The sequence below is a fragment of the Lactuca sativa genome, chromosome 3 (genome assembly GCF_002870075.4).
Source record: "Lactuca sativa cultivar Salinas chromosome 3, Lsat_Salinas_v11, whole genome shotgun sequence".
In the NCBI taxonomy this organism is placed as follows: domain Eukaryota; kingdom Viridiplantae; phylum Streptophyta; class Magnoliopsida; order Asterales; family Asteraceae; genus Lactuca; species Lactuca sativa.
In genome coordinates, this window is record NC_056625.2 from 102750483 (window position 1) to 102862626 (window position 112144).

At 37.4% G+C, this 112144-nt stretch overlaps 5 protein-coding genes and 1 non-coding gene across 7 annotated transcripts; 4 read left to right on the top strand and 2 right to left on the bottom strand.

Moving 5' to 3' along the window:
* Positions 1 to 10341: 10341 nt before the first annotated feature.
* On the bottom strand, positions 10342 to 13010 carry LOC111915453 (protein FREE1). The gene is made up of 9 exons (XM_023911112.3): positions 11938 to 13010; positions 11768 to 11854; positions 11554 to 11685; positions 11356 to 11466; positions 11193 to 11258; positions 11005 to 11115; positions 10813 to 10908; positions 10635 to 10721; positions 10342 to 10544 (listed from the first exon to the last, which is right to left on the bottom strand). Exons 1-9 carry the CDS (start codon positions 12733 to 12735, stop codon positions 10467 to 10469), a joined length of 1566 nt encoding a protein of 521 aa, XP_023766880.1. The 5' UTR covers positions 12736 to 13010; the 3' UTR covers positions 10342 to 10466.
* A 17194-nt stretch (positions 13011 to 30204) lies between these two features.
* LOC111915452 (vacuolar protein sorting-associated protein 35A) lies at positions 30205 to 35672 on the top strand. The gene is made up of 22 exons (XM_052769343.1): positions 30205 to 30486; positions 30605 to 30701; positions 30807 to 30930; positions 31456 to 31641; positions 31732 to 31876; positions 31963 to 32052; positions 32148 to 32270; positions 32377 to 32451; positions 32525 to 32584; positions 32670 to 32786; positions 32887 to 33123; positions 33204 to 33269; positions 33401 to 33490; positions 33925 to 34014; positions 34096 to 34188; positions 34260 to 34328; positions 34389 to 34469; positions 34557 to 34664; positions 34747 to 34850; positions 35000 to 35113; positions 35228 to 35435; positions 35566 to 35672. The coding sequence occupies exons 1-22, from the start codon at positions 30394 to 30396 to the stop codon at positions 35575 to 35577; spliced, it is 2382 nt and encodes a 793-aa protein (XP_052625303.1). The 5' UTR covers positions 30205 to 30393; the 3' UTR covers positions 35578 to 35672.
* Positions 35673 to 44983: 9311 nt separating this feature from the next.
* LOC111915451 (rac-like GTP-binding protein RHO1) lies at positions 44984 to 47133 on the bottom strand. The gene is made up of 7 exons (XM_023911110.2): positions 46729 to 47133; positions 46341 to 46428; positions 46152 to 46261; positions 46000 to 46063; positions 45840 to 45904; positions 45659 to 45724; positions 44984 to 45560 (listed from the first exon to the last, which is right to left on the bottom strand). Exons 1-7 carry the CDS (start codon positions 46825 to 46827, stop codon positions 45459 to 45461), a joined length of 594 nt encoding a protein of 197 aa, XP_023766878.1. The 5' UTR covers positions 46828 to 47133; the 3' UTR covers positions 44984 to 45458.
* A 7127-nt stretch (positions 47134 to 54260) lies between these two features.
* Positions 54261 to 57164, top strand: LOC111915450 (cell cycle checkpoint protein RAD17). The gene is made up of 7 exons (XM_023911108.3): positions 54261 to 54665; positions 54929 to 54986; positions 55106 to 56023; positions 56092 to 56205; positions 56292 to 56490; positions 56574 to 56634; positions 56747 to 57164. Exons 1-7 carry the CDS (start codon positions 54447 to 54449, stop codon positions 56933 to 56935), a joined length of 1758 nt encoding a protein of 585 aa, XP_023766876.1. The 5' UTR covers positions 54261 to 54446; the 3' UTR covers positions 56936 to 57164.
* A 6449-nt stretch (positions 57165 to 63613) lies between these two features.
* LOC111915449 (L-ascorbate peroxidase 3) lies at positions 63614 to 66442 on the top strand. Of its 2 annotated transcripts, none has more exons than XM_023911107.2 (10): positions 63614 to 63695; positions 63960 to 64103; positions 64698 to 64822; positions 64960 to 65009; positions 65172 to 65237; positions 65354 to 65402; positions 65476 to 65558; positions 65650 to 65732; positions 65815 to 65935; positions 66029 to 66442. In XM_023911107.2, the coding sequence occupies exons 2-10, from the start codon at positions 63970 to 63972 to the stop codon at positions 66224 to 66226; spliced, it is 909 nt and encodes a 302-aa protein (XP_023766875.1). In that variant the 5' UTR covers positions 63614 to 63695; positions 63960 to 63969; the 3' UTR covers positions 66227 to 66442. The 2 variants fall into 2 exon arrangements, with proteins under 2 accessions (XP_023766875.1, XP_042756192.1); XM_042900258.1 differs by lacking the exon at positions 63614 to 63695 and adding an exon at positions 63744 to 63892.
* A 1161-nt stretch (positions 66443 to 67603) lies between these two features.
* On the top strand, positions 67604 to 67706 carry LOC111915468 (U6 spliceosomal RNA). The gene has a single exon (XR_002858175.1). It is a non-coding gene; the product is annotated as a U6 spliceosomal RNA (small nuclear RNA).
* Positions 67707 to 112144: the final 44438 nt, after the last annotated feature.

Genomic DNA, 112144 nt, shown 5'->3' on the forward strand with positions numbered 1-112144 from the left:
TGAATTATTATCACAATGAATATACATGAACATAACACACTCATCACAAACATTACATATAACAACCAACATTGTTCACATCAAGTACATTGTTATAAATTACATAAATTCAAAGTATTAATTGTACGATGAGTGATGTTACACAAAATAAATCCCTACACTCAAAAATCTTCCTGCTTAACGATTACTTGAGAATACAAGTTATTTTGAAAACGGTCAACATATATAATGTTGGTGAGTTCATAAGTATGTTTGAATAAAAGTCTTTGTATCTTTCGTAAAAACCCATAAAATCCGATATTTTCTGTAAAATGTCTGAAAATGATGTGAAAATCAAGTATATATGCATGTGTGAATTTCATAGTTGTAATATAATTGAATGCAGTTTAGATTTCTTTGTATTGTAAGTAAGTGATAATTGTATATTAATATTTTGTAACATCCAGGAATTCAGGTATATCTCTTTGATCCTTTTCTTTCCTTAAGTTGTCAAAATTAGTCCTTGAAATAAATTTTTGGCCTTTGAGTACGTTGGGCGTAAGGGAGAGTACGTTGCGCGTACTCATGAGCGTATTCTTGACGCGGAGTTTACCCAGTATGCTGGGCGTACCATAGTGTACGCTGGGCATACTAGGTTCAGATGGAAACCCTAATTGTGGGGGTGAGCCCTATATAAGGAACATTATGGCCTCACTTTCAGCCACCATTTCCAGAGAGCAAAACCCTAAGTGTGCCCTAAACCTTGTTTTATAGCTTGTGTGAGTTGAGCTTGGAAGTGTTCTTGTATGCTTTTGAAGAGAAGGAGGTGTCATTGAAGGAGCTAGAGTTGGAGGGCAAGCTTTGGATCTGAACTTTCTGAGGTTGGAGCATCATTTGGAGGTAAAAAGCTTGGAGCTTTCTCAATCTTTTTGATTTGTGCATTATGGACCATTTCTAGGGTTTTTGTCCCAAAAGTGGAGACTTTATGAGTAAAGGAGCTCCATAGACCTTGATTTGTCCATATTCAATGTATAAAGTGTTATAGCTCCATAAAAATCCAATCTTGGACGTTAAGAGTGAGCCATGCATGAGATATGAGCTCTTTAGTGAAGGAAGTGTTGTGTTTTGGAAGATAATGACCTTTACAGCCATGCAAAGGCATAAAGTCCTTGACTTTATGGATTAGGAGGCTGTAGGGAGTCTAGATCTGTATTTTGAGCCAAGGTCTTAACTAATTAAGACCATAAGTGAGATAATAGTGAAACTGGGACGTACGCTGAGCGTAAATCCCAGTACGCGGGGCGTAGGGTTTAAACAACCAGATATCAGTGTAGTAGTCGAGTACGCCCAACGTAGGGATCTGGTACGCGTCGCGTACTCCTTAGGGTTGACTTTTGTTGACTTTTAGGGTTTAGTCAACAAATGTACTTTTGGACCGTTGAAGGGGTAGAATGGTCTTTTACCCTTCTGAGTGAGCATAGAAAGGGATTAATCTAGCCTTTGAGAGCCTTTATTAAATAGAGATATTTTATGTATGTGAATAGGCGGAGGCTAGATCAGTGTTTCGAGTTCGAGATCAGTCGAGTTACCCGAGGTGAGTCTTCTCACCATACATTACCTAGGAAGTAAATGATGATTACTTTGTGCCAAACTACACTAGAAAGTAACTGGTGATTTAATGGTTAGCATTTTGTGTCGCTCCCATTTCCATTGGCACGGGTTTGAATCTCATTGTGTGCATATGTCCACTTTTTACTTCTGTTTTCAGTTTTGAAAATAGACCCTTTTTATTTATTTTTTTTTTCCTTTTTTAAAGTTTTAGCCCAATTGTTTCTTATGAAATTCATTTTTTTTAACTTAATTGGTATTTTTTTTAAATGTAATTTTTTAAGATTTTGTTTTTTTCAGAAATTTGTATTTTTTCCATTGTTTTGTAAACATTTTTTTACACTTTAACAAACCACTTCCAAAAAAAATCAATAGAAATTGCAAAACCACTTCCAAAAATTTCAATAGAAATTGTTCCGCAACAACGTATGTATATATTATTTGACAGTCGTGGACCGTGTACTTTACTAGAGGGTTTCCTTAGTGACAATCGGGTATTGGTTCTAGCTTTGGGGGTTGGTTTTGTTAATGTTATGTTGCCTCTATTGATACTTGTTAATCTCCTAATATTGTGCCTCTAATTTCCTCCAACTGGATAATAAATTTTTTTTTTTCACATCCTTTCATGCTTTCCAATCAAATACAACTTAAATGTAAAAGCTATTATGTCTTATCCAATCGCAACAAACATCAATAACAAACATAAACGTAACAACATATACAACCAAAAAAACTTCCCATTGCCTAGCATGGGCTTTTGTCTAATTTTTATTAAAAAATAAAATAAAATAAATAGTGATTTGTCTCTACACAATACAAATCGACACCAATATTGATTTCTTGTATATATTTTTGATAAAAAAAACTACATTTAATTTTTTATTAAGTGGCAAAAAAAAGTATGATACGATTGTGTTGTGTCTTGGAAAAAAAAAAGACATAATAATTTCTAATAGAAAAATCAAAAATGGAGTTGGATTTGTTTTAAATGTAGATAACCTAAATGAGTCAAGATCATTGTTTTGAAAACAAGACTAGACCGGCCGGTTGAACCGGTTCAACCGGGAATCAATATCAAATCCGGTTCAAAATGCCCTAAAAACCGATTGTTTGGCAAACTGTAAGAAAACGACGGTTTTAAATAAACCGGTACTTGTTTAACCAAAAAAAACGTTTTTTTCAAAATGAAGACAGTCGGCCACTTGACTAGTTAGTACCTGTGGGTTCCTTTTAATAAGAAGACAAAGATTTGTTTTGCCAACCTTACTTCTTTCCCTCCTATTTATTAGGCTACTAGGTGTAAAACTCATGTATTGAATGAGTTCATTTAAAAGAAAAATTAAATATGAAATTCTAAACATTTATAAGTTTGAATTTATAAGAAAAAGTAGAAAAATATTGAATTATTAAAAATAATGTGTTTTTTTTTCTTTTTTTAAATTTAAACAAATAATTTAGATAAATAAACAAAAGAAACTTTAGTTTAGAAAATTTGAAGTTAGAAGGAAATAAATTAATAAAATTGATATGCAATTATTATTACATTTATTGTAATTATTACATTTAAATATTATGTTGAAATTTGATAAAAATGAAAAAAAAATCACAAAATTTCATGTGGAATAAAATTAATTGAAAATAACCAGAAAATGATATATGACCAAATCAATAAGAGTGTGACATGTGTCAAATAGTTATTTATTTATTAGGAAGGATGTTTTTCTTTTCTTTCTTTCATCTAATCGATGTGGGACTGGAAAAAAAAGACTTCACAGTTAGAAATGAGGTTCTTTGGCTTGTCTCTTATTAAAAAAATATCGTCACATAAAAAATAGAGTAAATAATAATGTTTATTACTCCCCCTCGAATATGATATATATATATATATATATATATATATATATTGGGTTAAGTTATGATGCGGATGGTAAATATTGTGTGGATGTAGGAGTGAATGTGGATCAAGAGTTTAAAATACATATTCTAATAGAATACAAATTCTGACAAAATACATATTTTGATTAAATGAACATTTTGAACAATAACAAAATTTTGAATCATGAGTTGAAAAATAACAACATTCTTAAAGAATAATCATCTGTTATTAATATTATTGAAGAATCTAAGGTCAAAATATAAACAAAATAACAATTTTTACTGTCACATTCTATAAGATTACATTGTTATTTTTTTATTTTTTTTTCGCGTTTTATAAGAATACATGTTTTATAGTAAGTCATTCTTGAAAAAATCTTCATTCTATAAGAATACAGTGTCATTCGTCAAAGAATCTTCATTCTCATTCTTGTTTCATGTTGTTATATTTTGACATTTTGATGTTGTAAATCTCAATTATCATGAAATTGTCTTAGTTTCTATCCATCATTGTTACTTTGTTATATTCTAAGTGGTCCTGAAACAAAACATATACAAATAATGAAGTTGAAGAATATAAATACATACAACTTGTGGCCTCATAGACAAATAATAGAACTTGTAGTTGAAAATATAAGTATATAATACATGATTAATAGGAATACATAAGCCTAATTAGATTCATAGAATGCATAAGGCTAATATGATAAAACTAATTGCAGGTAACCAAAATCATATTCACATAATACATTTGAATTTTTGCCATGTTCTATGAACACGAATTTTTGCCATGTTCTATGAACACAGTAAAAATATAATAAAAATTAATGGAACAATAACAAAGTAAATCAAACAGTAATTGGACCGATGGCTCTAGATTCCTTCGAAACAAATTTGTTTTTCATAAATTTTCACTTACACTTTGCAGTTTTGTATCCAATAGCTATTCATTCCAAAATTTCTTATTTAAAAAAGGTCATGGACCTAATGAACGTCAAAATAAATAAATAATATATTATTCGAATATGATTTTGAAATCAAAATCAATGAAACTTACTCGATGTTAAAGAATTTCATATATTTGGTTTTGAAACAAATATCCACACATTGTCAAACATTCTTCCTGAATCGTCTTGCATCCTATGTACTCAACGTCAATCCATGGAGGGCGGCATCTTAATCCTTTTTGTTGGTTCAAACTGATAGGGTTGAAGGTCTACGGTGGGTTGCAGTACTCCAATTGTAGCTTCATAGTAAATTTCGATGGAAGTGAGAGGATACAGTTTGATGGGTGGTGATGAAAATAGGGTTTTAAATAAATAATTTGTCTAAATTATAGGGCAAATGATTTAATTAGTTACTTATCTACTATAATAAATGAAGGTTTTTTTGTCAGGTGTTCTTTTCTCTTTCATTTGGACACATGACATTTCTAATATTTTTAGATTTTCTATTTTCCCCTTGTTATTTTATTGTATTTTTCATTTTATTAAATTAAAATTCCACATTTAATATGTAAGGTAATATATATGTAAAGTATTTATTAGAAATGGTTTATATATGTAATGTATCTAATACATTAAAACCTCTTTAATTTTAATAATTCAAAAGATTTCTAATTTTTTTTATAAATTCAAACTTTTCAAATTGTTAAAATTTTATATTTAATTTTTTTAAATAAACTCATGTAATACATGGGTTTCACACCTAGTTAAAATTAAATAATACTTTGTCCATATTAATCCCTACATCTACACAATATTTGTTAATCCACATTTGAATCTACATCTCTCTCTCTCTCTCTCTCTGTATATATATATATATATATATATATATATATATATATATATATATATATATATATATATATATATAATTAGGTTCAAATGTTTTCACTATCTATTGTGTGTCTGTATGATTGATTCTGGACCAATCATTTTAGTTATTTTAAGAAAGTAATTAATGTTTATTAAATGATGAAGATGTAATTAATACCTATTATATCTTCAACATGTAATATGCATTCATTACTTTCTTAAAATAACTAAAATGATTGGTCCAGAATCAGTCATACATGCACACAATAGATAGTGAAAACAAAATAATCTAACCCTATATATATATATATATATATATATATATATATATATATATATATATATATATATATATATATATATATATATATATATATATAAAAGGAAGAGTTATATGGAAAATGAATACATAATTCTTTATCAATTTACGAGAATGGTCCATATAATTTTATTAAAATTACTTGTTTAGTACATAAATAATTCTACATTAACTTCCAATTAAAAAAAAACTGTCTTTCTAACTTGCACGGTTTGCGATAACCACATAATCAAAAACTTTCATTTCCAATCAAAAAACAAAGAAGATAACCGTCATCCAATATATTAACTTCCATTTCATAATTAAAAACTTTCTTTAGATTGGATGATATGACGGCAACGATAAACATTCCTAATTCACTTTAATCGTAACCAAATTATATTAAAAACTTTCATTTCCAATATATAAAGAAGATAACCGTCATCCAATATATTAACTTTCATTTCATAATTAGAAACTTTCATTGGATTGGATCATATGAAATCGGCAACGATAAACATTACTAATTCACTTTAATTGTAACCAAATTAATATATTAACTCTAACGATTAAATTTACTTTAGTCATATTAACCAAAATCCAAACGTATTAAATTCACAAATATTTATTGACTTTCTCAACAAAAAATATAGTATATAAACAAGGTAAACATCATCTTCCATAAAAGATATCCAATTAAAGTCTAACGTCGAAGTCGACATATCTGGACGTGAGTGGAGGAATGAAGTCCTTGGAATATAGATTGGTTGCAGTTTTATTTTTAATATGTAATAAATGATTACTTCAATTTCTTTGTAACGAGTCACAGAAAGTATTCTTTGTCAATTTTGAATTCCAATAACGATGAACGGTCAAACGGTTATAAATGGTAAATATGTAAAAAAAATGATATCATTTCGATGTTTGAAATGTTTAAGGACTAAATATATAGTTTTAACAAAACAATAAGGACGTTTTTTGTAATTTAAATAAATTCTAGATTACTTACGTATACATAAAGAAATTGACATTTACATGTGTCAATTGGTTATTGGTTCATAACTTAATGCCCTAATTATTTATTTTCCATTGAACCTAATTCTATATATATATATATATATATATATATATATATATATATATATATATATATATATATATATATATATATATATTTTTCCGGTTTTCAGGACCAGTCCGACCACCTGAACCATCGAACCGGTATGACGGCCGGTTCAATGTCCGGTCCGCTTTTCAAAACATTGGCCAAGATTACAAATTAACAACTTACATTTTAATATTCATCTTATCTTGACCATAATTTTTTTTGGTACAATTTTGATCGTTTATGCATATGAAAAACGTCACATTTATGCCATTGCCATTGGATAATCAATCGTGCGATAGAAGTCTGCGATTTACTCCCCACAAGAGAAGAGGGTGTGGATTGTGGATTGTGGATTGTGGAATACCCTTATTTTTAGGTAATTGATTATCCAAGTCAACTGTTTATTGATTTTTGTGTCCTTAGTGCGTGTTCTTTTCTTTTATTTGTCAAGTCCAAAAAGGCAAAAACAATCATACAAAAAATATCTTACACACTTTTTACAAAATAATTTACATTTCAAAAAGAAGTTTGTTTGAATATAATCATAGCAAATGGGAACGCCGGAGTTGTGTTGGGGTAAATTAATTACATCTTCAATGACATTTAGGTGGCGTTTTTTTTATTTAATGGACTTAATCATTTCTAATATATAAATCATCATCGTCTCTAATAAATAAAGATTTTTTTGTCACGTGTTACATTCTTATTTATTTTGTCATATATAATTTTATGGTTATTTTAAATTAATTTTTATTTCATATGTCATTTTATGGTTTTTATTTTATTTTATTAAATTCTAGATAATATTTATATATTCAATAATAAATACATATGAATTTCATTAATGAACTTTTTTTTTTAATTTCAAAATTACCGATTCATTAATTTTGTTTATTTATTTTTCTAAATTATTTATTTAAATTTAAAAGAGAAAAAAACACTTTAATTTTTATAATTCAATATTTTTTCACTTTTCTTATAAATTTATACTTTTCAAATATATAAATATACCTAATATATAAATATACCTAATAGTTCAGCTGTATATGGTTGTTTTTTTTTATTTAATTCTAACAAAATATTCTAGCAATTAAGTTAGGAAATGAATGTCCTTAACATCAAGTCATGACGTTATATTTAGTTTTTTAGCTGCCTTTATTTTACCAATGAAAAACACATTTATATCCAAAATTATGAGTAACGGATTGTATTTTTATGTTTGCATATTCAATTATTGTGTAAATATCATACCATTTTCATATGGACGTTATTTTTGTTTTTCCAATATATATGTAAACATTAATTTTTTAATTTAATTTTGTTATTTGAACTTATTTTAAAACTATGTTCAATTTAAATGTTAAATTAAAAATCTATTCTAATAAATGAAGGTTTTTTTGTCACATTTCGTCTTTTCATTCATTTGGACACGTGACATTTTTCTAAAATTTTTAAATTTTTTATTTTCCACTTGTTATTTTATTAAATTTTTTCATTTTATTAAATTAAAATTCCACATTTAATATGTAAGGTAACATATATGTAAGATATTTATTAAAAAATGTTTATGTATGTAATGTATTCAATACATTAAAGTCTCATTAATTTTAATAATTCAAAAAAATTCTCATTTTTCTTATAAATTCAAACTTTTCAAATTGTTAAAATTTTATATTTATTTATTTTTAAATAAACTCATATAATACATGTACATGGGTTTCACACCTAGTTTGTAATATATATATATATATATATATATATATATATATATATATATATATATATATATATATATAACGGTTATTAAATAAATGAATGTTATTTGTCAAATTTAAACATGGTAAAATAGCCATTCATTATATTCACACAGTTCAATTCAAAAAAGATGAACCACATTGTATCTATATAGATATCGTTATCCACTTATCCATTCAATATCTTTTTTTTCTCTGTTTTTATCAATTTATGACTTATTATGACAAATAAAAACTTATCCATTCAATATCTTTTTTTCTTGACAATACTGCACAAATGGTCCCTGTGGTTAGCCGAAAATTGCTACTTTGGTCCAAAAAGTTTTGGACTAGCACCAGAAGTCCAAAGTTTTCATTTTGTTGCGAATTTGGTCCAATTTGTTTTGAACTTTTTTATATTGACGATTTTGCCCTTGATATCCTATTTTTTCATTTTTTCTAATTATTTTAATGTTTTCTGAATAAAATAAAAATAAAAAATAAATACACAAATCCATCTCTCTCTCTCTCTCTCTCTCTCTACAAATCCATCTTCCTCATTCAAACTTCCTGAAAATGAAAATACAATCATCAGTGACTTAGGCTTCCGGTGATTGAGTGTTCCGGCGACTGAGGGTTTCGGAGGCCACCACTGTGTATTACCTACCGTCTGGAGCACCACCATCTCTTCTTTCACCTCAACCCACTCTGAAGCTCCAGACCTGCGACATCTCTTCGGCACCGCCAACGACTCCGACTTCGACGACATCATCGACTTTGATTTTGGCGGAGCACCACCATTCTATTGTCATTATCGTCTGGTGTAACACATTCTCATCAAATCTGGAAAGACGATGGAGGCCTATTCAAACTCACCCCCATTGAACACATACTGATGTCACCCATTTCTCTGCCTTCTTTTCTCTTCATCTTTATCCTTCTTCGACGACGATTCAAGCTACGAGATTGATAAACGCTAGCGACATTACTCCAATCGTCCGTTTAGGGTCTCTACTTCGCTATATCGTTCATCTCGGTTCAGATTTGACGGCGCTAGGGTTAGGGTTCCCAAATAGCGGTGGAGGCTATCAGGTATGAGGGTTTTCCTTTCGAAGGTTGGTGGAGGCTTTCAGATTTGAGGAACGACGAAGCGCTGGAGATGTAGAGAAACGAAGGCGGCGGAGACCTAATATTTGATGAGGAAGATGGCGTCGGGCCTCCCTTCTTCAAGTTGCAGATAAGATTTGTTGTGGTTTTAAGTTACCAGGTGGTGGAAAAATGGGTGCCATCGATGGTGGCGGTCCGGCTAAATGGGTGGTGGAAAAATGGGTTAGAACCCTTTTGTCGGAGTCGCCACAGAAATGGTAGCGGTGGTTTCCGATTATACTTTTCAGATATGAGGTTTTCAAGGAGATGGTGGTGATGTTGACTTACAGTGGTCATATTGGCTAGTTTCGACCTGTCGTGGTGGTGGTGACGTTCATCATTTTCGGTGGTGGCGTTTATCTTTTCCGACGGTAGTGTTCAGACTTTCCGGTGTTCTTGTTAGCTAGAGAGAGAGAGAGAGAGAGAGAGAGAGAGAGAGATTGCATATTTTATTTATTTATTTTTATTTCTTTATAAAAATTATAAAAATCAAGTAAAAAAGACAAATTTTATTTTCAGAAAAATATTTAAATAAATTAAAAACTATAAAATATAAAAGTAAGGGCAAAATTGTCATTATAAAAAAGTTTAAAGGAAATTGGACCAAAACCGCAACAAAATGAAAACTTTGGACCTCTGGTGCTAGTCCAAAACTTTTTGGACCAAAGTGGCAATTTTCGGCTAACCACAGGGACCATTTGTGCAGTTTTGTCTTTTTTTCTTTTATCAATTTAGGATTTATTAGGATATTAAAAAAAAAAAAGAACATGGCCTTAGTTGTGTAAGTGAAACAAATTTGTTATTATTCACACCAATACATCATCAGAAATTATAACCAATTTATAAAGTCTAATTTTCTATCACCAACAACAACAAATATTCAAAAAAAAAATGATCAATCATCAACGTGCATTCACAAGGAAAGGATGCTGACACACACTGCATTCTATGGTTTTTGAACCCGTAATCGGAACCTCAACCTAAAAATAAATTAAAATTCCAAATCTTTATTTTTATATAAACACAAAAACAAAAACAAAAATATATTTTCAAATAGAAATTTAACAAACCTGCAAATGCACTGTGCAAGTTGGACATTCAACCTCTTTCACATTGGATTTTGATTCTGTAATTCTAACCTTCTTTTCCATCTCCTCCTGTCATCCACCAAACAAAACTTTATAATTTATTTATATTACTAAATAATTAATAAAATTACACAAGTATTTAATTTAATTTAATTAGCACCTCAAGTTTTTTTGCAAGATCTTCATGCCTATTAAACCCAGAAGAACCTCTACCTGCCACCTCATTCACATGACTCAGCCTCTGAGTCACTTCAGCCTATAAAAAAAAAAATTAATGAGTAGAAAATCAAAATTTATATATACATTATTATAATTTTTTATTTTTTATTTTTTTAAATTATGCATTGCCTACCATGCATTGGTCACAAACTCGAACTTGTTGAGCATTTTCCTCTGTTGTAAGAGCAATTCTACCTTGAGTACACTTATCACAAAAAATATCACCACAATTTCTACAGTGATGCTGAAATAAAGAAAAACAATAAATAAATAATCTTCATTAAGAATTGAAATTAAACAAACAGAAAAGACGAGACTAACCCTTCGAACAAAAGCTCCAAAATATGTTTTACAAGTTGTGCATTTAGTAGATGCTTCATCTGGAACCTACATACAAAATCAGATTCAATTCACGTATTTTTATTTGACACCATTAATAGAATTCCAATACAATTCAGATTCAAGAAGATTAATAGAAACTAACCCAGTGATCTTTTTCTTCATTTCCAGGCTTAATCAAGTTTTTCCAATCAGGGAAGACTTTCTTCTTCTCAGTTGGTTGTTCAGAGATTGTTACTTCTTCCATCTCCTTGAGCTGAATCGATAAAAGAAGAACCATGAATATGCAAGAAAGAAGTTTACGAATCATAGAGAATATGGAAGCATAGTAGTACTCCAGAACCTGAATGCTTGCAGCAGCTACCATGTCAAGAATATTGGTTGTGGTGTAACTGTTTGACTTTAGTCTAACACGTCTTTCATCAACATCAATGGAGCTTTTGGTCCAGAAAGCAAATACGTTTGAATCCATTACCTATAAGGAAAGAAAGAATTTAGAGTCGTATTTCAGAGATTTCAAACTTTAACAAGAAATTAATTTGATGCAACATACTTACCTCCCATTTTGTTACAGTTTCAAGGGAATAGAGTTTCAGTGTTCGATTTGTTGCAGGATCAAGCATCCGAATACCATCTAAACCAATCTGCAGAGATAACATCGAGTTGAATTTTCTTTAAATACTATCTACTCATATGATCAAGAATTCGTGAAATGTATAAAACAAACCTGACATAGCACATCCATGTCTCCCTGAACTCCACCCCCTTCAGAGAGAAGAATTACACGGAATTTCTGTACTCCGCTTTTCAAATCTTCATTAACCTGGACTTTTGGTGTAGCTTTTACAATCTTCGCATCATCCAATGATGAAATTGAACTCCTCTGCGTATTCCCGCCATCAGTACCAAAAGTTATAGGTCTTCCGTAATCATCAAATCTCAGTGCAGGCAACCTAGAAGACGACTGATCTTTCCTGCCGTTATTACCTCCATTGTAAGCATAGACACCTTCAATTACTTTCTCATTTTCCAGTGCCTCAATTACAATCTGCTCAGTCTTGCCACCATCAGGAACACCGATAGGTCTCCCATAATCATCAAACCTAACCGCCGGCACCTTAGAGGACCCCGCCTGCCTACCACTATTTCCTCCGGTGTACGCATACACACTTTCGTCAACTGAAGCACCTCCGAACTCCACAGCCGCCTGATTCTGATTCTGATTCTGATCATACGATTGATGGTAATACCAAGAAGGTATCGAGTTCGGATCGTAACTAGGATTACTCGAATCAAAACTCTGAAACGTTCCATTCTGATGATCGTTAGGGTACTGAGTAGAGGGGTGATTAGTGTAGTAATCGGGAGAATAGTAAATTGAAGGATCTGGAGGGGCTGATGCGTTGGTTGTAGAAGGGAAATGATCGCATGGGGGATTAGGAGTAGGGTTTTGGGTGTCAGATTGGTAGTAATCGTAATACGACGATGATGATGAAGGATAATTCATCTCGTTTTGGTGATGCATGTTTCAGATTAGGGTTTTGTTAGATCAAAATTTAGGGTTTAGATGGATCAAGAATGTAGATATAGACTGAATCTTTGATATGGCGTGTGATGAAGACCGATTGTTATTTGTTGCAGAAGGAACACGAAGAAGGTAGAGAGAAAGTGTGGGTGTGGTTTACCCGCCAAAGATCGTTATCACATACGGGTCGGGTCCAACCAATGTCGATCGGAGCTATTCGGCGTTGTCTTTACGGAACTGTCACAGCGTTGATACCGTAACTGTATTTACGCGGAATTACACGTATGCCCTTAGTTTTGATGCCAAGTGTAAATGAATGGAAAATGTAGTTGTATAAACTTCCAACCAAGATATTTTTTAAGAGTAAATTATATTTTTGTCTTCTAGTTTTGTTAAAAAAACAAATCCTTTTATTATTTCGGTTTTCTTTACCTTGTCAAAAAAATTAACTATTATATTATATATTAGAGTATATAGATTAAAACATTGTTCCGAACAGTGTTTTGTTTTTATTGGTTGATTTTTTTGTTTTTTTTAATATAAAAGAGACGTAAAGATACGTGTTATGTTTCTGTCATTCCCACTCCTTATCCTTTCATGTTTCCTCCACCACCTCAAAACCGTACCTTTTAAACAAATACGTTTTTCTTTCTATTTGGAGTCCCACGAACCGTATTACCCTAGTTCCTCCGGCTACGACTCTGCAACACCGTCCCACACCCATCTTTTTCCGATCGGACCCGATACCTGTTTCCTTCATCAGCTCCATCACATCGGGTGAATCACTTTCAATCCTAAAATTTCCTTTATAGATCTTCTACCCACCATGTACTCGAATTTGTTTGAACCTTTTCATTTAGGTTTTTCTTATGATAAGCACTTGTTGACAAGGTTGGTTGGACCACCACATCGTTTACCGTCGATTTCACCTCTCATGCTACGAAAATCACATTTTTTGTATATATCAACAAACCACCATCGTTTACAAATCCTCTGTTTGAGTTCAGACACACCCGAAAGTATGTCCGAATCCCTCAAACCAAAGCTCTAGATACCAACTTGTAACAACCCAAAAATCCAGGGTAAAATTTTTATTTTTCATTATAGTCAAACACAAATGTTACTTAATCCAACCATTCAAAAACATTGTTTAATTAAAACATTTATCAGAGTTACATCCCATAATCACATAATACGGAAAACACAGGTGCGTGCACTGCGATCAAGTCGGACCCTTCCTTTCCTAACCAATGATACCCAAAACCATAAACAAAATTGTAAGCACGAAGCTTAGTGAGTTCCCCATAACATAATCCACATAACCAAATAAACCATATCAATCACATAAGCCATTCATATAAACATATAAGGAAGTCGTGGAAATCCTCTAAGGTCTTACTTTGGGTTCCATGGGAACCCCCTCATGGTCTTAGCTCACTATCATGGGAACCCCCTCATGGTCTTAACTACATGTCATGGAACCCCCACATGGTCTTAACTAACTGCCATGGGAACCCCCGCATGGTCTTAACTAATCAACAGAAATGTCATACAAACCATATAATCCATACATAAAAACATATAAATGTGTCATGGAAACCCTCCAAGGTCTTACACCGGGTGCCATGGGAACCCCCACATGGTCTTAGCCTGAAATGACATGGGAACCTCCAACATGGTCGTATATCCAATTGTCTCAGGAACCACCCGGGGTCTTCTATGTCAGCATCACAAAGACAACTAGCATACCACATACCACACAATCAACTAGCCTACCATATATAACTAATTGCCATGGGAACCCCGCATGGTCTTCACATAAATACATAAGGTATCCATAGCACATCCGCAATAATCATCACAACTAAATAAATGGGCCGGCCTTGGTGCCTTCGACCCATTGGTATGGTGAGGAGACTCGCCTCGATGACAGAAGCTTCCTGGAAAAATCCTTAGTTGCTGCCCTGCCGGCTTCTCGAGCTATCAATACCAGAACCAGATAAAATCTTAGTTAATAGGCCAAAACCCTCAAGGTTGGCCCAAGGTCAAACTTGGTCAAAAGTCAACTGTCAATGGAAGTCAAAGTTAACAAGTCAAACTTCAGGTTGTGTATGCCCAACGTACTCAGCTAGTACGCATGGCGTACTAGAATCAGGACCCCATACAAGTACATGCAACGTACTCGAAGGTACGCCTGGCGTACCCGGCTAAATGGCACTTTTCCATTAAGTTCTTAATCTCTTAAGTCCTTTCATCCAACACTCAGATCTAGTCCTATAACATCATTCTAAGTCATAAAGTTTCCACCTTTATGACTTTCCATGTCTAGAAAAAGTCCAAAAGCTAAAACCTTAACTTATCAATCCATTAAGACATCATGACACTCTCATGGAAGGTATAGAAGGGTCAATATTATATTTTTATGGATCCTAAAAGCTCCATAATGGATAAATTTTCCAACTTTATCCATTAGAATGGCCTAAACCACCAAGATCTGGCCTTTAAGCATCAAATGGGACCAAAAGTGCATCTTTTTCAACTTAATCCATTAAGTCCAAGTCTCCAACCTTCATATCTGAATCACAATGATGTTTAGATCGATAAAGTTTCCAACTTTATCCATAACAAGGTCACAGACTTTCAAGATCTAAACTTTATGCACTAAAATGACCAAAAGCTCATAACATCCAAAACTAGCTAGATCTAACAAATGCATCATCAAGATTCAAACTTTATACCTCTAGAAGATAGATCAAGGTGAACAAAATCCAGATCTACAAGCTCCAATGCAACCAACACTACTACAAGAAGTTCCTTCTTTTCCAAGGTGCACTATACATACTCCAAAGCACTGAAAATCACCTTATTTTAGCTCAAAAGGCTCATCAAAGGTTAGGGTTTCATAAAAGGGGTGTTGGAGGGGTGGAAGCTTATAATGGAGTGGGTTTAGGGGAGTTAAGGAGCTTAAATAGGGCTTAAACCACGAAAATAGGGTTTGGGTATTGATTGCATACGCCTAACGTACTCCTGGTATGCCTGGCGTACTCAGGAGTCCATTAGTACGCCTAACGTACACCTTTTTGTACGCCAAACGTACTCAGCTTGGCCGAAAACCACCCAAACTTCAAACGTTCATAACTTCTTCGTTCTAACTCCGTTTTCAACATTCTTTATATCCACGAAAAGGTATTGAGGAGCTCTACAACCCTATTTATTTACTTTTGACTTAAAACACATCGAACTAAAATCCATAATTCATAAAATAAGTCTTAAAACACTACATTCCCATTTTACCCATAGACTCCAAAGTGCAAACCAAACTATTGGGTCACATATCTACATTACCCACATCCAAATGGGCCTAAATCTTACCTTTTTAAAGTCCTAATCCTTATGACGACTGCTCTTCAGGCCACAGCTTCAAATTAGGAATCGATTCGGAACAGGGCGTTACAACTCTCCCTCACTTAAATTAGATTTCGTCCTCGAAATCCGTCCTTACCTTCCCCGGCAAATCCAATAATTTGTTCAATACCTCCACAACCCAGGAATAATTACATCATTCCAAAGGCAACCGAAACCAACCAACCCAAACTCTCTTTAATCTCGGTGAAGGATAACTCCTTCGTCTCATGCAGGCAACTACTCCTGCCTTCCCAGATCCTGAGACCTCACATTAATCCGACTCCTCGACAGACCTCCCACACTAGAACCGTACCGTACAATTTTCCTACACGGATAACTAATAGAATAACCACTTCCGGTCCTGATTATGTCGGTGCCAACCGAATGAATTTACTTACCATGTCCAGGTGTCGAACGCCCGTTTTAAGAGATAGTCCAAATAATCCTTCGAGTAGAGGATCCATCTCTGTAATGGTTAGACTCAGACGAGAGTTACGCAGTTGAGTCAAACCGAGTACTCTGAGATTATTTAATCCCACTGCAAGTGGCTTAGCATCTCCCGGCCAACGACCATTCCACATAAGGATCCCAAATTATTGCCGCTACTTGGAATACCATACCTCCGTTTAGCTGCTTTCCATATCAACCATGACTTCCCTGAATCCCAATCCTGCCTGCCATTATCCGAAATATCGAATTCCTACCCGGCTGTTGAGCCAACAAGCAACCTCGCATTCGTCCCATGCGACCTACGAAGGATACCTCGTCTAAGAATAACTGACCTATCTATACCGCCACTCATGGCTCCATCAATCTTTTGATCCATCCGATCATAAGAGGCCGATAACCTGTCGCCTCCGAATTCGATGCAAAAAAAGTGAATGCTACCAGCATAATTTTAGTCTTACCTCATGCCCGGTCTCCTTTGACCTACCGTTTCTTGATTCTAGTTATGTTGTGACCTACTCACAACCTTGCGAATTGGCCCACCCTGGCCTAAGTCATCTGAATGAATCCGTAAATGTCACGACTAGCTTGCAGTCCTTCAACACTTTCCACACTATCTGACCGCTTGTGAATGCTACGGCTCCCCCCGTAGTCTTACAACACTTTCCATACTATCTGACCACTTGCGAATGATACGGATCCCCTGTAGTCTTACAACACTTTCCATACTATCTGACCGCTTGTTAATGTCTCGGCTACCCCGCAGTCTTACAACACTTCCCACACTATCTGACTATTAGTGAATCCTACGGCTCCCCCGTAGTCTTACAACACTTTCACCCCAACTGACTGCTAGTGAATGCTACGGCTCCCTCGTAGTCTTACAACACTTTCACCCCCAACTGACTACTAGTGAATGTTATGGCTCCCTCGTAGTCTTACAACATTTTCACCCTAACTAACCATAGTGAATGTCACGGCTCCCCCGTAGTCTTACAACACTTTCACCCTAACTGACCATTAGTGAATGCTATGGCTCCCCCGTAGTCTTACAACACTTTCGCCCTAACACAATCGTAGCCCAATGCCTTACCCCTAGTCTATTAATTCGAAACGCACACAGAATCGAGCACGCACTCGACTGAACACCTAAACTGAACTCAATTCATGAATGGAACCCCAACCTGATTCCCCAAATTCTGCTATCAAGCACCAAGAAGACATGATTCACATGCTGAGGAGTTTTACCAAACTCCCAACTCACACAACCCTCAAACCAAACAGCCACTTGGGCCGCCGTCCTCCCTGACGGGGATGCGAAACACATCCTAGTTGCATAACCGCTCCTGCTCCTGAATACCTGAATGATTCTCCCCCACTTCGATTCGATAAGTTCTCATGGAACACGAGAATTGAAGGATTTCCCCAATCCTTCTTACCCCCTAATGGTCTGCTGACAACTCGCGCTTACCAATGCTATTGTTCCATCACTAACCATCCCAAAAGATTGCACAATCCTCGAAGATCTGTTGAACACTTCCTGAAGCCCAACAACATTATTGATCCTAAATACTTTAGATGATACTACACCCAACACTTGCAACCCTCAAAGTTGATGCCCAAACTAAAACCTCAGCAATGGACCACCTCCCTGGTCACCCCTAAACGCCAATCAACGTGACTAGAAAAAAACTACTGAATCCTAACGATACGGGAGATTTAACCCGTTGAATCCTGACCATAAACCCTCCACACAACTCCCCTGAACCGATATCGACTACCACCCAAGATGCAACCGAACACTTGGAGCTTGCTATACGAGAAATGACCCTTCAATAACCCATTAAATGATTCACAGCATGCAAAAAGACGTAAGATACTCCCCGAAGATACAACACAACGATGACATAATCACAACCCAAAGAGAACGCGAACTCAACATACTATAAGATTCCAAGCAACAAGAAACTGATAGCAACCAAAAGAATCATAAACGATAACACACTCGCCGAACCACATGCTGGAGCACTGACTTCCCTTGCCTTTCCTAGAGAACAATCTCTACTGACATGATCAACCTACTATGCTCGTAGCAACCCATACTTCTGGATTGGCAAGCTCCATTGTGCCTTTCTCGCATGTGCTACACCGACCCCGACCCTGATGGACTCTCCAACCATGTTCAGAAGTCTTGGGTCTCTTCTCAAGACCCTACACTAAATGCACCTGATCATCTCTCCCCAAGGTACCCCAAATCGATCTCCCGCCCTCGAACTCTGGGATTAATTTCATTCAAGGTCTGGCACCCTGACACCCTCACTATCTCAATCGTCAATGGTTGTACTGCAGCAGCTGGAGCAACCTCTGCCCTAACCAGGGCTACAAACTACTCTCAAGACATAGTCTCCAATCACGAAAGCGCAATAGATTACACAATCAATCCCCAACAACTCCTTGCCGCCCGATACAAGAGATCCAAGGATAACCAAACCTTAGCTCCTATGAGGTTGGGAATAGTGTAGAAAACCCTTTCCTTATCCTTAATCAAATGCAAACTCAAAACCTTGGCAGTCCTTCCTCTAACTGGCTCACCGTTAGAGCCGGGACCAAACCTTGGTACTTCCCTATGTGTACTCATCCTCATCTTGCAAAGCAGTTATCCCCACGATCAGAGCATAATCAAGAATTCTCCTTCCCATAAGCTTCTTAGATTCTCCAAGACTCTCACCGATTAGAGAATGGATCTTGTGTTTTCAGTAGTACGGGCCCAATACTACCTTCCATACCTATCCATACATTCCTCAGCAATCCTCCTGAATCCTCTAAGTCATTTCCTCAAACTGATGCACCCAAAACTCACTAAACCGCACTGCTAGCCCATTGAAGCATATCCTAGGCTTTCCTAGGTTCCCGAACTTGCCCTGCCACTAGCTGCTAAAGAACTCCTCATGATGCCAGCCATCCACCTCTTGGATATCTTCATATTCACTTAGTAGCTGACTCCCATCATCCAAGAGTTCCACAAAGCACAAAACAAGCAACATTCGTGCAGTAACTCTCCAACCCATGAAACTATCATAGAACATCCAATCCACATACCACAACTCATGCTATTCAAATCCACCTTCACCGTCGGCTGCCTTATGCATGCAAATTATACACAGAACAGGATCTCTCCTAGCCCTAACTAGCATGTGATTCTCAGATTCATAAATCAAGTCATAACATATAACGTATATGGGTATTTTGGGAAAACTTACTTGAGCTCGGCCGATTGCATGCACCACACCCTTTCTTGTATTAGAAAACTCTTTCCTTGAAAATATATTTTTTTTCTTTTCAAAACTTTACAAATCGTATGTTTTAGTTAAGACACACCCGAAAGTATATCTGAATCCCTCAAACCAAGTATCTAGATACCAACTTGTATGTAACACCCCGGATTCCCAAGTATTATTTTATTCTTTTATTTTGGGTGAGTGTGAGGAGACTCGGCGAGTTGGAGTCCAAACTCGCCGAGTAGGATCACGGTTTTGTGCGCGGGTTCGCGTCCGGACTCGGCGAGTCCACGCTGTTTAATGAAACCCTAATTTTTAGGGTATGAGACCTATTTAAAGGGGCTTATGGCCGTCATTTGCGGCCACCAACCCCAGAGAGAACCCTAAAGAGTCTTTGAGCGTTTTGTGAGAGAGAAGAGGAAGATCCTTGACTATTTGTGGGTGTTTTTGCATATAGAAGAGGATCAAGGCAAGAGGAGACCAAAGAGGGTGCTAATCCAGTGATTCCTGAGCTCAGAGACTTCATTTGAGGTAACCATTCGTTCCTTTCTCAGTCCTTGGTGTAAATCTTTGAGTTAGAGTTTCTTTGTGGAATGATCCATGGAGTAATTGAACTCTTCTCGTGTTGGTGCTTTAGATCTGGACCCAAAGAGGTCCATAGACTCCTTTCCCTCAAGCTTTATGAGTGTTAATGGAGGCCATGAGCTTAGAATAGCATTCTAGAGACCATATCATCAAATAAGGCCTTTGAACCTTTGCATGAGCACCAAGATAGTAACTTTACGTGATGTATGTGCTTGGAAGGACTGGATCTATGAGTTATTGGAACGGATCTGACCTCAAGAGTGAGTTTGAGTTTATGCATGGTATAGACTCGCCGAGTCCGAAGAACAGACTCGGCGAGTAGCATGAAGTTTGCTTGTAACCACTCAGCGAGTGGTCTTGTCGAGTTGAGGGGTCGACTCAGTGAGTCAGGGAGAGTTAGGGGGGACTGAGTCAAGCCGGAACTCGCCGAGTTGTTCTTGAGACTCGGTGAGTTGAGTCGTGGTGGCCCCACGATTTATGCCAGGTGAAACTCGCCGAGTCAGAGAAATACTAGACGTGTCAAGAGAGGATCCAAGGGAGTCAGTGGACATGTGTAGACTCGCCGAGTCGCCCTAGTGCACTCGCCGAGTCCGGTCAAAGTTGACCGTTGACTTTTTTTGACTTTTAGGGTTTGGTCAGCGATGTGGCCTTTGGGCCAAGAGAGGGGTAAAATGGTCTTTTACCCTTAAGAGGGTGCCAAGAGAGGGTTGATTCTAGTCTCGAGAGTTATATTCATGAGAGTATTTGCCTTATGTGTTAGGCGGTGGCGAGTTCGAGATTCAAGTGTGGGGATATCTGCTTTCTGCTTGCCAGGTGAGTATTCTCACTATACTTTACCTGGAGTGGTAACAGAGTTATGTGTCAGAGTTATTGTATGTGACGTGTGGCACCGCATTATTCTGTGATTTATGCTGTGTGTATATCAAAGATAAGACCAGAAGGTCCACAGAGCTAGGACCGGAGGGTTTGCAGAGTTAGGGCCCAAGGGCCCATAGAGTTATAGCCTCGAGTGGCTAATATGTGCTATATGTGGTGTTTTTCGTATTATGTGCCAGTATATTTGTATGCTATTTATATGTTGAGATTTATTGTGATATGTGATATGCATGATTTAGAGTTAGGACCCTTGGGTCCATAGAGTTAGGGCCAGAGGGCCCATAGAGAGCTGGGACTGGAGGGTCCCACTAAGACACACTGACCGGAGGGTCAACAGAGTTATAGCCTCGAGTGGCTAATATGTGTTAGAGTGGTATTTTGGGGAACTCACTAAGCTTCATGCTTACAGTGTTTTGTGTTATGTGTTTCAGGTTTCTCTCAGGATCACGGGACGACACCGGCTCGATTGTACACACCAGAGAAAGAGTCATGTTTTGAGGATCATGGTTTATTATGCAAGTGAAAATAGAGTTATGTTTTGTAATTCGATTATGACTGAGATTTTAAGCAAAGTGTTTTTAAGAATTAAACGATTATTTTGAATGAAAAATTGTTTTGAAATTTTCGGTGTTACATTGTAACTACCCAAAAATCCAGGGTAAAAATTTCATTTTTCATCATAGTCAAACACAAATGTTACTTAATCCAACCATTCAAAAACATTGCTTAATTAAAACATTTATCAGAGTTACATCCCATAATCACATAATGCAGAAAACACAGGTGTGCGCGCTGCGATCAAGTTGGGCCCTTCCTTTCCAAACCATTGATACCTGAGACCATAAACAAAATTGTAAGCACAAAGCTTAGTGAGTTCCACAAAACATACCCCACACAATCCACATAACCAAATAAACCATATCAATCACATAAACCATGCATATAAACATATAAGGAAGTCGTGGAAACCCTCCAAGGTCTTACTCCGGGTGCCATGGGAACCCCCTCACGGTCTTAGCCCACTGCCATGGGAAACCCCTCATGATCTTAAATACCTGCCATGGGAACCCCCACATGGTCTTAACTAACTGCCATGGGAACCCCCGTATGGTCTTAACTAATGAACAAAAATGTTATACAAACCATATAAGCCATACATATTGATGTGTGTAAAATGCACTAGTTTTAATCCTACTAACTTAAACACAAAGACAAATATACGAAAGGCAGTGTACCTACCGATTAGCAGTTTAGTTCAGGTAAGTAGGGTATCGAACACAGGGAACGGTAAACAATTAAAATAAATGCTAATATTATCTAAATAAAACAAGTAATAGAAAGGGGGTTTTCTCTAGTTTTGCAAAACAAGAAACTTAAAAAATTAACTAAAACTTAAACTAAGAAACTAAGAGCTAAGCAAATAATAATCAACTAAATTCAATAATTAAGGGGACTTCTGTTTAGGTTCGAATCATTTATTCATATGGTTGATTTTATGACAAGTGCAATGGATTAATTGGCATTGGCTACCGATTAGTGTGATTAGGTTCACGTTCGCTATTACTAATCCTTAAAAAACAAATTAATTCAAGAAGTGAGCAGTTGATTAAACCAATGAGTTTCCTAGTTTATTGATTCGGGTTAAGTAAGACTTGTAAGTAGCTAATCAAATTGGTGATTCAATTAACCTCTTATTGATGGTGTATCACACAAGCTCACACATTAATTTACCTATCTTCTAGTTAATTCTAGTTTCACATTCGTTATTCCTAGACATATAACTATGTGGTCACATAAATCATATGAAATTTATAACTAAGAGATGTTCATACAACTTAATTATTGATTTCTTAATAGAGAAGAGTTGTTATTAACATATGAGGTTCTTTAACAAGCTTAACAAAACAATATCACCAATTAAAATTAATCCTAACCATAAAATCAAACCATAATCACAAAATCATCTATCCTAAACAGAAGGTATGAGTTTTAGCGCATGATTACAGCAGAAACAAGCTCAAAAACGAAATCAATTGGTAAAAACATAGTTCAAACAAGAGATTAGGTAAGAGTAAACTTGATTTTGCCTTGATTCTCCTTAAAATTGAATGTAGGGTTGATTCCTTAGCTTCCCACACTCCAGCAGCACCTTTAGTCGATAATTGGCCTCCAAGGGTTCATCTATCTGCTAGGGCATCGGGCAGGAATGCCCTTTATATAGTTTTTCACAATACAGAGGTGACTTGTCGAGTCCAGTGACCTACTCGGCGAGTCCATCACTTAAAACCCGTGTACGACAAGTCAGCGACTCCAGAATCGCGAAAGTTCGACGTGAATCGTCGAGTTGAGGTCTAACTGTCCGTTTGGAATCAGAATTTTCTCAAAACACGAAAGTCGTCCGAAGTTGTGTCTAGTTTTCAGATCATTTTGAATCTTGTCAATCAGAGTTACTGTTCATGAGATATGGCCAAAACACTGAAGAGGGGTCAAGCTGTCCAACAACATCCTTCTTTCTTCAAAATCCAAGATCCAAGCCTCCAATCGCTAGTTCCGCTTCCTTTTCCATCCGAGCATGTCATTTTTGCTGAAAAATGAAATTCTAAACTAATTAAGCACATTTTGTTCATTAAATGAGATAAAATCAACATAAAATATTAAGATAATGCATGAATTTTATAACTAAATATGCTCATATCACATACAAACATATAAAGGTGTCATGGAAACCCTCCACGGTCTTACACTGGGTGCCATAGGAACCCCCACATGGTCTTAGCCCACTGCCATGGGAACCCCCACATGGTCTTAGCCTGGAATACCATAGGAACCCCCTATATAGTCTTATATCCAATTGCCTCGGGAACCCCCCTGGGTCTTCCACGCAAATATCTCAAAGAGAACTAGCATACCACATACCACACAATCAACTAGCATACCACATATAATTAATTGCCATGGGAACCCCCACATAGACTTCACATAAATACATAGTGTATCGATAGCACATCCACAATAATCATCACAACTAGATAAATGGGTCGGCCTTGGTGCATTCGACCCATTGGTATGGTGAAGAGACTCATCTCGATTGTAGAAGCTTACTGGAAGAAATCCTTAGTTGCTGCCCCGCCGACTTCCCGAGCTATCAATACTAGAACCAGATAAAATCTTAGTTAATAGGCCAAAACCCTCAAGTTTGGCCCAAGGTATGACAATCATGTATGGAACTTGGTTGACAATGTATCAAGTCGTAAGACGGTCGGGTGCAAATGGATCTTCAAGAAGAAGACCGACATGGATGGGAAAGTACAAACGTATAAGGCGTGATTGGTTGCAAAGGGATTTACTCAAACTCCCGGAGTTAATTATGATGAGACCTTCTCACCAGTTGTGAAGATTAAATCTATAAGGGTTATGCTAGCCATATCTGCGTTTCATGATTATGAAATATGGAGAATGGATGTCAAGACCGCTTTCCTTAATGGGAAGTTGGCTGAGGATGTTTACATGAGTCAGCCAGAGGGTTTTGTCAATGCAGAACACCCTAATAGAGTGTGTAAGCTTGAGAAATTCATTTATGGATTGAAACAAGCGTCTCGCATATGGAATCTTTGTTTCGATGAAAAAGTCAAAGAGTTTGTTTTTTCGAGAAATGAGGATGATTCCTGTGTATATGTCAAAGCCAGTGGGAGTATAGTTAGCTTTCTCGTTTTGTATGTGGACGAATACTACTCATAGGACACGACATCCCAACCTTGCAGGAAGTTAAGTCCTGGCTTGGGAAGTGCTTCACTATGAAGGACCTCGGATAAGCTGCTAATATTCTTGGGATAAGGATTTTGAGAAATAGGAGTAAAAGACTAATAAGACTTAGTCAAAGTATTTACTTAGATAAAGTGCTAAAATGTTTTAGCATGTAAAATTCCAAGAAAGGGGAGTTACCAATCCAAAGCAATACCAAGTTGAGTAAGACTCAAAGCCCGAGTACCGATGCCGAGATAGCAAAGAAGAGCAAAGTACCTTATACCGCAGTTGGCTCAATCATGTATGTTATGACATGTACTCGCCCTGATGTGGCCTTCTCTTTGAGCATGGTCAACAGATATCAAGGGAACCCTGGTAGAGCACATTGGACCTGTAACATCCCAAAAATCAAGACCAAAATTTTTTGTTTTAATTATTGCATATAAAATTTGTTGGAGGAAAACATTAGTACTGATATCATATTAATTCATAAACCATAGTTACATGTCTCAAAACCATAATGTCAAATAGTAATAATGTTAAAGTACAATCCCAGAAATCTCAAATGCGGAATCATGTGTGTGTGATGCGCTGCTACCCTGCCGGCTCCTTCCCTTTAGACGAAAAGGTACCTGAAACTAAAACTGAAAAACGTAAGCACAAAGCTTAGTGAGTTCCCTCATCATACCACATACCATACAATCATACATACTGTCGGGCAATTCTAGGGTGCCCGACCTATCCATGTCAAGCCATTATGGGATGTTGACCTACTCGTATCAAGCCATTATGGGGTGCTGACCTACCCATGTCAGGCCATTCTGGGGTGCCCGCCTACCCTCCGGTCTATCCCAACTGGCCACATGGACTGTTTCACCCCTACCACTATCACATAATATCATATCATAATCATGTTGTCATACATATCTGGGGTGTCCGACCTACCCTTCGGTCCTAACGGTCGAATCGGGGGACTATTCCCCTCCTACTACCACTATTGCATATAACATATCATACTGGCACATAGAACACATCAGGTAGTAGCAAACCTAAACAATTATCACAAAGACAATTATCTAAAGACATTCCCTGCTGGTGGGCCGACATTGTGGTCGTAGACCCACCTCTACCGGAAGGTAACTCACCTCAATGTCGTGTAGTGTCTGCACTGTCCTCGGTATAGAAATCAACTCTTATCAACTCTTCAATACATACACAACAACCTTTCTAAATTACTATTTCATACTCATAACCCTTACAAGGGTCAACTCAAGTCCAAGGCAAAGTCAAAGTCAAAACCTTGGTCAAAGTCAACATTTGGTTGACTAGACTCGCCGAGTTGGTCCACCAACTTGTCGAGTCCCCACGTCCACAAAATGCTACAATCTCGCCCCTACTTGTCGAGTCTATCAAGAGCTCAACGAGTCCGCCTTCAATAAAACATCGGGACCTTCTTCAACTGACTCGCCAATTGAAGAAAGGAACCAAAGTGGGACAATTAGTCTTCACTAACTGATAAAGTGAGTTATTGCTCTCACACTTAGGCCTGAAAATTGGGTTGGGTTCGGGTTGGCGGGTCAGAAAACATAAACTCAACCCAACCCATATAATATATGGGTTGACAGGTCACGGGTTGGTGGGTTAGAAACCTCAACCTAACCCAACCCATATAACCCGTTTAAGTATATGGGTTCGCGGGCTCACAAGTTAATGGGTCAAACCCAACCCATATAACCTGTTTAATAAGTAAACAACATATTTTTTAAAATGAGGTTTTTTCAACATAAATTCATAAAATGATTATAGTAATTAACATAAAAAAATGGTTTCCAACATAAATGCATAAAGTCAATAATATCCAAATAAAAAAGAAAAATAAAAACATTCATAGAAGGTGAATGTGTTCTTCGTTCGTGACTCGTAAAAATAACGACATGTATTTTTTCTTTTTCTGATTAACGAACTGCAAATGCAGATTAGTCACATACGAGTATGGAAGGAATACAACGATACGAAATCTTACGAATACGGATGGAAATCAAAATTCATTAATAATTAAATATCTCAGTTATATATATATATATATATATATATATATATATATATATATATATATATATATATATATATATATATATATATATATATAGGTTGGGAGGTTGACCCGCGAACCCAAACAAATAACTCAACCCAACCCATGAAATAAATGGGTTTATGGGTTGGCAGGTCAAAAATCTCAACCCAAACCCGTCTATTTTTGGTTTGGCTCAGTGTCGGGTTACGGGTTGGGTCGAGAGTTGCCACCCCTATTCACACACTCTCTCTTTAGATTATGTATATATATATATATATATATATATATATATATATATGCGTGTGTGTGTGTTGAATCTTGGGGCACTAAGTGAATGTCCCCAAGAATGAGATGAAGATGGATTAAGAATATATGTGTAATAACATGTATCAAAGCATGTACATATATTAAGAGTGTGCATGAGGTATACGTTAGATACATGTAGCAGAGCATGTATGTATGCCTAGAGTATGTAAGGTTAGATGAGAAAGGTATTTGCTAGATACTTAAGAGATAGGAGAAAGAGTTAGCATATGATTATTTGCAGTGCGATCATAAGAGTAAGTATGTATGTCTAGACATTATTGGTATTGTGTAGAATACCAATATGTTATTAGACATAGATAGAGATTAAGTACTTACTGAGTTAAGTAATAGAAGAAAAAGATTAAAATATCTCTTGATGAGATAAAGAGATTGCCCATGGGACGAGTGTTATGTGGCGAATCACAAAACAAAGATAAAAAGAAAGATGGTTCCTTCGGGGACAAGAGATAGAGGTTCCTTTGGGACAAGAGTTAGAGGCTCCTTCGGGGACAAGTGATAGAGATTCCTTCGGGAATAGAGAGTATGATTCCTTCAGGAATAAGAGTATGATTCCTCTGGTAATAAGAGTATGGTTCCTACGGGGAAAAGAGTATGGTTCCTACGGGGACAAGAGTATGGTTCATTCGGGGACAAAGAGCATGATTCATTCAAAAATGAGATTAAGTCTCTACGGGGAAAGAGATGATGATCCCTTTGGGGGGATGTAGATAGATGGTTCCTGCGGGAATCTAGATTATGTATGGTTAGAGAAGATAGAGAAAGGTTCCTTAAGAGGAACAAGATGAGAGAACTCTTTTTAAGAACTTAAAGATAATATGTGATGGATTAAAAGTAATTAAGGAATCCGTGAGGGATTCAATAAAAGAAGAAAGATTAAGGATCCATGAAGGATCATAAGAGAGATGAGTAAGACCGGATCAGGATACCCGATAATGATAGTAGGATATTGTTCCCTTATAGTATGATATGAGATGGGGCCGTTGGATCTAAATGTGAACATAATGATGACACATTAGAGTAGAGGGGAGAGAGAGAGAGAGAGAGTAGAGAAGAGAATAGAGTAGAGAAAAGACATAGTTAGAGACAGAGAAAGAATATGTGGACAGTATGAGAAGATCCTAAGAAGAGGCTAAGATAAGTGTATGAGAAACAGAGTTGATGGCAGAGAAAGAAATAGATGAGATGAGAAATAGTAGAAAGGAAGATTAGAGAAGAGTATAAGAGATAGATGAAAGAAGAGAAATGATAGCAGTGTATGCTATTAGAGGAATAGTTAGATCGTAAAGTATGAGAAAGAGAAGGAAAAGAAAGATAAGAAAAGTAGAAAGAATAACTCACCAATAAATAGATTTTAATATTAAACCCATGATTTGTCCTGAGAAGTAAAGTATTTTAATTTTAGTAGAATTCCGCAATATAAGAAAAACCCTGATATTTCCTTTAGATATTATGTATAGAAAATTTGGGTCGTTACATATTTAAATCAATATATTTACTAAGAATTTAGGAATATTTTAACATGATCTGATCCTCCATCTTTAGTTTTATTATATAGTTGAACCTAAAAGATTTATTATTCAACTTGAAATCGAGCATTGTAAGTAGCCATAAGTGTCATAGAATATATAGTGGTTCATCCATTAATCTCGAATTAGGCAACCCACACTCACAATATTCCATTTGTGACCTTATGTTGTTAGTATGCTTAAGAAGTTAAAGATGATTTCACTATTGACGTTTTTAATCAAAATCAAGTTATAATATATATATATATATATATATATATATATATATATATATATATATATATATATATATATATATATATATATATATATATCACTTGTAGATGTTTTGGCCACATGTGTTTCCGCTAAGAAGAAATAGAAATGGGCGAGCCCCTTGACCTATAAGTGAAACCGTCCCCGCTAGATGATTATTGATTCTACCTTTTCAATTGCTATTATCCAATTGTAGTTTTTTTTTTTTTTTTTTTTTTTTTTTTTTTTTTTTTTTTGCTTTAGAGTTTGCGAGCAAATTTGAATACGAGTTAATTTTAATAATGCTATTCAGAGTGTTTCACGTGTCAAAGATGTCCATATCATCACCGACACCACTCCACTAACAGTTAAAAATGGTGTTCATTAGTGACTTGAAAAAAGACAAAGGAAGAGAGAGAATGAGAGACAGGGGAAGGAAGAGAAAGATAAAGAGGGAAGTCTTCTCTCTCTTCTGTAATCGGGCGTAAAGTTACTTTTGCCACTACACCTACTCCCTCCAATAAATGGTGTTCCACCGGTGACCTGGTTATCATATTATCTCACAGATGCATTTCACAGACCATTCCATATAGCCTAATATGATCTTATTAGACCGGTGGAAGTACTGACACGACACGCACACTGGTGGCTTACATGGCATTATGGTGGTGCAGTAAACAAAACACCAAGTACGGTAGATACCGTAGATTGGTTGTGGGGTGGGTTACGGTGAAGCTCTACCGCACAAGAAAAACAAACCTACCCCTTAAATGTAGTATTTTGTGCATAAAATTGTACCATTGTACCGTGATGGGTATGATAAAATATGATATGACATTCACTAGTTACGTGAGGTGAAAGAATAATGATACGAAAGACTAAAATTATAGGAAAATATGATATGATATCCGATAGTCTTACGATCGATGTTACAAAGCAAAAGATAAAAACTATGCTTAGATAATTTGATCTAACAAAGACCTCCCTGATTGCCTTCAACTTGTTTTGCAGCCTACACGCACATACCTGGCGACTAACAGTCCAAAACTAAAAGCGGACTTTCCAATCTAAGTATACACGACCATAACAAAACTAACCACCTACTCGAAATCAACCCAACAGATTCATCCACAACAAGAGTGGGAGATAGATCGGTTCCAGAATGATGTCCGACGGCGTTGAAGACGAAGAGAAATGGCTCACAGCTGGCATCGCCGGCCTTCAACAGAACGCCTTCTACATGCATCGCGCTTTGGTAATCAATTCGATTCAAGTTTGATCTCTTAAACCCTAAATTGCTAATAATTACTTTGTTCATACTCGAAAACCCTAATTCATGAACCGCTTGTGTTGCTTTGCATTATTTGCTCCAGGATTCGAATAATATAAAGGATGCGTTGAAATACTCTGCTCAGATGCTATCGGAGCTTCGTACTTCGAGGCTTTCCCCTCACAAATACTATGAGCTCTGTAAGTACACTGATATAGCTCTTTTCTTTAGTGATCTGATATAGTGGTGAATGAAATAAATAAAATTGATGTGTTTGACTGTGAATGTGTTTTGTTTTTGGTTAGATATGAGGGCATTTGATGAATTGAGGAAGCTGGAGATCTTTTTCAAGGAAGAGAGTAAGCGTAGTTGCTCGATTATTGAGCTGTATGAACTTGTGCAGCATGCAGGCAACATATTGCCGAGACTGTAAGTGGGAAACTAGAAACCCTTACCCATTTACCTCTTCTTAGTACTATGGTCAGGTTCTGCATTAGCTATAGAAGATAAAAACAGTGAGGAAGACATTTCTCCAACTCTCAAAAAGTCAAAATGTTGGGCTGTTTTCAAGTGTCTTTTAAGTTTTAACCAACTTAAACAAAGATCAGCTTAAAATAATGGCGGATGCACTACAATTCCTACAAACAACAATTTGTGTGACCACATAAATGTTGCATCATCAAAGAATTTTAAAGATCCATCAGTAAATGATATTGGAAACAACCGGGGTAAGGGCTATGGGTTGAGAATTCTGTAGTATTTACATGGATACTAGATAGATAATGGGAATAGAAATCGAGTCTTGTTTCCTGTGAACCAGAAAAATGCAGTATGTTATGTAGTTATGTAGGAATGTTTCCTAGCAATTCAAAGATAACCTGATGTGTATCACTGTACTGATTATATGTTATGGTTATCAGTTTTTGATACTCCTGCTTTCTTTCATTCATTCAGGTATCTACTTTGTACAGTAGGATCTGTGTACATTAGGTCAAAGGAGGCTCCTGCTAAGGACATTTTAAAAGATCTTGTTGAAATGTGTCGTGGTATCCAACATCCTCTTCGTGGACTCTTTCTAAGAAGTTATCTTTCTCAAGTCAGTAGAGATAAGTTACCTGATATAGGTTCCGAGTATGAAGGGTAAGATTGTCAAACTTGTACATGTTTCAGACTTTCAGTTACCAATTGCAAAGTCATTGAAGTACTAAATATACCCTTTGCTTTTTGTAGGGATGAAAACACTGTTATGGATGCTGTTGAGTTTGTTCTTCAAAACTTCACAGAGATGAACAAATTGTGGGTCCGAATGCAACACCAAGGACCTGCTAGGGAGAAGGAGAAACGTGAAAAGGAGAGGAATGAGCTTCGTGATCTTGTAAATAATTAATATTTTTAACTTTTCATATATATCATTTCAAATAAAGAATATCCCTTTCTAAGTTTTTTTTTTTTGCTATACAGGTTGGAAAGAATCTACATGTTCTCAGTCAAATTGAAGGCATTGACCTTGAGCTATACAGAGACACTGTTCTTCCTAGAATCTTGGAGCAGGTATTTAATTTATAAATTTATATCTATATTCTATATATTGGTTATGTTTTTTTTTTTTTGTTGTTATGAACTCAAGATTCTCATAATAATTGCAGGTTGTGAATTGCAAAGATGATCTTGCTCAATATTACTTAATGGATTGTATTATTCAAGTCTTTCCTGATGAGTATCATTTACAAACTCTTGAAACATTATTGGGTGCTTGTCCTCAGCTTCAGGTGATTTATAAAAATATCTTTTTTTTATAACTTCTGCTCTATTATGTATACTGTTTCAAGATTCTGTTACTAAGTTTCTATATTCATTGTTTTTTTATTTTTTCAGCCTTCTGTTGACATTAAAACAGTACTTTCTGGTTTAATGGAAAGGCTATCTAACTATGCTGCATCAAGCATTGAGGTGTGTGAACTTATGCTACTTTTTTTTTAAAAAAAGTTCACTTTCATAATCCCTGATAATAGTTTTTCTACAGGTTTTACCAGAATTTGTCCAAGTAGAAGCTTTTGCAAAGCTGAACAACGCCATAGGTCAGGTAAATAAGTTCTTCAACACCTCAGAGCATTTCACAAAAGTATAAAAAAAATAGTTCTTGAATTTTTTTTTTTTATTTATTTCAGGTGATTGAAGCACAACCAGATATGCCTGTTTTTGGAGCTGTTACTTTATATTCATCTCTTCTTACATTCACACTCCATGTCCATCCTGATCGACTTGACTATGTGGATCAAATATTGGTATTATTTTATTATTACTACTCTTTAAAATGATTTTTTTTTTTTTTTTTTTTTTTTTTTTTTTTTGTATTGAAAGTTTTTATAATTTTTTTTTTGTCAGGGTGCATGTGTAAGCAAAATTGCTGGAAAAGGGAAGCTGGAAGGAAAAGCCACAAAGCAGATTGTTGCACTTCTAAGTGCTCCATTGGAGAAATATAATGATATAGACACTGCATTAAAGCTTTCAAATTATCCTTTAGTTATGGAGTATTTAGATGATAGCACTAATAAAGTTATGTCTAATGTTATAATCCAAAGCATCATGAAAAACAAGACTCACATCTCAACTGCTGAAAAGGTATTTTAATATATCATATCATTATTCAGTATAAAGACTTGTATTTTATAATTTTTTAATAAATGTTCCCACTTTTGTAGGTTGGGGCTTTATTTGAACTAATAAAAGGGCTCATTAAAGATTTGGATGGCGATGATAATGACGAGGTTAAATAAGTCAATTCATATTTTCACTTATATCAATATGAGTTTTTTTTTTTTTTTTTTTTTTTTTTTTTTTTTTTATTTTTATTAAGGCTTATATTTAATTTAATTTTATTTATTTCTGGGTTGTGCAGATGGATGAGGAGGACTTTAAGGAAGAGCAGAATTCTGTTGCACGTTTAATTCAAATGTTGTATAATAGTGATCCAGAAGAGATGTTGAAGGTATTTGAAATTTACATTTTTCAATTTAACAAAAGGACAACATAAGGGGTAAAATGGTCATTTTGATAATGTTTAACGGCTTATTATTTCTTACGGTGTGAGATAAAGGGACAAAAACCAATGCAAATTTACACCAGATGTAATGAAATCTGAATTTGGACTGAAGTTGTAGTTTTTACTAAACCACAGGGACCATTTCTGTAAATTACTCTATAAATAATGACTTGACGAGGGACCAAATTTGTCGTTTTACATTACAATGGAATTAACTACCAGTTTTTAAGGGACCAAATTTGCAACAACATGAAACCATGAGGACCGTCCATGTAAAGAAATCAAAAGTTGGAGTGAATTTATGATTTCCTTTATACCAGAGGGACCATTTCTGTAATTTACTCATATATAAATATAAAATATATTTTTCTGAGCTGCAGATTATATGTATGGTGAAGAAGCATATCATGAGTGGAGGACCCAAGCGACTTCCCTTCACAATTCCTCCACTAATATACAACGCTCTCAAGGTTTTTATTTTATTTTATTATTATTTATAATTCGTTTGAACTTCAGTAATTATTTATTTATGGAAATGGAAATTTATACAGTTGGTGAGACGAGTACAAAGTCAGGATGAGAATGGTAGTGAAGATGAGACATCATCAGCCACACCAAAAAAAATATTTCAAATGTTGAATCAGGTAACAAATTCTCATTTATTATAAATAATTTCAAATTAGAGATTTTTTTTAATGATTGTTTTCTGTATCAGACAATTGAGGTGTTGTCAATGGTTCCAGTACCTGACCTTGCATTGAGGTTATATTTGGAATGTGCTGAGGTATGTGATTGTTGTGACTTTTGTATTATTTTTTTTTATTGACCTCCACTACCCTTGTAGGCTGCAAATGACTGTGATCTAGAACCTGTGGCATATGAGTTTTTCACCCAAGCATATATATTATACGAAGAAGAAATTTCGGTAAATTATAATTTTTAAGATTTTTGGTATATGGAAGTGAAGTAGTTCCATTGATTATTTGTATTTATTTGTATTGGTGTTTGACAGGATTCCAAGGCACAGGTAACAGCTCTATATCTGATTATAGGGACACTTCAGAGGATGCACACCTTTGGGGTTGAAAACAGGGATACCTTAACCCACAAGGCCACAGGGGTAATCATTCTTTTGTATTGTATTGTTAAAATTACACTTTTATCCCTACTTACAGTTTTTAATATAAAAAAAATGGTAATAGTATTCAGCAAAGCTGTTGAAGAAGCCAGATCAGTGTAGGGCTGTTTATGCTTGTTCACATCTCTTTTGGGTTGACGATCAAGATGGAATCAAGGATGGCGAGAGGTACATACATCATACATCACCATTCCATTCATTTAAATTTTACAAATTTGGTCCCTGTGCTTTCCTCAAAACCACAAGTATGGTCCAAGTTTTAGAAACTTGAATAAAGTTGTTTGTATTGACATTGTGAATTTGTGATGGTGATGTAGAGTATTGCTTTGCTTAAAGCGTGCGTTAAGAATCGCAAATGCTGCTCAACAAATGGCGAATGTGACAAAAGGTAGCGGTGGATCGGTGATGCTGTTTATTGAGATTCTAAACAAGTGAGTAGCATGCATTAATAATAATAATAATATTTTGAATTTGAGTTTGTTATAATAATATAATATAAGAGAGAGTGGATTGGTGTTAATGATGATTGATTAATTATATTTCAGGTATTTGTATTTTTTTGAGAAGGGAAACACACAAATCAGTGTTGCATCAATTCAAGGGCTGATTGAATTGGTAACAAGCGAGATGCAAAGTGATAGCAGAAGCACATCAGATCCGGCTGCTGATGCTTTTTTTGCGAGCACGATCCGCTACATTCAGTCACAGAAGGATAAGGGTGGAGCAACAGGGGAGAAGTTTGAGGCAATTAAGGTCTGACACCTATTTGTGATCTATGCATGCTTTGCTTGTCTATATTTTTGACTTTTTCTCCTTTCTTTTTTTAAATTGATGTGTAACTTAAGAACCAAGTATCAATTTGATTTTTTTTTCTAATATATAGGAACTTCTTTGATTTTTAAGAAAGAGGAGGAATTTAAGAAAGAGTGAATATTAAATTTTAAATTCGGATTGAGAAGAAATAAATAAACTGATTTGTATAATTAAAAAGTCTACAATTTTTTTTGTTGATCATATGAATGGTGAATAAAATCTTTTCCTACTCAAAGAAGTGAAGTAAATTCACGGTCATAAATATGTCACATGAATCTAACGGTTATCATAACAGATTATATATGATTATTGGAAAGTTTAAAATGGTCAAAATATGTGTGTAACAGTTATGAAAATTTGCTGCATCTAAGCAAGTTGTTAACCGAGTGATTGGGGATTAAAAAAAAATCCATCTTTTTGAACAAATTGTGGGTGGGTTCAGATTGTTATTATGTTTATTCTCACCTAAAAGTTATATAAATCATGTACAAGACATCATTTTTTTAGTAGTATTTTTCTGAAAAAGAATCCGCCAAGTTGAAAATTAGGATATGCACATCACAACTAATGTATAACTTAGGCGTTAGGCCCTGCTGTAATATAGTTTATGAATTAATAATGTTTAATAAAAAATAGATGATTAGTTAGATTGCAAATGCAAAATAACATTTAGATATATAACTAAAAACTAACATTACATGTAGATATATTTGGAATATTTTTGAAAAAATTTCATAAGCTTCTCAAAAACTGTTTCAAAGTAGTCTATAAAAGCTAGTTTATAAGCTACAATAAATTATTTTGTCATGTTTGTCAAATCAAAAAATAGATTATAAATAAATTATTTTGTCATGTTTGTCAAATCAAAAAAATAGATTATAAGTTAGTTTTCTAAACAACTATTACAATTAGGGTTTCAACAATCTTATTGAACTTTATTAAAATTCTTCTAAATATACGTTTTATTAATTATAAAAAAACTCAATCTTTTGCACATATTTTTTTTTATATATTTTACTTATTTCGGTTAGTTTGTAGTTGGTTTCTATATCGGTTAGTATACTCGGTGGTTCACTTAATTTATTGATTTTTATTGATGCAACTTTATCCGGATCTTTTCTTTTAGGACAAAGAAAGGTACATAGCAAACTTTATAGACGCAATTTGAGCTATAGATATTTTCTTTAATGTATGTCGATGAAAATTATATAACGAAAGGTACGGTAAAATAACTCGTTTAATGACTTCAACATAAATAGTTAGATAAATATTATTTAACATTTATTTTAATTTAATGAAATATATTACATATCTATCTTATGTCAGTTTTATATTTATAGCTAACTTTTGTTAAATTTTTTTATTTGTTAGTAGCTAGATTTTTTGTTTACGACCAGTTTTTTTAGTTAATTTGTCAAATATAACCTAAAAAAGTAAATGGAAAGAGTCATGTTGTTAAACATAAATCAAGTGAATATGTGTGAAATCTATCATCGAAATATGTCAAAAATTTAAAAACCAATATTAGCTATTTTTCTTAATAATGTGATAAAAGATGGTCGTAAATTTCACTTTTGCTTTTCAAAATAGCAATCAGTTTTGAATTAATCTAATCGCGAAATGCACTATTTATATGGTCCCATAAAAAAAAATACCGCACAATCAATGTTCACTATGATTCATAGTCCATTACTACGAAACAAAAAATACAAATAAAAAAAAAGGGATAATGACTTGAAAGGGTAACGAACTTTCGACTTTGTTTACATTTAGTCACTAAACTTTTTTTCGTTATCTATTAGCCATTGAACTATTGAAACTATTCACATTTTACCCTTATGACCGGCTGTTACCGGTCATAAGGGTAAAATGTGAACAGTTTCAATAGTTTAGTGGCAAATAGATAACGAAAAAAAGTTTAGTAACTAAATGTGAACAAAATCGAAAGTTCGTTTCCCTCTAAAAAGTTCAATGGCTAAATGTGAACAAACTTCCTATTGTATTATGTTTTAGCAAATTATTTATTTTTGTTTAGTTGTAGCAACATTTATTGATGAAGAAATCTATGAAATAAAAAAACAAAATGTAACATCCGAATTTCTCGGTATCATAATTTAAGTATTTTTCTTTTGAGTTAAGAAGAGAGACTCGACGAGTTGACGCCTCAACTCGTCGAGTAAGGTCGCGACTGATGACTCGGATTAATGAATGGACTTGACGAGTCGGTGAGGCGACTCGACGAGTCCGCGCTGTTGGCAGAAACCCTAAATCTTTGGGCCCAAGCCATATTTAAAGGCACTTATGGCCTTCAATTGCGACTACCTTTCCCATAAGCGAGAACCCTAGCGAGCTTGAGTGTGTAGAGTGAGAGGAAGAGCTATCTTCAGCTTTTTGGTGTGATTTTGCAAGAAAGGAGAAGAGTTCCAGCAAGAGGGACCAAGGAAGGTTATTTTTCTGAGTTATTCAAGCAAGGAGCTTCATTATGAGGTACAAAAATGAACCCCTTTCCTTCCCTATTGTATAGATTCCATTTTGGGGTTAGGGCTTGAATCACTTCATCTTTGGGGTTTTGAATGCCTCAAACCCCTCTTGCAAGTTTGTGTTATAGATCTGGACCCTTCTAGGTCCAAAGAGCCGAGAATATGAAGCTTTAGTAGTGTAAACCTTGGGGTTTGAAGTTAGGAATCTGGACCCTTTTAGGTCCAGAGAGCCGAGAATATGAAGCTTTAGTAGAGTAAACCTTGGGGTTTGAAGTTAGGAAGCATTTATGGGATTTTTATGGTATATATAGTTACTTTCATCTTACACATAGATATGAAGTATTTTATATAAATTACGTGCTATGTGTGCATATTATTTGAATACTTGTTGTCTATGTTGGATGAACGATTTTATACATGTTTTAAAAGATTTAAACGGTATATTTATTTTATATCTACAAATATGTTGCGGATGAAACACGGGTAGATGAAATAGTTGGTGTGTGATGAAATAAAATGATGAGAGATACGTGATGATAGAAAGGTGATGATAATTAGGTAAATAGATGATGATGAATAGGTGATGTAGGATGAAAGGAGATACCATAACCTTAACCGGCAATGTGGCGATGTAGTCATCTACCAAAGTATAGATGGCGACCACAAACTATTGTAGACAACCCAGTGGAAACATCAGCATGCCCATAACCTGTAGGTGATGAATTACGAGTTCAGGCGATGTTGGAACTACGTATTCATGCGATGATACTCTAACCCCTTACTATGAATTACGAGTTCAGACGATGTTGTAACTACGTATTCATGGGATGTCACAAATTCCGCATGCCAAACCAATGGTCATAATTCACATCAGTGAGAATGGTTCATTTTTTTATAAAACCAAAATCAGATTGGAAATTTTAATTTTTTATTTTGGAAAATGTCAAACCATTGGTTGTTTATTTCGGTTTTGGTTTTTTTTTTTTTTTTTTTTTTTTTTTTTTTAATATATATTTTCATGGTTTTGTTTTTTTGTTTTTTTGTTTTTTTGTTTTTTTTTTTTTTTTTTTTTAATTTCATAGATTTCTTCATCAACAAATGTTGCTACAATTTAACAACAATAAATAATTTGCTAAAACATAATACAAGAGGAAGTTTGTTCACATTTAGTCATTGAACTTTTTAGAGGGAAACGAACTTTCGATTTTGTTCTTATTTAGTCACTAAACTTTTTTTCGTTATCTATTTGCCACTAAACTATTGAAATTGTTCACATTTTACCCTTATGACCAGTAACAGCCGGTCATAAGGGTAAAATGTGAACAATTTTAATAATTCAATGACAAATAGATAACGAAAAAAGTTTAGCGACTAAATGTGAAAAAAGTCGAAAGTTCGTTACCCTATCAAGTCATTATCCCTAAAAAAAATACTATCAAATGGGCTGTTGGCGGAAACCGCGAAAACACTATTCACTGCTAAAACAAAAGAATATATATAAATAAATAATTTTTAGTACTACAAATGTTCATATGTTTTTTCTACAAAAGCGAAGAATTAAGTTATGAGGAACTAAAAAAACTACTACTGTCAAAATAAGGAAAAATAAAAAACATGACTTAAATATGGGATCACATCACATGTGGCTCGTTTTGCGGTGTGTCCAATGTCGGGATGCGCATTTGACGTGATGAAAGTGATCGGACCAGATAAACCTGGAATCGAAATCGGGGTATTAGTTCGGTTCTCAATTCTCCATTTCTACTAAATCGGTTCCCAGTTTTTCGGTTCTCGGTCCGGTTTGGATGGGGACCAGAACCGAACACATCCATAAAGAACACACTTACTTGTAGAACTGAACCGGAAACCGGGGTATTTCGTCCGATTCTCGGATCTCTATTTTCCACTAAATCAGTTCCTGATTTTGGTTCTCGGCACGGTTCAGTGCAGGTCCGGACCGATGCTCATCCTTAGTCCAATATGTGAAATGAGAGGTAAAGGTGAAGAAATTAGTCTGTGATCGGTCCCTAACGGCTGGGCATTTTGTTGGGTTTTGAACGGTCTTTTTTCGCTCCAACGGTTTTTGTTGTGGTTGGACTGCCCAAAAATATTAAGCTTCAAAATTCTACTATAAAGAAAAAACTTGAATACCTAAAAAAATAAGTAAACTTGGAGGGAAAGCTAAATATCATAGAATGAAGACAAGAGATGAACGAACCGAAAAAAAAAATGTTTGGAAACAACAATGTATTAAGACCACCTCGTAAGTATGGGAAAAATATTTAACTTTTTTGAGTGTGAGTTCCGTTTTCCTTTTACTCTTTTTTTCCTCGCCAAAAGGTAAGAATGGCCATCTTTCACTAGATTTTATTTTATTTTTATTTTTTTTTTAAAATATATTTTATATAAATATTATACTCATTTTGTAGGGAATTAAAAATCATGAATTTTGATATATATTTTTATATTTTTTTAGTAGGTATATAATTTAAAGAATATTAGAAAAAAATCTGACTAATCAGAAAAGGAGAAAGAATGCGGGGAGCATTCCCCTCACTCCATTCCCACGCCACCTTTCCTGCACCCTCGGTGTAGTGTTCCGAGGTGCAGGTTCTTTTCCCGCTACACTCCTTCAAGCCTAATGGATTTAACAAATTATTAGAGTTTTCTTTTTAGAAAAATGACTGTTGGGAATAGTTCAAGAACAATGTAGACCGATGTAGGGCCGATGTAACATACACGTTCAGTTATCGTGTATTGTAAATTATAAAAGTGAATAATATTACGAAATATTATGTGAATTTGAATGTTGAGTTCTAACAGATGGTTTTTACTAGAAATGAAGTAAAACTATGCTTAGAATCATTCAGAAAGTATTGGAAGTCTTATGAGATTCCAATCAAATGTCAAATAGTGAAATTTAACGAAAATATAAAATTTGGAATAAGTAAAATTTTATTATTGAAAGTTGTAGATAATCTCGTTAGAAACATTTAGACGAAAACCTCATCGAAATCTGAGTTATAACGAAGAAGTTATGACTAATCGAAGATCCGCGACAAAACCGACACGGCGCCGAATGATGTAAAAAGTGATTTTTTGATAAACTAATTTTTAGCCTTAGTAATCTAAATGAAATTCATAGTATTCGTTAAACCGAGAAGTTCGATAAAAAGAACGCCAAAATCTGACTCTGTATGAGGAAGTTATGATTTTTCTAAGTTTCAGCTTAATAGTAGACAACTAAAAACTCGAATTTTAGATCGAGTGATTTTTAGCTGATACAATCTAAACGAGAATTGAAGGTCTCATCATTAGTAGTACAACGGTAAAAAGTCTGACGAAAACGGATGTCGGATGAAGAAGTTATGAATTTTTAACGGATTTCCCTGTCCCGGTCTATTAAAAATAATAATATTAAAAATAAAGTTAAAGTTAGCCAACGGAGTCTAAACGAAAGTTATAGAGCATAATTTTACCTATGCGTGCATATAAAGAACGTAAAAAACGGAGCCCGTATGAGAAAGTTATGGATTTTAGAATATTTGGACCCATTTTCTGAGAAAATTCACATGGATAAGCCTCTTCCGGACCAGCCACGTCACCTCGCATGCGAGCCTGCCCTGTGTCCTGATCTGATGACGAGTCCGAAGTTGGTCCAATGAGAATCCGACGCGTGTTGCCTTTTTATTGGACCGAAGCCGCGGCCCAACCAGCTTCTGGCGCACCTCGCATCCTGTGGAGCCATCCGACCCTCGCATCCGAGCCTTCCTAGCCTCGCTGCTGTTGTCGCGTGTTCTCTCTTCGGCCAAAGATCTGCGAAACGTGTCTTCATCTCCTTGCTCCGGATCCGAGGATCGCAGCTATATATAGTGGCTGCAAGACCTCCCGGGTAAGTATGGATTTTTGCCACTTTTCACCCCTATTCCATATTTTGGCTATTTCCACTTCCCCCGAAGCCCCGATATTATTTTTAACACCCGAAACATGCCCCGAAGTGCCTGAGAAGCCCGACAAATTTATCTTTTCGATTTGCAGCTCTACCTTCGCAGAGCCTGGTTATCAAGAAAACTCCCAGTTTTCAACGAAGAAAGTCATATTTAGAGCCAAAGTGCTACCCAAATTAATATTTTAGCCCACGGTTATTTCACGGTGAGTTTAATATATAGGAACAATTGTATGTTATGTGTTATATATGCTATGTGCTTTTCAGTGTTATTATTCCGGGTTATTTTCCCGTGTTATTTTTATTCGCTATTTTTAATAGAATAGAAATACATTTGACGATGTGATCAGTGAAAAGACTTAAATTCACGTTGGTACTGGTATGTAGCATCTGGCCATGTAGAACATGTCTCCGTAAGAGAATGATTTCTATTCTATGGTATTGACAGAAGGTTAGACAGGGCTATAAGCCCGAAATATACCAAAATGTTAATCCGAAGTTGTATGTCTTCTGTGCCATTTGGGCAAAAGCTTTATTGATGTATATCAAGTATGGAAATTGTTATGTCTCATTGATTGTATATCTTTGAATCATATCAATGATTGATATGAAAAGTTTGACACATGATTCACATATGCCCTTGTTGTTCTTTGTTCCTCTTTGCTTCTGCCATTTTGAAATATATATATATATATATATATATATATATATATATATATGACATAATGTTATATTGTATCTATTGTTGAACTCACTAAGCGTCACCGCTTACCCTCTCAATGTTTAACAAATTGCAGGAGATAAGCATCCAGTATAGTTATATACTGAAAGAAGATTTTTGAATAGTTTGAAACTATTGTCTTGATAGAAGATTATGAATAGTTTGAAACTATTGTATTTTGCACTCCCATATGTATAAAACTATAGAATCCTGGGAAGTTATGTACTATATAACACTTTGAAATAGTCGGTTTGTATCCAGTAGTTTGTAACCTCTTTATAAATGTAAAATATTGTTTTTATGAATATGCAAGCAGCATGTTTTGGAGTAACTATATTGTCAAGTACGAAAGTGAGGGTCTTTCAGCCGAACTAATTAAAAACATGTTTTTCATAGATGGAATAGAGATTGGTTTGAGAATGATTCGAGACTGACCCCAAACTGTTTGAAGTCTGAAAGTTCTACCATCTTTTCTTTTATTTTCTTTCTTGCTTTGTTGTATTTACTAAATTTGTTACAATTAAATTGATTGGAATCGGTACCAATTACATAAGATTTGTGTTAATGTCATTAATCTTTTACTTATGTCACATACCTTTACAGTTACTCATACTATTGAAGTGTGACCACATTTGATTTTCGTAAATGATCTCTCTTCCACATTGGCTCCCTTAGTACTTTGTAAAGATTTTTAATATTAATATTAATATATTAACAAATAATTTAATGACCAAAAATAATGTATATATAAATCGTTAATGTTGTTACATATTGATAATAACAAAATTACAATACAATCTTTTAATGTAAATATGAATAAATTTTATGTAATTGTTGATGTACTTCTTTAAAATTAAATATAACTATAAATTAATAATATATAGTCGTTAAGGTGATATATATGTAATTCGTTAAAATCTATAAATATAACTATTAATATATTTTTAATAAATAAATTATGTACTTTTTTAGTTATAAAAACTACATCTAACTGATGAAATAAATAACTGATAATTAAAATGTGGGCCTAAAAGCATATATGGCCTTGAAACTAAATCGCAAATAACTAATAATATATAGTCGTTAAGACTTGTATATTATAAGCTTATTTGAAAAAAAAATACAGATGTAATATTTAAGAGTTGGAATTTATAAGAAAAGTAAAAACAAATATTGAATTATAGAAATTGAAATGTTTAATTTTCTTTTAAATTAAACAAATAATTAAATAAGTGAACAAAACATAATTGAACTTTAATTTAGGAATTTTAAAATTAGAAGAAATATTTTATTAATGAAATTAATATACATTTATTATTAAATATATTACAATTATTATATTTAAATATATGTCGAATTTGATAAAATAGGAAAAAAACCATAAAAAAACTTGAAAAAAATTTAATTTAAAATAACCACAAAACGACATGACAAAATGAATGTTATATAATGTGACATATGCCAAAAAAAAAGATGTTAACTTATTAGGCCACAAGGAATGACTCGCTGGGAAGCCTCACTAAGAGGTCGTTGGAGTCGCTACACACCGCCCCTAGCTCTCGCTAGGGAGCTCACCAAATGCTCCCCGTTACACCCATAGCGAGAAGAGAGAAGGTGGGTAAAGCGTTATGATTGTCTTATTATTATTAATTTTTTTTTCAAAACAAAAGCTATTAAAAATACCAACCCAGATGAATGCTGTCACTTCCTATCTTTTTACAACTTGGATGTTACAATTTTCTCTATCCTACGTGGCTTCAAAAAAATCATATGTGGCTTCAAAAAATATGATGTAGCGGTATGCTACCGCTCCCTCCAGCCTTACAGTAAATTAATTGAATTCAATGGAAAACATTATTTAATTGAGTTCCTAGTTAGTTAGTTAATCAGAGTTTCTCCTAATTTGGTTAAGTTCTTGATTTTTTTCGTATCCATAAATTTGGTTCTCAGTTTTTTGGTTTTAGTTCGGTTCGGTTCGGGTCTAGACCCTAACAATTCCTGAAGATATACTGTTGGGCCACACAAACCCCTCTAAGGCTCTAATGTCATTTTATTTTATATTTTTCATTTAATTTATCAGCTAGTTTTTATTAAACGTTATTATTTCATCGGCTACTATCTAGATTATATAGTAAAGCTACTTTTTCAACTACTATGTCAAATACAACCGAACTATATATGAGTTGAAGTAGTGAATCTTTTGGCATCATGGTTATCATCTAAATTTATTGTCTATTACAAATCTTGACCTAAAGTAACTCATTCTTTTGTGCTTATAAGTCTATACTCATACACAATACATACATAAATTAATGCATATTTGTAGTTATTGGGAAAAGGATTAAAAGATGATCAAATATGCATTACATTCCACTCCTTTCACAACAATGTGCACCAAAAACACATAAAAATTGTGAAAAAAGCTAAAGAACACCGAAGAAGCCTAGCATCAAAGTTGCCAAATGACATTATGAACAATAACAATGTTCTCAAAAAAAACTCAAACCAAAAGTTTAGCCGACTACAGAACTTAATGTGGGGTAACATTGTCTCCAACAAATACAAACGAACAAAATGAATATATAAAAAAAATCCAACACGAGTTTTATTTTTTCTTTAATCTTTTTTTTTTTTTCCCTTTTCAAATCTAAGTGCAAAACTATCTCAATTAAAGATCAAATCAGCCTAACAAGGGTGGAGGAGACACATGATGAGTAAAATCATGCTTTCATGGTTAGATTTAGATTTGATGAGAGGAAGGGTAGAAAGGTAAATGAACACAAGGCTTATCTCTCTCCATTGATTCCATTGTTAAATCACAATATAGAGCAGCCCTTTTGAGCCTTTCCCTTCTTTTTCTTTGAGCTTGGAGGTGCCAGAACAACTTTAATGGCAGAATCAAAAACTGCTTTCACGTTCTGACAATATAATAATTAAATTTAAAACACTTGTTAATTATTATATCATCATCTTTCTCTATATTTAAACAAGATTTAAAATATTATTAAGAAAATACCTCTTGTGTTTTTGCACTGCATTCAATATATGCAGGAGCTCCAATCGTCTTCTTTAGTTCTTCTCCCTATAATAAGCCCACAAAAACTCATGTTTCTTTACTGATATTAACTGATTTACCATATGTAAGGGTATTTTGGTCATTTACTAATAGCTGAGTAGAATACGGTAATAATCATTACCTGAGCAGTTGTAATGGGAACTGCATTAGGATGGTCAGCAAAGAACTGTTTATCATCCCGAAGATCTAAAATCCAACAACATGTAAGGGCATTTTGGTCATTTATAACTAATCAATTTATAACAAATTATCAAATTCTGAATCATCATGAAACAACTAACCAATTTTGGTCCCAACAAGGACAATTGGGACTCCAGGGGCATAATGTTTCAATTCTGGAATCCACTGAGGAAAAAAAAAAGATATATTCAGTTACTAGATTATGTAAAGTATTTGAAGGGTGAAATGGTAAAAAAGACAATGAGAGGTTCACCTTCTTGGAGATGTTTTCATAGCTAGCTTTGCTAATGAGAGAAAATGCAAGAATGAAGACATCAGCACCACGATAACTCAATGGTCTTAATCTGTTATAATCTTCCTGTCCTGTTCAATGAAATGTCTATATTACCCTTAAAGTTCAAGAACACAGAAATGATTGATGATGTTTCAGAAGATTGGTTACCAGCAGTGTCCCACAAGCCTAGATTAACAGTGCTGCCATTGACAACCACATTGGCACTGAAATTATCAAATACAGTTGGCACATAATCCTGTTTGGAACACAATGAAAACAAATATATATGTTTCAATCCTCTTTACAAGCAAAATTAAAATTCCATCAAGAATGTGATTATTATACCGATTCTTCCTCAAATCTCCACAAGAAATTAGGCAGAAATGAGCTTAAAAACGTATAATCAAAGTTCGAAGATGGGGACAAAAAGGAAATTGTAAAGAAATGAATACGATAGATAGTTTGAAATTAGGGATAAACAGGAAAAGCGATTGAAATGTCTTTCGTGAAATTGAATAAGAAGAGAAATTGTGAAGGAATTAAAAGAAATAATCACCGTAGGAAAGGAATTGCTGGTGTATGAAATCAAGAGACATGTCTTTCCAACAGCCCCATCGCCAACAGTGACGCACTTTATGAACCTGGAAGCGCTCATATTTGTTAAAAACTGAGCCTCAGATCTTCTTCTATTCTTAGAAGACCTGAATCACGTTTCTTGTTGATCTTCTATGTTAATTTTTCTCCCACTGACAAATTCACCATTGTTTGATACAAAACCGGGACATTTTTGGAGGTTTTTCAGCGAAACCCTAGAGGAAAAATGCAAAAGTGGAAAATCGAATGTGGGAAATAGGAAACCCTTAAGAAAAGGGGAAGAACAAATTATTTGGTGAAGAATGGAAGAGATCAAGAGAGAGAATGGACCCTAATTTAGCCGGGAAATGATGCCGTTGAATCGCTACCTGCGTGGTGGAGATCAAGTCATGTTTTTAAATTATAATATCTTTTTTACTTTTCTTTTTGCAAAAAATTGAAAAAGAAAAGTTTATGAAATTAAAAAGAACAATTAATAGCCAAATATTATATATGGATGATGTAGAAATGTTTGCTCGAAATTAATTGTTTTTCAATATTAGGTGTTAATTTTATAATCTATATGGTTAATTGAACTGAAATAATATTTTAGAAGGTTAAAGATTCATTAAATTCTAGAATATTAATTTAAACGATTGAAAGTTCAGCTATTTGATTAACTAATTAATCATTTATTAATTAAAAAATATATATTCACACTAAACTTCTTCATAAATGATTTCCAAGTAAAATAATTATTCGTTACATCTTTTATATAGAAAAGTCAAAATAATATGATTAATGTTTACTAAGATAATAATTAAACAATACATTATCCAAACATAACGGTAAAGCTGGACCGCATTCCCTTCACTGCCACATGTGCGACATATCATTTTTTACCACATAAGTATGGTTTATTGTCACACCCAAGGAGTGGTGCCACATTTTTTGTTTTGTTTTGTTTTTTTGGTTCTTTTTTAATAGTTTAATCAAATAAAACTTCATTTAAAAAAATTACATTGCATTACTTGAGTTTATTTTATTATTTTTTTAATGGATAAAGTTTTTTTTTTAAATGACAATATTTCATTAATTAAAAATAAAAATGTCATACATTGCTTAACTTAAAAAAAACCTAAAATTTTAGAAAAACAAATTAGAAACATAAAGCCTACAACTTAAAAGAAAATCACACCACACGATTAAAAACTTGAAAAGGAAAACTAAAAGTTAGCCACGATTTGCGTAACGTTTTTTTCACTTCATCTTTCATCGCCAAAATAACTTGAAGCTCGTCCCCGTTCATATTCGACGTGTCCATCGATAGTACTCTCATGTTGCTGTCCCTTTGTTTCCGAAGCTCTCTTTCGAAAACAATTTGCAAAATCTTGTCCATTCTATCTTTTATACCCTTCATATCGGCTCCCATTTCTTTCAACTCGTCTGAATCCGACGCTTTGTCTTTGCCTTTGCTTTTTGCTTTGTCTCTTCCCATCGGTCGGGAAGGCAGTGAAATTGGAACAGGTTCATCTTCGTTCAGATCAAATTGAACACAAGCATCTGATGTAGTGTGGTCGGACTCAGATATTCTGCTGCGTTTTGAACCACTGTTGATATACTCGTTTGATGTTTTGATGTTTTGTCATTTCTTGTTATCTTTCACAAAATTCCAAATTTCAAGAAACTTGAAAGCCTTCAAGTTTTTTTTATACACTTTCAGTGCTTTCCTCAAAATCACTTCATCGCTTTCTCCACTTTTCCATTGATGTTTCATGTTGGTATACAAATCATTAAACAACATGATTTCCTTGTTCATCTTCCTCCATTTCGAGTACACTTGATATTTTGAACGGTATTCTCCACGGTTCATTCTGTCACACCCCCGAACCAGACGGCGGAAACGTCCGGGGGCTTGTGCGTGACTTCATCTTGAAATATCATTACAATGAATATACTTGAAAAATAACATCATCATCATCACACATGTAATATAACAATATTCATTGTTTACATCAAGTATTGTATTTGAATATTACATGCCAAAATAGTAAGAGCATGATGAAACAAAATATAACACAATATCCATTAGTTTGTTTCGTTCATCCTGCTTCAACGGTTTCCTGAGAATACAAGTTATTTTGAAAACGTCAACATATATAATGTTGGTGAGTTCATAAGCATGTTTGTGAAAATGATTTGTATAACTTTGAAACCACCAGAAAATCCGATATTTTCTGCAAACTGTTTAGTATGTTTGTGTCAGATCTTGTATTAATGCATGTATGTTTTTGTTTATTTGACTAAAAGGGGTAAAGAGAATGTATAAGGAATGTAATGAGCATGTAAAAAGAATGTTCCCAGACAGCCCGATGTTGCCTGTAAAAGAGAAAGACGCCATACCAACCCCCGAGGTTGAGTACCGGTACGAGAATGTTTCCGAGTAATCCAAGAGAAAAGAGAATGATCTTTTGTAAACTTCATAACATTAATTCCTCTAAGTGAGCCGTCATAACCATACTAAATAATGACAATTTCTCCTGTCTTGGCGTTGTTGGACACCGGTTTTGATTTTTGATTATAAGGTTTTCGTCACCCTAGACCGAGTTAGTCTAACTATAGCGAACAACTCAGATGTGGGGTGTCGTCCCCATACAGATCTATACACAAATCCCCGCTCTCCCTCCAAGAGACTCTGGTTATAACTACAGGCTACGATCGTACACTTAATAGGTGCCAACCGACAAAACCCACTAGATCCTTAATCGAATTTACGCGAAGAAATGTATAATCTCATTCCAGGCCCAATGAACCATGTAAGTGAAACGCTAAGGCATCGCTAAACATGTAAATCATTTAAAGACTCAAATTGGAATGAAATTATATAACATGGGCCCAAAATATATATATGAAAGGACAACTAAGGCCCATTTCACATGTAAGGTATTTACAGGCCCAAATAGCACACAAATAGTATCCAAGGTCCGTCGCACATGTTAATGGGTCAATGAGGCCCAATAAACATATAGATAGTATACAGAACCTATCACACATAAAAATGGGCCGCTAAGGCCCAATAACCTAGAAAATGATCAAATTAATCCGTTTGTTAATTTATCGTTGGTTTTGGTTCAAGTATTCACTAAAATAGCATAAAAGCCCACTTTTTGTAAAAATGACGTTCTTGGCCCAATAAGCCAAAAATTTACAATTAAGGCGCAACTTTTGTAAGAATAACACTTTAGTTTCCATTTTGTTCAAAACTTGTGTTGATGACTAGTTTGTGGTAAAAATAACATTTTAAACCCATTTTTCTCAAAAAAAATCATTTTTGGCTTGATTTTTGTGAAAACACACATTTTTCTGGTTTTGGGCTTTTCTGACCCAGTTGTTGGAAAATTCGTAGAAAATTCATCGTAAGTCGAAATTTGGATCCGTAAATACTGAAAGTTTGGAAATTTTGTCTACTTTGTTCACAATTTTTCTCATAATTTTTAATGGCTTGTAATAAGTGTGAAATTGCTCACCTTCATAGGCTGGTCCGAAATTATTTCAAATTTGATAGGCAGTTTTGTAAAATTCGCCAAAAATTGTAGAAAAATCGTATGAAAACATGAGAGTAGTCATTTTAAAGGTATAAATCTGAACTTTATCCATGTAAAACAGTTTTGAAAAATATTTCCATTAAGAGGGTCAAATTCCCAGATCTAAAACTTTTCTGTCAAAAGCTGATTTTTGAGTATAAGTTATAGATCTTTAAGCACAACACTCATTTTTGCTATTTTAAGTGTATAATTCCCATATCTACAAGTTTATATGTAATATATGTGATAAAACATACTTTTCTCAAGGTTCTTATGAAGATCCAAGTGATAAACTTCAAGTTCTTAACATATTTTTAGATTAATAAAGTAATCAACACATAATCACTAAATAATTCATGGAAAACACACATAGTCATGCATATACACTTAGATCTACACAAAACAACTTGTACTCTCCCCCAAAAGCATATGAAAACCGAAAACAAGAGGTATGAACTCACCTTGGGGTGATGGATCGGGTTTGATGAAGAAGTGGAAGAAGATTTTTGATCCTAGCAAGCTTTCTTGAGTAGATCTTGAACTTAGATGGTTCTAAGAACACAATCCACAAAAATATGGGTGTAAGAGGAGATTTTTGAAGAGATCAAGAAGTTAATCCATGGATCTAAGAAAGACTTACCCAAGATTGATGGTCTTTAATGAAGATCTTCTTGAAACACCTAGAGATCTCAAAAATTTAGATGGAAGGAAGGAGGATGCTCTTGAGTGTTTTGAGAGAGTTTTCTTGAAAGATTTTTGAGAGAATGAGGGTGGTGTGAGGTGTTTTGGCCGTGAATAAGAAGAAGAGAATTCGTTGGAATTAGAAACGACCGTTTGTGGTTGTGTTTGTGTTTGTTGAACAAACTCGGGTTAAGACAAAAAAAATCAAATTGATTAAAATCTATGTCGGGTTGTGGTAGTGTTTTTGGTAGTGGTTATGTTTGTGGTAGTGGTTGTGTTGGTCGTTGTGGAAAATACGGAAGCGTACCGCCATAGTGGTAGTACGGAGGTGAAAAAAATCGGTTGATCAAATGAGATTGTGGTGTTTCTAACAAGTGTTTTTTCTTTGCTGGGCATTTTGGAAGAAGACATTTTCAAAAAAATTGGAGGAAAAGAGGGTAAATTTGTAAGGATTTTGGTTGAAGGTTATGTAAAAAATTGTAAGTATATATATAGAGAGAGTAAAGTAAAAAAAAATCAAATAAAATCAATTCAAACGCAAGGACCGTTGAACGCTCAATGATGTAGCAGCCAATCAAAATATGCGGTCCTTTCTAGCCACACTGCGGCCAAACCCGTAGGAAACCGCACCCAGGGGCGGTGTTTGCGGTCCGGGTGGCAAAAATGCGGCTCCAAACCGCACCCACTCCCTATAGCCTAAGTGCCGAGTGAATGTCCCTAAGTTTTTCTTTTCTTGTTTCGATAACCTTAATTTCTGTGATGTTGTAATTAGATTGTGTAACGCCGATATTTTTAAGACAATAGTATGTACCCTTTTAGTGAAATTATTTTGAATGATTTTATTTTAAATTAACAAATAATAAAGAAATTAGTAAAATAAAAAAATAAAGATTTTAAAAACTTCAAAGTTAATTAATATAAAAGGTTTAAAATTGTATAGTTATTGTTGTTTAGGCAAAGTTGAAGTCAAAAACCTGTAAGATTTAAAATTAAAGAATGATATTTCCACAAATTCATTTCATTAAGATATGAACATAATTGCAATAAATTTTATCATTTAACGTTGAGTTAGTAAGCAAGACGTAAGAAAAGGTTATTTGGAAAGTTAATTTGGGTTAAACAAAAATTTTGAAGATTGATGGACCAATCTTGCAAAATATGGAAACTTAGGTTTGATATGGTTAGTTATATCTTGGAACTTAATTGCTAAGACACCAACTTATTAGGGTTATTTTAAAAAATTTCAAACTTGTGTGGGAGTTGTGAGTTAGTTGGGGACCTGAAAACTTGAAAAGTATAAGGGTTATTCTAGTCAATACGCAAACATTTGAACTGAAATCCCCAGTTCCCCAATTTCCTCTTTATTTTGACCTATAAATAGGGAAAAAAAAGACAAATTGATTTTTGACGTTATAGAAACAACTAGTAGTTATTTGAAGTCAGTTGAAGGTTAGAAGCTTAAATAATCAAATGAACTTGTGGAAGGTAGCTAATATTCACTTATCTTTCTCCTTTTGACTTCTAACATTGAGACTTGCTTTTAGATTGTAGTTTTGATGATGAATCCATGCATAGATTGCAAATATAATAGTGTAATTCCATTCTTATACTTGAATATAAGTTCAAGAAGCTTCAAATGTGGCCTTGAAAACCATAGCTTTGTGAAATCAACATTAGATATAGTGGAATTTGATTTTAGACGTAAGATTACTCATGCAAAGTTCAAATCAAAAGTTAAAACCTTCAATGAAGTCAACTTTGGATTCTTAAGCTTTAATAGAGTTTTAAATACTTGTATGTTGAAATTGATAGTCTTGAACATTAGGAGTTGGAATATATTATTGATTTAGCTTATTAATCATCAACCAAACTCATATTTTGAATTTGTAAAACTCAATCAAGGATTGCTATTTCATTATATAAAGTAAATGAAGATTTACCAAACTTTGAAGTATATATGAACTAAACTTTGACGGTTTACAATATACGTTCACTTTACAAAAACAAGAGCATGAATGTGATGATACAAGGAAGTGGTATGAAATCCCAAAATGAATTTGGCTAGGATGAAGACGGATTTAACCCTAGCTAGCATCAATCACATATAATATCAATTAAAAATATATCGGGTTTGATCCACGAAACAAATTTTAGATGATAAAGTTAGTACTCAAATGAAAAGTACAACATATGATATAGATAGTTCAACCTATTCAAGATGGCTAGAAGAATATTGGTTTCATGTAAAGCTGTCAAAATTGAGATCCTACTTAAAATCATTTTATGTTTTATAATATCGTGATTGTAAGATCGAATTACGATCGAAATATCCTATTAAAATGAATTCATATTCTAATTTGCTCGCAAGATAGTGAGTGTGAAAGTGCAATATATATTATAACTTGATGTTGATTAATAGGTCGATAGTTCAATCAACTTTAACTTTTTAAGCACGAACTATACTTTTTGTTGCTACAAACCTTGAAAATTAAGAAGAAAACAACTTAATTAGACAAAAAGATAATTTTGATGTATACAACTAAGGACATAAGATATTAAAAGGATTATTATGAGTATCTTTTGCCTAATTCAAAACGAATGGATGAAATAATGATTTTCTACAATACTTCTTGCAACTTATGATACACAATATCAAGTTGAATAAATGAAATTTTGATACTCAAAAGGTGATCGAGATCATAGAGTGATCGGAATTGTTTCACTTATACAATCCAAAAATCGTAAGATCTTAATATCAAAATTGAGATTTTAACAACCTTAGTTTAGGGGTGACAATTTATGACACGACACAAAACGAAATTGGGATGCAACTGAAATTTGAATTCGTGTTTGTGTTGTGTTCGTGTTAATTGTAAAAAACACGATATCGTGTCGTGTCGTGTCGTGTTCATGTTCAAAATTCGACACAAAATTGACACGATTTAGCTGTTTTTTATCGTATTTTTCGTGTTATATTTGATAAAGGATTCATTAAATAAACTAGTTTTTAGTATATGATATATTTTTCGTGTCGTGTCTTGTTTGTCGTTTTTTAATTCGTTCGTTTTCGTGTTAGTTAAAAAAAACACGACATCGTGTCATGTCGTTTTCGTGTTAGACAAAAACACGAAACGATAGCACGGTTTGCCAACCCTAACTTAGGTTCATGTTTTCAAGATTTTAAAAGGGTAGTGGTTAATTACAAATTTGACCCTTGAATAAGCTTCTCAGCTACGCCTAAAATCTCCCGCGTCAATTCCAGAACAGGGCACACAACAAATGGGGGTTTCTCAGTGTTCTTTTTGCAGTCGTTAGGGTTTTATCGACAACTGTTTCGACGCCAAAACAGAAAAATTTGAAGCTTAGTCGCCCATCGTATTTGATATAAGGGTTAATTGAGAAGTAGTTACTCTTTTCAGTTATTTGGTTCTAGCAAATGGGAAAGAGGGAAACCATTGTTTTATCATCATCGGAGGACGATGGTGACTGTAATGATAATGATTTTGCATCAAAGTCGATTTTGAAGTATTTCAAGCAGCCGAAATCGGGAGCAGCTTCTGTTCCTCGAACTAACACCAAGGGTCCAATTCCAAAGAAAGCTCGAATTTCCAGTTCTCGTTCACATCCAGGCAAAAGTTCTAATCCATTTGACGAGGTATTGATTTGAGAGTTTTGTTCGTGTTTTGCGTGCAATTTGTTGTATGCGTGTGTGCTTTCATTTGAGTATGTAATTTTGTTATTTGCTCAAGCTGCATCAAATGACGATAGATTATTTGATGCGTGTAAGGGATTCCTCTATGTTCTATCGCTGATTCCAGACCTAGAATATAGCTTTGATACGATTCGATTTCTGTTACATTTGACTTTAGTCTTCTTTTTCATTAAGCAGCATGATAAATCTGAAATTCCTTGTTGCAGATGAAAGAGTTCTGTGAGGATTTTGGTGAAGGTTTTACTGGGTTCAAGGTATCTGCTGGTATGCTATACTCGTTTTCTCATTTCTGCTATTGCACTTACAAAATGAAACTGAATGTTTGTATTTTTCTCCTTCTCCTTCTCCTTCCATATCTGACATGATTACGTATCCTGATTCAGGTCATAAACGAGACAACAAAGAACTATGGGTAGACAAGTATAAGCCTCGCTCTTTGCTAGACTTATCTGTTCACAAAAAGAAAGTTGAAGAGATTAAAATATGGCTTGAAGAAAGAATCAAAACCAAAAACAACAATCATTACAATCATGTTCTTGTCATAACTGGACTTCCTGGAGTTGGAAAATCTGCAACTGTTGAAGCAATTGCCTCCCATCTTGGAGTCACAGTATATGAATGGAACACACCTACTCCCACAATCTGGCAAGAACACATCCACACAACCAATGCAGGGTTGCGTTACATGTCAAAGTTAGATGAATTTGAGAATTTTGTTGAGAAAATAAGAAAATACGGATTAATTTCTTCTTCATTGACTAAAGAACCACAAAAGAAACCCTTTCTTATCTTGATCGATGATCTTCCAGTTACAAATGGAAAGATTTCTTATGGTAGACTACAACGTTGTCTCCATCTTCTTGTCCAATATGTTTGTGTTCCAACAATTATATTAATCACAGACTATGGTAGATCAGACACAGCTGATTACACCTCAAGATGCTGGGAAGAACTTCAGACTTCTCTTCAAAATGCAGGAGCTTTTAAAGTTGCTTTCAATCCAATCACAGCAAACTCCATCACAAAAATGCTTTCAAGAATTTGTAGGGAAGAAAAACTTAAAACAAAAGCTGAACAGATTGATGCTATAGCTAAAGCAAGTGGAGGTGATATCAGAAACGCAATCACATCTTTACAGTACTTCAATCTGAAATCAAATTCCAAGGGTATTTTCGTCAATTCCAATTGTTTAGATGATGGGTACTCTTTATCATGTGGCAGAGATGAAACTCTCTCCCTGTTCCACGCCCTCGGGAAATTCCTCCACAACAAAAGAGAAACAGAGAAAGCTACTACATCCGGTATGGAAATTACTTTATTGCCCTTCCTTCTGGTGTACATCTTCTTAACCTTCTTTCTTCTGTTCTAGACTCTTTAAAGGAGGAATTTACAAGATTGCCCATGAAAATGGATGTACCAGAGAAGGTCCTTGGTCAAGCACACGGACAAGCAAGACCTATTGCTGATTTCCTACACGAAAATGGTATCTTTTTTATACTTTTTTTTTATCCTTTAACCATGAGTCATGGAATTATTTATTTATTTATTTTTATTATTTGTTTGATTCAGTTTTAGATTTTGTTGAAGAGGAAGGAATAGATGATGCATGGGTTGTAGCTTCATATCTAAGTGATGCTGACTCACTTCTGGCTTCATTAAATGGAATAAGATCAAGAAGTTATGAAGCTGAGAATCTCATCCAATCAACTGCTGCTTCAGTTGCAGTTCGTGGGGTCATGTTTGGAAATCGTCACCCTCTATCTTCAAGGTATTCTTTTAACATATTAATAATTGTTATAATTACTTAAATTATATAAAAAAAAGATTGAATATTGTGTTATGAGTGCTTAGGTGGCATGCCATTCGTCGTCCGGTGATGTGGCAAGTTGAACAATCACAATGGCGCAACAAGGTTTGGGATTCAGACATTAAGTAAAATGTTTTGAGTTTTTGTCAGAGATATTATTATTATTGTTATTATTATTATTATTATTTTAACATATTTTTATGTAATGAAATGTCAGAAGGAGATGATTGGGGAAAGATGTGTTGGTGGGTATAATGGTGTGAGTTTGTCGGATCTTTCAGTGATTGCAACTGAGTGGAAACCGGTTAGTAAGTGGTTGGGTGGATCAATGGTTGATAATAATGACTGTGATTTGGATCATTTTGAGGAGATTTGTGATGATGATGATGAAATAGAAGATTGGTAGTTTTTAGAGGGCAAATTTTGTGAGAAAGCAAAAGTTTGGGTTAGTTTTTGTAAATGGTGTAAATTTATGACGAGTTTGAGATTAGATATGTTTTGGTTCTATTTTCAAGTGGTGATCATTTTAGTTGGTTAAAACTCAAGAGATACCAATGTAAATGAAATCATTAACTTCAACTTGATTTTGTTCATTGGAAGTAGAAGAGTAAATTAAAGAAATTGATGTCCAAAAAGTGCACTAAAAAGTCCAACTTGTTTCTTTTATACCATATGGTCATTAAGTCTGGCTTTTGTGGTGGGTTTAGTCATTTTAATATTATTTTGTTCTCGATTTGATCTAAATGAGGATTTCGCTGTTAATAATTTGTTTTTGAAGTAAAGCTTGAGATTGGAGATGATGAAGATAGCTGTGGTTAGGGTGTGTTTCTTAACAAAAGTAAAGAAAAAGAATAAAAGATGGATAAATTGATCATCTCACAAATACTCTACCCATTCTTTTTTCTAACGATGTTAGCTAAAAAACAAACCTTACAACATTTTCAAACTACATGAGTCAACCGTGTCACACTGTTCTTATAAGGACCACATTTGGTTATTTTTACTAGGTGTGAGCCAATGTATTACATGGGTGTATTTAAAACAATTAGATATGTATAAACATTTGGAAAATTTGAATTTATACGAAAAATGAGAAAAAAAATTGAATTACTAAAATTAAAGTGTTTTTTTTATCTCTTTTAAATATAAACAAATCATTCAGATAAAATAATCAAAGCAAATTAATGAGATTTTAATTTAAAATTTTGAAATTATAAGGAAAGTCAATTAAGCATTTATTATTAAATTTAAATACCATATGGAATTTAATAAAATAGGAAAACCACAAAATTACATATGGAATAAAAATTAATTCAAAATAACCACAAAATGACATGTGGCAAAATGAATAAGAGTGTGACAAATGACAAAAAAAACCTTCATTTATTAGATGAGATTACCATAAGAACCATAAATTTATTTTGAATAAAAGATTACCTAGTTATTACTTCAATAAATTAGGGGCCATATTGAACGGGTAGCCAAGAATTTATAACTAACTAACCCACTTTTAAATAACCATCTATGTTTCTATCGAGACTTGAAATCATGACCTTTTATATAAAAAAGTTACTTCAAGGGAGTTCAAAGTGTGCCCATGAATAGGATCCATTTAATAATAGGGGCTAAAATTTTCATAACTTATATATTAGCCTATCTTCAATTCTTGGCCCAATTCAAATTAGGTTTACATTGTTCTCAGCTACAACACGTACAATGCAAGCGCACAAAAGGAGTGAGCGGGAAAATATGAACCTTCGGGAAAAGAAAAAAAAACTTTTTGATTTCTTGTTTGTCGATTTACTCATGAGGCAGAACTTAATGATGTCCACTCAAACAATTTTAGAGGCAACAATCTTTAAGAGCATATTGTGTGGGTATATAAATATCGTGTTATTGCCGACGTGGAGCCGTAATAACGGCATCGTAACATGAGCATACCGCCCCAAATCTCGTTAAGGGGCGTTATGACGTATTGGGTTGTAACGACGACGAGATGCAACACAAATTGTGATTGGTTCTCTTTCTTTCTTCCCACTGCTTTTTTTTGGCTTCATCTCAACACCGTTAAGGCTGAGAATACCATCCCTTCTTAAAGTCATGAAGAGAAGAAGATGATGTGGCAACTATTGTGAATGAGCATGGTTGGGACCTATACCCATTGCTCTAACAAGCTCATTTCTTTCTTATTTCTTCTCGAAAATCAGAAACAACAATTCTATAGTCTACTCGAAAATCAGCTTTGAGTGCTTAGAATCTCAGGGGAAAAAGCGAACCTTACAATCTTTTTTCTCTTCATCGAAAATCAACTTTGAGGTTTGAAGTAAGGATATAAGAGATTTCTGATTTTTTGATTTTGAAGGTACATACAAAGTAGTTTCGAAAACCAGAAGGCACGGAGAAATTAGTTTTGAAAATAAGAGGAACAAGAAAATCAATTTTTGATTTTTGAAGGTACAAACAAACCAAATTATGTTTTTCTTTTTAGGTTAGTTTTTTATTTTTATTTTTGATAATTTTCGATTTATAAGAAGTAAATTAGTTTTTTGTTTCTTTTATTTTTTCTTATTCCTATTTTTGTAACACTCTAAATTTTCAAATAAAATTTTCATTTTTAATTCCACAAAAAAAAACACATTTTAACATCTCTCATACTCAATTTATAAATGTTTCAAAACACAACATAAAAACTGTTTGTCATATATCCCAGAATCCTCAAAACATAAATCAACAAGCTAGTGTACAATCATGCTGGCGCCTTCTCGCGATTTTGAGATGTACCTGAAACACATTTCATACAACACTATAAACACACAACTTAGTAAGTTCCCCAAAATACCACACACAAACAGTTAGCCTCTCATGGCTATATCTCGATAAGGACCCTCTGGTCATGTGTCTCAGTGAGGACCCTCTGGTCTCACGATTCTGGTTGGACCCTCCGGTCCTGTATCTCAGTGAAGACCCTCCGGTCTCACAGCTCGGGTTGGACCCTCTGGTCCTATCTCAATAATGCACAGAATAATATACAACATAAATCACAAAGACAAAATGCATAATATCACATATCTCGGTATAAGCACATAAGACCCTCCGGCCAGTAACACAAATAAGACCCTCTGGTCGCATAGTAATTACCACTCAGGTAAGTATAGTGAGAAGACTCACCTCGTAGGTAAAGCAAGAATGTATCGTACTCAACTGTCGGTCTAGACTCCGCCTACATATATCACACTCATCTCTAATTAACAACTTATATTAACAACTCCAAAGGTGTTAAAGTAACTTCTCTACTAAATCTCAGGAAGGGTGAAAGACCATTTTACCCCTCCGTGGTCACCAAAGTTCACAACTTGACCAAACCCTAAAAAGTCAACAAAAGTCAACACTCAATCAACAGTCCATGTTGACTCAACTCGTCGAGTGCATCTATGCGACTCGTCAAGTTCCTTCTATTCTCAGAAAATCGGGAAAATTCGAGTCAACTTGTCGAGTTGTCTCACCAACTCGCCGAGTTTGTACAGTGTCTAGAATATTGAGGAAAACCCTAACCAACTCGTCGAGTTCCTTTATCCCTTTCTCTAATTCATACGCTTTCAAGCGAGACTAAGGCCCCAAACTCTAGATCTAGTCATCTAGGGATGAGTTACCACGTAAAGCTGCAAATTTTACGTCCATGCATGGCATTTAGGGGCTAACTTTGCCAAAACAAGGCTCAAAAAGGGGTTTAAGGCATGAAGATTGGCCAAAGCTTGATAAAGCTGGAGTCCTTAGGCCTAAAGGGCCTAGTGGTGTCCAGATCTGAAGTCTTAGCTTTAAAGCATGCTCAAAACCAATAATGACTCAAGAAGAAGCTAGAAATGGCCATAAACTCTCTAATGGAGAGATCTAACAAACAAGTGGTCAAGGTAATGACTTTTTACCTTCAAATGACTGCTACAACTGAATGGATGCTGGATCTAAAGACTCCTTCTTGTTCCAAGCCCTTTACTATTCAAGTTTCTTCAAGTAATGCACCAAAACACACACTCTTAGCCTTGTACACTCTCAAAATGGAAGATAGATCGATTAGGGTTTGTCTTTGAGTGATAAGGTGATGATGGAGGCGGGGTAAAGGACTTAAGGTCTTTTAAATAGGGTACAAACTCGAAAATGTAGGGTTTCACACTCAGCTCCAACTCGTCGAGTTGGTTCTAAAATCACGCGGCCAATATCAGTCTCTACTCAACGAGTTGGGGCCTCTAACTTGTCGAGTTGCTCTAGCAATATGAATATAAAACAATTAAAATTTATACCTGGGAGTCGGGATGTTACAATTTTTTTGAATTTTCAGAAAAGCAGAATGTAACTTTCAAATTTCTGCTTTTGTATATTGAAGCAAATAATAGTTTTTATTTTCTGATAATGTAATATAACTGGCTTTTTTTATTTTTATTTTTTTATTAGAAGCAAATAATTGTATCACAATTCTATTCTTCAGAATCAAGAACCAATAAGCAAATCACTGAATTAGAGTTTTATTTTTTAGAAGGATTACGATTTTCTAAGTAGAAGCAAATTTCTTTGTGTATTCTTTTGAATGAAAATTTTAATTTATGTATTTTGGAATAAAAATGAAAAGCTATAATTGTTTTGCTAAAAAATTTAGATCAAGGCCTATATTTTGTTAATTTGCACAGGGTCTTCGTAATCTCGGGGTCGACCCGACCTCTCATATGACTAGCGAAGAATTTATAACATTTTTTTCTACGGTCCTACCATGAAAGGTTAATTTTTGAGGAGGTTATATAAGATGAGCATCTTTTCCACCCAAATAGTTTTCAAAAAAATGAGATTCACATAAGAACGACTTGCTCCAAAAAAAGATGGTTTTATAGTTCAATGGGTTATTGTTGATTTTATAAAACAAATTATATAAATTCTTTTCAAATTGTCAACAAATCGAATTTATTGTGTAAAAATGTAATGAGAGTTTGCTTTTTTTTTGTGTAACACCCAACAAATTGAAGATGATCGAAGATGTCGCGGAAGATGCGGAAGATAAGGAACGTCTGAAATGTTGTCAGAAATAGAACTCAAACCCTTAAAACAGGTTTACCTGCTATTGCTGGTAATAATGATATGTTTTAAACAAAAATACAAGTTTGAGGGTTAACAGTGCACCAAAAAAAGTTAGTGACCAAATATATACAAAATATATAGTTGGTTGTCCTTTCAAGTCATTATCCATTTTATTAATTGTTTTTAGATAAAAATTAATTACAAAATAATAAATAAAATAAAAGGTAATTAAGCATTTAACAGACAGAAGGCAGTGTAACAAAGTACATATTCAAGTATTGTATGGATGGAAAAAGTTTGATGGACAAGTTTTCGAAAAGAAGGCTGATTCGTAAACAATAATTTTTATCAATACACAACAATTTGTGTTTTAAATGTTGTCTTGTACAACTCTATTAAACATAAATTGTTGTGTACGAAAAAAATTATTATATACGAATGATCTTAGGAATTGGTACCATTTATTATAATTTAATATTTAAGAATAACCATTAAAGAGGTTTGTATATATGTAATGAGTGAACTTTATTTTTGTATATATTATATCATTACTCTTATAGATTTATTCAATTTTTTTTTTGAAATTGATATTTTTAGGTTTACACGGTTACTCTTTGAGGTGACATGTATGCATATGTGCTTCATGCAAGTTGTTGTTTAACTATGGATTTTAAAAGATATGAATCAAGCACCGGACACAAGATTTTCACCAAGGTCACGAGCCATGGTATGCACCATGCATCAATGCGTGCTCATGTTTAACAAAGGTTTGAGGTTTCTGGTTGCCAAATTTACACGTTGTTTATTACCAACTAGTCTCCAAAGAAATGCCTTTATAGCCCTTACTAAACACCTTAATTTTCAATTTTCATAAACACATGTTATATGACAACCAACATCCAAGACAAACTACTGTGGCAACATATAATATGATATTCTGCTCATAAAAAACGATACTACTTTGCAAATAAATAGAAGGTGCACTTTATAAAACTAGTTTTATTAATTACTTATATATATTTACATTTCCTAATTCCACCAAGTAAAGATATTACATACAATCATTACTTTTATGATAATAGGAAATTACACAATAGTCATTAATATATTTTGGATAACTATCACGAAAGACATTAAATTTAATTATTTTTTTAGTTTTGACACCCATATTGTAATGTCACCAACTAATGCCATGTAATCGTGCCATCTCAACATACCACGTCAATGACAACCAGATTGACTAATTAAGTAGTCAGAATTATAAAATTGATAAAAATAATGTCTAATTTAAAACAAAAAATATCCCAATGTCAATATTGAAAAAAAATGAGGGAATAAGCCTGAGAGCCTCCTATAAGGATGCAACTATGTGAACATAGACTTTTTGTGTAATTGTGAAAGATTTCATTGACAAATTAAGAAATTAATTCTCAATCCTTAATTCCTAATACTACATAAGTAATTTATTTAAAAAACAGAACTAAATAAAATGTCTTACTATATTTCTTTATTTATTTCAACTTTCTACATAATTGAATCAAATCAAATAATTTTACAATGACATTAAAAAAAAAAAAAAAAAAAAAACTCTCTCTCACTACCTTTAGGTCCTTTACCTCCTTAACAAAACGCATGAACAAAAACCCTAACTTACAAGGGGACAAAATAGAGGGGGACCAATTTCTCCGAGGCTCATGGATGAAATCGTCCCACTTTTTTTAAAATTTATTTTATATTTAGATTTTAGCAAATAACGATCCCTTTATTTTCAGTAAATATACCCATAAATAGTTAGATAAATAATATATAAAAATTTATAAACTAAACAATCAAGTTCTGCAAATTGTGTCTGTATAATGTATATACAAATTCCATCTAAAATATTAAGATATTCTGTTTCCAAAGCTGAATATCTTAAAATCAGGAGTGCGAGAATAAATAATTTGTACACTACGTATTGAAATATGTACACATTTCTGTATTTGAAAATATTCACTCTGTAAGAAGCGTCTGCCTATTTGTCAAATAAGCTTCCCTCCATTTATTCTTTCTCCTCGTCTCATACTTGATCCTTACCGTGTCTTCCCTCTGATACATTTCCTCTGGTTCTCTCTCTCTCTCTCTCTCTCTCTCTCTCTCTCTCTCTCTCTCTCTCTCTCTCTCTCTCTCATATCAAATCAATGATTACCTCGATTAGTTTATGTGAAATAACATTAGATTTCATACATTTTGAAGTGATTTTTTAGAGTTTTAGAAATGCAAAAACTGGAAAACTTAGTTTTGTTTGATGAGAGTTGGCTAGGTTCGATTTGGTTTATGATAGCTTATGGAATCAGTGAGTGATTTGATGTGTTTTTTCTCTTTTGCAGAAGAAATAAAATGATCAAAGCATTAATGGGTGCAGCAGGTTCTCTATTGGACGAAGAGTATTGTAAGGAGATTGAAAAGGCTCGTCGAGATCTTCGTGCTCTCATCTTCAACAAAAACTGTGCTCCTATCATGCTTCGCTTAGCGTACGTGATTTCTTATCCTTGCTTGGTCTTATGAATCTATATATCTCCTACAGATCGATGATTTGTATAGCTATCTGATTCAGAACTTATAGGAATTATTTGTGAAGCATTGATTGATCGATATTAGTTGAATCGCTTACTTAAGATCAAACATTACTTTTCAGTTCTGATATGGAAATTAGTTCGCTCTTTTATTGCTTTACAAGTGAAATGATAAATAAGGATTATAATTAAACGTTTTAGCATATATCATCGTATTGATTTTGTACAGCATATTAAATGTATTTGTTGATAATTAGGACGTGATTCTCTCTCACACACAAAAGGTCAAAAGAATTAGCGATGTTATTTTCAGCAGATTTGATTACAGTGTTTTACGTGTACAACTGGATTGTTACTATATCTGTTATAATTAACTCCTGACAATTGGTTTGACATTGACCTTCGTAGTAGTCTAACATAACTCACGAGAGATGATTTGTGATTGTTTGTAAATATAGCATTGATTTTAACTGTTAAATAATGTGAATTTGTGTATTCATTGTAATCCTCATGATCTATAACTGATAGAGTTTGTTGGGGGCATGCATGCAGATGGCATGATGCAGGGACTTATGATGCTAAAACAAAGACAGGAGGCCCAAATGGATCAATCAGGAACAAGGAAGAGTATATGCATGCAGCAAACACTGGTCTGAAAATTGCTATTGATCTCTGTGGTAAGTTTCTATGCATTTATGTTGTAAACATTATACCATATCTATAAATTAACTATAAAGAAGAGTTTGCTATTGTTTTCCAATGTCTTTTTGTATACCTAGTGTTCCTGATAAAGTTTGTGTTCATGTAATAACAGAGGAAGTGAAGGCCAAACATCCGAGAGTTACATACGCTGATCTCTATCAGGTGATTAATTAATTAATTGTTTAAATATCCGCTTAATTTCATTACATGCTAATAGCTTCAATTTAGTGGTTACACTATTTTTAAACTTATGGTATTTTGATAAAATTGTAACAAAGGAACTTCAAATTCACCCAAAATTATGATGAAATATATGTTGTTCAGCTTGCTGGAGTTGTTGCAGTTGAGGTGACAGGAGGCCCCACCATTAACTTTGCACCTGGAAGGAAGGTATAATACAATAAATTAACATTTTAGTAATTAATAAACCAGTTTCTTATATTAATTATTATAACTTCTCTACTGTATATATACTTGCTTAATCTCCATTTATTTTTTTGAAACAGGATTCAAATGAGTCACCTAATGAGGGACTTCTTCCTGATGCCAAACAAGGTAAGTCCATAATAAAGTTGATTTTATCCTTCACAGTATTCAGATTCTGAATTTTAATGTATACAATCTTTAGGTGCAAAACATCTCCGGGATGTGTTCTACAGAATGGGCCTATCTGATAAGGATATAGTCGCACTTTCAGGGGCCCACACTTTGGTCAGTTTTAATTTCATAATTATATTAATTTCCATTTTATATGATGAAAATTTAATTAATACATGGGATTTGCATTTGTTTCATCTCTCAGGGGAAGGCTCATCCAGAAAGGTCAGGATTTGATGAGAAACCATGGACCAAAGATCCTTTCAAGTTTGACAACTTTTATTTCCTGTAAGTAAAAAATTACACATCCATTTTCTCCTTTTTTGATAAATTGACAATAAATAATAATATCATGTAATGAATGAATCAGGGAGCTTCTAAAGGAAGATTCGGATTCTGATTCTGATTCTGATGGATTACTGAAACTTCCAACTGATAAAGCCTTACTGGATGACCCAAACTTTCGTACCTATGTTGAGCTTTATGCAAAGGTGTATAATATATATTCAATCTTTCATTCTATGAATAATTAATGTGGAAAAAAGAAAAAAAATAAGCTTGTATTGTGGACGTGGATTGTGTAGGATGAAGAGGCGTTCTTGAAAGACTATGGTGAATCACACAAGAAGCTTTCGCAGCTTGGTTTCACCCCACCTCTGTCACCGAATGCTGCGTATCATTTACGAAGATTTGTGAAAATTATTGCTGCTGTTTCTGTGATCTTAATCAGTTACACTATCGTCTCCATCAATCTCGCCAAAGAAATCAACAGAAAGTGCTAATAATCGTAACACACACCACCTGATTGAGTTTCAAGGTTATTATGATTTGGGAAAGAACGTTATGTTCGCATAATAATGTCGATAAACTTTACTTTTGCACGTGGTTTGGTTATCCTACTCTTTAGGCCATCTCCAATTTATGGAACGAGTTCAATAACTAACCATTCCATTTAATCCAGTAAATTCTACGTTATGGATTGCCACATCATTAATTTATCTTTTTTTATAAATAATAATATTAATAAATAAAACTAAAATATTACATTAATTAGAAATTCAAAATTATAATTATAAAATATTAATTAAAGTTTACAATTTAAAAATTAAAAGTTACAAATAATACATTAAATAAGATGTTATCTTTTTAAAATATTTTTATAATTTATATATATTTTTATTATTTAGAATAAAAAAATATAAAGTAACTTAATAAACTAAATTATTAAATATAAAATAAAATAAAGATAAATAAAAATAATAATAATATATAATATGTTTGTTGAAAAAAAGTTTTATTTTCACTAGAAATTATTATATTAAATTGAAAAAAAAAAGAAAAAAAAAGAAAAGCATTACACGGTTCAATGGGGATTGAACTCCGTATTCAATAAACTTAAGCTACATTGCATTTTTACTCTATTGAAAGTCACATCATAACTCTTCATAGAACCTCCATTGGGGATGACCTTAGGTTTAGGAAGTGTTTTTGGATTGGCTTAGGGGTGTTTGGCTGAGCTTATTTATGATTTATTTTTCGGGCTTATTTTTTATAAGTTCATTTTTGTTAACTTTTTTTTTCCATTAGTTTTGCTTATTTTCTTAGTGCAAGTCAAAATAAGCATAAAAGTTGAAAAATAAGTTAGAAAAAGTAAACTTATAAAAAATAAGCTCAGAAAATAAGCAATAAATAAGTTTAGTCAAACACCCCTTAGTCTTGCTCTTGATTTTAATATTAGTACGGGTATCGTTGAATTATTTTGAGCGGACTTGTAGCTTTTTTCAGTTGGGATAATGACTTAGGAGGGTAATAAGGTTTTCAGTTTGTCCGTATTAGGTCACTAAGGTTTTTTTTTTGTGCGTATTAGACCAATATGGTTTTTATTACCGTTTAGAAATAGTCCTTTTACCGGTTTTAACGGGTAAAAAGGACTATTTCTAAACGGTAATAACAACCATATTGGTCTAATACGCACAAAAAAAACCTTAGTGACCAAATACGGACAAACTGGAAACCTTATTACCCTCCTAAGTCATTAACCCTAATTTTAAAGACATTGAGAATATATGACCATCAACAGTAAACTACTTCGTTTAGAACTCGCTTCGTCCCATATAACCTGGTACTCCTCTATATGGCGAAGCTCTTCATCTATAGTCGTCCCTTTGGGGACATCCGATAAAATTGGAACGATACAGAGAAGATTAGCATGACCCCTGCGCAAGGATGACACACACAAATCGAGAAATGGTCCAAAATTTTTTTTAACCCTTCGTCGTCTTCTTTGGAACCCTAATTCCCTTTTCAAATGCTAATAGAGTTCAATTGCAATTCTTACGTTTCATACTGAAAGTCATGATCAGACAACATGTGGATTCTATGGTCAGATTGATATTCTTGTTGATGTCTTCAACCATTTGTGGCAAGTAAGGGTGATCTTTCTTTCTATAAAGTCTCCTTTAAGTTTTTTACTTTTCCTGTCATTAAGTTTCATGCTTTATAAACTTCCGTTTATGTGTTGTATATGGTATGTATGTATTTGTTATGTGCTGATTTTTTTATTCATTTTGCAACTTCAGTTTCTTAGTTCATGTTGTGGTTTTGCTTTTTATAAAATAATTGATAATAGACGTCCTCTGCAAGTCCCTGTTGGTTTTACATTTCCATTCGTTATCAAATGTAGACATTGATGGGAGGTATCAAAGTGAGATTGTTTTTGTACATATGGATGTGTTCATGTAAACATTTAAATGACAAAAAAGAAGTTATTGATAAAATGTTGCATATTTATGTAATGAAGATCATCAATCATATGAGTTTCTGGACTTAGAAGTTCTGGAAGGGTTGTGAGATAAGTTTAAATGAAAGCAACTATTTTCAGTCAAACAAATCAGTCACATTGATTAGTAAGCATGTTTTCTAAATAATTAGGGTTAATGACTTAGGAGGGTAATAAGGTTTCCAGCTTATCCGTATTAGGTCACTAAGGTTTTTTTTGTGCATATTAGACCAATATGGTTGTTATTACCATTTAGAAATAGTCATTTTACCGGTTAAAACCGGTAAAAGGACTATTTCTAAATGGTAATAACAACCATATTGGTCTAATATGCACAAAAAAAAACCTTAGTGACCTAATACGGACAAGCTGGAAACCTTATTACCCTCCTAAGTCATTATCCCTTTTCAGTTTTACTCTACATTTCGATGAAAATCGGCCTCTTTTGGTATATAATTCTACGCCTACACTTATTTTCATATTAAAATTTTTTAAAGTTTTGTGTGTGTTTTCAAATCTCTCTTCAAAGCTTGTTTCACAATAAGTTTTGAGCTTTAAACTAATAAGTAATAAGAGATAATAATTAATCTTAATTTTTTTTTATTAATGTGTTTAACCCCTACAATTATTTTTTATTATTTTTATCATTATGTATTACACTTAACTAGGACTAACAAAATCCTTAAACCTTATATACTTGTATAAAAAAATTGAACTATCTTGACTTCATATATCAATGGGATAAGTGTGTGGAGTAGTAAGTCCATATTTTCCTGTATATGGGCTTGACGGTATAGTTGCTAGGATTTTATAATTATAAATATTTGTAGGTAGGGAGTTCAATGTAATCATTTTGAAACAGTATGATAATATAAGAGTTTTCCGGTTCTTGCTCGTGGGCATATATCAGATTGACCGAGGCACGTTAAATCTTCGTGTACTTTTATTGCTTTTTTGCGTAACAAATGGTGTTAGAGTTGTAGTTGTTCGAGTGGCTAAATTTGTTTATCGAAGGATGTCGTCTTACAAGTTCGATATGGAAGTTCAATGGACTGATTGATTTCAAGTTGTGGAAGGTGAAGATGAAAACCTATTTGGTTCAACATGTTTGTGGGTGACATTAGAAGGAAAGACAAAACCACCGAAGGATTTGGAGAAAAATGTGAAGGTGAACATTCTAACAAAAACACCAAGTGATATTTTTTTATGCCTGATTGATCAAGTGTTGTGAAAGGTTGTGGATCAGAATAATTCCCTCAAGAGTCCGCTGTATCAAAAAAGACATTTATACACCCTTCAAATGTCTAAAAGTACTCAAGCGAATGATCATCTCGATATCTTTAATCATATTATCTAGTTAAGATTGGTGAAGAAAATCAAGCTCTTATTTTTTGTGTTCTCTATCGAATTCATATGAGAATTTTGTTGATACCATGTTATATGGTAGAACAACGATATCTGTCAATTGTTTTGTGGTGTAATAGTAGGTCTAAAAAACATTAACTGGGCTGGTTGGCTTCAAAACCCTCAAATTGTTATCACTCAATTGTTTTTTATGGTGCATTTTTAGTCTAACAGAAACATTAACAAGGTTAGCTTCAAAACCCCCAAATTACTATCACTTGATGCATTTGTTTTGTGTTGGCTAGCTTCTTGGTAGTTCAGTTCTCTTAATAAAATTCTGTCGTTAGAAAAAACGATCATTATGAATGACATCAAGGATGTATTGTTGGCCAAAGGAACGGAAGCGTAGGATTTCTTATAATACATAAGGTTCCATTTCAGGTCAATTTGTTAGTAGAGAAAGAACATAAGAAAAAGAATGATTGTGTTGATGTGGTTCAAGAAAGTTTTGACGAAGGTGCTATAAGTGATGTTTTGATTGTATATATGGCTAGTTTTGTAGACACTTGGATATTAGACGCATATACATCTCATCGTATAACGTTCTCATGTAACAGTGCATATTAAAATGTATAATGGAATGGTTAGAAATATGGATTGTTGGTATGTACCAATCTTTTGAAGAAATTGATTTCTCTTAGAACTGTAGCCAAACATGGACTCAAATATTATGGTGCAGATAATTAGGTTTCTTTTTTTGGAACGGTGGTATATCTCAACGGAAGCCCCTTCATATTATTTCAATGAAGACCCCAAGATCGAATCATAAAATAAGGCAGAGACGACCCCATAGGGATTCCAGGGAGAAATTCCCCACTTGAGGAGATAAAACACTTTTATAAACTTTACAGAGGGCTTGCAGGAGTTGAACTCCCAACCTCAAACCTCATATGGGTATAAAATCCATGTCTCTTCCCAGCTAGATAATTAGGTAAAAGTCGCAAAAGGTGTTATCGTGGTAATGAAAGGGAAACGAAAACATGATATTTATTTTCTAGAAGGAAATTTAGTAATTAGGACAATGGATGTTTTTTATATTTAGAGAATCGTGACAACAAATCAAATTATGGCATTGTCGATTGGGTCCATTAAGTGAGAAAGGATATTGATGCCTTTTAAGACTTGTATGGCCTATTACTTTTGACTTGGGATGTCGATCCCTGTGCTCGGAATATTCATGCATTTGAATTGGTATGCCAATCCATTTGACTTGGAATGTTGATGTAATTGAGTTGGGATGTCGATCCTTTTGACTTGGGGTATCGATCTGTTTGTGTTAGGATTTCGATCTCTTTGACTAGGTATATCAATCCCTTTAAGTTAGGATGTCGAACCTTTTGACTTTGGATGTTTATCCTTTGATTTGGTAAGTCCCTTAAGAATGAGGGTTAATATCATGTGAGATTAGGGTTGAAAGAGTTTGTACAATTTATTTTGTCTCTTGTATTGATTGTTATGCCCTATTATAAACTTTTTATATAACATCCATAAATTTTACGCCAAATTTAAACTTTTTCAATCATAAGAAAACCCAATAGTATTGTATACAGAAAAAAAAGGTTTTCAAATAATTATTCAATGAGAGTGTCCCATAAGCCAGATCATAAGGATGAGGAGCGGTACGGTCACGCCTTCGCCTTGCCATGATCTCCTGACGTACTTGAAACAAATAATTGAAAACTGTAAGCCCGAGGGCTTAGTGAGCTACCCCCGAAATACCAATACCACAATGATAATACCATATCAGTAGTAATCAATCAATCAACATGTATACTGGGCCATCCGCCTGACTGGACCACCCTATAGGGTCTACAGTCTAATTGAATCTATACCAAGCCTTCGACACGACTGGACCGCCATGTGGGCCTACAGTCTCCCCGGACCGCTCATAGGATATGTTGGCCTTCAGCACAAAGCAGGCCCGCCTCAACCCAACCAACGAGCAAATAATCATGTGCGCATAGCTAACATATACTGGCATATACAGACATCAAACATATCTATCTCATTGATTATCAATCATAACAATCTCTCATAACTAGAGCACCGACCTAGCAGGCCACTAACATACCAATCCCTAAGGATCATAAATGCATAACATACTGTCTATCCTGATTCCGATCTATCAGATCACAACCACATATATCATATCATAACCATAACAACTAAAGGGCCGGCCTTAGTGCCTTAGACCCTTTTGATATAGTAAGGATAACTCACCTCGCACATGTCGACTCGGTAAACTCCAACTCTCGGATCACTTGCCAAAGACTCCACCACCTATTACCATAATACGAATATACCCACAAGTCCTCAACCTTACATGGTACTCCATAAACCAACTAGTCAACCCCTGGTCAAGGTCAAAGTCCTCAGTCAAGGTCAACAGTCCGTGTTGACCCTACTCGCCGAGTACCCTCGGCTACTCGCCGAGTTCCTTGAAGTACTTGTCCACTCGCCGAGTCAACAGAGTGACTCATCGAGTTCCTTTGGTTTAAGATCGAACTCTAAGGCCACTCGTCGGGTTTTCTTCTTGCAACTCGACGGTTACACACGTATACATAATTTGGGGAAACCTGATCCGACTTGCCGAGTTGTTCATACAACTCGTCGAGTCTACGGCAATCTTCATCGGACTCGCCGAGTTGTTCATCCAATTTTTTGAGTCCAGGCATATCTTCATTTGACTTACTGAGTCAACCTTGCGACTCACTGAGTTCCTTCAGTCCTTAAGCCATACAGATTCTTTTAAGCCATGCAGTGGCTCCAAATTACAGATCCAAGCTTCTAAGGCATGCTTTTCACGTAAAGTTGCAAACTTTATGTGCATGCATGGCTAAAAAGGCTCTTAATGTCAAATCCAAGCTCATAATGGGGTCTCATACCCAAGGAAGACTTCATACGAGGCTAAACTCGGAGCTTTATGACTCTAGAACCCAAGAAGGGTCCAGATCTGAAGTTACAACTTCAGATCTAGCTCATATCTCACAATATCATCTCATTCAAACCATAAAAACCCTAGATCTCCACCCAAATGAGGTCTAGAAGGAAAAAGAGGTAAAGGTGACGACTTGATACCTTCAAATGATGCTAACTGAGGTAGATCTCGGATTCCCACACCTTCCTTGCTCCTATCCTCTTGCTCTCCAAGTTCTTCCTTTCCAAAAACCTTCTTTCCAAGCTTAAAACACACAAGAATGAAGCACCACACGAATTAGGGTTTCTATGAGCTCTCAAAGACTGCAAAGAGGCCAAATGAGGCTTATGCTTCCTTAAATAGAGTGCAGAACCCCGTGATTTAGGGTTTCATCTGACAGCTCCTACTCGTCGAGTCCCTTCATGGACTCGGCGAGTAGGTCACTAAACACGCGATCCAACCCCGCTGCTACTCGACGAGTAGGGCAACCAACTCGTCGAGTAGGACTTAAACCAAGGAAATTCTTATTTAAATCAATACCCGTGAATCAGGGCGTTACGATTCTCCCCCACTTGAACTAGACTTCGCCCTCGAAGTCCTCTGGGATAAATAATGTCGGGTAGTGCTCGCGCATCTCCGCCTCCGGCTCCCATGTCCACTTGGATCCCCTCCGATGTTCCCACTGCTCCTTCACCAAAGGTATTTCCTTGTTCCGTAAAATCTTCTTCTTTCTCTCCAAGATGGCCATAGGCCTCTCCACGTAATTCAGGCGCTCATTGAACTGAATATCATCCAACGATACTACTGTCTCCTAGTCCATGATGCACTTTCGCAACTGCGAAATATGGAACGTGCTGTGAATCCGACTAAGCTCCTCCAGAATCTCAAGCCTATAAGCTGCTTTGCCAACCCTGGCAATGATCCTGAATGGCCTAATATATCGGGGACCCAATTTTCCCCTCTTCCTGAAGCGGATCACACCCTTCCAGGGCGAGACCTTCAGAAGTACCATGTCACCCACCTGGAATTCCAACTCAGATCGGCGTCTTTCGACATAACTTTTCTGCCGACTCTGAGCGGTCTGCAATCGTTGTCTAAACTGCTGTATCTTCTCGGTAGTTTGCAGAACTACCTTTGTCCGACCCATTACCCTGTGTCTGACCTCACCCCAACACACTGGGGTTCTACATCTCTGACCATACTACAGCTCAAAAGGCATGATGCCAATACTGGAATGGTAGCTGTTATTGTAGGCAAACTCTGCAAGTGGTAGGTGGGAATCCTAACTCCCACCGAAGTTAATGACGCATGCCCTCAGCATATGCTCGAGGGTCTGAATGGTTCACTCACTTTGTCCATCGGTCTGCGGATGGAACGTTGTACTAATGTGCAGCCGCGTACCCAGTTCCTCATGGAACTTTTGCCAAAAACGGGAAGTAAACCTGATATCCCGATCAGAAACGATGGATACTGGAATCCTATGGTGAGAGACAATCTCGCTGACGTACATGTCGGCCAATTTCTCAGCCGACGAACTCTCCCGTATGGCCAAGAAATGGGCACTCTTGGTCAATCGATCCACGATGACCCATATAGCATCAAACCCCTTCGCCGTCCTTGGCAATTTCGTAATGAAGTCCATCGTGATTTGCTCCCATTTCCACATGGGAATCTCCAAAGGCTGCAGCTTACCATGCGGCCTCTGATGCTCGACCTTGACCATCAGGCACCTCTCCACATACCAAGCGATTTCTTGTGTAGCGCCCCATTCCCGGTATGTATTTAAATAAGTTTATTCCATTTTTTGAGAGGAACTCGACGAGTCCGTTGCCCGAATCGTCGAGTAGAGACTTGATGAGCTCGCGTATTTAGCCGACTACTCGGCGAGTCCATACGCTGGACTCGGCGAGTTTGCCTGTTTGGAGGAAACCCTATTTTTAGGGTTTTGCACCTATTTAAACCCTCTTATGCACCCAAACTCGTCTCTTTCACCCCCAGAGCACCTACTAACAAACCCTAGCCATTTTCTTAGTGAGTGTGTGTGTTTATTGCTTGTGAAGACATCTTTGGAGTAAGAAGGAGAAGGAGAAAGTTGGAGAGTTCAAGGAAGAGGAAGTAGATCCAGAATACACACTCTATTGGTCATCTTTTCTGGTATTAAATTCTATACCTTGCTTATTGATCATATAGATCTAGGTTGTCCCTAATTTGTGGTTTCTAAGCCCAAAAACCCCAAATCCTTTATGATTAGGCCTTATGGCCGGGTTATACCTCAGATCTGGACACTCATGGCATGCTTGGAGTATAAAGTTTTGGTTGTGGTTGTGATTGAGTCCCTATTGAGCCTAGAACCTCATTAAGAGCTTATTTTGGACATATGAAGCCTTTAAAGCCATGCATGCACGTAAAGTTAGCAACTTTACATGAAAAACATGCCCTAGAAATTTAGATCCATGATTTGGAACCACTGCATGGCTCAGATCAGGCCTGTATGGAAAAAGGACTTAATAAACTCAGCGAGTCCCCAGGGCGACTCGGAGAGTTATATGAAGTTAGCCGTCGACCCGACGAGTTGGAAGAACAACTCGGCGAGTCCGATGAAGTTTGCCTTAGAACTCGATGAGTTGTGTGAGCAACTCGGCGAGTCGGATGAGTTTTCCCGAGTAAAGTTGTGTTTGAGTAGGATGGCTTCATTCCTTCGTAGTTACACGTAAAGTTAGAAACTTTACGTGTTCAGATGGTTCCAAGATTTCAGATCTATGAGTTAGGAACCATAGAGCGGATTCGAATGTAGTTGTATGGAGTCTGCACAGCATAACTCGGCGAGTAGTTCCTCAGACTCGGCGAGTAGTTCTTCGGACTCGACGAGTCGAGTCGCAAGTCCCCGTCTTTCTTTGAGTCAAGAGTTCGGAGTGAATCAGTGAGTGGAAAAAGGGACTCGATGAGTTAAAGTTAGAGTCAGTAAAGGAAGGACTCGGCGAGTTGGCACCCTAACTCGGCGAGTCCGGTCAACTGGAAGTTGACTTTGACCAGGGGTAAAATAGTCATTTTATCCTCAGTACAGTTATCAATAATTGATTAAGTGTATTTATGGAAATTGTAGCCGGGGAGATACCGGAGCAGCAACAAACAGTTTCCAGAGCAGTTCATTTAGCAGCCAGTGTACGAGGTGAGTTTCCTTCCAGTAGGAACGGGTCTACGGCCACAATGCCGACCCGACTAGCTAGCAGTAGTTTCTGGGCTTCGGTCCGATACAACAGTTAGTATGTTTGATGCCTTCATGGCTCAGACAAGATTTATGTGTTGTGTGTTCCGGGCTACGGCCCTATGCAGTATGCAGTATATATGTTCATGCTAGTTGATATGTTTATGCCTTGCTAAGTTCAGTAGTTCCGGACTTCAGTCCGATGCAGTTAGTTCCGGACTTCGGTCCGATGCAGGAGGCAAGGCCTCGATAGTTCTGGACTTCGGTCCGATGCAGCTTCCGGACTTTCGTCCGATGTAGAGGGCAAGGCCCTGGTTAGTTCCAGACTTTGGTCCGATGCAGTTTCCGGACCTCGGTCCGATGCAGTGGGCATGGCCCAATAGTTGCTTATATGTGATTGTATGGTATGTGGTAGTTTGGGGGAGCTCACTAAGCTTCGTGCTTACAGTTTCAGTTTTGGTTTCAGGTACTTCCACAATAAAGGGAAGAGCTCGGGTTGATAGCATCGCACACACCACAGCTTCAACAGTTTTCCTGTGAGTTTGATTAGACATCTTCACATGTTTAATTCAGTTTGATATGATACATTTTATTATGATTTGAGATTCATGACATACATTTTATATTATGGTTTTTAGTATCATGATTTTTAAAATTATAAACAAAAATTTTTGGGTCGTATTTTGGGACGTTACAAGTTGGTATCAGAGCCTTGGTTTGAGGGATTCGGATACACTCTCGGGTGCATCTGAACTCAAACTAAGGAAATGGAAAAAGGTTTTCAAAAGAAAAGCAATTTGAAAAAGAACTTAGAAAGAAAAGATTTTTGATAAAGAGAAAAGGGTGTGGTGCATGCGATCAGACGAGCTCAAGTAAGTACTCCCAAATTACCCATACAAGTTATATTATGATTAATTGTTTCAGTTTCAGTAGAACAGTATGCTAGTATAGGACTAAGGATCTAGGAGGATGCCTTATGTGCGTGCTTTGTGTATTCCAGCTTTATGAGAATTGCATGCTAGTATCGAGTAGACAACAGTGGGATAACCTGTTTAGGTTATGCCTGATAGCACGAGCTTAGCATTGTATGCTAGTACAATTTCTCATTATGAGGATAGAATTGCTTGAGTAGTTTCCGTGTCCGAATGCTACTTGCTTTGTGCTTTGTGGAACTCTGAGTGATGGGAGCTAGCCGTTAGGTGAATACGCCACATCACATGTGAACATGGTTAGATAATCTCAGAGTGTTGGATTTGGCCCTGCTGCGCAGATCTTGTTTGAGTCTAACCGTTATGCGGACGAGTTCTTTACTCGAAGGATTATCTGAGCCTCGCCACATGTGATGGTATTCGGGTAATGACTAATTGGCATCACAAGGAGGCCTTCAGCAGCTGAGGACTGGTAGGGTTGAGTTAGAGATTTCCCTAGGGCAAGCCTAGGACGAGAGTAGTAGAGATCAGCAGCAGTAGTAGTGGTTGGGTGGAGTCGAGGTAGTTCTTGAGGAAAGTACGGATATATGTGGAAGGTAGTAGGGGCCCATACTACTGGAAGCAGAGGATCTGTACTCGAATCAAGGAAGGCTGAGATGAGACCGGAAGGTCTGTAGTAGTAGTGATCCCTCGAGATATATCAGTGTTTCTGACGTTTATCATAATGTGTTTTCAGAATGGTGGTTTTACGCTCTAGACCAGCGGGCGGCAGTTCAGGTGCCGGAGAGGGATTGGGATCAGGCTCAGAAGCCGAACAGTTGGATGAGCAGACTAGAGAGTTCTTCACTTCAGAAGTCACTCGTATCATTCTTGAGCAGACTCCAAGGAGGCCTTCAGCAGCTGAGGACTGGTAGGGTTGAGTTAGAGATTTCCCTAGGGCAAGCCTAGGACGAGAGTAGTAGAGATCAGCAGCAGTAGTAGTGGTTGGGTGGAGTCGAGGCAGTTCTTGAGGAAAGTACGGATATATGTGGAAGGTAGTAGGGGACCATACTACTGGAAGCAGAGGATCTGTACTCGAATCAAGGAAGGCTGAGATGAGACCGGAAGGTCTGTAGTAGTAGTGATCCCTCGAGATATATCAATGTTTCTGACGTTTATCATAATGTGTTTTCAGAATGGTGGTTTTACGCTCTAGACCAGCGGGCGGCAGTTCAGGTGCCGGAGAGGGATCGAGATCAGGCTCAGAAGCCGAACAGTTGGATGAGCAGACTAGAGAGTTCTTCACTTCAGAAGTCACTCGTATCATTCTTGAGCAGACTCCAGTGATCTTTGGTTCGATCAAGGAGGGTATACTAGAGTTGATGGACGAGAAGCTAGGCACCTTTCGTACTGAGGTGGCGGTCATGATGGGGCCGCACATACTTACTTTCAGGGAGTTCCGGGCATGTGGAGCTCCAGACTACCACGGGGCGCGAGACCCCATAGCGAGTACCAGATGGTTGGGGGACGTGGCCAACGCATTCCGCTCAAGCAGGTGTCCTGAGGGGAACAAGGTCAGATTAGCGTCCTGTCTTCTGAAGGACAGGGCATGGGATTGGTGGGAGGAGGTTGGTCATGCCATCGGGGATGACGCGGATTTGGATGCCATGACCTGGGCAGACTTTTCTACCAGGTTCAGAGCTGAGTTCGCACCGGTTATTGAGGTGCAGCAGTTAGCACGTAAGTTTCAGGATTTGGCCCAGACCACAGAGACAGTGGCGGAAATTACCGCCAAGTTCAGGGAGAGGGCACTTCTCGTTCCTTAGTACACAGTTGATAAGGAAATGAAGAAGGCCCGTTATCATGAGACGCTGTGGAGTGATATCCGCCAGTTTGTGAGTCGGTCCAGCTGTAAAACGCTGGATGACATGATTGCTAGAGCTCGAGAGCGAGAGATTGACCTTGAGATGGAGAGGAAGAGGAAGCCGGAGGCGGCTTCGGGTACAGGGGGTTTGGGCAAAAAGCCCAAGGTTTTTGATCATAGATCCAGGAGTCAGCAAAGCCACAGTCGATGTGGCAAGTGTGGGAGATTGCACGACGGGGTGTGCAAGGCAGGGAGTTCCGGCTGCTATAAGTGCGGCTGAATGAGGCATATGAGTAGAGATTGTACAACCACTACCACCACCATTGCGGCATCAGATCTGATTTGCTTTCAGTGCAATCAGAGGGGACATAAAAAGTCTCAGTGTCCGAGTTTAGCGGCTGTAGGGAAGGTGTCTGCACTTGTCCCTGCTACTTTGAGGATTACAGATAGCCGTCAGGGCCGAGCTGAGACGCCAGTGGCGAAGAGTAGGGCTTTCCAGTTGACAGCAGAGGAGGCGAAAGCGACTCCTGACGTGTATTTATGGTTTCAGGTACTTATAGTTTCAGTTTTGGTTTCAGGTACTTCCGCAGTAAAAGGGAAGAGCTCGGGTTGATAGCATCGCACACACCACAGCTTCAGCAGTTTTCCTGGGAGTTTAATTAGACATCTTCACATGTTTAATTCAGTTTGATATGATACATTTTATTATGATTTGAGATTCATGACATACGTTTTATATTATGGTTTTCAGTATCATGATTTTTAAAATTATAAACAAAAATTTTTGGGTCGTATTTTGGGACGTTACATCTTGCTTCATACCGGGCCACCAGTAACTTAAACTCATATCACAGTACATCTAGGTGCCCCCCGGGTGTATAGAAAAGTGAGGCTTATGAGCCTCCTCCATCACTGTCTGCCGGATCCCTCCGGACAATGGAACCCAAACCCGACCGTGTCGGGTCAATAATCCACGACTATTCTAAACAAATCGGGCGCCCTCACCCTTAATCCTCTCCAACTTCCAGTTCTCTGGCCTCATGCCCTCAACCTGAGCATCCCTAATCAAGCTCACAAGTGGGGAATCCACCGCTATCCTCATACACCTTGCTGAGGTAGAAGACCTAGCTGACTCGCGGCACAAAGTGTCCGCAACCACATTCGCTTTACCAGGATGGTAAAGGCTCTCACAATCATAGTCCTTGACTACATCTAGTCACCTGCGCTGCCTCATGTTTAGGTTCGGCTGATCAATGATGTGTCTCAAACTCTTGTGATCCGTGTATATAGTGCAACGGACCCCGTACAGATAATGCCTCCAAATCTTGAGAGCGAATACCACCGCTCCCAACTCAAGATCGTGCGCAGGGTATCTCATCTCATGCGGCTTTAGCTGCCGCGATGCATAGGCTATCACTCGTCCCCTCTGCATGAGGACTGCCCCCAAGCCTGTGATGGATGCATCACAAAATACTATAAAATCCTCAACTCCCTCGGGGAGCGTCAACATTGGCGCCTTACATAAACACCGTCGGAGGGTCTCAAATGCCCTCTGCTGCTCAGGGCCCCACCGGAAATCCACCCCTTTCCTCGTTAAACGAGTGAGTGGTACTGCAATCTTGGAGAAATCTCGAATGAATATCCGGTAGTACCCTGCTAGACCCAAGAAACTCCTAATGTCTGAGGGACATTTCGGAATCTCCTACTGCATAACCACCTCCACCTTGGCCGGATCAACCAAAATCCCCTCCTGGTTAACGAGATGTCCGAGGAACTGGACCTATCGTAACCAAAACTCACACTTCGAGAACTTGTCATACATCCGTTCTCGCTGCAGAACCTCCAGCAGCTCCCTGAGATGCTCCTCATGCTGCTCTCGGGTCTTGGAATACACCATGATATCATCTATGAGCACAATGACCGAGCGGTCCAGCATTGGTCTGCAGACTCGTCTCATCAAATCCATGAACACTACCGGGGCGTTGGTGAGCCCAAACGACATCACCACGAATTCATAATGACCATAACGAGTCCGAAACGTGGTCTTCTCCACATCTTTCTCCCTCACCCTGACCTGGTGATATCCGAACCTCAAATCGATCTTGGAGAACCAAGATGCACCCTACAGCTGATCGAAAAGATCATATATCCTCGGGAGAGGATAACGGTTTTTCACCATTAACTTGTTCAAGTCCCTATAGTCAATGCACATCCTGTGCGAACCGTCCTTCTTCCTGACGAAAAGGATCGGTGCTCCCCAGGGTGAAATACTCGGATGAATAAACTGCTTACCCAACAGATCCTGCAGCTGAGATGACAACTCCTGCATCTCAGGCGGTGCTAGACGGTATGGTGCCTTGGCGATAGGGGCCGCACCCGGCACTAGATCAATCCTGAACTTAACCTGCCTCTCCGGAGGCACTCCGGGTAACTCCTCCGGAAACACGTCAGCAAACTCCCTAACCACTGGGACCTCTGAGACTGAGGGCTACTCCCTAACCCGCGTATCCACCGCATATGCTAAATAACCGGAAAACCCGTGCTGAATATGCTGTCGAGCCCTGGCTACCGAACAAAACCCTGATCCGATCCTTGTGCCCTCGCCATATACCACAAGTTCTCCCCCACTTAGGGTTCGAACCACCACTCGCTGTCCCTTACAGTCGATCATGGCGCTGAATCGACTGATCCAATCCATCCCTACTATCACGCATACTTCCACCATGGGAATAGGAATCAAATCTATCGGACCCAAAAATCTCTAACTCGCATCCCCGGTAGACCGAAGAAGCAGAAACCTTGTGCTCGTTGGTGATTGAAACTCGCAACGGACACTAAAGCTCATCTATCGGCACACTGAATCCTCTATTGAAAGCCTGAGATACAAACGATCGACTTGCTCTTGAGTCGAATAATACCAAAGCAGGAAAAGAATTTACCAAAAACGTTCCTAGACACAGGTACAACCAATAAGCATAACATATATATAATAACTGAAACAGAAAAATAGAAACATACCAGCAACCACATCCGGTGCTGCCTTGGCCTCCTCGGCCGTAAGCTGGAAGGCGCGCCCCTGAGCCTTCGGAGGCTCCACCTTGACTGACCTCCCATCCACAATCCTCAAGGTAGTCGATGCGGAACCCTGCACCGGCTTGGCGGCGAGCTGCGGACAGTTGGTCTTCACGTGACCGACCTGATGACAATGGAAACAAATTCTCATATCAGCTGGAGGGGCGGACTGGTGACAATCCTTGGCATAATTCCCCTCCTTGCCACATTTGTGGTAACCACCTCCCGCTCGACAAACCCCAGAATGACCCCGGCCACACTTTCCACAAGTGCGGCTCTGCTGACCCTCGGTCCGAGTATCAGCAGTCTTAGACCGATTAGGTGCCGACTGAGACTGTGCCGGAACCTGACGTCGCTCCCTCAACTGCAACCCAATCTCTAACTCACGCCGCCTCACGACTTCCTGAAGATCCAGGAGGGTATTACATCGCTGTGTAGCCACAAACTGTCGAATATCCGTCTTGAGCATACTCAGATAACGAGTCATCTGAGACTGCTCTGAAGCAAACTCGGGGCAGAACATAGCCCTCTCCGTGAACATACGAGTGATCTCCATCGCAGACTCCCTATCTTGCCTCAATGTCAAAAACTCCTGAGCAAGCCGCTCCCGCTCAACGCGTGGAATGTAGCGGGTGCGGAACATATCCCGGAACTGCTCCCAAGTAACAGCAGCTCTCTGATCATCAGAATAAGATGCGGTCATCAATTTACACCAATCCTTGGCCCCAAGCCTCAGCAGGTTCAGGGCACACCTAACCTTCTGGTCAGTAGGGCATGAACACGTGAAGAAACAACCCTCCACGTCAGATAACCACCTCATAGCCCTGATCGCATCTTGTGTACCATCAAACGTCGGGGGCTTCGTGTTATCGAAGTCATGGTACTGGAAAGCCCTGCCGGCTCCTCCTCCAACCCCTGCCGCGGTTACAGCCGATGTGGCTACAACGGCAGCTGTCTCTGCTAGAGCTGCATATCGCTCATCAAAGTACTCAACCGTCACGGTCTTAATCGACCGAAACATCACTGGTAGCTGCGCTCGGAACGCCGCAAAAACCTCATCGTGCAGAATCTCCCGAATCCTGGCATCCAACTCCTCGATCCCTATCTATACCACGGGCTCAGGTGCTACCGGCACCTCCGACCCTCCGTCTCCCGATCCTGATCCCGATCCTGACCCAGATCCAGTAGTAAAACGTCTCATCACCACCATACTGAAAAATATATACCCAAGATGTCAGATAAACAACATAATATCGGGAGACTAATACCAACAAACCCTAGGGGTTGTGTCTTCCTTGCTACGTGTATGGGTGTAACATCGCAAAAATACAGGCCAAAATTTTCATTTTTAATTACGTCATTTTAAAACCAACAGTGTAATAAAACATCTGTAATATTATGTCATGTCAAACCAAAGTAGAAATAATCAAACATGTTATCATAAAACAATATCAGAGTGTAATCCCAACGATCTCATGTGCGGAAAACCATAGTGTGATGCGCTACGATCAAGCCGGCTCCTTTCCTTTACACACGAAGTACCTGAAACCAAAACTAAAAACCGTAAGCACGAAGCTTAGTGAGTTCCCCCATCATACCACATACCATACAATCACATATCATACATATATTGCCGGGCATATCTGGGTGCCCGACCTACCCCTTCGGTCCTCTCGACCGGATACTGCCTAGCATATCTGGGTGCTGGCCTCCCCTTCGGTCCTCACGACCGGATACTGACTAGCATATCTGGGTGCTGGTCTCCCCTTCGGTCCTTACGACCGGATACTGTCTAGCATATCTGGGTGCTGGCCTCCCCTTCGGTCCTTAAGACCGAATACTGGGGACTATTTCACCCCTACTGCTACCACATAACACATATCACATAGCATCATATCATACTAGCACATAAACATAACACATGTAGTAGAAACCCTAGATGAATATCACAGAGACAATCATCTATCATACAACTCCTACCGGTGGGCCGACATTGTGGCCGTAGACCCACCGCTACTGGAAGATAACTCACCTCACACTGCTGAAGTCCCGAAGACACAATCCCACACTTGCTGAAGTCCCACAGACTCGACCCCAGCTGCTGGCTGACAGATTCCCGAACTGTCAACACCAAAATAACACCCAATTAATAATTGGGTCCCAATACATAACCATACGTACATTCTTTGGGTAATTACTACATTACCCCTCGCTTGGCTTATTCAAGCCCAAGGCCCAATCCGTAGGCCCAAAGTCAACTAGGAATCAAAGCCCAACACATAGCCCAATTTTCCAAATTGGGCCTAGACCTATACATGGTCTCATTCTAAGGCCCAACATCATATACTCATTAAGGCCCAAACCTTGTCCCATCTATGGCCCAATTTTTCAAACTGGGCCCAAGCCCCTTACATGGGCCTTACCCTAGGCCCATTAAATTGCTCTAGACCATTTGCTTGATCTTGGACAGTCCATTTAACAACCCAAATCATCAAGGCCCAATAGAAAGGCCCAACAATAAACCCAAGTGAAATTAGGGTTTCACATAAAATGATGATTAGGGTTAAGTTTCCTACTTAACCCTTAAGGACTTAATCCATTAAGGACTTAATCCATTAAGAACTTAATCCATTAAGTCCAATATTACTTAGATTAATTTCCGCCAATGATTATTAATTAATATTCCAAGTTAATAAATAATTCTCGTGTGACACGCTTAATTCCCCAAATTAAGATTTATTGGCATTAGGGCTTTTCCAACACAAATACTAGCCCATTATTAATTTGTTGGGCTTTTATGTTATTTAGGGTTTTATTGGGCCTACCAAGCCCTCTAGAATATCATTGAGCCCATTAGAGTTTTATTGGGTCTATTAGAGTCCATTAAGCTTCATTGGGCCCATTAGAGCTCCTTTGAGCCCATTAGGGTTTTAGTCCCTTGTCCAAACATCCAAACCAAAACACAACATCAACGAGGCACACAGCCACTCGACACGGCGGCCGGTGGCGGCAGCCACCACCCTAAGGTGGTGGTTTTCAAGTTCCTTTCATTATTCCATTTTTTTGTTACAGTTACAATGAAAATACCACAGTAACACACCCACTAACTAAGCTAAACATACACACACAACCACCTTGGTTGCCGGCGGTGGTGAGTGGCGGCAGCCACCACCTCACGGCGGTGGTGGTGGCCTTCTTGGTTTTCCGGCTAAACAAAACACACACCACAAAATACGCCTCCTGCTCGGGAATACACACGATCACCCACTTCACGGCGGCATACGAAGGTCCGATAGCAACAGTAGCGGCACGACGGCGGCCATCATTTCCAATGGTGGTGGTGGTTCCTGCCCAAAAATCACACATAGTTCTTCACAATTAATAATAAACACACACACAGCCACCTGCTACGGTGGCTGGTGGCGAAAATGGGCGACAAAAAAGGTCATTGGGTGGCAACCACCACCGTGAGGTGGTGACAGTGGGTTTTCCTACCACTAAAGCATACATACAACCCCATAAAACCAGTAGCATCATTCACACATGGACATACACTTATAAACGCACCCACAACCATCTCCTATTGTGGCTGGTGGCAGCGAGTTACAGCAAAACGGTAGCCAATCGAGCGACGACAACCACAGCCGGCAAACCCGACGACAAACCGTCAAACTGAACGAAGGAAGGGAGGAAGGGAAGTGGTAGATGATTGTACCAGGCGTTTCCTCGGAAATCCGCGACCCACACGACAAATAACAGCGCTTCGACTCCGTTGGCAGGTCTCCGACGATACCAGTGATGTCTCCGGCAGCAAGGATTGTTGTGTCGACGTTCATTAGCGAGGCGGCAGGCGGAGAGGAGGCTGTCAGGCCTGCGATGAAAGTGGCGGCTGAGGGAGCTTCTCATGAGGGGTGACGGCTGCTGAATGGTGCCCTAGGGTTAGGATCGAATAATGAGAACGGGAGGAAGGGTGGCATTGGGTCTCATCCCGTGTCCATCCAAACTTATGTTCATTTAACCAATATTAGTCCCTCCCCATGATATTGTTTTGAATTTAAATCTCAAACTTACACTTAAGCCCCTTGACTCCATAAATCTTTTCAAATTACATCCGAATTTTACCATCTTGTCCCCATCACTCCAAAGTTCTTTCAATTTAAGTCCATTAATTACCGAACGCACCCTGACTTTTGAAATCCTTTTCAAATCAAATCCAAAACTTGCACTTTTAACCCCCAACTACTAAAATTATGATGAATAGCTCCTCGAGACTAACACTTGCTATATAATTATTTATTTTAGGGCTACTATTCGTTCATCAATTTATTTATTTATCTAATAAATAAACAAGGTATTACAACTCTCCCCCACTTATATTAGATTTTGTCCTCGAAATCATTCCTTACCATTCCTTACTCGCCCAACTACTCTAGTAGCATAGTCGCCAATCTGGGCACGCTCTAGCCTACCCAGGGTAGCCACGACCAATCCTCGTAAGGCCCTAAAATCTACAGATGAAAAAATTCCTTGCAAAAGATCACATCTAATACGTCTAAAATCTGTTGTCTCGAGATGGTCTGAATCCCTGACAGACCACTCATCAAAACCATAATATGAGATGGTCTGAATCCCTGACAGACCACTCATCAAAACCAGGGCTCTGATACCAACTTGAAACAACCCAAAAATACGACCCAAAAATTTTCATTTTTCAATATAATCAAAACCATAATATGAGTATCATAACATAAAAACATACGCGATGTATCCCAATCATAATAAAATACTATGCGGAAAACTGTATCATACTACATCAAGTCCAAAACAACTAAAACCATCCCCAGGATAAAAGCTAAGCTGTGGTGTGTGCGATGCTATCACCCCGAGCTCTTCCCTTTGCTTGCGGAAGTACCTGAAACCAAAACCGAAACTGTAAGAACGAAGCTTAGTGAGCTCCCCCAAAATACCTCACACCATACAATAACATATAACACATATTGGGCCTTGCCCACTGCATCGGGCCGAAGCCCGGAAACTGCATTGGACCGAAGTCCGAAACTGACTGGGACCTTGTCCCCTGCATCGGACCAAAGTCCGGAACTAACTGCATCGGACCGAAGTTCGGAACTAACTGGGACCTTGTCCCCTGCATCGGACCGAAGTCCGGAACTAACTGCATCGGACCGAAGTCCGGAACTAACTGGGACCTTGTCCCCTGCATCGGACCGGAGTCCGGAACTAACTGACTGAACATAACATAGCATATCAACTAGCATGAACACATATACTGCATACTGCATCGAGCCGTAGCCCGGAACACATAACACGTAACACATAAAACATAGCACATAAATCCTGTCTGAGCCACGAAGGCATCAAACATACTAGCTGCTACATCTGACCGAAGTCCGGAAACTACTGCTAATTGGACGGGCCGGCATTGTGGCCTTAGACCCGTCCCTACTTGAAGGAAACTCACCTCGTAAGCTGGCTGCTGAGTGTGTGGCTCGGAAAGCTAACGGCTGCTGCTCCTGAATCTCCTCGGCTACAAGTCCATAAGCACACTCAATCAAATACTAAACACTGCACTTGGGGTAAAATGACTCTTTTACCCTTGGTCAAAGTCAACTCTCTTTGGGCTGACTCGCCGAGTTGGGCCACCCAACTCGCCGAGTCCTACTCTCACTTCTCAGTTCTACACGCTGCTACTCGTCGAGTGTGGCATCGAATCGACGAGTACCCTCTTGATCCAAGAACTCAGACAATCTTCATCCGACTCGCCGAGCCGTATGAACAAACTCGACGAGTTGTTCATGATCCTAAGAAGATTGCCCTGGACTCGCCGAGTTGTATGAACAACTCGCCGAGTCCCTCCATCACTGAGTCTACTCTCAACTCGCTGAGTCCACTCTCTAACTCACTGGATTCACTCGACACTGACCAAAATGAAGGAATCGGGGACTCGTGACCCAACTCGCCGAGTCGTTCTTCCCGACTCGCCGAGTTGCCGCCATGCAACTGGTTTTTACTCGATTTTGTTTGAATCCAACACATACAATTGATAGATCTGAGTCCAACTTTACGTGTACAACCTCAAGAGAAAGGGAAATAAGGCTAAAAGATGCACAAAATGGGTAGATCTATGATTAATATGCAAAGTAACTCCAAAAAGACAGTAGATCTGGGCTCTACAACACCCCATCACTCAGATCTAAAGATATCTCGACTTATTAAGGCATACATGCACACATAAGGCTTGGAACAAGCATCAACTAGCTCTTAGGAGAGCCCTAGTGGAAGTTTAAAGCATATAACAAGAGGGAACTCCGAAAATACCTCAAATAACTCAGACTCGCCCTTGGATCTTTGCACTCCAACTCTTCTCCTTGCTTCTTTCTTCTTCTCCTTCTTCACACCTTCACAAAATGGCACCAAAAACACTTATAAGCTCTCAAGGGAGGATTAGGGTTTTCTCACTGCGTTCACAGGGTGAGGGAGGCGAGAATGGGGTTATAAGGTGGTTTAAATAGTGGGAAACCCGGGGATTTAGGGTTTCACCCAGACGGATGGACTCGCCGAGTCCAGGATATGGACTCGCCGAGTCCCCGGCTCACGCGTGCTTGAAGCCGCGACCCTACTCGGTGAGTCAGGCTATGAACTCGCCGAGTCCCTCTTGCAAAACTTACAACAATTACCAATGAATTAACATACCGGGAATGGGTCATTACATGAGGCTCCCACCAGAAAACTGAATTCACGGACCCAATCATCCCTGGAGGTCATTTAGCATAACCCAAGCAATCTATTATTCCGTCCGAACCTGCAACCTAAAACACAAATACTAATACTGCCAATCGCTGAAACTGTCCGAACACTGAACTGCCTGAAGCAGTATGCTGCTATATAGTTGCTTCCCAAAATCTATCGAGACCTTCCTGGTCTCAATTCGTTCACCAATCATCTGAAATACCAGGTTCCAGTCCGGATGCGGAGCCAAAGGACTCCCTATTTAGTCTCCTGACCCGACCACTGAACAAAATCCTTCTCTGGAACTAGTTGCCACTAGTTATCATGTCACTGAGGCTCTAATAACTTTCTGATCTAATTGATCGAGTCCATACGACGAATCCTGACGTCACCAAATCCAAGGCTAAAAGTGATTGCTACCTGTCCAATGGTATCCTTATCTCACACGCAATCTTATACAGTCCATTGCTTTCCTGATCCCATAACTGTAGTGACGCTCCTACAGTCTCGTCATTGGCTCAACCAGATCTAATCCATCTGGGTAATTCCGAACCCAATCTGTGGATTTCCATATCCTCACTGCTACACCCAAACTGGTGGGCACTACTGTTCATTCCGCGTCCTAACAACGTGCTCATGCCATCTGTGCCAACCAAGTGAATGCTACGGCTACCCCCACAGTCTTACAACGCTTCCCATGCTAACTTACAACTAGTGAATGCTATGGCTACCCCCGTAGTCTTACGACACTTCCCATGCTAACTGACCACTAGTGAATGCTACGACTACCCCCGTAGTCTTACAACACTTTCCAAACTGTCCGACTGCTAGTGAATGCTACGGCTACCCTCGTAGTCTTACAACACTTTCCAAACTGGGTCGAACACGCACTCGACCCAACACACCACTGAACTTGAGTTCTAACCAAAACTCTACCCTAGTTCCCGAAACCTGCTATCACTTGACCCTATTGTATCAGTACCGCATCCATACCCGTGATCAAAGCGTCACCATAAACCACAAAATCATCTACACCTTCTGGTAGAGTGAGAATCGGCACCTCGTACAACCGCTATCTAAGAGCCTTGAAGGCTGCCTGTTGCCCAGGGCCACGACGAAAGGCCACCGACTTCTTGGTCAGTCGGGTCAAAGGAACCTCAATCTCGGAGAAGTCCCGTATAAATCTCCGGTAATAACCCACTATACCCAGGGAATTCCGAATCTCAGATGGAGACCTCGGTATCTCCCACTGCATCACGACCTCTATCTTGGCCGAATCAACTAGAATACCCTTCTGGTTGACAAGGTGCCCAAGAGTTTGCACCCCACAAACCCAAACTCACATTTGGAGAACTTTATAAAAAGTCTCTCCCCCACTTGGATTCGACTGAGTCTTCACTGTACGCAAGAATTGAAGGATTTCCAATCCTCCTCGCTTCCTAATATCCCATTGATGACAACCTGTGCCTGCCAATGCTAGTGCTTAATCGTCAATTAAACCTTGATATCTCCCATCCTCGGAAATCTCGATGAGTACTCTTGAAATCTGATCCAGTCTGACACCTTAATCCATCTAACATGCTGTCAGTTGAAGACCTTAATCTTCACTCTAGCTGACGAATCCTCGTTTCCTCTCCCAATCTTGCAGTACCACTGAACTCTAACTGAACACGGACCATGCGAAAACACAATTCTCTTGAACATCCAATGACCAACCACTTATGCATCTAACACCCGCGACTGACACTACCCTCTTCCTGTCACCAGTTCTGCCCTAGCAACGGTAGTGCCTTGAACTCCAAAGTTCATCCATAAAATATTACCGACCATACCTTAACAATGATAAAACCTCTGAACGCTGACTTCATTGGAGAACAATCACTCCAACCATGATCGAGTATTCTCTAAATAATACTCCTGCATAGATCCCGACAAAGATCCAAATGATAACGGTATGCGCGGAACCCACTCCGCAAGATGCGTCCCTCTTTGGGTTCATCAAGGACCTTTCGGCATGTAGGATGGAATATATGATCCTTGATAACCCAAACACTAGCAGAAAAACCGACCCGAGGTCTGACTTATCCAAACTCACTCACAATTCCAAAACGGTACGTATTCCAAACATTCACCTAATATCATAGAAGATGACATACCTGCAACACCTGGAGGAATACTGATCACCTTCTGCTGACATGACCAACCCCACTACCCTGTAGTAGCCTAAACCCTCGGAGCGACAAACTCCCTTGTACACTGTCCTGTACGTGCTGCACCGACTCTGGCCCTGCTGGCCCTTCACCTGATGATCAGAAATCATGGGTCTCTTCCCGGGACCCCTACTATACTCACCTGGCACACACCTCTGTTTCCAGGGTGCTCCGAATTGGTCTCGCATCTACAACTCTTGGAAATCATGTCCTTCAGGGTCCGACACTCTGTCACGCTCACTAGCTCGCTTGCTAATGGCTAAGCTGCAACAACTGGAACATCCTCTGTCCCCCCCAAACTGGGTCACGAACTCTTTCTTAAGCTTCTTAGATTCTCCAAGACTCTCACTGATTCAAGTATGGATCCTGTGCTTTCAGTAGTACGGGCCCAATACTACCTTCCACACCTATCCATACTTTCCTCAGCAATCCTCCCGGATCCTCCAAGTCACTTCCTCAACTGATACACCCAAGTCTAACTAAGCCTCAATACTAACTCACTGAAATATATCATAGGCTTCCCTAGGTTCCCGAACTCACCCGACCCTCAGCTGCTGAAAGATTCACAGTAATGTCAACTAGCTACCTCATGAATATAGCCACATGCAACAGAGATCAGATAATCCTTCGAGTAAAAGACCCATCCCTAGAACAGTTAGACTCAAACGAGAGCTGCGTAATTGGGTCAAATCTATCACTCTGAGATTATCCAGCCTGTGCCACATGTGACTTAGCATATTCACTTAATAGCTAACTCACATTTCTAAGAGTCCCACAAAGCACAAAGCAAGCAGCATTCAGACAATGGAAAATCTAACCGTCATATTCCAATCAAATCATTTTATCCTCTAATCAGGAATCTGTACATGCAATTAAAAGGCTCATACAATCAGGCATAACCTAAACAGGCTATCCTATCACTGACTGATCAGTACTAGCATGCAAGTCTACAAGCACATACAATAGGAATATAAGGCATCCTCCTAGATCCTTAGCCCTAATCTAGCATGCAATTCTCATAATCATATCATATCATATCTTGTATGGGTATCTTGGGAAAGCTTACTTGAGCTCGGCTGATTGCACGCATCACACACTTTGTTCTTCTCAAAGTTCTTTTCTCTTTTCAGATTCTTTTCAAACTCCTCTTTATAAAATGATTTTACTTTTGAAAATTTTCATACCAAGCCCTTAGTTTGAGTTCAGACACACCCGAGAGTATGTCCGAATCCCTCAAACAAATGCTCTGATACCAACTTGTAACATCCCAAAAATACAGGCCAAAAATTTCATTTTTAATTACGTCATTTTAAAACCAACAGTGTAATAAAACATTTGTAATATTATATCATGTCAAACCAAAGTAGAAATAATCAAACATGTTATCATAAAACAATATCAGAGTGTAATCCCAACGATCTCATGTGCGGAAAGCCATAGTGTGATGCGCTGCGATCAAGCCGACTCCTTTCCTTTAAACACGAAGTACCTGAAACCAAAACTGAAAACCGTAAGCATGAAGCTTAGTGAGTTCCCCCATCATACCACATACCATACAATCACATATCATACATATATTTCCGGGCATATCCGGGTGCCCGACCTACCCCTTCGGTCCTCTCGACCGGATACTGCCTAGCATATCTGGGTGCTGGCCTCCCCTTCGGTCCCCACGACCGGATACCGACTAGCATATCTGGGTGCTGGTCTCCCCTTCGGTCCTTACGACCGGATACTGCCTAGCATATCTGGGTGCTGGCCTCCCCTTCGGTCCTTACGACCGGATACTGGGGACTATTTCACCCCTACTGCTACCACATAACACATATCACATAGCATCATATCATACTAGCACATAAACATAACACATGTAGTAGCAACCCTAGATGAATATCACAGAGACAATCATCTATCATACAACTCCTACTGGTGGGCCGACATTGTGGCCGTAGACCCACCGCTACTGGAAGGTAACTCACCTCACACTACTGAAGTCCCGAAGACACAATCCCACACTTGCTGAAGTCCCGCAGACTCGACCCCAGCTGCTGGCTGACAGATTCCCGAACTGTCAACACCAAAATAACACCCAATTAATAATTGGGTCCCAATACATAACCATACGTACATTCTTTGGGTAATTACTACATTACCCCTCGCTTGGCTTATTCAAGCCCAAGGCCCAATCCGTAGGCCCAAAGTCAATTAGGAATCAAAGCCCAACACATGGCCCAATTTTCCAAATTGAGCCTAGACCTATACATGGTCTCATTCTAAGGCCCAACATCATATACTCATTAAGGCCCAAACCTTGTCCCATCTATGGCCCAATTTTCCAAACTGGGCCCAATCCCCTTACATGGGCCTTACCCTAGGCCCATTAAATTACTCTAGACCATTTGCATGATCTTGGATAGTCCATTTAACAACCCAAATCATCAAGGCCCAATAGAAAGGCCCAACAATAAACCCAAGTGAAATTAGGGTTTCACATAAAATGATGATTAGGGTTAAGTTTCCTACTTAACCCTTAAGGACTTAATCCATTAAGGACTTAATCCATTAAGAACTTAATCCATTAAGTCCAATATTACTTAGATTAATTTCCGCCAATGATTATTAATTAATATTCCAAGTTAATAAATAATTCTTGTGTGACACGCTTAATTCCCCAAATTAAGATTTATTGACATTAGGGCTTTTCCAACACAAATACTAGCCCATTATTAATTTGTTGGGCTTTTATGTTATTTAGGGTTTTATTGGGCCTACCAAGCCCACTAGAATATCATTGAGCCCATTAGAGTTTTATTGGGTCTATTAGAGTCCATTAAGCTTCATTTGGCCTATTAGAGCTGTTTTAGCCCATTAGGGTTTTAGTCCCTTGTCCAAACTTCCAAACCAAAACACAACATCAACGAGGCACACCGCCACCCGACACGGCGGCCGGTGGCGGCAGCCACCACCCTAAGGTGGTGGTTTTCAAGTTCCTTTCATTATTCCATTTTTTTGTTACAATTACAATGAAAATAGCAAAGTAACACACCCACTAACTAAGCTAATCATACACACACAACCACCTTGGTTGCCAACGGTGGTGAGTGGCGGCAGCCACCACCTCACGGTGGTGGTGGTGGCCTTCTTGGTTTTCCGGCTATACAAAACACACACCACAAAATACGCCTCCTGCTCGGGAATGCACACGATTACCCACTTCACGGCGGCATACGGAGGTCCGATAGCAACAGCAGCAGCATGACGGCTGCCTCCATTTCCAATGGTGGTGGTGGTTCCTGCCCAAAAATCACACATAGTTCTTCACAATTAACAATAAACACACACACACACACACAGCCACCTCCTACGGTGGCTGGTGGCGAAAATGGGCGGCAGAAAAGGTCATTGGGTGGCAGCCACCACCGTGAGGTGGTGACAGTGGGTTTTCCTGCCACTAAAGCATACATACAACCCCATAAAACCAGTAGTAGCATTCACACATGGACATACACTTATAAACGCACCCACACCCATCTCCTATTGTGGATGGTGGCAGCAAGTTACAGCAAAACGGTAGCCAATCGAGCGACGACAACCACAACCGGCAAACCCGACGACAAACCGTCAAACTGAACGAAGGAAGGGAGGAAGGGAAGTGGTAGATGATCGTACCAGGCGTTTCCTCGGAAATCCGCGACCCACACGACAAATAACAGCGCTTCGACTCCGTTGGCAGGTCTCCGACGATACCTGTGACGTCTCCGGTAGCAAGGATTGTTGTGTCAGCGTTCATTAGCGAGGCGGCAGGCGGAGAGGAGGCTGTCGGACCTGTGATGCAAGTGGCGGCTGAGGGAGCTTCTCATGAGGGGTGGCGGCTGCTGAATGGTGCCCTAGGGTTCGGATTGAATAATGAGAACGGGAGGAAGGGTGGCATTGGGTCTCATCCCGTGTCCATCCAAACTTATGTTCATTTAACCAATATTAGTCCCTCCCCATGATATTGTTTTGAATTTAAATCTCAAACTTACACTTAAGCCCCTTGACTCTATAAATCTTTTCAAATGACATCCGAATTTTACCATCTTGTCCCCATCACTCCAAAGTTCTTTCAATTTAAGTCCATTAATTACCAAACGCACCCTAACTTTTGAAATCCTTTTCAAATTAAATCCAGAACTAGCACTTTTAACCCCCAACTACTAAAATTATGACAAATAGCTCCTCGAGACCAACACCTTGCTATATAATTATTTATTTTAGGGCTACTATTCGTTCATCAATTTATTTATTTATCTAATAAATAAACAGGGTATTACAATGGGTCCTGTGCTTTCAGTAGTATGGGCCCATACTACCTTCCACACCTACCCATATTTGTCTCAAATATCACCATAACACCCTAACACTATCATCAACATAATATGCACTCAACCCTCACTCCTAGGGGAACATCGCCTATCTCGAAACTGATCTCACAACTCCTCATAAGTCACACATCCATGAAACTTTCATCAACCCCTGCAGTGCTAGTGCATGCTAGTTGCACATAACACTGGAACCAATAGACTTTCGAATATCCAATCCTATCCGAAGACTGAATCAATCATTCTGAGGCTATAAAATCTTGATTACACACAGCCGTGATGCATACTCTAGCAACTACAGTAATGATGTCAATTACATATACAAGAAACCCTAGGCTAGTAGGCATCATATAATCAGGCAAGTCTATCATGCGATTCCTGAAGATCCCTAGCCTAGTAATATCATATTAGTATAGGGTTGTATTTTAAAACTTTTAAAATCTAGGGTTTTGAAATTTAAGTTGTCTAAATTAAAGCTTTTAATCACAAATATAAATTTCAAAACTTGAGGGCAAGTTTTAAACATTTAAAACATGGAGGATCAAATAACAAATAATTCCAATTAACAATTAATATCCTAATTATCTATATTTGATTTTATTCAAGATTTCCTTTTGAAAGATAATTACCAAAATAATTAAATAATTAATTAATTATCATATAAGGAAATTAAATATTTTATTAGTTGATAAATACCTTTAACTAGATCAAGATAATAGTCATATATATCAAAAAATCGGATTTAGATTGATCTATTATGATTAAGGTAAGTTTAGATAAGATAATTACAAAGAAATCCCGAATCTGGCCATTCCTGACGCCTGGACTCGCCGAATGCACAAGGGGACTCGCCGAGTCAGGCCTACTCGCCGAGTCCACCTTGGGACTCGCCGAGTCAGTGACTCGGAAACCTAAAAATTGAATTTTGCAGGTTTGTTTCAGTTAATCAAGCAACAATTTAAAGAAAACCAAGCTAGGCTCTGATACCACTGATGGGTTTTAGCCATAAGAACTTTCCTATGTGCGCATGCAAAACCCTAATGCTTGGATCTAGGCTTTCTAATAAACATGCTTTGAATCCAAGTCTTCTAATGACTAAATAGGTTAAATAACAACATTGAAACAGATCTAGAATCATACCTTTGAGTTCCTTGTTGATCTTGAGTCTTGGAGCTTCTAGAGTCACAAATGTCACTCCTCTAATGGCTTACAAACACCAATAGCAAGAAGAATGATTTAGGAGAGAGGAGAGGGGAGGAATTCGGCCAGGGTTCTCTTACTTTATGAGATGTGTCGAATTCCCTATGCCATGGGGTCTATTTATACTTGTAGACTCCTTAAGGATTACAACCTAAATCGTAATTGGATAATCTTCTCTTAAGGCTATCCAAATCCATACCATAGATAAGCCTTTGGACGATTTTGGCTATCCTAACACTCTTAGAATTCGTCCAAAGCATATCCCAATGGATTTACAGTCTAAAGCTTAACTATCAAACAATTGACAGTTTATACCCCTTTATTTAATTAATCTCTTTAAGTCACCAAATTAATTCTAATTAATTCTATGACTTATATTAATCAAATAACAAATATATTATTCATTATATTATTCCCATAATATATTAATAATATTTACTCTCTCTTATTAAATCATCCTATCAAGTTGCTATGGTGAAGGCAACCCAAAAGGACCATGCACAACCGGATCAACTACTTGTCTAATATAGTTGCAGCCTTAGACACTATTCCAACAGTCTCCCACTTGGATAAGTCTAGTAACTATACAAGTACAATTCAGTTTGCAATCGTAGCTCTCAAAGACGCTGTCAACTCTGATCTAATCAATCTTGTCCTTTAGATAAGGGAACGTACAGTCCTTTGTTAGATATCATGCTGACAATCCTATGGAATGGTTAGTCAAGCATTTAGGTTTCTCGATCTCTGATTTATTTTGACATAGAACTTAATCGAACACATCAATTTAGTTCTGACCGGGCCCGGCACATAAGTCAAATCAAATCATCGAGCGGCCGAGATATCGCTTTTACCTTCTTAGATAAAAGTTTACAGATAAACTTCGACTTATATGCATTTACTTACTCATTAACCAACTATACACAACAATACGTTTTATAACACCAAGTTACTGATGCGTTTTCGTATTATCAATGTACAATTAATTAACAAATAATAAACCATATATCTAGGTTTTAAGACTATATGATATTATCGTCTTGCGATCACCTTTTATATCGTATTCCATAAGGTGATTCCAGCAAGCGCAGGTTTATTCCAATGCTCAAAACTAGTTCATAAGCACTCATGAACGTTGCAGCAACCCTTTGCTATGTCTAACACCATTTAGACAATCTACACACCAATTCATGACAATCTTCATTCATATCTACTCCCAACATATGAACGATTGTGGACCATTTGAACAATTCTATTATTCCTAATAAACTCAATTATTCTGGAAGTCAAAACATGCAAAGTGAAACAATAGCTAAACAATTAACATAAGATAGTAACATTACTCATAAATAAAACTCCTTTATTTAATCATCAAATGTCAATTACATTTATCTATTACACGTTTCTAATACTATCTAATCTATGCTAATATCATCCTTCAGCCCAATACTCCTAGCATGCTGCAAGTGCTTAACCCTACTCAGTCCCTTCGTAAGCGGATCTGCTGGGTTATCTTCTGATGGTATCCTCTTCACTACGAGTTGTCCTTCTTCTACACGATGTCTAATGAAGTGATACTTTCTGTCGATATGTCTTGATCTACCATGATCCCTCGGTTCCTTGGTCAAGGCAACCGCGCCTTTGTTATCACAGAAAATCTCCATTGGCTCCTTTATGGCAGGTACAACTCCAAGATCACCGATGAAGTTCTTTAGCCATATTGCCTCCTTCGACGCTTCGCTCGCTGCAATGTACTCTGATTCGCACGTTGAATCAGCTACGGTTTCCTGCTTGGAACTCTTCCATGTCACTGCTCCTCCATTTAGGGTAAAGACCCAGCCCGACTGCGAACGGTAGTTGTCCCTGTCGGTCTGAAAGCTGGCGTCACTGTACCCTCGCACCTTCAAGTCATCACTCCCTCCGAGGACTAAGAACCATTCCTTCGTCCTCCGAAGGTACTTAAGGATGTTTTTCACCGCAATCCAATGTGCTTTGCCAGGATTCCCTTGATATCTGCTAACCATGCTCAAAGCGAAGGCTACATCAGGGCGAGTACAAGTCATAGCGTACATGATTGAGCCAACTGCGGAAGCGTATGGTACTCGGCTCATTTCTGCTATCTCAGCTTCGGTACTCGGACTTTGAGTCTCACTCAATTTGGCATTACTTTGTATCGGTAGTTCTCCCTTCTTTGAGTTTTCCATACTAAAACGTTTTAGTACCTTCTCTAAGTAAGTATTCTGACTAAGTCCAATTAGTCTCTTACTTCTTTCTCTTACTATCCTTATTCCCAAAATGTAAGAAGCCTCTCCGAGGTCCTTCATAGCGAAGCACTTCCCGAGCCAGGACTTAACCTCCTGCAGAGTCGGGATGTCATTTCCTATGAGTAATATGTCATCGACATATAGAACGAGGAAGCTTACTATACTCCCACTGGCTTTGACATATACACAAGATTCGTCCTCGCTTCGTACAAATCCATACTCTTTGACTTTCTCATCGAAGCAAAGATTCCATCTGCGAGACGCTTGCTTAAGTCCATAAATGGACTTCTCAAGCTTACACACTCTATCCGGATGCTTCGGATCCACAAACCCCTCTGGCTGAGCCATGTAAACATCCTCAGCCAACTTTCCGTTAAGGAAAGCTGTCTTGACATCCATTTGCCAAATCTCATAATCATGAAATGCGGCAATTGCTAGCATCACTCTAATAGATTTAATCTTCGCAACTGGTGAGAAGGTCTCATCATAGTCAACTCCGGGAGTTTGAGTAAAGCCCTTCGCGACCAATCGCGCTTTATATGTGTGTACGTTCCCATCCACGTCGGTCTTCTTCTTGAAGATCCATTTGCACCCAACGGTCTTACGTCCGGGCACGTAATCAACCAAATTCCAAACTTGGTTATCATACATGGATTGGATCTCGCTATCCATTGCCTCTTTCCACTTTACAGACTCCGGGCCTGCCATGGCTTCCTTATAGCTATTAGGTTCATCAAGGTTTACTAGTGTACCATCACTAATATACGTGTCCCCTTCGGTAGTAATATGAAAGCCATAAAACTGGGGATGAACTCTAACTCTATCGGAACGTCTAAGAGGTAAGGATTCGTCAATCGGTTCAACCGGAGTTTCCTCCTCGGGTTGAATGCCAGCAGTAGAGGTTCCTTCGTCTATCGACTCTTGAATCTCTTCAAGTTCGATTTGCCTCCCACTGTCTCCTTGGCTTATGAGTTCTCGCTCTCGGAAAACTCCTCTCCTCCCAACGAAGACAACATTGTCCTTCGGTCTATAGAAGAGATATCCAAAGGATGTCTGCGGGTAGCCGATGAAAATACATCGCTCACTTCGAGGTTCAAGCTTGTCGTGAGTATCTCGTCTTACGAAAGCCTCGCAACCCCAAACCTTGATATGTGCCAACGAGGGAGCTTTCCCTGTCCACATCTCGTGAGGTGTTTTGGCAACCTTCTTAGTAGGGACTCGGTTAAGGATATGGGCGGCAGTCTCTAAGGCATACCCACAAAAAGAGATTGGTAGTGAAGCACGACTCATCATAGAGCGAACCATATCCAATAAGGTTCGATTACGCCTTTCTGCCACACCATTTAACTGCGGTGTCCTAGGAGGCGTCAATTGTGAAACTATTCCACACTCCTTGAGATAATCGTGGAATTCAAGACTTAGGTACTCTCCTCCTTGATCGGATCGAAGCATCTTGATTTTCCTACCCAATTGATTCTCCACTTCATTCTTGAACTCTTTGAACTTTTCAAAGGTGTCTGACTTTTGCTTGATTAAGTAGATATACCCATATCTACTATAGTCATCGGTAAAAGTCACATAGAAGCGGTTCCCATCCTTCGTGGTTGATCTAAACGGTCCACATACATCGGTATGTATTAGGTCCAATAGACCCTCGCCCCTTTCACATGTACTCGTGAAGGGTGACTTAGTCATCTTTCCAAGTAAACAAGACTCGCATGTGTCATCTGTTGGAATAGTGTCTAAGGCTGCAACTATATTAGACAAGTAGTTGATCCGGTTGTGCATGGTCCTTTTGGGTTGCCTTCACCATAGCAACTTGATAGGATGATTTAATAAGAGAGAATAAATATTATTAATATATTATGGGAATAATATAATGAATAATATATTTGTTATTTGATTAATATAAGTCATAGAATTAATTAGAATTAATTTGGTGACTTAAAGAGATTAATTAAATAAAGGGGTATAAACTGTCAATTGTTTGATAGTTAAGCTTTAGACTGTAAATCCATTGGGATATGCTTTGGACGAATTCTAAGAGTGTTAGGATAGCCAAAATCGTCCAAAGGCTTATCTATGGAATGGATTTGGATAGCCTTAAGAGAAGATTATCCAATTAGGGTTTAGGTTGTAACCCTTAAGGAGTCTACAAGTATAAATAGACCCTATGGCTGATGGAATTCGACACTTGACCTAAAGTAAGGAACCTCTGGTCGAAATTCCTCCCCTCTCCTCTCTCCTAAATCATTCTTCTTGCTTTGGTGTTTGTAAGCCATTAGAGGAGTGACATTTGTGACTCTAGAAGCTCCAAGACCTCAAGATCAACAAGGAACTCAAAGGTATGATTCTAGATCTGTTTCAATGTTGTTATTTAACCTATTTAGTCATTAGAAGACTTGGACTCAAAGCATGTTTATTAGAAAGCCTAGATCCAAGCATTAGGGTTTTGCATGCGCACATAGGAAAGTTCTTATGGCTAAAACCCATCAGTGGTATCAGAGCCTAGCTTGGTTTTCTTTAAATTGTTGCTTGATTAACTGATACAACCATGCAAAATTCGATTTTTAGGTTTCTGAGTCACTGACTCGGCGAGTCCCAAGGTGGACTCGGCGAGTAGGCCTGACTCGGCGAGTCCCCTTGTGCACTCGGCGAGTCCAGGCGTCAGGAATGGCCAGATTCGGGATTTCTTTGTAATTATCTTATCTAAACTTACCTTAATCATAATAGATCAATCTAAATCCGATTTTTTGATATATATGACTATTATCTTGATCTAGTTAAAGGTATTTATCAACTAATAAAATATTTAATTTCCTTATATGATAATTAATTAATTATTTAATTATTTTGGTAATTATCTTTCAAAAGGAAATCTTGAATAAAATCAAATATAGATAATTAGGATATTAATTGTTAATTGGAATTATTTGTTATTTGATCCTCCATGTTTTAAATGTTTAAAACTTGCCCTCAAGTTTTGAAATTTATATTTGTGATTAAAAGCTTTAATTTAGACAACTTAAATTTCAAAACCCTAGATTTTAAAAGTTTTAAAATACAACCCTATACTAATATGATATTACTAGTATAATATATATATGTATAACTAAATGCTAGTCTTACCGTTAGTAGGCCTCATTCACGAAGCCGATCTATAAGGTGGGTATAAGGTTGCGGCCTATAAAATGGCGCTTAATGGGTGTACACTCACACCCACCGCTTGCTTGATTGGTGGAGGGTCGTTAGCCGAACGGGTAGGATAGGGCAACCTCATCCTCTCATTAAAAGTATAATAAGAAATATAAAGTAACTACACATACTTTTAAAATTTCCCAATCCTAGTTACTTTAGGAAAAGTGAATTGATGCAATCCCATGAAATTACACTTTGCACCTTGCTAAGATGTTAGTGGAGCGTGTGTGGTTTACCGGCACACTAATTGGTTCTAAGCGAAGGTGGCAAAGGGTGATTCATTGTTTATCATAGTTCGATGGAGCGTGTGTGGTTTACCGGCACATCGAATAGGTGATCGTTACAATGAAGGCACCATGTGAATTTGCATGGTAATTCACACCCGCTTTGTGATCCTCGGCATCCCAGTCACAAACAAGAGGGGCATATCGAGATTTAAACATGCCATTGAATAGCTTCAATGAATCTCATCCGAACCTAGGAATTCTCAAAAAAAAAAAAACACTTAGGTCTAATAGTTTAGGTTTTGTGATGGAGAATTAGTGAATCGTCATTCACTTACCTTCAATTTATTTGCATGTTAGATTACGGCATCCCTTTTCTAATATGTAAATGTTATTGTTGGATCCTAGCCCTAATTTTTCTTATTGGGTGATAATTAGGGATTCATATTCTAATCTATCTTTGTCCTTTTCTAATTATAGATGTCGAACGCAAACAACGCTGCTGCAAGTTCTTTCACGTTGATGAGCCTTTGCCAAAAGGTCACCTTCGATGCAACGAACTTTAGCGAATGGATAAGATACATTCGCACCATTGCTCGCTATGAGGAGAAGGAGTATGTCCTCGATGAGAAGCTTGAGAAAATCAACACCGAAATCGCTACTCCAGCCGAAATCACCGCCTTTGAAACTCATGAGCGAGATGCAACGAAGGTACATTGCATCATGATCGCCACCATGAACTCCGAATTCCAAAAGTCCTAAGAGGACATGTACCCGTACGAGATGCACCAAGACTTATTGGAGAGGTACCACCAAAACGCGAGACAAGAGCGGTATGAGATTTTCACTAACATGATTTCCGCGAAGATGGGTCATGGAGAATCTCTTACCGTGCACTTGCAAAAGATGCAAAGGTATGTCGACCGCCTTCGCAAGTTAAATGCTGACTTCGGTGAAGACTTGGCGATCGACATGGGGCTTCACTCTTTACCTCCGATGTACAACCAATTTAGGATGACCTACCACATGAACAAAGAAGAGGTCACCCTAAGCAAGCTCCAAGGTCTCTTGAGGGTTGCTGAGAGCAACTTCAAGGACAAGTCTGTTGCACCTACTCCCAATCCGCCCGCTGCTCCTGTCTTGGCTATTGGTCAAGGAAAGGGAAAGAAGAGGAAAGCTTCATCGAAGAACTATCGCAAGGTGAAAGCCCGAGATGGTGCCTCTTCTAGTGGGACCAAAGTTGATCCCGCTAAGCCCTGTCCTAACCCGAAGGAGGCAAAGTGCCACCACTGCCACAAGATAGGACATTGGAAGAGAAGCTGCCCAGATTACCTGCAAGCGATCAAAGAGGGAAAGATAGGACATTGGGTTCTTGATACCGGTTGTGGTTATCACATTTGTTCTAATGTGCAGGGACTAAGAAGAAGTAGGGATGTGGAGCAAGGAAGGATCAATCTAATCATGGGGAACAAAAGATCGTCGCCTGTGACCAAGATTGGAGTGTATTCTTTAGTGCTTAGGAATAGTTTGGTTTTAGATTTGAACAATTGTTGCTATTCGCCAGAAATGGCTAGAAACATCATTTCATTTCATGGTTTATATAGACAAGGATTTAGATTTTCTTTTAATAATGAGAATGGTTCTATTTTGGCTTATCTAAATGGTGTCTTTTACTTTGAAGCTATACCATGTAATGGAATATATGAAACTGTTATGATTGTTGATAACTTAGGAAATGATGTTTTGAATATTGATTCTTCCACTAGTATGGATAAAGCATCCTTGTGGCATTGTCGTCTTGGACATGTCAACAAGAAACGCATAGCCCAACTCCAAAAGGATGGAGTGTTGGAGTCATTCGACCTTAGGGAAGATGACACATGCAAGTCTTGTTTACTTGGAAAGATGACTAAGTCACCCTTCACGAGTACATGTGAAAGGGGCGAGGGTCTATTGGACCTAATACATACCGATGTATGTGGACCGTTTAGATCAACCACGAAGGATGGGAACCGCTTCTATGTGACTTTTACCGATTACTATAGTAGATATGGGTATATCTACTTAATCAAGCAAAAGTCAGACACCTTTGAAAAGTTCAAAGAGTTCAAGAATGAAGTGGAGAATCAATTGGGCAGGAAAATCAAGATGCTTCGATCCGATCGAGGAGGAGAGTACCTAAGTCTTGAATTCCACGATTATCTCAAGGAGTGTGGAATAGTTTCACAATTGACGCCTCCTAGGACACCGCAGTTAAATGGTGTGGCAGAAAGGCGTAATCGAACCTTATTGGATATGGTTCGCTCTATGATGAGTCGTGCTTCACTACCAATCTCTTTTTGTGGGTATGCCTTAGAGACTGCCGCCCATATCCTTAACCGAGTCCCTACTAAGAAGGTTGCCAAAACACCTCACGAGATGTGGACAGGGAAAGCTCCCTCGTTGGCACATATCAAGGTTTTGGGTCGCGAGGCTTTCGTAAGACGAGATACTCACGACAAGCTTGAACCTCGAAGTGAGCGATGTATTTTCATCGGCTACCCGCAGACATCCTTTGGATATCTCTTCTATAGACCGAAGGACAATGTTGTCTTCGTTGGGAGGAGAGGAGTTTTCCGAGAGCGAGAACTCATAAGCCAAGGAGACAATGGGAGGCAAATCGAACTTGAAGAGATTCAAGAGTCGATAGACGAAGGAACCTCTACCGCTGGCATTCAACCCGAGGAGGAAACTCCGGTTGAACCGATTGACGAATCCTTACCTCTTAGACGTTCCGATAGAGTTAGAGTTCATCCCCAGTTTTATGGCTTTCATATTACTACCGAAGGGGACACGTATATTAGTGATGGTACACTAGTAAACCTTGATGAACCTAATAGCTATAAGGAAGCCATGGCAGGCCCGGAGTCTGTAAAGTGGAAAGAGGCAATGGATAGCGAGATCCAATCCATGTATGATAACCAAGTTTGGAATTTGGTTGATTACGTGCCCGGACGTAAGACCGTTGGGTGCAAATGGATCTTCAAGAAGAAGACCGACGTGGATGGGAACGTACACACATATAAAGCGCGATTGGTCGCGAAGGGCTTTACTCAAACTCCCGGAGTTGACTATGATGAGACCTTCTCACCAGTTGCGAAGATTAAATCTATTAGAGTGATGCTAGCAATTGCCGCATTTCATGATTATGAGATTTGGCAAATGGATGTCAAGACCGCTTTCCTTAACGGAAAGTTGGCTGAGGATGTTTACATGGCTCAGCCAGAGGGGTTTGTGGATCCGAAGCATCCGGATAGAGTGTGTAAGCTTGAGAAGTCCATTTATGGACTTAAGCAAGCGTCTCGCAGATGGAATCTTTGCTTCGATGAGAAAGTCAAAGAGTATGGATTTGTACGAAGCGAGGACGAATCTTGTGTATATGTCAAAGCCAGTGGGAGTATAGTAAGCTTCCTCGTTCTATATGTCGATGACATATTACTCATAGGAAACAACATCCCGACTCTGCAGGAGGTTAAGTCCTGGCTCGGGAAGTGCTTCGCTATGAAGGACCTCGGAGAGGCTTCTTACATTTTGGGAATAAGGATAGTAAGAGAAAGAAGTAAGAGACTAATTGGACTTAGTCAGAGTACTTACTTAGAGAAGGTACTAAAACGTTTTAGTATGGAAAACTCAAAGAAGGGAGAACTATCGATACAAAGTAATGCTAAATTGAGTAAGACTCAAAGTCCGAGTACCGAAGCTGAGATAGAAGAAATGAGCCGAGTACCATACGCTTCCGCAATTGGCTCAATCATGTACGCTATGACTTGTACTCGCCCTGATGTAGCCTTCGCTTTGAGCATGGTTAGCAGATATCAAGGGAATCCTGGCAAAGCACTTGATTACATGTTTAGAGATTTCCTGAGAATACAAGTTGTTTGAAAAAGTGTCAACACAAAGTTGGTGAGTTCATAAGCTTTTGTTTTAACTTGATAAAAGCTTTTCTCTTGTAAATGTAATGTTTGTTCCAGAAAAATCCGATATTTTCCTTAAAATGTGTAATGTAGCCTTATATCCAGAGGCCAAAATGTATAGGTAACCTTTCTTACTTATAGTAAATAATGCAAGTTCAAATCGGCATAAACTCTTTTAGTTTTAATGAAATTCCCGTAAATTCCTATGTTTGTTAATACTTTCTGTGAGTTATTATAACCATGCTATGACCTAGTTGGCCTGAAACGACGTTCTTCAGGCGTCAGAATTGTTATGACATTTGTCACCCCAGACCTGCCGGTCTAACTGTTGCATGCAGTTAAGGTGTGAGTTTGTCAAACCCAATATAGATCTATATACAACTATCACGCTCTCCTTCCAGGAGACTCTGGTTACAATACATGACTTATTGGTAAATGTGAAGCGAATGTCTCACAAAGTCATTAACGAATTTACGTGTAATGTAATGAAATTCCCTTTATGTATAAATGTACCCTTTTTGTATGAGTGTGTTATGCAACGTATCATAAACTATACCTATTATAGTTTATCAAAACAAGGGTAGTAGTGGTAATGTACGTAAACTATACTTAACATAGTTTATTCGAATGTTTGTATGTAATGGATGTACTTTGATTATAACAATTTGTTATCTTCTATATTCTATATATATCAAAATCCATTTATTAACTGATGCATGTCTCTATACTAAGACAAAATGTCATTTATTTGTAATAAAATATGTTCACATAAAGATATACACCTTGCTCGACATGTTACAAGGTGAAATGAAATTGGTAGCATTTTTCTGTTATTAACATTTTCTATCACTGTCCTTAGAAAATTTATAGAAAATTCATAACAGGTCCAAATCAGAATCCGTAAATTCTGGGTGTTTGGAAAATGAGTCTAGTTTGTTCATAAATTTTCCCATGATTTTTAGTGACCTCCAACTTAGGTGAAAACGTCCATAATCACAGACTGGTCCAGATTGGTTCTTGAAATGATAGGCAGTTTTGTAAAAATCACCATAAATTGTAGAAAAATAGTATGGAAATGTGCAAGAAACCATTTTAAAGCTAAGATCTTGAACTACTTTCACCTTGTACAGTTTTGAAAACAAAAATGTTTTAGTTGACCAAAACAGTCCGTGAATGGAGTTCAACTTTTCTGATGAATGCTGTTAGAAGCATTTAGTTGTGTTCTTGGTGATTTAACTTGTATTCCCCCCCCCCCTTAAAACTTAAGAAAATATGAAAATTTAGGGGTATGAACTCACATTGTGTGATTTTTGGTGGATGGATGTTGGAGAAGGGAAGTGTTCAACTCAAGAACACTTAGAAGATTGCTTGAAGATTCGAAGATCTAACACAAATATGATGAAGTTTGTGTAAGTAACCTACAATTTGAGTAGAAGGAGGTGAGGTAATCATATAAATGATAATATTACTTACCAAAAGTGGAAGAACACTTGATGATCAACCTTGAAATCTCGAATTTTTAGAGAGAGAAAGTGAGAGGAAAGTTGTGTTTGATCTTTGGTGAAATGAGAGAAAATGAGTGAAGTGAGGAGTGAGGAGTGATGTTCCAGCTCTAAAAACATGGGAAAAGGTTGGAAATGATGAAAAAGTACATTGACATGACCTAGGCATGGTAGAAGGAGTGTGGCTGGTCAAGGAGTGGCTGTGAGTGGTTGCTTGTGTCATAAGCTAAAGGAAAGTCAACACTCCATCTTAATTACTCCAACCACTAAATATTGGATAAGATTTGCATTAAAAATGTGATTAATTAAGACATATGGGTCTTAATATGTTAAAATGAATTTTTGGGTGAAAATTCCGGTTTAAAATGATGAAAAACGGGCTTAAAATGCTAAAAATTTTGAAAACCGGGCAAAAGTTGTAAATTTCCGAAATTCTGCCCGAGGATGCGAAGGTTCGGCTCCTTAGGAGCTTAGAACCGAAGGCGAGAATCGGTTGTACATGGGGACCGAGAGTAGAAGAGGAACCGAGAGTCTAGTCTCGGCTGCGCGGGTCGCCTCTCGGACCGAAAGTGGGAAGAAGAGAGCCGAAAGCGAGGTTCGGTCTCAGGCGGGTTTCGGTTCTCAAGGGTTTCGGTCCTCAGGGGTTTCAGTCCTCGGGGTTTCTGTTCTCAGGGGCTTCGGTTCTCGGCTGCTTCTCGGTTCCAGAAGGGAGGTTTCAGTCCTAGGGTTTCGGCTCCTAAGAGGTTCGGTTCCTAAGAGGAGTTTCGGCTCCTTAAAGATGTTTTACTCATTTTTACTCTGTTTTAAGTGGTTTTTTCACTCGTTTAAGGGTCGGGATGACCCGAGTGATTATAAAAAGTTACGGGAACTTTTGAGAGAGATTTGGGAGAGATTTAAAATAGAGAGATAGAGCGAATACGATTGAGAGAGGTTTCGTTTGTGACATTTTTGAGTGTCCGGCTTCGCAATGCAAGGTCCGTAAACCCCACTAAGCCATGTTTTAGTGTCCTACACACTCCTGATGAGTGTCTAATAGTGTTTTATCGCTTTGGTTCATTGTTTAGCATTATTAAGGCTATAGAAATTCAAACACCCGAATTTTCCAAATGATGTTTTCTCATTAAAATAGCGAGTTGTTTAGTAATTACACAATGTAAACCCTAATATACAAGGGCTAATTGAGTTGTCCGGTTTGACTTGTTGACTTTGTTTGACTTTGACTTGACCCGAAATTGACTATTGTCACATACCGCCCTATAGGGCCTACAGTCTAACTGAATCTATACCGAGCCTTTGGCACGACTGGACCGCTACGTGGGCCTACAGTCTCCCCGGACCGCTCATAGGGTATGTTGGCCTTCAGCACAAATCAGGACCGCCTCAACCCAACCAACGAGCAAATAATCATGTGCGCATAGCTAACATACACTGGCATATACAGACATCAAACATATCTATCTCACTAATTATCAATCATAGCAATCTCTCATAACTAGAGCACCGACCTAGTAGGCCACTAACATACCAATCCCTAAGGATCATAAAAGCATAACATACTGTCTATCCTGATTCCTATCTATCAGATCACAACCACATATATCATATCATAACCATAACAACTAAAGGGCCGACCTTGGTGCCTTAGACCCTTTTGACATAGTACGGATAAATCACCTCGCAGATGTCGACTCGGTAAACTCCAACTCTCGGATCACTTGCCAAAGACTCCACCACCTATTACCATAATACGAATATACCTATAAGTCCTCAACCTTACAAGGTACTCCATAAACCAACTAGTCAACCCCTAGTCAAGGTCAAAGTCCTCAGTCAAGGTCAACAGTCCATGTTGACCCTACTCGCCGAGTACCCTCGGCTACTCGCCGAGTTCCTTGAAGTACTTGTCCACTCGCCGAGTCAACGGAGTGACTCGTCGAGTTCTTTTGGTTTACGATCGAGGCCACTCGTCGGGTTTTCTTCTTGCAACTCGACGGTTACACACATATACATAATTTGGGGAAACCTGATCCGACTTGCCGAGTTGTTCATACAACTCGTCGAGTCTACGAAAATCTTCATCGGACTCACCGAGTTGTTCATCCAATTCGTTGAGTCCAGGCATATATTCATTTGACTTACTGAGTCAACCTTGCGACTCGCCGAGTTCCTTCAGTCCTTAAGCCATACAGATTCTTTTAAGCCATGCAGTGGCTCCAAATTACAGATCCAAGCTTCTAAGGCATGCTTTTCACGTAAAGTTGCAAACTTTATGTGCATGCATGGCTAAAAAGGCTCTTAATGTCAAATCCAAGCTCATAATGGGGTTTCATACCCAAGGAAGACTTCATACGAGGCTAAACTCGGAGCTTTATGACTCTAGAACCCAAGAAGGGTCCAGATCTGAAGTTACAAGTTCAGATCTAGCTCATATCTCACAATATCATCTCATTCAAACCATAAAAACCCTAGATCTCCACCCAAATGAGGTCTAGAAGGAAAAAAGAGGTAAAGGTGATGACTTGATACCTTCAAATGATGCTAACTAAGGTAGATCTCGGATTCCCACACCTTCCTTGTTCCTATCCTCTTGCTCTCCAAGTTCTTCCTTTCCAAAAACCTTCTTTCCAAGCTTAAAACACACAAGAATGAAGCACTACACGAATTAGGGTTTCTATGAGCTCTCAAGGACTGCAAAGAGGGCAAATGAGGCTTATGCTTCCTTAAATAGAGTGCAGAACCCCTGGATTTAAGGTTTTATCTGCTAGCTCCTACTCGTCGAGTCCCTTCATAGACTCGACGAGTAGGTCACTAAACACGCGATCCCACCCCGCTGCTACTCGACGAGTAGGGCAACCAACTCGTCGAGTAGGACTTAAACCAAGTAAATTCTTATTTAAATCAATACCTGAGAATCGGGGCGTTACACTTTAATAACACAACTTGTTTGTTAAAAGAAAAAAATGTTATGGGACATTTCCGCACAAATTATATCGTTTGTGACATTCTCAAATTCAAGCCCTAATTTGAAATTATTCTATCCGACCAAAACACATAATGTATAATTTCTTTCAAAAGATCAAGAGAGAACTCAAATAAAATTGAGGTATCAACTTACTTAAAATTATTCTACCTGATGATAGATATCAAGGAAAACAAAAGTGATGACTAAAGAGTAACGACAAAGTAGTTGCTTGCTTGGGTAATTGAGTAAGAAAAGAGTGAGGACGGAAGGGGGAGAAAGAAGTTGTTCACTTTCGATTTTTCGATGTCAAGGAGTGAGGACCAAAGTATCGGGACTGAAAGGAAAAGACAGATGAATGAAAGCTAAGGATCAAAAGAGTTGTCGGTTTTTAACTTTGGGAAACCATGGGGTATCCCATCATCGCCCCTAGTTTTTAAATTTAGGGATTCCGTGTCCCCATCACAATTCTGGTCAACTTGGGTTTCGATATTAGGTCGCTATTAGGTTCGAGTTATTTTGTCATCTCTAGAGGCCAAAGGAGGTGGATGCGGATTTAGACCTGTCAATCCGTGTCTGCGTGTCGTGTATTCGTGTCAGACACGAATTTACACGACACAAATTTGTTAAACACGGACACAACACAAATTTGTTAAACACGAACACGACACAAATTATAAAACGTGTTTGGGGTATCAAACACAAACACGACACAAATTATAAAACGTGTTTGGGGTATCAAACACAAACACGACACGTAAAAAATTCGTGTGACACGTGACACGACACAAATAGACGCGTTTTTTAGCCGTGTTACATGAAAACACGTTTTTAACGGATTTTTTAAGCTAGGGCTATAAACTAGTTTTTAACAGAGTTTTTTAACCCTAAAGTATATATGTATATTTACGTGCCGCGTGTCAATACGAATTTGTATCGTGTCTTATACGTGTCTAAACAGGTAAATTTGTGTTTGACACGTGTAAGACAAGAAACATGAATTTAAAATAAATGTTAGATACGAATAAACACGAAACACGAATTTCTAAAACACGTACACGGAAAACTCGTATTGTGTTCGTCTCGTGTTAATCGTGTCGTGTATCAAATTGTCAGGTCTATGTGGGGTTGAGTTTTTATGTTTCTTCTTATTCTTGTAAATTAATAAATAGTTACAAAAGGGAAAATAATAATAATAATTAGACATTTCACATATACAAATCCGTGTAAAAATAGTAATTTAGACATTTCACATTTTACGTACGCAAATTTATGTGCTCCAAAATACGTAGTTATATGGTTAAAAAAAGTTGGATCGAAAGCAAAATATTTAGAATCGGAAGAACCATTTCTTAAATTTAGTCGATATTGCAAACTTTACTTAAAAAAAGTAAATAATTTTACGACGAACAAAAATAAAAACCCAAAAAAGAGAGTGGGACTATTTTCTGTTAGCCTGAATGCTGATAGGCTGTTTATGCGCAGAGCCAGAAATAGACGACATCATCCCACCACCGTCGTTCCATAAACACAACCAACCCACCATCCAAACAAAGATTCTAAAACACTTTTTTTTTTCAAAAAATCAACCGTTTATTTTCAGTATATGTACCCAAATCAAGCAAATCGAGTTATGGACTGTTAATATATACTCCATTATAAAAATCCAAACAATCAAGTTTCCATAAAATATGTTACTTGGATGTAACATATTTGGTTTCCAAGCCAGAAAATACTAATTTCAGGGGGTGATATCATTAGTAGAACACAGCGTATTCAAATTTGTACAATTTTCTGTTTCCAAGCATATGGCTGGTTATTTATCATAAACTTCTCTCCATTTATTCTCTTCTTCTCCTCTCATACTCGATCCTTGCTATGGTTCTCTCTGAAACATTTCTCTGGTTGTCTCTCTTTCTATCTCTCGTATCAAATC

Excerpts from the sequence above, each read along its gene's own strand:
- LOC111915453 (XM_023911112.3), bottom strand. The coding sequence starts at position 12,735 with ATGCATCACCAAAACGAGATGAATTATCCTTCATCATCATCGTCGTAT. Across the intron at positions 11,467-11,553 it reads TAGCTGCTGCAAGCATTCAG|CTCAAGGAGATGGAAGAAGT; the intron begins GTTCTGGAGTAC and ends TTATCGATTCAG. Across the intron at positions 10,722-10,812 it reads ATCTTGCAAAAAAACTTGAG|GAGGAGATGGAAAAGAAGGT; the intron begins GTGCTAATTAAA and ends GGTGGATGACAG.
- LOC111915452 (XM_052769343.1), top strand. The coding sequence starts at position 30,394 with ATGATGTCCGACGGCGTTGAAGACGAAGAGAAATGGCTCACAGCTGGC. Across the intron at positions 30,702-30,806 it reads TCACAAATACTATGAGCTCT|ATATGAGGGCATTTGATGAA; the intron begins GTAAGTACACTG and ends GTTTTTGGTTAG. Across the intron at positions 32,585-32,669 it reads TGAACAACGCCATAGGTCAG|GTGATTGAAGCACAACCAGA; the intron begins GTAAATAAGTTC and ends TATTTATTTCAG.
- LOC111915451 (XM_023911110.2), bottom strand. The coding sequence starts at position 46,827 with ATGAGCGCTTCCAGGTTCATAAAGTGCGTCACTGTTGGCGATGGGGCT. Across the intron at positions 46,429-46,728 it reads CCAGCAATTCCTTTCCTACG|GATTATGTGCCAACTGTATT; the intron begins GTGATTATTTCT and ends TGTTCCAAACAG. Across the intron at positions 46,262-46,340 it reads AGGCTTGTGGGACACTGCTG|GACAGGAAGATTATAACAGA; the intron begins GTAACCAATCTT and ends TTCATTGAACAG.
- LOC111915450 (XM_023911108.3), top strand. The coding sequence starts at position 54,447 with ATGGGAAAGAGGGAAACCATTGTTTTATCATCATCGGAGGACGATGGT. Across the intron at positions 54,987-55,105 it reads TGGGTTCAAGGTATCTGCTG|GTCATAAACGAGACAACAAA; the intron begins GTATGCTATACT and ends ATCCTGATTCAG. Across the intron at positions 56,024-56,091 it reads AGAGAAAGCTACTACATCCG|ACTCTTTAAAGGAGGAATTT; the intron begins GTATGGAAATTA and ends CTTCTGTTCTAG.
- LOC111915449 (XM_023911107.2), top strand. The coding sequence starts at position 63,970 with ATGATCAAAGCATTAATGGGTGCAGCAGGTTCTCTATTGGACGAAGAG. Across the intron at positions 65,238-65,353 it reads ACTTTGCACCTGGAAGGAAG|GATTCAAATGAGTCACCTAA; the intron begins GTATAATACAAT and ends TTTTTGAAACAG. Across the intron at positions 65,936-66,028 it reads ATGTTGAGCTTTATGCAAAG|GATGAAGAGGCGTTCTTGAA; the intron begins GTGTATAATATA and ends TGGATTGTGTAG.